We start from the raw sequence: 112,855 nt of genomic DNA, 5'->3' as shown, positions 1-112,855 counted from the left end.
GCCCGTTGGAGCCAGCCCACTTACGCCTGGAGTCAGGAAGCTGGGGTCAGAGGCCACTTACGTTGAACTCAGGGAGGGTGATGATGGATCTGAGCAGGGCCGTGCTGCTCCTGATGGCCTTGGCTCTCTCTCACGACACCCTGGACATGATCCAGTAGTTAATGTGCTGTGGGGAAAGGAGGCAGCTCAGGATCAATGGGCGGGTGCATGTGTTGTGCTACTGAGCCCCTCCCCATCCCCAGGGCACTGAGACATTGTATGCGGGGTGGAATAACTGATTCATTGATCACAGAGCTTTAGAAGGGGATTGTTGCCCCCAGGACGATGCTTGTATCCTGCAGGTCACAACTTGTCATTGGGACAATGCTCAGTGTCGGGGCTGGTCCCATCCTCCCTGAACTCCTGATTCCTGAACAGGAAGGAGACAGACCCCTCACCCCTCCCTGGCTCTCAAGTCTTTGGTTGGGTGAAGAGACTGAGTGTGAGCACAATCCCTCCAGGAATCTCGGGGCCCATCAGAGACAAGGGCTGATTCTCTGGTGCCCTCTTGTTTCTCTAGGAACGAGCCTGTGACTCTTCTCTGAGGACCATCTTCTGGATCTCACAGGAGGGATTCAGACTCTCACTCCCCAAGCCAGCCAGGGGCCCCATGGTTAGTGCTCAACAGAACCAGGCAGAGCTCTGGCTTGAAGTCCCAGCTCCTTCCTCTGTCCTTCAAGGAGGCAGGGGCTGACACTGCATTGCACTGACTGCCCTGACCAAGGACGGCCCACTGGGGGCCCATCTAGGAGGACAGACTGGAAAATGGATCTAAGAGTTATGGTAAAATTGCCCCACCCCTCGCACCGGGCTCACCTCCAAGATGTAGTGGAGCTTGTTGGTATCTGGGGCCTTTGCCAGCAGGTTCCCCAGCATGGCATCCAGGAGGCAAGACCCTATGCAGATCCTGGCCTCTCACATCCCACTGCAGGCAATTAGCAAGGATTCGGGCAGGATGACAGCCAGGGACGGCTCTAGCCATTTCGCCGCCCCAAGCACGGCGGCATGCCGCGGGGGGCACTCTGTCGGTCGCCGGTCCCGCGGACGTGCCTGCGGAGGGTCCGCTGGTCCAGCGGCTCCGGTGGACCTCCCGCAGGCGTGCCTGTGGATGCTCCACAGAAGCCGCACAACCAGCGGACCCTCTGCAGGCACGCCTGCGGGAGGTCCACCGGAGCCGCCTGCCGCCCTCCCGGCGACCAGCAGATCACCCCCCGCGGCATGCCGCCCCAAGCACGTGCTTGGCATGCTGGGGTCTGGAGCCGCCCCTGATGACAGCTGGCTCTTCAATCCATGATTTAGCATGATCTACCTGGACTTGGGTGGTGTCGGTCTGCATGCCAAGGGTGAAGATGGCGTGCAGGGCAGCTCGGAGGAGGTGGGTCTCCAGCTCCGGCTCCAGGGCAGGTGTCCTGGTGCTGGCAAGAGAGAGGAGCCGGTATTAGACTGTGCAGTGCTGGGGTGGGACTGGCATCGACACGGATGTGAAACTGCAGGGAAATAGGCAGAGTCTGGCGAGAATGGAAACTGAGGCACCAAGCCAGGGAATGATAAGGCCAAGGTTTCCCAGACAGACAGTGGCAGGGCAGGAATGGCACCTGTTCTCTGGATCCTGCTGCCCCTCCTGTATCTGATCCTGGGAGTCAGCCTCTCCCCAAAGCCATTGCAATGTTATTGGAGTGAAAAGAACAGAGCAGCCAGGAGAGGGAGTGAACCTTCCTGCCACCTCTGCCAGAGAAGCCACCCTTGGGAGGTGACCTGGGAATGGGAGGGGCAGTGACTCCTAGCCATGGGCCTGAGCAGCACCGGGGATCATGGGTGGCAGGTTTGTAGAAATTTTAGTGGTGCCCAGAACACACTCACCTCAAACTCCACCCACCCCACCTGCCTAAGGCTCTGGGAGGTCTGGGGTGCAGGTCCTGGGCTGGGAATTAGGGTGCAGGATGCAGGCTCTGGGATGGAGTTTGGGTGCTGGGTGCAGGCTCCAGGCTGGGGCAGGGGGTGGGTGTGCAGGAGGGGGTGAGGGGTGCAGGCTCTGGGATGGAGTTTGGGGGTGGGAGGCGGTGCAAAGGGAGGGGGTGCAGGCTTTGGGAGGGAGTTTGAGGGCACAAGGGGGGGTGTGGGAAGGGGGAGGGGTGCACACTCTGGGAGGGAGTTTGGGGATAGGAGGGGGTGCAGGGGTGAGGGCTGTGGGGCTGAGGATGAGGGGTTCATGATGCAGGAGGGGGCTCAGAGCGGTTCATGATGCAGGAGGGGGCTCAGAGCTGGGGCAGAGGATTAGGGTGCAGGGGGATGAGGGCTCTGGCTGGGGATGAGGGTTTGGGGCATTGGGGAGACTCAGGGCTAGGACGGAAGGGCAGGGTAAGGGCAGCCTGCCTTGCCATTAGTGGATGGGGGGCACTAGGACCCTGGGGCAGCAGACAGCAGTTGCTGCCGGGAGCAGGACTCCGCCTAGGAATGTGCTACTCCGGCAGCACAAGCAGGCATGGGAGAGGTGCGCGCTGCTTTCTTTCCGGCAGGGACGCGGAGGGGAGATCCTTGGGAGGGGGTGGCAGGCGGAGGCCAGGGCCCACTCAAGGCAGGGCCGGCGGAGAGACCCAGCTCCAAATATTGCTGGAGCAGGGCCCCCGGACCTGAATATTGCTGGAGCTCGGGCACCACAAAAGAATATAATCCACCGCCTATGCCGGGGATAGGGGAACTGGACAAGAGGGTCTCGGTACCTGAGGTTGGCCACAGCAATGAGGGAGTTGGCCAGGACGGCGCCAGGTGGAGAGTCATCAGGAAGCTCCTCAATGAGCTCCTGTGAGACCCAAAAGAGACAAAGGAGCGTGTGAGATTTGGGCCTCACTGACACTTCCCAAGGAGGAGATTACACAGCCAGCACCCCACAGAGCCAGCAGCATCCCCCCAGTTGCCTCCCGTTCCTCCGATTCCTGCCCACTATTTCTCCCGTCTCTTCTCCCCAATCTTCAGCCCCAGCAATCCCTGCCCTCAGCTGCCTCTCCAGCACCAGCCATCCCCCAACCGTCAGCCTGGGGAGACTCCTGCCCCTCCCATGTCTCTGTCCACCCTCCAGCTGCTGGGCGCCGTGTCTCGCTCACCACAATCCTCTCTGCCACAGCCGCCTTGCAGCAGTGCAGCTCCAGTGTGTCCTGCCCTCGCTGCTGTGAATCAAGACACGCGGGTTGGATGGCGTGCAGGAACACGAGCTGCTGGGCTCGTCCTGCACCCACCAGGAGTGGAGTTAGGGGAGAGAGAGCCAGTTAGCCAGGGACCTCCCTGCCCTAGCCTCACCAGCTGCAGGACTTAGGGCTGAATGGGGGATAGTGGGGACCAAATCACCCACGACTTCTACACAAGCAGGGTCAGGAACTGGGACAGTGCCTGTGGGGGGGAGGAGACCCTGGCTGGTGTGTGACAAACACCCCCATCTTGGGGGTCCCAGATCATGGAGGATAAAGGTCCCCATTAGGGGTGGTGGCTCCTGAGCATCCAGGGAGTTGCGATGCTGGGAAGGAGCGGGACAATCTCGGTTCCAGCACAGCTGGGGAATGTTTGTACCTTTTCTCGGCCCCGGAGCTGCTCTCGGATGATTTTGAGAGCTGCCTCCTCTGTTACCACATCTACCCATTCCTCCTCCTCCTCCTCATCCTCGGAGACCCTGGCGGACCCTGCACCAGGGAGAGAATGGGACAGGGTGACTCCTGCTGCCACTCGGGGGAGGACAGGGGCATGGTGGAACAATGTGCCCCCTTCCAACCTCAGGACAAAGGGCAGATCGGGCCCCAGACTCCCCCCTCTCCGTGATGTCATCAGCCCCCAACTCCTTCAGGAGCCCATAGCAAAGAGACATCGCCCCCCAAGTGTCCTGGACTCCCTGGGAGGTGCCCCTCCCCGCCCAATGGAGCACCAAGGACCAAAGTGGCAGCATCTAGTGTCAGTGGGGTTCACGTGGCTCAGGCCAGACACCTGGGCTGGGGACCCGCCCCCATAGCATTGGTCGAGGGCCTGGGACCAGGGTGTTCACAGCCCCCTCCTCACACCTCCCTGAGCCCAGCCTGGCTCCTCACCTTGAACAAAGCAGAAGCGTCCATCGGCCATGCTGCTGCTATCCGAGTTGCAGGCGCTGCTGCTGTCCCATGGGGAGCGGGCAGAGCTGCTGGGGCTGGGAGTGGGATCCTCCACCTCCTGCCCTGGGAAGGCTGGAAGGTCCTCACTGACTGGGCAGGACGATGCTTCCTGCTGGAAATCGGGGCTGGGCTCCTGGGGCTGCTGCTGTTCACACAAGCCCCAGAGCCACCCTGCCCGGGTCCACTCCTGGGCTGGGTCCTGCCTGCCCAGCCGCATCCTGGCCCAGCTCCATTTTGGCCTGGCCGGTGCCTCTCCCACCTTGGTGCCTATGCTGGGAGCGGGTTTTCTCCACCAGAAGGTGGACACTTCCACCTCCTGGCCCAGCCGGGAGCTCCTTCCCTGCCAGCGGGGACAGAGGAGCCGCTCTGCTCCTGGGGAAGATGGCAGCTGCTTCCCTCAGGCTCTGGGGCCACCTACAGAGCCTTCGTCCTGAACATCCTCAGAAACCTGGCCATCCTGGAACCCAACGGGGAGTAGGCATGAGTCTGGGGTCAAGGCAGCCTCTCACTAACCAGCCTGTTTGGTCCCTCCCCATCCCTGCCCCAGCAAGAGCAGCTCCTCCTCCCCAGCTGGGAGAGGGATCCTCCACCTCCTGCCCTGGGAAGGCTGGAAGGTCCTCACTGACTGGGCAGGGCGATGCTTCCTCCCCATCCCTGCCCCAGCAAGAGCAGCTCCTCCTCCCCACACAGGGGTACAGGGAGTGCAAGCTACACACACTGGCAGGAGTTGATTGCATGATCTGCTCCCCCTCAACGTTCCCCCTCGTCATCCCTGGGGCTGCAAAAACCAGGGAGTCTCCTCCTTTTCGAGCACTGGAGTCAGTCACAAAGACCATCAGTCACTTTGGACAAGCAGCTCCCTCCTGCCACCCCAAGCCACAAACCCCCTCCCCACCCTCTCCGCCCAGGCTAGAGAAGGAACAGAACCCAGAAGTCCGGACTTCTGGGAAACCATTCCCCACTTCAAAGTCCCTAGGCATAGCAAGGCCAGGGCCGCCTCGGTTCCTACTGATTTCCATGCTCAGCAGCTGACAGGGTCTGGCCCAGCTCAGAGACTCTCAGCCTGAGGAACAGTCTTCCACAAGGGAAGGGCTGGGAGCCCCATTACTGGGACCTTTCCAAACACACTGGAGACGGCTCTGGAGAAGCCTCTCCCCGGTCAGAGAGTGTGGGGCTCCTGGGGGCTGTTTGCAAATCCAATCTCCTTTGGGAGAGATTCTCTCCCCCTCTTTCTGCCTCTCCCCAGACAGACAGGGAACGCCACCGAGGAACCCTAATGCCACTCACTTGCTCTGGTGACGGAGAGATGTACGGAGGGTGTTCAGGGTCGTCCCTCACCCTTCTCCTCACTCTTCAAGCCCAAGGCAGGCTGGAGAGGGTGATGGTGACCTGAGGAGTTACCCTGCCCAGCAAGCAGGCAGGGTGATGACACTGGGTGATCGGCTGGCTGTGAAAACAAGAGTCTGTCTTATTGCCAAGGGATGGAGAAACTTGGCCAGCAGCAGGGGGTGCAGAACATCACCCTAGTGCGGGGGTGACAGCGCCTACAGGATCCTGACATCCCGGCACTTTACACACCTTCCTGGAGCCTTCCAACCCCCCTGGGCTGTCGGGACTGTGACCCCAACCCTACTGGTGAGAAACAGGCCTGGGGAGGGGAAGCTACTGGCTTAGCTTCGCACCAAGTGTCAGAAGTATGGTTGGGACCCAGCAGTCCTTATTTCCAGGCCCCTTCGCTAACCACTGCTGCACACTCCCTCCCCCAGCTGGCAATTACAACCAGGCCCTCATGTCCGCTCCCCCCTGCCTTTGAGAGGGCGTGTGCTCCGCTGTAGTGAGTGGACCAGGGGATTGGGAGTCAGGACTCCTGAGTTCCATTGCTGGATTTCCTATTGGTTCCACTGTTGGTTGTTTTCCTTTTCCTGTGGGACAAGGAAAGTTGCTCCGCCCTCTAGGGCTGTGACCTCAGCAGTCAAATGGGGATTTAATACTTTCCCACTATTGGAAAGTGCTGGGAGAATCCCCCAGCAAAAGCTGCTCTGACAGTGCTAAGCAGCATCTGACCATTCAAGGTCGGAGCGCAGTGCCCAGGAGGAGGAGTGTTTGGCTCCGGGGTTTCACTTCAGCCCAGTCTATAGAGAGGGGGCCCAGCCATGGAGTTTGGCTTAAGAAGACAAATTCTCCAATTTGTTAAGGGCATTTTGAATTCCAACCCTGTGCTCCAAAGTGCTTGGTGTCATTTGCAAATTTTAGAAGCATGCTCTCCACTCCATTTTCTAAATCATTAATGAAAATATTGAATAGTACCGGACCCCGGACTGATCCCTGCCGGACCCACTAGGTACACCCTCTCCGTTGGACAGCCAAACATGGAGAAGGGCTCTTGGAGTCTGGGCTTTCAACCAGCTCTGCACCCACATGACACTGATTGCATCTAGACCACATCTCCCTAGTTTGCTTGTGAGACTGTCCTATGGGATTGTGTCAAAAGCCTTAGTAACACCAAGATAGATCACATCTACTATTTACCCACCTCCACTAGGCCCGTAACCCTGCCAAAGAAGGAAAGAGGATTGGTTTGGAATGATTTGTTCTTGACAAATCCATGCTCGCTAATCTTAAGAACCAAATTATCTTGTAGGTGCTGACAAACTGATTGTTTAATAATGTATTCCAGTAACTTTCCAGCTATGGAAGTGAGGCTAGCTAGTCTGTAAGTCCCAGGGTTCTCTTTGTTCCCCTTTTAAAGAGAGGTCCTGTCTTGTTAATGGATCGGAAGATGTTCTTTTTCAGGGATCTCAGACGAGAACTGGGGCACAACACCTGGTTTGTTAAGACCACAAAAATGGAGGCAGGAACCTCTTCTCTCCTTCTGGCAAAGAACCCCAGGTACCTAAAAGACAGGGACTCACATCCCTGAATGGGCTTTTAAAAAGGCAGTGGTTAAAAAATTTGGCCCTGACCATTTCTTGTTTCCGCAGACTAGACATTTTAGCAAACTTTAGAATTCCTAGGTGCTAAACACCGTGAAACTCCCCTTTCTCCTTCACAGAGGGCTTTAACACCCCTTATCTCATTCAGGCTCATGACTGCCCAGAGTTTGAGAATTGTCCCTGTTCCCATTGGACAGATGGGGAGGAGCCTGAGGTACAGAGAAGGGAAGTGACCTACCCAAGGGCCTACACAGCAAGGCGGTAGCAGAGCCAGAATGAGATGCCACCAGTCCTGACTCCTGTTCTAACGGAACTCCCCCCCCCCACCCCAGAGTCAGGGATAGAGCCCAGGAATTGAGATGGTGGGGAAATTTCATTGAAACCGTTTCTGTCAGAAAATCCCATTCAGACTAAACCAGTTTGTTTCTTGAAATCATAACAAGTGGGATGAAAGTTCTTTGCTAAAAGATTTTGTTGCAAAACAAAAGCATCTTCTGTTTGTCATGGTATGTTAAATTGTCTCATTGCACACAAAGAGGAGACACTTAAATGTCAAAAATTAGATAAGATGCTACAGTCTGAGCTAAGTAGTTGCTGCTCTTAACAATTTCAAAATAAAAAAATACAAATAAAATAGACTATTTCGGCTATTCTATTATGTCATAATCTTATCTGAGTAAAGGTGATAGGACACCGCATATTATGCACTACTCCCAGTGACACTTTCCAATGGATCCCCATCCTCCACCCACCGTGAGGTAGGTAGGAGTGGATCATTATTATCCCTACTTGAAAGAGTGAGAAGCTAAGGCTGAGAAAGGAGAATTGACTTGTCTTAGGTCACACAGCCAGTCAGTGGCAGAGTTGGGAATAGGACCCAAGAGCCCTGATTTTCAAACTAACCATCGGATCTTGAATTTCATACATTGAATGACCTGAATAAAGTGCTCTCAAATGAGCTCCAGACCAACAACAGTGCACAGTAATTATTCAGCAAGTATTTTAGGAGAACTGGAATGTTAGAGAGAATCATGAACTGCTCAGAGACAATTAATGCAGAGAAGCAGCAAAATTCATCAAACATATAACTGGTTATGACTTATTTACTTGGTCTTAAAAGAGAACAACAAGGACCTGAGTCTCCTCCCTGTCAATAACCCCCTGCTCAGCCAATCAGGGTAGAGACTGAGGACAGGGGGCTGAGGGTTCTCACCAGAGAGCCCAAAGGATGGCCCAGGTCACTGGTGGGGATCACTGCCCGAGCACTATTTCAGCCCCACATTTTTGGATGGCCCTCCCACAATGGGAGCTGCAGAACACTCCCCCACGACACACACACCCCTCCTGGTGTTGGGAGGGGAACAGGAGAAAGGACAAAAGAAGCAAGAGACGAAGAGAAAGGAGGGACGGATGGAGGAAAAGGTGAAACAAAAAGGACAAACCCTAATTTCCCAGTGATTCTAAGGGACAAAATCCCAGGAGCGGAATAAAATTCTGCCTCCTTAAGCTCGTGTTTTCCATCCCTACAATTCAACTGTCCCCAGATGGATCAGACTGAACAGGTTTCAAACCCCGAGGAGGCTCTTACCTTCTAAGCAGGGACAGCTGTTTTCTAGTAAAATCACTAAAAGGAAAGGAGAAAACTCAAAAGAGGTTTCTCCTGGCGCTCACGTACGTGAACCCGAATACTCTCTCAGTCCTCAAAGAGAGACCTGGAGAAGGAGACTCGCTGAAGCAAAGCCACAGGGGTCTCTGAGGTTTCCCTGGCCTCTCGCCCCTGTCCTGCCTGGCTGATGTCAGCATCTCTCTGTGAGGTCACCACCTCCCCACCACCTTTGACCAATAGTCTGAGGTCCTGCAAAAGGCCTTTGTGATGTCACTGCCACACCCCTCCCTTGCTGTGATAATGTCCTGCCCCTGGCCAGGCACTTTGGAGGTTTGAGTTACTCCCTGTGGAGTGTTCATTCTAGGATGCAAGCTGGCTAGACAGTAACACATCAGGCGCTTCTCCCAATGCTACACTCAGTTTTTCAGAAATGAGTAGACTTTATGGCCAGAAGAGACCATTAGAGCATCTAATTTGACTCCCTGCATGTCACAGGCCTCCTGTATGACACAATAGCTTCTTTGGGGGCAAACACATTCCAGAAAGGAATCTAGTCTTCATTAAATGACATCAAGAGATGGAGAACCCACCACTTTCCTTGGTAGTTTGTTCCTGTGGTGAATCATCCTTGCTCTTGAATATTTGTGCCTTATATATAATATGAATTTATTTCTTTTCACCTTCCAGCCATTGGATCTTGTTATGCCTTTCTCTGCTAGATTAAAGAGCCCTTTAATACCCAATATTTTCTCTCCATTAAGGTACTTCAATGACGTCACCCTTCAATCTTCTTTTGGTAAGCTAAACAGGTTGAGCTCTTTCAATAGATCACTAGAAGGCATTTTTCTCCAGCCCTTAGAACATTGGTGGTTCTTTTGCTGCCCCAGCTCCAATTTCACAACATCTTTTTCAAAGGAGGACACCAAAACTGGAGGCAGTATTCCAATATCAGTCTCACTGATGCTGTGTCACTTCCTGTGATGTTATTGACATAATCTGTAACCGTATAGATCACTGTTGCAACCACTGTTATATATTTGCAGCCAATATTGTATAAAGGTTGCCGTGGAAGGGGTCTATGGAGAGGCTATGATTGGCTGATTATAATTATGCTATCTGTATATGTGTATCATTTTTGTAGTTGACATTATGAATATTGGCTCTATACTGTCTGTATTTCAAACTTGTGCTCTGCTTCTGAGGAACACCCCAGACAAGTTGGTGTCAGCTCTGCCTAGCCTGCTTGATGGCCCATTAAGGACCATCAGCTATACAATGGATCCGTTGAGAGAAGGCAGATATACCTTGTGACTCAGCAAAGTATGCAGGGACCTGCCTATGGACAGAACTCTGAGGTTTTTCTATGCCAAGTGCTGGATAGAGTGTCCTTGGGACAAAGAAAGCAAAGACCACATAGCAAGAGGCTAGAAAAGGCTGATGCCTGCTTCATACCTCTGGAGGGACTTTGCTACGAACTGAAGCTCTGAACAAAGGACTGAATGACCCATCCCAGCTGTGGATGTACTCCAGAGACTTGAGTTGAACCTGCAGTTTATTCTATCACTGCTACAAGCCTGAACCAAGAACTTTGCCATTACTGTATGTAATTGATTCCATTTAATCAACTCTAGCTCTCACCTACACAGGGGTGAAAATAACTTACAGGACTTACCGGTACTGCCGGAGTCCTGAGGGGGCGTGGCCTCATCTGGAAGAGGCGTGGCCTCTCAAGATTTAAAGGCCCTGGGGCACCAGCTGTGGCTGGGAGACCCAAGGCCTTTAAATCAACCAGGGGCTCCCAGCTGAAGAGGTGGCTGGGAGCCCCCCGGGGCTCAGGGGCAAATTAAAGGGCCCGGGGCTCCGGCCGCCAGAGGGAACCCCGAGCTTTGCGGGGCTGGGGCAGGGATTTAAAGGGCCCAGAGCTCCTGCAGCTGAGGGGAGCCCCAAGCCCTTTAAATCCTGGCCCCAGCCCGGCTGCCAGAGCCGTAGCCGGGATTCAAAGGGCTCTGAGCTGCCTGCAGCCCCGGGGAGCTCTGAGCCCTTTAAATCCTGGCCCCTGCCCGGCCGCCGGAGCCATGACTGGGATTCAAAGGGCTCTGGGCTGCCCACAGCCACGGGGAGCTCTGAGCCCTTTAAATCTCAGCTGTGGTCTGGATTTAAAGGGCTCTGGGCTGCCCGCAGCTGCGGGGAGCTCTGAGCCCTTTCAATCCCGGCCCCAGCCCGTCCGCTGGAGCTGTGGCCGGGATTTAAAGGGGTCTGGGCTGCCCACACCGCGGGCAGCCCAGAGCCCTTTCAATCCCTGCCGTGGTAGCCGGTGCGGTCCAGCACGGCGTACTGGCTCTTGCTGGTATGCCATACCGGACCGGACCGGCTTACTTTCACCTCTGCATCTATATCTTTTCCCCTTCAAAAATAAACCTTTAGATTTTAGATTCTAAAGGATTGGCAACAGCGTTATTTGTGGGTAAGATCTGATTTGTATATTTACCTGGGTCTGGGGCTCAGTCCTTTGGGATCCTTTGAGAGAACCTTTTGTCTTTTACTGGGGTATTGGTTTTCATAACCATTCATCCCCATAATGAGTGGCACTGGCGGTGATACTGGGAAACTGCAGTGTCCAAGGGAATTGTTTGTGTGACTGGTGGTTGGCCAGTGGGGTAAAACTGATGTATTCTCTGTTTGGCTGGTTTGGTTTGCCTTAGAGGTGGAAAACCTCCAGCTTTGGGTTCTAACTGCCCTGCTTGAAGCAATTTGTCCTGAATTGGCACTCTCAGTTGGGTCCCGCTAGAACCAGCAGCGTTACACCTCCCTATGCTACTCACGGCTCTGCCCGTACGTCTAATGATGGCTTTAGCCCTCTTCACCACAGCATCACACTGGGAGCTCATCTTGAGTGGCTTCTCCACTCTGGCCCCTAAATCCTTTTCAGAGTCACTGCTTTCCTGAATACACTTCCCCATTCTGTAGGTGTGGCCGGCATGCCTTGTTGCTAGGTATAGGACCCTGCATTTGGCTCTGGTCAAACTTGTTTTCTTTGAATGGGGCCAGCTTGCCAAATGAGCCAGATGGCTCTGTATCACTGCCCTCTCCTCATTAGTAATTACCACTCCGCCAGTATTTTGTCACCCACCAATCTTATCAGCAGAGATTATGTTTTCTCCCAATTCACTGATACAAAATATTTTAAAAAATTAGTCCTTGAGAGCTTCTTTATCCCTGTTTTTGTAACTTTAAAGTTTTGCCTAGAGGGGAAATCCTCTGTGTTTCTGAGTCTTTTGTTATTCTGTAAAGTACTTACCATCCTGATTTTACAGAGGTGATTCTTTTACTTTTTCTTTAATTAAAATTCTTCTTTTAAGAACTCAATTGATTTTTCATTGTTCTTAAGATCCAAGGGTTTGGGTCTGTGTTCACCTGTACCAATTGGTGAAGATATTATTCTCAAGCCTCCCCAGGAAAGGGGGTGTAGGGACTTGGGGGGATATTTGGGGAAGATAGGGCTCCAAGTGGCCCTCCCTGAATGTCTGTTTACATCATTTGGTGGTGGCAACACTACTAAGGCAAGGAAGGAATTAACTTAAGCTGGTAAAAATAAGCATAGGGGGTCTTTCATGCAGGTCCCCACATCTGTACCCCAAAGTTCAGAGTGGGGAAGGAACCCTGACATGCATGGACCTTAGAACCTAACCCCCACGTAAGATGTGACTCCACTGTATTCATTTTTTAAAGTTTATAATAAGCGACACTCCAGGGGGAGGGGAGGGGGGATGGGCTGGTCTCTCCTTTTGCCTCTCAGTTAGGGCTCGTTCTATAATTGGCTTGGCTAGGCCCCAGGCTGTGCAGCCCAGGGGAAAGCACCCTGTTACAGGCCTGCTCTGCTGTTACTGGGCTGTTACTGGGCTGGGGTCCTTCCTCCCCATTTCAGACCTGGTTTCCAGAGGGGCTGAGGACACACAGGCTCCACTGCCTGGAACTGGAGTTTGCTCGTTCTGGTGACTCTGACATTCAGAGGCTGACAGGTGTGGTGAGGGGGCTGGAGAAACCCCACTGCTGTGGGAAATGGAGCTGGAGATGCCAGGTGCTCATGACTACCCGATGCTCTCTTCATGCCTGAGGGGCTGGAGTCTCCTGTCAGAAATGCTCTCAGGGGTCCAGGTTCGAGGACATCTCTGGGGAGCCCCTTCCTAGGAACAAAACCAGGGTGGTACGCTGATGGAGACGTCTCTGTCCCAGAGCTGGGAGCCAGGGATGGGGGAAGCTCCCAGTCAGGCTATGCGTCGGGGATGCCATTTCTCCCCCAAGAGACCCACAGGCCCCAAGGAGTAAATAGCTCTTATCTCCATGAGGGACTGGGTTCTTCCATGTGAGCCTCTTTGAGAGCCGGCGTTGCTTGCTTTGCTGGGATGAGGTGACCTGGCCCCACAGCTCCCCGTGGCTCAGCTACAGGATGCGCCCGTCTGGGAGGCTGTGCCAGATCCCAGGACCTGGAAGACAGCTGGGAAGGAGGCTCCTATTCCTTTCACACCCAGAGACTCCATAGGGGAGAATAAAGGGCAGGAGGTGAAGCTAGCCCTAAGCCTCTGTGCCATCCCCACCTCCTCAAAAGTGGAGCTTTCCGAGCTCGAGTGGGGCTGGGGCCGTGGCCCTGACACAAGGGCCTTTCTGCATCATATGGGGCAGGGAGAGCTCTGCCTGGGCGCAGGGGGAATGGGAGGGGGGTAGACCAAGGAAAAGGGGGGAGGGGAGTGGGTGTGAGGGAAAGAGCTTCTGCCCCAGATGAAGGAATTTGGGGGGCAGAGGGAAGGACCCTGCTCCACAGAGAGGGAAGCGAGTTTCTGTGAGTGGCAAAGGGCTCCATTTCCCCTTCCACTAGCTCCCTGTAGGTCCCTCGCTCTCTTGCTCGGAGGGAGGCCACACCAGCTGGCCCAGTCTGGTCCGGACCAGAGTCTGCAGGGTAGCCGGGGGCCCACAATAGGGCTGGGTGGTTGTGGCGAGGTTGTGACTCGCAACCACGGCTCCTCCTGCTGGTTGCTCTGGGAATTAGCTCAGTCCATTGGGAACGTCCTCTGCTGGTGGTGTCCCGTCCGTCTCTTGTCCTCTGTTGGCATCTGGACCCACGTTGCTCCCTGCTTGACAGTGTCCTTCAGGCCACTGACCCTCCAGCAGTGCCCACTAGTCCATCCTCACTCCCTTCCGGGGGGGTGAGGGGTTAGCAATAGTCCTTGCACCTGCCTCAGTGGCCAACCACAACCCCCAAAGTCTAGCCCCTTGTCTCAATGGCCGGTTGCAATTTGTCTCGGCCACCGCATGGCCAGGTGCAGTACTGCTCAGCATTGCTCTGTCTGAGGTGCTGGTCTCCTGCTCTGGAGACCCCATGAAGGTCTGGGACAGACTGCCTGCTGTTCTTCTGGGAAGCCTTTATATAAGGCCTAATATGGCTGGCTCTAATCTCGGCCCTGATTGGCTCTCAGTAGGCCCTTCCCTGATTGGCTGCCGGCCTGCGCAGCCGTTCTGGCCTACTCTAGCCCCCTCTTACATGGGGGTGGGACAGTCGCCCCACCACACACTCTCCCCCTTAAGAATGCTCCCGGGGGGGAAGGAAGGGGATCCCTATCGCCCCAGCTTCTCTTGCAGCTGGGCCCGCAGGGCATCTCTTTCCTCTCGCAGGCCCTCCAGTCTGGAGCAAGCTGCTTCCCACCTCTAGGGTCTGGGTTCCCACTGTAGACTGCCCTGGTCCTATGTGGGTTCCTACTTCTGTTTGGGTTCCCACACTGGTCCTCCTGGCCTCTATGTGGGTTCCTTCATTTCAGTGGGGCCTCTCTGCCCCAGCCCCTTTCTTTCTAGGGGCCTCGGTCTTCACCACTCCTTCCCTGGGGCTCGGACACTCCCCCTTTCTGGCTCAGGGGGCAGTGCCTCTTTAAATGTCCCCCTTTGTGGCAACGGAAGCACTTTCTGGGTCTTCACCCTGCAGCATCCCTAATCCTGATTGTTTGGGCCCTAGCCCTTCCTTCTGGGCTGGCCCGGGCCTTGGCAGTCCTGTAGGGGGCATTCTCTCTTCAGGTGCCCCGGCTCCCCACAGACCCAACAAGCTGGGGGCCCACCGTTACACTCACAGGGGGCACCATTTCTGGGTGGGGCCTCTCCCAGTGAGGACACTCCCTCCTGTAGTGTCCCCGTCGCCTACAGGCGAAGCAGTTCAGAGTTCCCAGCCCCGGCCTCTCATCCTTAGTGCTGGATCTCGTGTGTGGTCTGTGTGCCGATCCCCGCAGCAGCCAGAACAACTCCCTCTGCTGCTCGGCAAGCTGAGCCAGCCAGGCCTTCCAATACAAGTCTCTTTTCTCCACCATTTTGTCTCTGTCTCTCAGTGTGGCACAATCTGCCTAGTCCTCGCTCTTGCCCCTAGTATCAGGGGCGGACTGCCTGTGCCTGCATTCTCCACCTCGTGTGATGGTGTTGGGATTCACCACTGCGGTGCCTCCCGCTGGTCACTCCGGGAATTAGCTCAGTCCATGGGGTGTGCCCTCTGCTGGCGGTGTCCCATCCATCTCTTGTCCTCCATTGGCATCTGGACCCGCGTTGCTCCCTGCTTGACGGTTTTCTTCTTCAGGCCGCTGCCCCTCCAGCAGTGTCCACTAGTCCATCCTCACCCCCTTCCAGGGGCATGGGGAATTAGCAACAGTCCTTGCACCTGCCTCAGTGACTAACCACAACCCCCAAAGTCTAGCCCTTTGTCTCAAGGGCCGGTTGCAATTTGTCTCTGCCACCGCATGGCCAGGTGCAGTACAAGAGGGAAGAGGGGGACCCAGGCCCACCCACTACTCTGGGTCCCAACCCAGGGATCCTCTAGTGGCAGCCTCCCTGCCCTCCTTCTCTCCCTTTGTCCAACTGTCCCTGGGACACTTCCCCTTTGGCCCCTCACACCCTCTAGGCCCTTTCTATCAGGGCCCACAGTCTGGCAGTTGTTGGGCTGGAGCCCTACTATGCTCCCCCTGAGCCTGCCCAGCACTGCTCTGTCCAATGTGCTGGTCTCCTGCTCTGGAGACAGACCTTCCCCCATGAAGGTCTGGGACAGACTGCCTGCTGCTCGCCTGGGCAGCCTTTATATAGGGCCTAGCCTAGCCCTGATTGGCTGGCTCTAATCTCGGCCCTGACCGGCTCTCAATAGGCCCTTCGCTGATTGGCTGCCGGCCTGCGCAGCCGCTCTGGCCTACTCAAGCCCCCTCTTGCATCAGGGTGGGGCAGCCACCCCACCACAGGCATCAACTGTTGCTACCAGGCTGTGGCCTGGGCTGCAGAGCCAGCTCCAGGCACCAGCAGAGCAAGCACCTACATGGGGCGGAACATGCTAAGGGGCGGCATTCCGTCCATTCGTGGGGCGGCGGCAGTCCAACTGTTTTCTTTTTTCTGCTTCGGCAGTTCTGGTGGAGGCAGTCTGAGCGTATTTTTTTATTTTGTTTTTTTTTTTGCTTGTGGCGGTAAAATGGTAGAGCCGGCCCTGATTGGGCTGTTCATAAAAAAGCTCTATCCATCCCAATCTAGTATTCAGTACTCGAATAGCAACACCACTGCCTACTTTGGCAGTGTACAACTTTACAATAATAGTATTATCCTGCAATCTGATAAGCATAAGATGGATGTGTTCTCCTGAAAAGCAAAGGCTCAGCATGCTTTTAAACAAATGATTGATATCTATTGTTATACCAATATAATAAAAAACAGCAAGATCTTATTAAGAGGGATAAGGCAAAGATGCCACATTTATTGTAAATTTAAAAATAAAGCAAAAGATACAAGCAAACAACGTTGTTTAACTACTTATTCCGATTACTACTTATTCCTTATACACACACACATATATATATATGTATATATATATTCATTCACACAATCATTCATTCAAGTTCTGTATAGGTGTTATAGTTACCAGCCTAGAAGTTGCTCATGCCAAGTTACTGGCCAGGTATCTTGGTCATGAGGATGGAGCCGAGTCTGTGTCAGATGTACCTGATGCTCCTGGAGGTTGGCAGCAGAACCAGAGACTCAAAGTCCTCAGATTTTGGAGTTCATTCTTATAGGAATTAATTCCTATGTTAATCTATGGGAGCTGTTTCATCCTGCTGTTGCTGACTCAATCAGCAGATGGCACATTCCTGGTGGCTCCACACTGTCTAAAGTGGCACATTCTTGGTGGCTCCACACTGTCCAAAGTTTGTGTTTCTCATCCTTCCAGGTGTTGGGGTGGATCCCAGTTTACCCTCTGGGGGTTGTCTGGTGGTCCACTTGACACATTCTTTGGCCGATGGATACTCCCTTTCTAGGCTGGCACCTCCCTAACCATTCATGTACATCAAGCATTCATCAACATACATTCCATATCTTAACCATATTTTAATTTTTCTGTCTCCACCACTTTTGGGGTGTGTGCCTAGGAGCCGTGGCTGTTACAATGAAGTGAAAGTCACTTAATGGCTTATAGCGTTTGTTTACATTGTACCAATTACAGGTAACATAGTGTTTACTTCAAGAACAAAGTCAATTAACTTATTTGTAAGTTTTACATAGTAATAGAGTATCTTTCACAAGACAGATACAATCAGTGGTTTCTCCAGACAGGAGCTTACAAGTTTTAACAGAAGAACTAAAAGATTTTTGTACTTGGTGAAACTGGGGGGTCACTGTCACTTGGGGGAATCGCTGTTAGTACCTTCTTTAATATCCCTACACTATTTCATTTGCTACTGTCACCCTGCTAGGCACAGCTAGGCTACAATCTTCCAAGAATCAGAGGTGTGTCAGAAGCTCAAGCAATGATGCTGAATCACCAAAAGAAGCTTCCCAAAGCTCAGATATTTAGAAGATCTGGAATGGCTGATGATGCAGGATTTTCCCTATTTTGATTCCTTTAATGCCATAGAAAGAGACTCATTACAGTGCTAATTATTATTTCCACTGGAATAACAGATTTAAGATTCATCCCATCGCATGAACAGCTGATACTTTCCGAATAAGTCGCTCAGTCAATGGTGAATTTGGTATCAACCCATCACGTTCTGACAGGAGGCATCTGAAGGAGGTAAGAGATGGGGGAAGTGAAAAAAAAGAGGCCATAAATACAGTGCTCAAAACTATAGCAAGCAGGCTTTTCTGTTTCCTGATTTAGTAGTCATGTGTCATCTGAAAATAAAAAGCTTGCTGCTTTCAGTCCCTGGCATTTAAAAGAGTTGAAAATGAAAATCGGTATAGAAAACAGCACAGCTAAGTTTTAAATGCCCATATTGTGTGCCTTGACCACAAATATCCCAATGCAGGACATGGACTAATAAGAGAGTGATGTTCCCTTTCCCATTTCTAACCCTCAACTAATTTTCCCTATTTTCACAGCCACATGGCTCTGAAAATCACACAGCGAAAGAACTTTGAGAAAATAATCTTGCTCTCCTCCCATCAAGATCCTAAAAGCTCCCTTGTTCCAGCTAACCCTCTAACACTAACCATTCTCTTCTGTTCTGATATCTCACCTCATAATTCTTAACCATAATAAACATTTTAAATAAGATGTCTCATACCTAGACTACCCGCTCACGTTACTTTTAATGTTCCTTCCCCGGTTATCTGTATTTTGTCTAATTGTGATTGTATAGTTTTCTGACAGGGAGATATAATAGGAAAATGAATAAAATGAGCAAGGATCTCTTAATATCTGGGAGGCTGGAATGATTTTCATTATTTAGAAGCTAGGGGTCTGATTCTCCACTCATTTACACTTGTGTTAATCAGGACTAACTCCAGTGAAGTCAGTGGAGCTACTCTAGTGTAAGAGAATTTGGTCTTAAGCCTCAATTCTTTCAACTGTCCTACACAGGCAGACTCCTCCAATAACTTGAATGGGTCTCAGTATGGGCACGTGAGTCTGCTCGCCTGCTCATGTGAGCAACTCTTGTGATTTCTACTAACACAAGACTGGCACAATGGATAGCTGAAATATGGCACTAGAGTAAGTTAGATCCCAAATAAACTGCATGTGGCATCATTATAGTATTCAGCTACTCATATACGTTTTATTTTATAATCTATTAAGTATATTGTTCCATATGTAAATACAATGGTGCCATACTGGAAGAGAAAGTCTTTTATAGCTAAACTTGTAGACTGCTAATAAATTGGTCAAATCAACCAGCCAAGTTTGTGTAGCTGAACATACTAAATATTTGATAATTGCTGAAAATTGTGACCTAAGATTAAATCTAAAACTATGCAGTTTTGCATGTACTTACTTGCATATTGTTTTACTTGTAATTTACAATGTTTAAAAACAATTGCAATTTGTGCTTTCATAAATTGTATTTCTATTTAATACATATCATGGAATCCAGAAATTCTGATTTTTAGCAAGTGGTACTTACCTAGCCAGTTTTTGATAGGCTTTTGATTTACAATTTAAAGCAGCATGAATCAATAGCTGGCTGAAAACATCTCTCTGAAAATATGAGTCACAAATGAAATAAGTTAATATTTGGTAATAAATGCTGCAAGTGACAATTGCTTAGATTCTGATTGGTTAAAACTATCCAGGAGAGAATTTCTTCTACAAACAGTATTAAGCAGCTGAGACATAGTACTTCTTATTTGTACATTTGAATGTTAGTGGTAACATGAAAGCCTAACAGATGCTACGCAAAGACAAACAAGCCTTACCCAAATGCAATTTAATAAAATAACGTTCAAGCCCCTTACCTGAGCATTGCTGCCTCCTATCTGCAGGAGTTCATAGCGAATTGGATAAAGTAATTCTACTGTCTTGTCATAATTTCCATTGTCAAACTCTACCAAAGCCTGGCAAAGTGGCAACCCCAATTTTGGAGCCAGACCCAGCTCATGGTCTTCACCAGGTGCTCTGCAGAACAGGAAAGCAGTTAACTGCCAATGAGCAGAAGATCAGACTGTAGCACTTGTACTCCTTTTAGTGCTGTTCTGTCACTTCCTGTTGGAGCAACTTAGTTCCATTGAGTTCAAGGAATAGTGATACACGGAACAAAACACCTCACATGTTAGGTACATTTTGCTAAACAAATCTTTATTTGCTGTACCTTTCAAAAATCCTGAAATCTTGCATATTTTAATTAGACAAGTGAAGACATCCATTCCATAGTAATGTTACCCCAATTGACCTGAGAAGTTAGCCAATCCCTGGAGCCTTGCAGGTTGTTTCCATTAGGAGGAGAAACTGATGATAAAGTCAGATATTTCTTTGAGGGAAACCTGTTTATTAACAAGAATGTACAGAAAGCCCTGTTTCCCCAAACACAGTAGGAAACAAACATATAACAGGAGGCATTGCTCAATATTACAAGCCTCTTTTTTCAGCCAACGCTCTACTCAATAGCTCTCTCAAATGTCAGGGTCACACTACAAGCGATGCTTTGGATGTCTTTGGATTTGTGTTGCCTTCTCTGTCTGCCTGTCTCTTTCTCTCTCACACACACACAGGCACGCAGACAGAGAGCCCTCTCCATCAAAACATAAGTGTGATACACACCAGAGTACACTATTATATGGATTTGTTTGTTTGTTGTTGTTTTTCTTTAACTTTCAGCCTCAAAATGTATAGGGTAGAAAAATAAAAATAATGAAAAGAACGGGCTGGAGGATTAGAATTGTATGGCTATTCTTTAAACAAACATAATTTCTAATATAAGTAATGTAATTTTTATATTCTTGATGTGAGTAAACAGTCCTATTACCCACATATTGGCTTAGTAAACATGAAGTTTAATTTTATATTTAGTTTTTCAAATATTCATATTCATATCAATTCCTGTTTTCTAAAGTAATTTTACTATATTTACATTTTATAATGCTTCAAACAACTATTATAATGCAGAGCAGTTACAACAACGTTACAATAAAAATGTAAAGGTAGGTGTGGACAAGCAGGTGGAAGAACTGTGCAGAGGTTGGCAATACTAAGTATAAATTCATTAAATATTCCACAAAGTTTCCATCTATCAATGTTGAAATTCTACAGCACATATAGTATGTATCTAGAAGAAAAAGAAGGCTGTCACCATCTGACAGAGATTACTGTTTGGTAGCTTTACATTTCTCAGTGGATCAGTGCTGTTCTGCTCTTTTGTGCAAAACAATACCCAACACACTTGATGTTAAGATTCCATTTATAAACAGTTTCTAAAAATTGTTAATTGGTTAATAGGTGTCAGTCTTTTAGAAGATTGTTAGAGAGAGTCCAACAGATCAACATATTGCTTGTAACCATGGCTTGCCATCATCTAGCACAGTGGTTCTCAACCAGGGGTCCAAGGGCCCCCAGGGGGCCGCAAGCAGGTTTCAGGGGGTCCGCCAAGCAGGGCCAGAATTAGACTTATTGGGGCCCAGAGCAGAAAGCCAAAGCCCCACTGCATGAGGCTGAAGCCCAGGGCCTAGAGCCCTGCCACCCAGGGCTGAAGCTGAAGCCTAAGCAATGTAGCTTTGTGGGGGCCCCGTTGCATGGGGTCCCAGGCAACTGCCCTGCTTGCTATCCCCTAACGCTGGCCTGGCTTTTGTATGCAGAAAAGCAGTTGTTGTGGCACTGGTGAGCTGTGGAGTTTTTACTGCATGTTGGTGGGGGGCCTCAGAAAGAAAATGGTTGAGAACCCCGATCTAGCACACCTTCTGTTGTACTTATAACAATCTTTAACACATACTGCTCGTGTCAAACATCTTTCAATCATGTATTACACCTTTACACACCATTTATAAATGGAAGCTTAAGATAAAGCATTACCACAGTAACCTTGCTGCCCTATTTTGGTTGGTTTTAAATGCCCCTGCTGTCATCTTTCTAATGCTATGTATACACTATTTTAATGAAGATTTGTTTTAGCAGAATATGATGATCATTACTCTTCTGAAAACTGAAAGACAAATCACAGGCCCTTTCTTTTGCAAGCGAAAAAAAATTATCATTGTAGGTAGCTGCCTCTTTCCCAACCTGTCTATTTCAGGATGTTCTGTGGCACCTTTATGCCACAAATGTCTTACATATAGCTCTTATGGGTCAGAAAGAGAAAGCAATGACTGGCTCAGACTGTACTCTGAAGAAAGAAGGAAAATCAGTTTCACCCACAGAAAAGTTGTGTATATAAAACAAAAGCAGGAAAAATGTAAGAGTGGAATGCCATTCTTATACCGCCTTTCATGATGGTCAATATAAAAATAAGAGCAAGAAATTTATATTTTAGACATAAACAAGGATGTGACAAACATTCTATTTTGCTAAAATACCAAAATATTCAAATTTGTACAGATGAACAAGTTGTGCCAAAACTATTTTCACAGTGCTTTCAGCTCAATTTCATGTTAAAATGATAATTCATTGTATGCTTATAGACATTTTATAGATATCTTATAAATGACATTGATAAAATTGGTGCATCAGGGCAAAAGGGGCCTTTACAGGTAATTGGCTTATTTTGAGAAGTTTTCTTAATGCTGTAGAAGAAAAATTCCACTGTTCTGATATGAAGAGTCATATCTCTAAAGTACACCCACTGTAAGGGAAAAAAGTGTCTACAGGGTAAGGTGCCACTAGCACTCAAACTCACGGTACGTACAACACTCAGACAATGATGCTGCTATCTGACAAGATTAAATATCCAATCTAGACATTAAATGCACAGTTTAGATACACTTAAAATCAAAAGTAATAAGGTTTGCTAATCTTAACTTGAGAAACACTACCCTGCTGAAACCAGAATTCCGGTTAGACCATCCTATACCAGAGAAAAATAAATTATGGTACTTAGCAAACTGCAAGAAATTAATTATTATACTAATATGCCTTGTGATGAAAAAAATATTTATTCAGAACAACGTTTTAATTCACTTGCTTACTTGGCAAGTTCCTGAAGAGTTGTTAAGAGCTCATTGGTGGTTTTGTGGTCTTTGACCCCGAGCAAAGACATGAGAATGTGGACATCATTGAAAAGCCAAACATGATCTTTGGTGTGCTTCTTTGCAAGAGGGATAACATTGTTCCATCTGTCTCCCACCTTTACACCTAGGAGTAATATACATGATTTCAAATAAAAACTCCACATGCAAAACCATGTCTCTTGGCATATACTCCCAGTTTAATTCAGCATCATAAGATTTGATTACTAGTTTAAGGAACCACCTTTGGACCTATGTCAAACCTCTTTATTGATCATCTCCAAATATACCATCTGTAACTGATATCCTGGATCCCATTAGATAGGGATCAGGCCTAATAATAGGATAAATCAGAGGCGGATTATGGGTTTGTAGGGCCCTGGGCTGGAGCAAGTGGGGGCCCCTCCCCACTCCTTCTGCCTGCAGTCCCCCTGCTCCCACCCCCAGCGCTCCTGTGGGGAGCTGGGTCAGGACGTGGGGGCTTCCCCCGCCCGCCTGGTGCTGCTGCTGGGGAGCAGGGTCAGGGCGCAGAGGCTTGTCCTGCTCCACCTGCCCGGCACTCCGGCCGGGAGCAGGGTCGGGATGCGGGGGCTTCCCCCTGCTCCCCGGCAGGAGTGCCAGGCAGGTGGGGGGAGCAGGGCAAGCCCCACGCCCCAACGTCGCTCCCCAGCAGTAGTGCCGGGCAGGTGGAGTGGGTCAGGGCAGTGCCCATTTTTCCAGGGGCCTCACAATTTGCCAGGGCCCCTGTGCACAGGCCCCGTTGGCCCAGTGGCTAATCCACCACTGGGATAAATGACGTCCTCCTGAACACAGATGAGGGAAGATAATGCCCAAAGTCATTATTCTGGATCTGTGTGGGGCATACATTACTAAAGCAGACTGCAGATGAGTGCACCATGACTAGCTGCAGCAGAGCTCTGTGAAAATTATTATTTACAACTGTGATGATGTGGGGACAGTCTGTCTTATGAATTCTGGTTGATATTATGAAGTTGTATCATGACATTGCTGTATCAAGGAAAACCTCTGTATGTGTATCCACCATGAGCAGGCAGAGTAGTGTTATGTCTTCCCCAGACCCAGGACAATGGGAAATACTTAATGTTAACTGAGGTGCTTTGAGCAGGCAATAGATATGCCTAGGTAGTTTGCACAAGCTGGGAAAAGAAATTTCCTTCTTGGGAGTGGGGGAGATTGGAGCACTGGAAATTTGTCAAAAAGCAGACCAAAGAAAGCCAAGTGTTGGAAAGGTGGCATATAAAGAGGGGATGCTTGCTGTGAGACACACAGTATCAGGCATTGTTGGGTAGTAAGAGAGGAAGGGCATGGAGCAACCAAGAACACAGAAGGCAAGCTGGGCTGAAAGACTCCATGAGGAGCAGCAACCCAGAAGCCTGATGGGGCAGGGAAGTGCAAGTAGGGTTTACTGTGAGCAGATCTGTGTATTTCTCATGCTATTAAACAAAGACTCTTAATGTGTTAATAACCTATACAAAGGTCTGTATGTGTGTGTAGATTGCTGGGATACCGTGGGGAGGAGGGGGTCAGCACTGGACATGGGGACTAAGCCACAGGGTTACCGTATGTCCAGGTTATTCTGGACATTGCCTCTATTTTGAGACTCCATCCTCTGTCCGGGCAGATTTGTCAAATAACAGGAAATGTCTGGGATTTTTGCAGAGCAGATATTGCAGCTCAGAAAGTGCCCTGACTAGTCCGCTTCCAGATTGGTCCCTCCCCTGTATCCGCAGCTGACTAGACCATTCCCCTGCAGCCACAGCTTCTGGATCTTGCCCACCCAGGCCCCTGTTCCCAGTCCTGGGGAGGGGGTCCTGCAGGAAAGTGCTAACTGATCAGAGAATCATAGAATATCAAGGTTGGAAGGGACCTCAGGAGGTATCTAGTCCAACCCCCTGCTCAAAGCAGGATCAATTCCCAACTAAATCATCCCAGCCAGGGCTTTGTCAAGTCTGACCTTAAAAACCTCTAAGGAAGGAGATTCTATCACCTCCCTATGTAACCCATTCCAGTGCTTCACCATCCTCCTAGTGAAAAAGTTTTTCTTAATATCCAATCTAAACCTTCCCCACTGCAACTTGAGACCATTACTCCTTGTTCTGTCATCTGCTACCACTGAGAACAGTCTAGATCCATCCTCTTTGGAACCCCCTTTCAGGTAGTTGAAAGCAGCTATCAAATGCCCCCTTAGTCTTCTCTTCTGCAGACTAAACAATCCCAGTTTCCTCAGCTTCTCCTCATAAGTCATGTGCTCCAGCCCCCTAATCATTTTTGTTACCCGCCACTGGACTCTTTCTAATTTTTCCACATCCTTCTTTTAGTGTGGGGCACAAAACTGGACACAGTACTCCAGATGAGGCCTCACCAATGTCAAATAGAGGGAAATGATCATGTCCCTCAATCTGCTGGCAATGCCCCTACTTATACAGCCCAAAATGCCGTTAGCCTTCTTGGCAACAAGGCACACTGTCAACTCATATCCAGCTTCTCGTCCACTGTAACCCCTACGTCCTTTTCTGCAGAACTGCTGTCTAGCTATTCGGTCCCTCGTCTGTAGCAGTGCATAGGATTCTTCCATCCTAAGTGCAGGACTCTGCACTTGTGCTTGTTGAAACTCATCAGATTTCTTTTGGACCAATCCTCTATTTTGTCTAGGTCCCTCTGTATCCTATCCCTACCCTCCAGCATATCTACCACTCCTCCCAGTTTAGTGTCATCTGCAAACTTGGATGGTTGTCAGTCACTGAGTCCTGGGCTTGTGCCAGTCACCATGACAGGGAGTGACACTGTCCCCCATGCACCACAGGTACCCACTCCAGCACCCTTAACTGTATCCCCCCCCCGCCCACCTCCCCGGGCAGTATCCAATTGTCTACATAGCAATTTTCAGCCTGCGGCCCGAGCCCAAGTCAGCTGTCCTGAGCCAGCCTTGGATTTTTTATCCCTGTGTAGATGTACCCTGAATGACCAAAAAGAGGTGCTTGATTGGATCTGTGACAACAACTTAGGAGGTGAGCAGTTTTTTTCAGGACCTCTCACTTTATCTTTGCATTAGAAAGTTAAAGAAAAGCTGGATGCCTGTTTACATAGTCCCATAGAACTGTTGGAATGATTGGTACTATATTTACATTGACTCCCTATTTCATCAATATCAAGATTAAGAACTAAAAATTAATGTTGGCTTGATATTTAGTAAAAGAGAAGTTAACGGCTTTTTAATAGCTTATGCATTTGATCTTTAAACATTAGGTTGAAAAAATTAGATCTCTGGGGACAAGGGAAGTGAAACTTACCAAAAAAAAAGAAAAATGTGACCTTTATTAATTTGGTTGAATGGAATATTGTATTTGCAGGAAAATAATTACCTTTATTTCTCCGTACAGTTTATGTTCATTAGTATATACTTAAAATTCACCTCTGAAGAACAGCATCTCTTTGAAGATCTCTTCTCTAGTATAACCCACTGCTCGGACTCGCTCTGTATATTTACCTAAATCTTCACCTGTTGCATTTTGGAGGATGAGCCTTTTACCTTACTCTTTTAAGAAGAATGAGTAGACTAAAGCAGAAACTAACAGTTCTTTTACCTTCCAACTGAAGCCGGTACAGCATGGAGCAGTTATCTAGCACAGCTAACATACTTCTGCTTGACAGGCATGCAGGAGCAATCTACAATCAGAAAGCATTCTTATGTGGCATTACCCATATTTAAGTGGAAGTTAACCTGAAGATAAACTTACTTTGACAGTACAAAATTAATTCTCTCCTCTTACTCGTCCAGATATACAGCAATCTACAAATAATATTCATATTATTTTATCTGTGGTGTTTTTCCATTTATAAAATCAAATATAGTATGTGTGAAAACTATCTTTTCTACAATCTCTGATCTCCCCCAAATGGACCATAAGTACCTCTATTACTTTGCAACAATCACTAGGGTAGAACAAGATATTTTTGTAAAGTTTCACACCAAAACAGGCATGAAGAGACCTGTTATACAGATTCCTGGTTAATTTGCTGTGGATTATTTTAGAACGATTCTTCCAAAAGTTCAGATAGCAAAAAATTTTAACAAATCACCTAGAAAGGAAAAGACATGACTAAGGAAGAACTCTAACTAGTAATTAGATTAAAATCAGATCTCGTAGATTAATTACTAATCATGACATCTTAGATTTACAGAAAAACCTATTTTACATAATGTTAAACTTTTAAAGATTATCTTTTTTCCCCCCTGTCCCACCAAGGCATCTACATAGCAACAATGGCAGCCTGACTAAAGATAACAGGATATGAAAGTGGTATCAATAAAATAATTGGAAAACACTAAAAAACCAGAAAATGATATCACACCTTTATATATTTTACATCAAATACAAAATGAGGCATATGCACACCATTTCATTTGAACAATGTCTTTTCACTACACCAGAAATGGTTTATACTCACATGATTGTCATAAATTGTCAAAGCAGCCTCATAGTCACCCTGTAAAACCAAAGGAGGATTGTGTCATGACCTTTAGGATAGAGTGTCCGTAAGTGACTGCTAGAGTTCAGTACTAGCAAATTTTTAAAGAATATCAGTGATCCCATCAATGAATGTCCATGTGCAACATACCCAGATTAGATATGGGAGAGGTGAACAAGCGTGCTACCTGATTATTATTTATTATGTGTATTATAGAGTCTAGGAAGAGAGTACCTAAAGTCAGATTACATAAAAAGCAATTATACATAAAAATAAAATAAACTGTAGAGTTATCTTGTGGCTTTCATCCAAAACTTAATCAAAGAGCTCTGAATAAATTTAAAGGAAAATTTAACATGGATTAATACTAAATTTACCAGGCAAAATTATCATGGAAATCTCATTTCAGCGGATGTGCAAAACAAATGCAACATACAGTACATGTTGACACATGGGTATTGGGAGGGGAGCCGTAGGAAGAAAAGTAACTTGGAGAAGGTTTCAATAAAGTAAGGAAGGGGTTTGCTTTATCTTACCCTCTCCAGTTAGGGTGTAACATGAAGTTTTGTATTAATTAACTGAATGCTAAATTGGGACAAATTACACTCTTTGTCACTAACATGTATCTCCTCACCAACTCATACTGCTTTGCCACTTACATACCACCATTTATTTCCCTGCTAATTTTTGCCCCCAACACGTTAAGTGCTAAGTACTATTAAATCCAAAGAAAATATATATTGCAGCCCAATAGGTTCAGGATAATATACACATATTTGTAAAGAGTTTAAATAGATCTTAAATATTTTTAAGACTGGGGGGAAATTAACAGCATAAAATCTCTCATTTCTTTAACATAGTGGCCCTATTGGTCTCTCTCATGCAATTTTTGCAAACTCCAGACTCTTACATTCTACGTGTAGGAAAAAATTGTACACCTCTACCCTGATATAACGCGACCCGATATAACACAAATTCGGATATAATGCGGTAAAGCAGTGCTCGGGGAGGGGTGGAGGGCACTGCGCACTCCAGTGGATCAAAGCAAGTTTGATATAACGCGGTTTCACCTATAGATTTTTTCCTCTCTAACATATAACTTTTAAAAACACTTTAGTAAGGTACCAAACACCATGTTTCATAAAAACATCCAAATAGAAAGAAGGGAGGAAAGCAGACCATACCCTTTTTATCAAGTCTGCCTGTTAATAATCATCCAACTGGAGCAGATAGTATATAGATGTAGAAGTGTGCTCATACCTTTCCAATGAAATACAAAGCCCAGTGCCAGTAATTATGGCAAGCAAGCATGTCACAGTCCTGAGAAGAGAGAGAAAATATTTTACTTCCAATTTAAACTCTGATTTAAACATATCCAGGGCATCCCAATCTGAGGGCCTAATAAATCAGTAGATATTAGAGCCAAGAACCTTAATCTGTTGTTCAAGTCTGAAAACTGACAACAGCACATTCTTACTCAATAGACTTGCTCTTTGTGGATATGTAGAGAGATACAAATATGGAACCTCACAATTCAAGTTCTATAGAGCAACTTTTCAGAGCAGAACTGCATTTTGAATCAGACTTTACCTCATTCAATGGCACCTTTATTGGAAAACCTCTACACAGACCAGACTAACTTCACGCCTGCCTTTCCAGCCACAGGCTGACAGCATATGGTCAAATACTCCTCTCCGTTACACCAATGGCAGATTAGCCACTGGGCCCATGGGGCCTGTGGCCCAGGGGCCCCTACCAACTGGGGGGGCCCCTGGAAATAATCCACTGCCTGGCAGCAGAAGCCCGGAGCCCCAGCCGCTGGGGCGAGGGTAGTCCCTGCACTCCAACACCACTCCATGGCAGCAGCGCCAGGCGGGGAGAAGTCCCACCCACAGCGCCCCCTGACCTCATCCCCGGCCAAAGCTGCAGGATAGGGGAAGCCCCACCCATCCCCCACAGATGCTGTGGGGCAGCAGGGGAAGCCCCAGCACCCAGATCCCAGCTGTGGCCCTGGGACTGGAGGAGCTCTCACTCCCCACTGTGGCCCGGGGCTGAGGCAAGGGGACAGAGCTTCTCCAGTCTTGGGGCCTCAGTGAGGGGCAGAGGGGAGAAAGGAGCAAAAGGGGTTGGGGGCTGCAGTAGGGAGGTGAAATGAGGGGGACCCTGGGTGGAACAAGGGCAGGCCCCACCCCCAGGGAAGGAGCAAAAAGGGGTGGGGCTGTGGGCACGGCCACAGGCAGAAGGGATGGGGAGGGACCCTCCACTTGCTCTGGCCCAGGGCTCCGAGAAACCTTAATCTGCCTCTGATTACGCTGGCACAAATCCAATGAAGACAACAGGGTTGCACCAGTGTAACAAACAGGAATCTGTATCCACAATATATTGGTGGCAACTCAGATAAGTACAATAATCACAGACTCTAAAACTACCTATTCCTGCCCAATGGAGAAGTTAAAATTAATCTTATCTCTAAAGGAACAGAGTGCTCGTTTTAGTGGTGACTACTTCAGTACAAACCTCCGAGATGTGAGCGAGTTTTCTGTATGTCAGCATTTTATGTTGTTTACATACGCCAGTGGTTTATCGTAACTTGTTTAATATTAAACTACAACAAGGACTCTACTGACTCAAGTAGTTAAATGTTAGACATAAAAGTGACATTAGCAAGTTTGGCCTATACAGTAATCTGTTCCAAATGTCACACAAATAAGATTACTGGTCCCTTCCCTATGAATAAAATGTAGCTTCTTAGTGCTGCATAGGCTAACCTTTAAGAAATGCCATGGGGAGGGGTGTGGCTTAAGTGCACCCCTCAAAGGGATTTAGGCACCTGAATCCAGACCAGTGGAAGGTGCCTCCTTCAGCTTGGGAATCACAAGCATGAACCCTTTCCTGGAGTTAGTGCCTAAGTCCTTTCTTGCAAAAAGTTGTTCTACTTTGTACAGATAATTAAAGTCACTGGGCCAGAGAAACAGTCATTCTCACTCTATAGCCCAGTGGTTAGGGTACTCACCTGGGATGTGGAAGACCTACGTTCTAATGAGTAATTATTTATATAAAGTGGAACAGCTTCAACAGGAGAGACTGAGAGAGACCCACCCCAGAATATCCCATACCTCAGCAGTTAGGACCCATTCCTGGGAGGTGGCAGACCTGGGTCCAAATTCCAGGTAAAGTGGGGATTCCAACCAAGGTCTCCTAGATCCTGGGTGAATGCTCTCACCACTGGGGTAAAGGCTCTAAGAAGGTGGCAGCACCTTCCCACACAGGTTGCATTTTATGCAAGGCCCAATCCAGTAGGCATGCTCTGAGCAAGCCTGCTGAATTGGGCCCTGCAGGTGAGATAGGTAGGGTAACCCTAGTCTGAGGATCCTGCTGGCGCTTAGGTGTGAGCTAGGTGCCCAGTCATCAGAACACAGTGAGCCGTGAATATGCCCAACAATAGAAATGTAGGTTCCTAGGGGACATTACTGCAGAAACTTAGGCACCATGGGACTTTAGGTATCTACAAGGTTAGGCGGCAGCTGAGAGAGCACTCAGGTGCTTTTGAAAATTTCACCCAGATTTTCTATTTATAGTTCATTACAATTTTGTTTGTTAGTTTTGGTGCCCTGTTTTTGTTTGTTTTGTTGTTGTTGTCCTCAAAGTTGATCAGCAAAGGGAAAAAAAAATCTCTCTCTCTGAAATGTGATATGCCTGAACCTTGAGGGAGTGGTCAGAAAGCTCTCCGTCAATAATTCTAATCTTGATATTGAAGATTTCTAATTTTTAAAAACAAGCAGAAAACAACCCCAAACCTCTTTAGGCCTTCTTGATACAGCTCTGCTCCCTGAGTATAGTGGAACTGTCAATTGCAGGGATAAGTATCAGAGGGGTAGCTGTGTTAGTCTGGTTCTGTAGAAGCAGCAAAGAATCCTGTGGCACCTTATAGACTAGCAGACGTTTTGCAGCATGAGCTTTCGTGGGTGAATACCCACTTCTTCGGATGCAAGCCGATTGCAGGGATAAAGCTCATTCCTACAGCAGACAGACCCTTCTTGGAGCAAACTCCTGTGGGTTTTAAGAACCACCACAAATTTCAGCACCTTCTGTTCCATGTGCAAGGTGCATTTCTTTGATACCTTTCCTTCACTATTAAATACATTGCATACAGCAGACAAAAGTTAAAAATCTACACACAATTTTCTGCCTGAGGAGAAAGAAAGAAAGAAGGAAGGAAAAGACCCACATGACAGATGCTGGTTATGTTATTTAGTGCAGTAGTTCTCAATCTTTCAGACTACTGTGCCCCTTTCAGGAGTCTGATTGGTCTTGCATACCCCCAAGTTTCACCTCATTTAAAATCCACTTGCTTACAAAATCAGGCATAAAAATATAAAAGTGTCACAGCACGCTATTACTGAAAAATTGCTTACTTTCTCATTTTTACCATATCATTATAAAAATCAATTGGAATATAAATATTGTACTTATATTTCAGTGTATAGGATATAGAGCACTTTAAACAAGTCATTGTCTGTATGAAATTTTAGTTTGTACTGACTTCGCTAGCGCTTTTTATGTAGCCTGTTGTAAAACCAGGCAAACATCTAGATGAGCTGATGTATCCCCGGGAAGCCCTCTGTGTACCCCTAAGTGTACACATACCCCAGATTGAGAACCACTGATTTAGTGCATTACTGGACCATGGTCAGATGGATATGATATAAGAACATGAACAGAAAAGGGGACAAGCACCATCTTCCTTTCCTTTGCAGTCAATCTTTTAACATCCTCCCCTCCCTAAAAGCAAACAGAAGTTGAGATCTTTTACAATCTTGTTTTGATTGTGTCTCCCTGTAATTCATTCTATGTTCACTAATCTTTTCATGAAGTAGTTTTGTCAAGTTCCTCAATTTATTCTTAAACTGCTGATCTTAGGCTTAGTAGAAAGCTTATAAATTTCACTTTGTTGCCTGCATATCAGAGCAAAGGGCCCATAGCCACAGCAGATAAAAGCATTCTATGCACATATATATTGCTCGTGATCCAAATCACAAGTGACATGTAAAATGTTTTATCTACTGGCCACATCCCTTTGGGTATGTCAAGCCCCTGCTTGAGCCAGGGCTCAAGCCTAACAACCCTTGCACCTACACTGCAATTGCACTAACCCAGGGTCCCAGGACCCTGCAAGACTGGAGGATCCAAGCTTGAGTTAAGCCAGTAACCAGGGTCTGAGCACTATTGCCTCACAGTGTAGACGCAGCCCTGCTTGACTCAGGTCCCAAGAATCAGCCAGAAGTATCCCATAATTTCATGGGACAATTTCCTTAGTCCTCTCTATCCCAACAATCTGCAATTCACTCTATTGAAAATGGAAGCCACCACTCCCTCTTTGCAAATGGCAACAGATCACGTCAGCATTAACCCATTCTCTTCGGATCACTGATCTGTAAGCACACTATCAGAGAGCCTCCTGGGTTTGCAATGGAGAGCAAACTGATGAAGACTTTTGCAAAATGAGCTGCTTCCTGGTAATGTGGGGGGGGGGGTGGGGGGGGTAGCAATGCTTTCCCCACCGTGCACCATGGTCCGAAGGCTAGAGTGGCCACATTTTGGGGTGGGGAGGGGCAGCATTAGGGACTCTGGATATGGTTACTTTGACTCGGGTCTGCACACTACTGTGTGGAAGCCAGAGCCCTAGGGTTAAAATATAATGTAGATGCTCAAGCCCAGGGTTCCCTAGCATGGGTCACCTGACTAAAGCCCCACTAACCATGGGCTTACATTGCAGTGTAGACATACCCAAAATGTCTAACAACTGTTGTGCTCATGAATTGTGAAATATTTTTATATGTAAGATCACATACTAGTTAAAGATGCCTACAGAACTTACCTCAATATTTCAAGGTAAAATATGAGAAACTAATAGAATTTTGGGTGAAATCTTAGATACACTGTAGTCAATGGAAAAACTTTTATTGACTTCAGTGGGGGCCATTTGCTTTAAAGGTCTTTATTTAGGTCATTAAAACAGAAACTTTGGGGAATGAGTTTGGGGTTGTTGGGGTTTTTTTTTTGTTTTAATTGTGTATCACTAATCTCAGCTATAAATACTGAGGGGAATTTTTGGATGACTAACAGCCAGGGTGGATTTCTGAAATATGGAACTGTTGTTACATTTTCTGCCTGTTGCTTCCAAAGTGGGATGAATGGAGATTCTATCTTGAAGCAGTAGCTTCCTATTATTTGTGAAAGTCTACAAATTTCATTAAGAAACAGATCTGACAAAAGTATGCTACATAAAGAGGAATCACTAGTATTTAGTGGAAGGAGGAAAAAACCCCACAGTCAGCCACATCAAAGGAACTGTTAAGGAAATTTACCTTCCAGTTGTTTTCAGTTTGCTTCATAAATGTCAACCCATTCTTCAGGTCTGCTTTCATTTCATTTATGTGTGCTATGGTATGGACAGACCATGCATCTGACTGGTTTATAGCTAAGGCCTGGTAGTGGGAAAAGAGAAAATAGCATGATGAATACCGGGAAGATTACAAATAACTGTACATACTATTGCACGTATGGAAACTGAAGATTTTTTTCTCATACATGATGGGTATTAAGTATCTCTCTGCTTATAACTTCAATCATATCCTGGGAGACTGGTTTCAACAGAAAGAAGAAAAAAATCTTTGCTGGATGAGTTCACTTGCTAGCATCTATTGAACAGATAACAGTTGCAAAGTAGTTTCAGAATGAAGGCCTGAACCAAGACCACCAAATTACACTTCATTTTACAAACTTTTCTTATCCTTCAGGCTCAGAAGAGTCATATGGCATGGGCAAAGCCATGATTTATGCCCATCCCATAGCCTCCATATGGGAAGCATATGAGTTGATCATTTGTTGTAAAAGAAAATAATAATACGGTTCCTTGCAGTTAACCACTTTTCCTGTAACAAGAACATGCTCTGCTAAGTTCTGAATATCAGACAGCTGCATCTTTACTATTCCAACAATTCTCCATTCATCTGGAAATCCCCCCCACATTGCCCGCAAATTTCATTTGCTGTCAATGTAATGTAAAATAAGAGATTTAAGTTCTATTACTTTCAGCAATCTGGCTCATATAAGCAATTTGGCAAAAACATATGAAGATGCCAATAGATTCCATTTGTGCTATAATTCATGTAACTTTCCTATTTTACTGGAACCCTTGGTCATGTGGATACGTTGCCAGCTTTTCATTACCACTGCAAATGAGATCAGACTTATAAAGAATGAATTACATATACCTAATTTACCAAGGCATTATGCAGAGTGCTCATTAGATTAACCTATCGCACGTCTGATATTTTACTAGGGAGCTGTTACCATTCCCAAGATTTGTTGGCAAATCGACACAAGTTTCAAATACATTTCTCAATGACAAGTTTCCATTTTATTCTCTCAGGCTTGCATAGCAAGATTCTGTTTGTCCTTCACTCTCATCCTTCCCTCTCCCCTCCGATCATGAATTTAAAAAGCCAGCAAAACACTAAGGAAAGGGGGAAAATCTCCTATTTGAGGTCTCAAAGGCCCATAACCTACATGAGGATGTGGCACATGAACGGTTATGAATTTCAGAACAGTTGCTTATTTTTGTTTAATTTATTTAAAATTGTCATTTATCTTCTCTCTCAAATGAACATCTGAATACTAAATAAGATAAAAAACTTAAAAACCTTTTGGCACCAATAGTGTCCTGTTTACCTCATTGGCAAGCTTTTCAGCACGATCAAAATAATTAGTTTCCATCAGTCCAAAGGAGTATATGCCTTTCACATAGCTAAACAAAAGGAAAACCCCATTTAGAATTAGGAGGATAAAGCTAGTATTGCAAAGCACATTAAAAAATTTCAATACAAAATAATTCTTCCACTGCACGTATTAATACCGAGTAGTGGAAAAAGGAGAAAGTACATAGAATCTGATTTTTTTCCCTACAAAAAGTTAGCGCTATCGAGGAAATGCTCAACTTTCTTTTTCCCAACATACCTAGAGTGGGAAGATATATGTATTCATGTTTTGTGCTAACTACAAAAAAAATAATCACACAGAACTTTGTGAGATGCAGAGTATTTTAAAGAAATCAAGTACAGTATGTTTACAATATTCAGTGCATATATTTCCAAAGTATAATGCTGTGGATATTGTATCATTTTCCCAATTTAATATATTTTGAAGTGAAAAGACTTTACAGAGAGGAAAAAAGGGTACTTTATGTCTGGGTAATCTAGCAGTTTTCTTTCCCATTGTTCTACTGAAGCTCTGCAAAGTATAATAAAATAGATACCAGTGCTTATTTCCAGACAAAAATGAATCATTATGATGCATTTTATTAATTACTTACACTCATGATATCAGAATACTGTAGTTAGTCAGAGCAAAAGCTTGAAATTGTTTGTGAAAAACAAACATTGGACATCTCAAAAAGTCAGAATTCACTGTTCTTCAGAGAACCCTTACTCTGCCTACCATGCTGTGTGTTATCACATGACATTGTTGGGTTCCCATGCTAGATACATCAAGTACTGTCAAAGTTTTGTCAGCTCTTTGTCCACTTTCTGGAGTGTACTCACTGCAACTAAATGCAGTGGGTCTTTGTGCAGGAAGAAGGGGACAGGGCTCCTTTAAGGTCCTTACTGTATTTGGGTTATGAGGAAGGGGAAACAGGAACAGACTTACCCGACTGGAGCAAACAGAGGAACAGAAACTGGCCAGATTTGGAGGAGTGGGGTGCACAAACCCACCAGAAAAGGGGAAGGTATTTATACCCTGTGCATTCCAGAAGGATCTCTCTCTCTCCTCAGTAACTGACCAGCAGCACTCACCCTCCCATCTACGGGATCATAGTAGGACCAGATTTTTTATGATTTGCTGTGGACATTGCACTTGTCGCTTTTTCTCTTTTGGGGCTGGGAAGGAATTATACCCTTACTGCCAGATTGGCTGAGGCCTGGTGGGTTTTTTTCTCCTTCCTCGCAGCAGGTCAAAGACCCGGTGGGACAGGTAAGGAGTCAAATGTCAAATTTAGTAGGTAGCAGATGTGGCAGGAGTCCAGTGCAGCTACTCGTTACAGAAGGGATGTCTGATGAACCGGAGTTGGAAGTGGACCTAAGGGAAGGCATAGCTCAGGAAGCTGGGTAAGGGGTACTTGGGGCTCCTAAGGTCTGCAATAGAAGGGAGACAACACCCCCTTTTTTCCAACTCCTCTTAACCCTCATATGAGGGGAAGGTAGTAGAGGCTCAGCAACAGACTGGGAAGGGAGAAGGTTGACAGCTACCCTCCCAAATAGGCAGAAACAATTAACAATGGCCTGAACAATTTATTGCCATGTATTCCCAGATATGTAAAGCGAATAAAGTTGTGGCCTAATTAAACCACATCTATAGCACCTTGTCTTTCTTGCTGCATTGCCGAGGTAACAAAGTAAGTTTGTTTTGGAGGAAGAGATACAATATGCTGGTCACAAGGTTGTATTCATACAGCTTATAGTGTCAGGGCAAGAGCTGGTTGCATATGGATGCTTTGTACATCTACCTCCACATGTTAACCTGTGTATCCACTTATAAATTTATCTCTAAACTTAGCTCTAAATTTCTTTTATAATTCAAAGCTAAAATCCTTTCATGAGTTTTTTGCCTTTCAAGAGTTTGAATTTTTTGTTTAAAAAAACCCAAAACCTGTTCTAATGCATGTCTGATAAGTAACTGATATGTCAACATATTTAGATTATCTTGCATTAATTCCAGAAGACCAAACTGGATCATCCTTCAGCTTTTCATGAAGCACTAGAAGTTTTAGATGGGTGCAGCACAGCAGCCCTCTTCCTGAGAGAGCTCGGTCAGCATGCACACTTAGTTATTAAGTTAGGCAGCAAGCAGGCTGAACTAGACTTCCTCATTGCACAAATCTTTTTAGGAAAATCCCAATTCTTATTTCAAAACAACAGTTTGGCAGTCCAAATTTAAACTGGGTCCCACGGCTGCATTTTCCTCTCCCAGTTCTGCTTCCTTCTTGTAAAGTGTTGCAACTTAGCTGTAAATTCTTTTGAGTAAAGACCATGGCCCAACAGAAGTCAATGGGAGTTTTGCCATTGACTTTATTAGGGCCAGGATTTCACTCCATGTCTTCATATATAATTTCTGAGTACTATAAATTAATCATCATCAGTGACCCATTCAGCCAAAATCTCAGTTAAAAACAACTGACCAGTGGGTCAATAGGAATGCAAAAAAAATAAAAGTTCATTCTTATACGCATATTTTTAAAGCCAAGGGTAGCTGTCCTCAGGCACCGATTGCAGGAATAATCAGGAAAAGTTTGTAACAGCCTCACACATTGCTGACCAGAAGATCCTGAACTTATGCAAACCAGAGGTGGCGATCCACAGACACCTGAAGATCAACTCTTGCATACCTACTAAGAGGAATATCAGGTGTCCAGTAAGGATAAACACGGGCAACAGAGTCTCGCATCTGTGTTTGACATCCCATGTAAAAGTAAGTGGCCTGGGCAAATTTGAGTGCTAGTATGTCAGTTGGATGGTCCCGTAGAATTTGATCCCACACATCACAAGCTTTGGGAAAACGCCTAGAGAGAAGAAAAAATATTAATCATTGACAGAGCCAGCAAGACCTAACTGTCTCAGTCTAATATTTCTAAACTTTTACTACTCCAGCAAGTGTAAGTAAAAAACCTAACAAGAAGTGACAATATCCTAGCTTGCAGGAATTTTTCTCAATTTATAATATACACAATTGTTACACTGTCTTCACAGAGTACTTTCTACACAATCATGTATATGGCATTCTTTGTTACTAGTAATGCACTGTAACAGAAGAGAAAATGAATTTCCTTTTGGCCCTGATCTTGCATGTTGAGCCACATGGGAAGATCCTCACACCTGCAGAGAGACTCACGGAAGTTCTGCACAGGTGCAGGGGTCCCACCATGCAAACTGAACTTGCAGGGTCAGAGCTTTAGTGATTTCATTCCTAACCTTTGTTATCAAATATTAACATAAAAGTATTTTCATATTGACAGAAAGCAAATAACCAAAACTAATAGCGTGCAATATTTTTGACAGGATATGCAAACTCAATATATTTCTGTAAATGCTCAAATCCCCAAAGTCCTAATTTTCTGGGAGTGCTTCCAACTATGTATCATCTCTCCTTTTTAGAGGAAACAGAGCTTGCGGTGCAGGGTGGGCTATAAAAAGAAAAGGAAAGGAAAAGTCTGCTGCAGCCCCAGCTCCATGGGATGCTATCCTCAAGTTTCAGCATAACCAATGATTTACCCTCTTGAGTGGTTTTAGTTTTAAAAATAGTTTAGTCCATTATTGGAATAATGGTAGGTTTTAAAATACAGAATGCTTAAAACTAATTACGTTTAGTATGCTGGCACCATAACAATAATTTGTATTATGATATTGCTTGTTATTTAGCACAGTGATGCTTACAGTCACTGAAGAGGACTGAAAGATGCCAAGACAACAATAAAAATGAAAACAAAATGGCAACATGCAACCACACTATACACATTTTGAATGATAAAACCCTTTCCACTTCTTTTTCCCTAAAAACCAACCGCTTACCCACTGGCAAACATGTCGAGTGCAGAAACATGTAGCTTCTCCCTCTCAGTCAGGGGCTGCGATTCTGAAAGTGCCACCATCTTTTTCATCGCACTGTCCAGCTTTTTGTCTAACCTCACTGAAGTTCCAGTGCCAATCAGAACCAAGCCATTAGCAATCACGTGTCCCATTGCTGAAGAAAGCAGCATGGATAAACATTAGACACTAAGAATTACAAGTAATTTAACAGGTGCAGAAGCTCTAGGCTAAACTATAGAGAGAAGTTTAAATGAGAGCCAGAGGCAGTAGATGGCAGTAGTGCTAGAGGGCCTCATCCTCCCTGATTGAACTAACCTTGTTATCTCTAGCCTGCTTCTTGCTTGCTTATATATACCTGCCCCTGGAAATTTCCACTACATGCATCTGACGAAGTGGGTATTCACCCACGAAAGCTCATGCTCGAAAACGTCTGTTAGTCTATAAGGTGCCACAAGACTCTTTGCTGCTTTTAGAGACTGGTTAGGATCCCAATGGAAAACCCAGGCAACTTAAGGTACATCTACATGGCAATGTAAGCCCAGACTCAGGCTTGAGCCCAACCCCCCTTCCATCTGCACACAAATCTCTCAGACTCAGGTTTGCACTTAGGATCCTAGGAGCCTGCAGGGGTGAAGGCCCTGCCCCAAGTCAAGCCAAGACTCAAGGTTTAAACTCTTGCTTTGTGATGTAAATGCAGCCTCTCAACTCGGGTCCTGAGAGTCCATCAAAAGGATCCCACAATCCTCTTGGCCAACTTCCTTTGTCTCTTCTATCCCAAGAATCTCCAATCAACTGGAGGGAAATGGAAGTAACCCCTTTAAGTTTAGTGCAGCAGCTTGGTGTCAACCTTTAATACTTCCACTGTCTTCTGAACACCACACTGCAAAGCATCAGAGAACCTTCTGTATTTGCTGACCAGGAGAAGCCTTTTGCAAAGCATGATGCTTCATGGTCACAGGAGTGCAGCCAGATTCTAGTAAATCCCTGGTGCGAGGCCAGCAAAACAGTGGATTTTAGTAAGAGTACAAGGAATGACCATACATACCAGCAAATAGAGAATAAGCTGGCAATGTTGCAAATTTACCAAACCAGTGACCAGTGCAGGGAGCAGATTAAGCGGCTCAAGATTGAGTACAGGAAAACCAGGGATCACACCTCAGGCAACATGCCTGTTTTATGAGGAGTTTGACCAGGTGCTGGGCACTGTGCTGAGCACAGAGCCAGCAGTGGTGCATGATGAAGTGGTCAACTGGGATGGCACCCGGCTGGCCCCAGAATCCAGCATGGTGACTCATGGGAGCCAGCAGCAAGCACTGAATGAGGCCAGCAAAGTGACACTGTTGCTGAAACTGTTCCCAGAGGAGGCTTTTGGGCAGAGCACCAGCAGTACGTCCTGGGGCCATATTCGGATGACCTGTTTGATGCACCTCTGAGGAACAGTCCACTGTGGAGCCTGCAGGAGCCACAGAAGGGACAGAAGCCTGCACTGAGCTATGTGAGACAATAACCCTCTGTGTCTTGTCCTGTTCCAGGCCCCTTGACCTCCACTGACTGCAGTACCTCCACAGCTTGCCCACAGTGCGGCAGAAGCCTGGGCCAACGTACCTTCACGGACCATTCCAAGTCGAAGCATTTCTGTGACAAACTTATGGTTGAAGTTCTAAACAGGGACAACAAGCAGGTCCAGTATCAAAGACAGGGGGACTTATGGCTAGAGGAAAACTATAGTGAGCGGCAAGAGGAAAGGCTCAGGCTTGTTGCATATCTTGAGGACAGGATTTCAGCATGAGACCAAGCACTTGCTTCACAGTTCCTGGAATAGGAACAGCAGCTAAGGGAGGAGGACAGAGCTCAGCAGAAAGAGCTGTCTGAACAGCTTATATCGCTAACGGCTGCAAGAGTATTGGGTCCTGCTGCATTACCTGCACCATGGCATGAGTCCCATGCATGGTACCCTGTGATGCAGTCCAAAAAGAGCTTGAAAAACTCCATGGCTGGGTGGCCCATGCAAACTTGCTCCCTGCAGCTCTCCATATTTTCCCACGCAGCACTCTCCACCCCCAGCACAAAGGGCACAGCAAATAGGGAAAAGGTGGGCGGTGGGGGTGGGGCTAACAGATACACAGTGGTAGGGAGTTTCAGTCTCATACATGGTTTCCCTTTTTGTACTTGTTCATGCCCTTTTTTATTTTTATTTTTTCTGTAAGGTTCTGTTACTGGAGTTTGGGTGTGGTAATGGCAACTGGCCTGCCTGGTAATGGGCGAATACTGTATTTTTCTAATACATGCTTATAAATAAAGCTTTTTATTTAATCAATATAGTTTATTGCTATCATTGCATCACATACTATGTGTATTTAATATAATAAAAGTAAGCACATGATCAGGGACAATTAGGAACTAGCAGGCAAACACTATTACATCAATTTGAGGTTCACCACTTTCCCCACCATTCATTTTTTCCCTGTCAAGTGGTCACTTTCTTTCATTAATCCTATCATTCTCATCAGCCAGCAGAAGGAGATTGCATAGCAAGCATTGTCTCCTCCAGTCCCTAAGCATATCACCATCCTCAATAAGACTGAGATCCAAATCCAAGCATGTACCACCAAGTTACTATTCATTTTAGGAATTACATTTCATAGTTCATTTGAAGTATATTTTTTTTCAGCCCATTTCTCATGTTTGCCTTTTAAAAGAGATAGCCCTTTTTCTTCCCTTTAGGACAATCTCGTAGAACATAAATAAAAACAAACAGTATATTTTCAGGACCCAACCCTTATGCTTCTGCATGTGATACTCCTGGGGGAATTCTGCACCATATTCATACCTTCCACAGATTTCTTGGTTCCCACGCAGAAAAATGGGGGAGCCAAGAAATCTGTCGGGAAACACACTCCCCTTCCATGGCAGCCCAGGTGCATCTGCTGTGGAGAGACATTAAGCAGGTGGGGCTGGGCACATGCCTGCATGGGAAGGAGTGAGAGAGACTCACTCTGTCCCTCTCTTCTTTGTTGCTGCATCCTGAGCTTGGAGCCCTAGGGCTGTGGTGAAGCAGGCTCTGTCCCTGAGGGCTTGGCTACACTTACAAGTTGCAGCGCTGGTGGAGGCTTTCCAGCGCTGCAACAACACCCCGTCCACACTTGCAGGGCACAACCAGCGCTGCAACTCCCTGGTTGCAGCGCTGGCTGAAAACCCATCCCGGCAGGGGTATAAGGAGTGCAGCGCTGGTGATCCAGCGCTGCCCAGCAGGTGTGGACACTCACCAGCGCTTTACCTGTCCTCCAGGGAATAAGGAGGTATCCCAGAATTCCTGTTCAGCCACTCTGCACATCAGTTTGCACTCTACTGCTCTTGGCTCAGGTGACCCGCCCTGTAAATGCCCCGGGAAATTTAAAAATCTCCTTCCTGTTTGCTGCAGCCAGGTGTGGAGTGCAATCAGTTTTAATCAGTTACAGGTGACCATGCCTCCACGCGGCAAACGAGCCCCAGCATGGAGCACTGGTGAATTGCAGGACCTCATCAGTGTTTGGGGTGAGGCATCTGTTCAGGCACAGCTGCGCTCCGGCCGTAGGAATTACGATATCTTTGAGCAGATATCAAGGGCCATGCTGGATCGGGGCCATGATCGGGACGCAGTACAATGCAGGGTGAAAATTAAAGAGCTGCGGAGTGCCTATTACAAAGCCCGAGAGGGGAATCGACGATCCGGAGCTGCTCCCACGACCTGCCGTTTTTACAGGGAGATGGATGAGATACTTGGGGGTGACCCCACTGCCAATCCCAGGATAACGATGGACACTTCTGAGCAGGCTGGGGGACAGGAGGAGGAGGCGGAGGAGGCGGCGGAGGCGGAGGCGTGGGGGGGGGAGGAAACCGCGAGTGAAGCTCCTGGCATGGGGGAAGAAACCGCAGATTCCCTGGAGGCATGCAGCCAGGAGCTCTTCTCAAGCCAGGAGGAAAGCACCCAATCGCAGCAGCCAGCAGTTGCAGAAGGACAAGCAGAGGAGCGTGTTACCGGTAAGCGGCTTTTATTTTCTGGGTGAAATGTTTCTGGAGAGGAAGGGGGGTTAAGGCTGCATGCATGCCAGCCTCTAGATGTGGAATAGCCCGTTGATGTGGTCTATCACGTCGCGGTAATCTGCCTCAGTTATCTCAGCAAAAGCTTCATCCAGAGCGTGGGCAATATGCCTGCGCAGGTTTATAGGCAGAGCCACTGTGTCCCTTGTCCCAGTGACGGTGACGCGTCCGCGCCACTCTTCTGCCAGTGGTGGGGGGACCATTTCTGAACACAGGCAAGCCGCATAGGGTCCCGGGCGGAATCCACATTGCTCTAAAAGAGCCCCCCGCTGTTCCCTAGTGACTCGCAGTAGGGAAACATCTTCCAGGATTAAGTCCTGTGAAAAATGTTGGGAGACTCTTTAGTGAAGAGATAGGGAGATAAGATCACCCCTGCATCTGCATTTCACTCAACCCCTCTAGCACTCCAGATTACCCGAAGCAACCAGCTCCCCTCTTACACCCAAGCCCCACTTCTCCCCATATAAGCACTGCTCACTCACCATGTCGTGGCTTCTGTAGTGTTATGCGTGTGGGTAAAAGAATGCTTAAATAAGAACTCACTCCCTCAGTGTAACAATTCATGTCTGGAGATAGTGGATACAATGCTGCCCGTGTTAAATGTTGTCATTTCTGTTTCTACAGTGACCTTGACTGGACTGCCCAGATGTTCAACATCACAGAGGCTTCAAAATTTGAGAAAAAATCCCGAAAGAGCAAAGAAGACATGCTGAAAACTGTTCTTAATCAGTCTGCTCGAGAGAGTAAGGACTTGAAGGATTGGCGAGAGAAAGAAAGCAGGACACGCAAGAGAAATGCAGTGGCCAAGAGGAAAACCACGGAGCGGCTGCTAAGCATCCTGGAGCGCCAAGCGGAGTCTATAGAGTCACTCGTTGCCATGCAAGCAGAGCACTACCGTGCTACTCCCCCACCCGCCCCGTCCTTTGTGCCTTGTGCCCCAATGTCAGCTCAAACCACCTTTCCCCAGCATCCAGGTTCTTACCACCACCAGCTGCCTCCAACACCTGTATGTTCCCCAACCAGCCCTGATACCTACCACCACCCTTACCCTCTGCATTCAACCCCCATCACCATGCAGTATATGAACCCTGAAGTGCAGGATTCATTAAACAGCAATCCAGACAGGGCATATGCAAACTTGTGACTGTACAGTTCACCAACCCACACCCCTGCCCTCTTGTGTTCATGAAATGTTGTGTGTCTGTCTGTCTGTCAAGGAAGTTTTTTCTTTTCAATAAAACAATTCTTGGCTTTGAAAACAGTCTTTATTATAGCAGATAGTGAAAGATACCTTAGCCCAGTAAAGAAAGAGGCACTACAAATCATATTATTATTATGGATAATAGAATAACAGTGTAAGCAGTGCAATTCACTCCCATGCAAGGCAGCAAACATTATTGTTGGCTTTCAGCCTCAAATTCTTCCCTCAAGGCATCCCTAATCCTTGTAGCCCTGTGCTGGGCCTCTCTATTAGCCCTGCTCTCTGGCTGTGCATATTCAGCCTCCAGGACTTGAACCTCGGTGGTCCATGCCTCACTGAATGTTTCACCCTTCCCTTCACAAATATTATGGAGGGTACAGCAAGCGCATATAACCGCGGGGATGCTGCTTTCCCCCAAGTCTAGCTTCCCATACAAGCAACGCCAGCGGGCTTTTAAACGCCCAAAAGCACACTCCACAGTCATTCTGCACCGGCTCAGCCTGTAGTTGAACCGGTCCTTGCTCCTGTCAAGCTTCCCTGTATAGGGTTTCATGAGCCAAGGCAGTAACGGGTACGCGGGGTCTCCAAGGATCACAGTGGGCATTTCGACATCCCCTACTGTGATCTTCCTGTCTGGGAAAAAAGTCCCTGCCTGCATCTTCCTGAACAGGCCACTGTTCCGAAAGATGCGTGCATCATGCACCTTTCCAGGCCAGCCTGTGTAAATGTCAATGAAACGCCCGCGGTGATCCACAAGCGCCTGGAGAACCATAGAGAAATACCCCTTCCGATTAACGTACTCTGATGCCAGGTGGGGGGGGGCCAGAATAGGAATATGCGTCCCATCTATCGCCCCTCCACAGTTAGGGAAACCCATGTGTGCAAAGCCATCCACAATGTCCTGCACGCTCCCCAGAGTCACGGTCTTTCTTAGCAGGATGCGATTAATTGCCTTGCAAACTTGCATCAAAACGATTCCCACGGTCGACTTTCCCACACCAAACTGGTTCCCGACCGACCGGTAGCTGTCTGGAGTTGCCAGCTTCCAGATTGCAATAGCCACTCGCTTTTCCACCGTCAGGGCAGCTCTCAATCTTGTGTCCTTGCGCCGCAGAGTGGGGGCGAGCTCAGCACACAGTCCCATGAAAGTGGCTTTTCTCATACGAAAGTTCTGCAGCCACTGCTCGTCATCCCAGACTTCCATGACGATGTGATCCCACCACTCAGTGCTTGTTTCCCGAGCCCAAAAGCGGCGTTCAACGGTGCTGAGCATTTCCGTAAATGCCGCAAGCACTTTAGTGTCACACGCGGCAGGCAAATCCATATTGATATCATCGTCGGAATCCTCACTGTCACTTTGGAGCTGAAGGAATAGCTGGACTGCCAAACGTGTTGTGCTGGTGACACTCATCAGCAGAGTCCTCAGCAGATCGGGCTCCATTTGCCACAGAAATCGCGATTCACACAGAGAGTAACAGAAAGACACTCACAATGGCGCCAAACGCTGCTGGAAAGAGTGAATGCTGGGATGTGAAGCGATGCACCACGGGGCGCTGGCAAACAGGAAGCGGAATGACCCGCACACTTCCTTCCCCTTCCCACAATACTCAGCGCCAAAACGGCGCCAAAACGGGACGAGGTGCTCTGTGGGATAGCTGCCCACAATGCACCTCTCAATACAGCGCTGGAAAGTGCTGCAAGTGTGGCCACACTGCAGCGCTGGTAGCTGTCAGTGTGGCCACACTCCAGCGCTGGCCCTTCCACAGCTGCATGACCAGCGCTGTAACTCCCAGCGCTGCAACTTGTAAGTGTAGCCAAGCCCTGAGGCAGAGCAGAAAGGTAACAACTAAGCAGGCAGGGTGCTAATATTCCCATTGTTAGTTAATTGTTCCCATTCTTAGTCATTAAGGCTCCTTCACCTTGCCAGAGTAGTGTAAAGGAGCCTTATTGTAAATGACAGTAACGGAATTGTCAACTAGGAAGAGCTGTGTGCTTTCTTGTTTTTCTCCTGTGCCAGAGAGGCACAATGGGGTTAGATTCCAAATCAGGATCTATTTTATTTATCCATTAACAAAAATGCAAGATAATGACTGGCAAAACTATGACTTTCATGTGTGAAAGTCTGAGCAGTTTAAAGTGACATGCTACTTTACAGAACACCAAACATCAAATTAAAAGTAATGTAATTGAAATGAAAATCCAGGATTATAACTGGAATGCAGGGTACTGGTTACCAAGTATTTGTAACTTAACTTTCATGTGTTTAGGAAATGCTGAACAGTTATTGTGATTTTTTTTCTGTATGGTAGTTTAAATAAATTACCAAAATAAGTGAAACTGGCATGATTATATTGCATTATTTTAATAAATAAAATATGTAGAATTTTGCATTTTTTGGCACAGAATTCCACCAGGAGTAGTATAAAATAAGTTAACCATATAAAATTACTGTACTGTATGTTCAGCCTCAGTGATAACCATTAAAAAGGTATACTTACTAAAAGTTGGATCTGCTGCTAGTAACTTGGAGAGAGATCCTTCAATGCCTCCTAGACTCTTATCATTGGTCCATGTGACATACTATAATAAAGAGTGAAACTGACTAGAAATTAGGACAAATTAAGTTTGTTTTCATTGTCTCAATTGAGTGAACTCAAAAGTAGAAAGATAAATGGGAACAGTGAGACTAAATTTTTTCAGGTTTCAGAGTAGCAGCCGTGTTAGTCTGTATCCGCAAAAAGAACAGGAGTACTTGTGGCACCTTAAAGACTAACAAATTTATTTTAGCATGAGCTTTCGTGAGCTGCAGCTCATGCTAAAATAAATTTGTTAGTCTTTAAGGTGCCACAAGTACTCCTGTAAATTTTTTCAGATATAATTATCTAATGTCATCAATAAATGAGGGAATCTGTTTCTTAAAAATACATTGTTTAACCGGACTCTCTCCATTTAATTAATAAAAAGGATAAACAATTCAAAAATTAACTGCCACAAACACTATTTTTATGCTTGTCAGTCCCTTCAACGCAAGTTTTATCAAAACTCTTCCATACCTGAGTCAGTGTAGCATCAAACATTTTGCAGGCCTCATTACTAGTGGTGGATAGGACAAGTCCAGTATCCTGCCAAGCCTATATAAAAACAAGATGTGAGTATGCAGTGTTGTCATAGCTGTGTTGGTCCCAGGATATTAGCACCTTTTCCAGACTGAAGAAGAGCTCTGTGTAGTTCAAAAGCTTGTCTCTCTCACCAACAGAAGATGGTACAATAAAACATATCACCTCACCCACCTTATCTCTCTAAACAAGATGTGAGACTGTTTACTGAATACACTGATTTTCCAGATGTCATGTAAGCTGAGGTATAAGAATTGAAAGAAGGTTATCGGCAATTTCATTTCATCTACTTAAAAAAGTTTACAAGACAACTTGAGAAGCTATGTGAGGCTTTCATTCAACTAAAATTATATTTGAGGAATCCTCTTAATGGGGATAGAAAGGATGGAATGGTAGTGGTGGAAGAAAGACAAGGCAAATTGCACAATAATATGGAGGATCCAGATATGCTATGGGTCTTGTAATTTTAGGATCAGTCTCTCTTTAACCTTCAAATTGTATACTAGTCCCATCTCTTCAGATAGACCCCTTTCAAAATGGTTATGTGGCAAAATAAAATCCTTGCTTTGCTTCCTATAAAGGTAATAAAGGTAATATCAAACCAATACCACCAGTGACACTGGGGGCCCAAATTATCTGCTGGCGTAAATCCTCGGAAATCATCTGTGTTATGCCAGCAAAATATTTGACCTAAGGATTAATTTATAGGACTAGTATGGACATTTGATAAGGCTAAAATATAACACATAAACACTGAATTATGCGGTGCACAATTTTACACACAGATTATATAACAGCCTCAGTCTATAAACTCCATGGCAAACATCTCATTGTGATAACAGAGGTTTCAGATCCATCAGGGTGATTTATAAGCAGGAAGATTAAAATAAGATCTTTTATTAGCTGGATGAGGTGATGTATGTTTTACACAATAGGGTGGTTGGCTGTGGTGAACTGGTCATGAATGTCCTCAGGGGTATTCCTAAAACAATTCCAATAGTCAAATGAGAAATCTAACGATAACTCCTAATTTGCCATCAGATTGCCCATGATACCTTAATTCTGCTCCCTTGTGCATATACATGCAGTCTTTAATTACATAATATTTCTTTTCCACAGGATGGATACACAAAGAGGTGGAATGAAGGTTGGATGGGAAACCTTAAATCTCATTTCCTAACTTTCAAGTGCTTGATTTTGCCACCTAAATGACATTTTTAAACTTTATATCCAAAAAGCTCTCTAAATACACAGGCCACTTCCCACTCTCCCTTTCTATACTGGTATCACTATTAAGACTACAAGGTTCTATGGGCAGAGACTCATGTTAACACATATTATCCATTGCATAATGCTAGGCACACTTAAGAGCTACACAAATAACTACAGTCAAACTCGGTTTTTCTTCCATTACATAGAATTTACAGAAAATACAGATGGAGCCATTTAATATATTCTCCTGCTAATGGAAGAATATTCCTTATATATTTTGCAGTTTTTTACCTAGCTTCATTTTACAGTCTAAAATATTTGCTGATTCTAACCATGAACTCAAGTGTGGAAATTTGAAGCAATTGGCAGAGACATCTATTTTAATTAACAATGTCAAGGTTTCCTCAGTGTGATTGGATTAAAGATCACATGCAAGTAATTTAAGTAAATTGAGTGTTCAAAGTACAGGTCTAAAAAGACTATTCTGGAATCCAAATTTACAACTTTTGTTTAGTATTTGTACTGTGTACAGAAATATGGCAAAAAACACCAGCAACAAAGAAAGGAAAAGAGGTAGGTATGCTGTATAAATCTGCATACATATTGATAGTAAGACTTTGCCTGCACTAGCCTTGTTTCTGAAAAATATTCCAGTGCTTCTGATGCTAACTCCGCATAGGGTGACGAGACAGCAAATCTGAAAAATGGGGACTGGGGGTGGGGGGTAATAGGAGCTTATATAAGAAAAAGACCCAAAAATCAAGACTGTCCCTATAAAATCGGGACATCTGGTCACCCTAACTTCACAGGTGGAATACTGGAGTAGAAAAGGTACCCTTGGCAGACAGCATTATATCTATCCTGTTATGCAGATCTCTTTGGGCTTTGTCTGCACTAGTGCTCCCACCATTGTTAACACTGGGGGCTGGTCTACACTATGGGGGGGGATCGATCTAAGATACACAACTTCAGCTACATGAATAGTGTAGCTGAAGTCGAAGTATCTTAGATCGATTTACATCTCATCCTCACGGCACAGGATCGACGTCTGCGGCTTCCTGTCGACTCCACTACCGCCGTTCACGCTGGTGGAGTTCCGGAGTCGACGGGAGCACTTTCGGGGATCGATATATCATGTCTAGATGAGACGCGCTATATCGATCCCCGAGAAATTGATCACTACCCGCCAATACAGCGGGTAGTCTAGATGTACACCCTAGGAGAGCTGTTTCTGTGTTAGCAATGGCAGGAAGCTTTTTAGAAAGCAGGATGGTGTGGACAGTGCTTATGGGGAGAAGCAGAGATTAGTAGAACTGCAATAAGTTGTACTGCCAGCTATAAACTTTGTATGGAGCAATAGCACAAATAGGGAAAGGGGGTCTGAGCCTCCTCTCCCTTTCCAGCTTTCCACTATATGCTGAAAAGTTCAGTCAATTTCACTCTCCCCCATTTCCCATTATAGATATTGTGCTTGATCATTCACATTTCCCCCACCCCCACCCTAGCTGGACAGGACACGAATAAAATTTTTCGCCCAAATGTCTCAAAACATTTCACACACACAGGTAGCAATAGAGCATCCCTGTGATTCCTTGCACTGTTGTAGCCATGTTGGCCCCGGAATATTGGCCAGACAAGGTGGCTGAGGTAATATCTTTTATTGGACCAACTTCTACTGGTGAAACATACAAGCTTTTGAGTTACAGAGAGCTGAAGAAGAGCTCTATGTAGCTCAGGGGTGGGCAAATTTTTTGGCCCGAGGACCACATCTGGGAATAGAAATTGTACGGCGGGCCATGAATGCTCACAAAATTGGGGTTGGGGTGTGGGAGGGGGTGAGGGCTCTGGTTGGGGGTGCGGGCTCTGGGGTAGGGCTGGGGATGAGGAGTTTGGGGTGCAAGAGGGTGCTCTGGGCTAGGGCCGAGGGGTTCAGAGGGTGGGAGGGGGATTAGGGCTGGGGTAGGGGGTTGAGGCATTGGAAGAGGCTCAGGGGTGCAGGCTCTGAGCGGCGCTTACTTTAAGCGGCTCCCAGAAGCAGCGGCATGTCCCTTCTCTGGCTCCTACACGGAAGCACGGCCAGGCGACTCTGCACGCTGCCCCATCTACAGGCACCATCCCCGCAGTTCCCATTGGAGCACCTGATGGGGCCATTGGAGTACACAGGAGCCAGAGTGGGGCCATGCCATGGTTTGTGGGGCCTGCGTGGAGCAGCCCCCGGCCCTGCACCCCAGCTGGAGCACCAGAGCGGGGCAAGCCCCAGGCCCTGCTCCCCAGCGGGAGCTCGCTGGCGGCCTGTAGTTTGTCCACCCCTGATGTAGCTGGACGCCACCAGAAGTCAGCCCACTGAAAGATATGACTTCACCCCCTGGTGTGTCTAGCAGCCCTGTGAGACACGTGTACTGTACGTTACCCCCCCCCCCCCGCCCCCTTTAAGCCGGGGAGCCTGAGGCAGGGAGAGGTGAGGTGCTTGCAGAAGGCAGGCTGGGACCCAGGAGCCTGGACTCTTAATAAGGGGAAAGTCGCCGCCACAAAACCCCTGTGTCTGCGCAGAGCAAACGGCCGCTCGGATTCATGGTCTGTAAGATCAGGCGGGACAATCGCCGCTCGGGAGGCTCGAGGTTTACTGGGCACTGCCCGCGCCGGGAACCGGACTGAGCCGCCGCCGCCGCTCCCGGTCCGGTCCCGTCCAGCCCCATGTCACTGCGGGTGCGGCCGGGGGCAGGTTGTTGTGGGGAGGGGGGCCACGAACCTGCCCCTGGGAGGAGAGACCCCCCCCCAGCCCATCGCAGCGCCCCCCCCCCTCACCTTGCAGTCTCTCAGCGGCACCATGTTCCCGGCCCCTTCTCTGCCCTCGGGCTGCGGGACTGGGCCGGGCCCGCCCCCCGCAGGGAGACACCTCCCCGGGCCAGGCGGGGCCGGGCATGGGCGGCTCGGGCTCTGCTGAGCGGGCAGCGGCCCCTGGGGCCGGGGCGCATCGCCGCCAGCCGGCTGCGGGAGAGCCCGGCCCAGCCCGGCCCTGAGCCCCAGATCGGGGAAGGGAGGAATTTGGGCGCCGCATGAAACGCGGGGGGCGGGGACAGGCCCGCACCGGGGGGCGCAGCGGGGGATTCCGGGCGGCGCAGCGGCTGCTCGGTGGCAGTTGGAGCCGTTGGGAGATGTCCGTTCCCGGGCCAGGGCTCTCCCCTTGGCCCCGCCGCCACCACCATGCCGCCGCCGCTGCTGCTCCCCAGCCTCCTCCTGCCGCTCCTGGGCTGCTGCGGCCCCCCGGCGGGCCGGGCTGCTGCAGCCCCCCCGCGCTTCCAGCTCCCGCCACTGCTGGTCACCTGCTCGGACCCGCACGGGCGAGTCTATCGGCGCCAGGACAACGCGGTCTGGGCCTCGTGCCTGTGGGATGGGCCCATCGAGCTGCGTTATACGCGGGCCCCGGGAGCAGTGTCACGAGCCCAGGACGGGGAGACACACCTGCCACCCCCACCGCGCTGCCGCTGGTACCGGGACTCGACCTGGGTGCAGGACACGTCTCGCTGGTCAGGCAGGGCAGTGCTGGGGCCAGGCCTGGCTGGGGGGGGCCCTGCTCCACCCTGGGCCTCAAGCCACATCACGGTGCAGTGTGCGTCGGCCTCGTGTGCCGTGCCCACGTGCCTGCACCGCAACCTGAGCATCGAGGTGTCCGGGCAGGATGTGCGGCTCTTCCTGCTTTGGCCACCGGAACCCCCCATCCTCGAGTGGCAGCCCGTGCAGCTGGGCTGGTGTGCACGCCTGAAGAGCTCACGCTGGCGCTACCGCTTCAGCAGCCGCGGGGGCAGCCCTGCTGCACTCCTCATTCCTAGCAACCAGCACCACAAGCTGCTCCCACCCGCTGCCTACCCAAGAGCTGAATTGCACCAGGTCTGTGCCTCCTACTACAGCTACCGCCTGACCGTGCACTATACCCGCCGTGGTCTCTACATTGCCTCAATCAGCATGGAGCAGGGGCCTCAGATCAGCCTCAGCCTCACCCTCAGGGTGGAGCCAGCTCTGCTGCATGTCCTCAGTGCCCACTCTAAGCTGTTTAGCCTTCCTTACCAGCCCCTCAGCCTCTCCTGGAGCCTACAGCCCCTTGGCCCCAGGACATTGGCATATAGGCTGCTGGACATGCAGGGGACGGAGCGCTGGTCAGCCTCCTATAATCCTTATGCTTTGCGGAGCAACTTCTGTGCTGACTCCATGCCCCGGCAGGCTAATGAAATGGCGCTGGCCAGCATCTACTTCCATGTTGATGGAGAGTGGTTTGGGGATCTAGCAGGGGAGCTGAGTTTCTCCAATGCTACACTGGGCCTGACAGTGAACAGTGAAACTCCCACGTACCTCACCCTTAATGCCCAGAAGACCAAGACTGGCACTTATATTTTTAGCCGCAACCATGGACTTTATTACACCACCCAAGCAAACAATGCCAGTGCCCCTGATGATGGCTTCAACACCCATTATATATTCTTCCAGCAGCAGAGCCTTTCCTTCTTACTCACTATTGAGTTTGTGAAGTTGCAGTGGTACAAGTTCAACATGCACTTGTATCTGAACCGGAAAGGAGCCCTGTTCAGGTCTCTAGTGGACAGAGATATAGAAGTCCACATTTTCAACAGTGGTCCTTCTTTTTTGCGGAGTTTGATCTACATTGTGTGGTTTATTCCTGTGCAACATCCGATGCTGCAGTGTGAGTGGACCTTCAACCTGCAGTTGTTTGGGTCAAGAAAAGAGTACCTCATCCAGAACAATACTTATACTTATGATGATCATGTCAGAAATGCAGCCCACTTTGTCCGTCGCTCTGTTTTACCTTTTAATCCTGCCCTATACACAGGGTTTGTGGCAAAAGTGAATTGTACCAGAAGTGGACTTACACCTGCTGTTTTAAAAGTCACAGTCAACACTTATGCTTCAAAGGTCATGGAGTCACTGGTGTCTTGTCAGAAAAAACCTTGTTTCATAGAGCGTTTGAGAATCCAGAAGCCTGATCTTGTTTACCCCATCATACGTACTAAAAAAGGGTTACAACTTATCCTGTATGCCAAGTTGCAAGTAAACTGCACAGATCTTGTACGTACTGATGCAATCTGGAAAATCTATGGTGTTCAGAATGTCACGACTATTCCAGACTGGACAAAACCTTTAAATCCACCCCTCATCTGGAGAAGACAGATGCTCATTTTACAAATTCCCAGCTTTAGTTTAGATTATGGCTTGTATCTGTTTAATTTCTCTGTTAAAATAACTGCATCTGAGGGTGTTGTGGAAGGCTCAGATACAGTTTTTGTTCAGATTGAGAAGAGTGACCTGGTGGCAGTCATTGCTGGAGGCACCTTCCGGACAGTGGGTTTTTCTGATCATTGGACTCTGGATGGATCTACTTCCTCTGATCCTGATTCAGTGGACCGATTAGAGGGGCTCACATTTATGTGGTACTGTACAAAACGTGTATCAGATTATGCAAACATGACAGTGAGTACAAATGGGACCTGTCATCCAAACCAGGTAGATTTGAAATGGATAAAGTTTTCTGGTCCTACTCAAACTGTTTTGCCAGAAACCCTTCAAGGAAATACTGTGTACCATTTTCGTTTGGTCATTCAAAAAGATAACAGAAAGAGTTATGCTGACCAAACCATAAGTGTGCGGCCTGGATCTCCACCTGTTCTGAATGTTACATGCATTGAAAATTGTGGTAAAATTGTAATTCCAACAGATAGATTTACATTGTCTGGAAAATGCCTAAACTGTAGAATGACTAGTCGACCAGTCTATCACTGGTCACTTTTTTCAGGAAGTTTCACTGAAGTAAAATTTGATTGGGCTTCCAAAACTTCAACAGGGAAGTCTAGTGCATACCTGTCTATACATGCTTTGACTTTTATGAATATTGCAGACCAGTCATACACTCTTCTCCTAAAAATAACCACTTGGGGTGGTAGGTCATCAACCTACAGGTACTCATTTTATGTAAATTCTGCACCTAGGATTGGAAAGTGTACTGTCAATCCAACCAGGGGTGTTGCATTCCTGACAAAATTCATTGTTCAGTGTAGTGGATTTTCGGATAAAAATTTACCTCTTACGTATAAAGTAATAGCAGCCTCAGATTTATTGAAAAGCAGTAGAATAACTTCTTTAGAGGAGAATACATTGGGGACAATAGTATATTTTGGCTATCAGCCTAAAACTCCTCCATCTTTTCTCCCCATTGGTGTACCATCTAAGAAGTATACTTTGACAATCTATGTTCAAGTGTATGATTCCCTTGGGGCATTTTCCCAAGTAACTTTACACACAACAGTGCAGGATCCAGCCAAAAGTAGACCGCCAGATATTATGCTCAATGAACTGCTTGCTTTAACCAGTGGATCAAGTGCACCAATGACATCTTTGCTTCAAATTGGAGATTATTTAAATGTAGGCTATTTGGTTTATATGGTTGCCTCAATTTTAAATGATATTAAAACTGCACCAACTATCCAGGTGTCTAAGGCTGAATTTAGGGAAAGCCTTCTTAATCAGTCTTTGAGTATTCCTACTACCAACATAATAGAAGTAAATCAAGTAGTTGCTTGTATTTCTGAATTAACACAGGAAGTCACTGAAGTAAATAGAGCATCACAACAGCTTGCCATTCAAAAATTGAAAGAAGTGAGTGAAGCACTAAAAAGATTCAGGGATAAAAGCCTTGGGTCTGAACAAACAGAGCTTCTGAGCACTGGTATACTAACAGGCCTGTCCAATGTCCTGAAAGCTTCTCTTTTAGACCTCAGCAATGTGAATGTGCATGCAGTTAAACAAACCTTCTCTGTCATGGAGACTTTAGCAGAAATAGTCTTACAAGGCAAAGTCCCTGGAGAAAATGAAACTGTAATGGAGGCCAAAAGCTGGAACATTAATTTAAATAAAGATGAAAAGTGGGATGTCACAAATACTTTCTCCGCCAAAAAAGACTGCAAGAATTGCTTTTATCCAACACTGAAGCAGGGGGATCATTCGGAATTGCCAATAGATGCTGTAATTTCCACTGTATTTTATGAGTTTGAAGAGAACCCCTTCCCTTGGTTGGCATATAGGTCAGATATTGTGACAACAGTCACGGGGTTCAAAATGACAGGAACCAAGGTGAATGGTGACATAATAGGGATCATGCCTGCAGTAGCAGAAGTGATTATTGCTAGAAAAGACAAGAAGTCTGCAGCTTTTAAATTGACAATAGGGCCTGATAAAACCCTCCCAAAAACAACTGGAGGATTTAGTTTTGAAGTGAACAGAAACTCCAAGGATATATTTATCCAGATTTTGACTAAATTAAAAGTTTCTTTCAGGTTATTTATATACTTAGGTGTTAATGTCACCCACACCTCTCCTATAGCTTCTTTTTTTGCTTCTCACAATGAGCCTGCAGTTGCAAGTGGGAATAAGTCAAATAACATAGATTGTGCGATTAAGGCTCCTTATGTTATCTGTCTCCCACAGTCACTGCTGAGGGCCACAGCCCCAGGCAGTGGGACAGATAAATGGAACATTTCCATTATCTTGCAATCACAATCTATTGTAAGGTCCAGAAACAACAGATTGGTGAGCATCTCCCTTTTTAATGCTGTCTGCTTAGACCTAGATGGAGTGCAGAGTCAGTGGAAAGAAGGTACATGCGTTCTTGGCCCTCTTACCAGCTGGCAAAGGGTACATTGCATCTGCAAGGTGAAGCAGCACACCAAGGGAACAGCAAGCCGCACCATACCCAGTTCCTCCAAATTCGATATCAAGTTCTTGGCCTCTAAAGTATTTGTGGTCCCCAACCCAGTGGATCTGGAAAAATCCCTTTTAGCAAAAATACACAAAAACATGGTGACCCTCTTAACAGTGCTTTTCATTTTTTTAGTCTATTTTCTCCTAGCTCTCTGGGCCCTGAGAAAAGACCGGACTGATAAAGTTAGCAGGGACAAAGTTATAGTCCTGCAAGACAATGACCCCTTTGATAAAGTGTGCTACTTGGTCACTTTATACACAGGCAGTCGCTTGGGAGCTGGAACCACAGCAGATGTTTTTCTCCAACTCATAGGCCAAAATGGCACCAGTGACGTGCATCACTTACGGCACCTGAATTATCCATCATTCATTCGAGGAGGCATTGATACTTTTCTGCTAACTACCAAGAATGATTTAGGAGACATTTATTCCCTTAGGGTCTGGCACAATAACGGAGGTTCTTCTCCTGACTGGTTCTTAAGTAGAGTAAAAGTTGAAAATATGTATACTAAAGAGTTCTGGCTGTTTATTTGCAGGAAATGGCTTGCTCTTGATAAGGACGATCGCATACTAGAAAGGACATTTGTTGTTACACATCCAAGAGTACCTTTGGCCAAAATGGACTATTTTTTAATAAATATTGCCAATGACCTCGTAGATAGTCACATATGGTTATCTGTTTTTGCTCAGGTTGTCACTGGCTCTTTCAACAGACTCCAAAGATTATCTTGCTGTTTAGCAGTACTATTGTGTACCCTGCTTATTAACATTATGTTCTTTAATGCCGACAAAAATAAAGAAGTTGTTTCAATACACTTACGATATTTGATATCAATAATAATAGGAATTGAAAGTGCTTTGGTTACCATCCCTGTGCAAATGATTATAACTGCCTTGTTTAAGTATTCACAGAAGGAGCCTTCTCCACATGGTGCAGCTCAGAATCACCCAAAGGAAAGTTCACCCTTCATGTCTGGAAACCTTAGGAACTGGAAGGAACGCCTGCAAAAATGGTACCTTACAGAAGCTTCTACACAATCTGTGAGTAGCAATTCTCTAGAGAACTGTTCCAATGCTAATGATTCGTATAGTTTGCAGTATTTTGATAAGAAAAGAAAGCAAAGAACACCAAAAATGTGGAGTAATTGCACAATCTCTGAGGGTGCTGCAAATGCAATTGCAGCAGAGGAGGAAAATGCAGCTGATACTTCAACTGCAGAGGCTAAAGCACAACAGACCCAACCGCCAAACTCCAATTTCAGTAATAATTATGCAGAAGAAAAGGATGCCAGCATTCAGAAAGAAAGAAAACCACTAAACATCCCCTTCATGCTCTTTCGCAAAAGGCCACAGATAACTTTTTGTTGGTGGTGTGTCTATGTCTCTTGGATATTGGTCATAGCTGTAGCGGGGGTGTCATCATTTTTCATCGTATTATATGGTCTGTCCTATGGCTACAAAACATCATTAGAGTGGCTTTTAGCATCAACAACCTCATTTTTTGAGAGTGTGCTTCTTCTTCAAACCCTAAAAATCATTCTTTTCTCAGCCCTGGGTACAATTTATCCAAAGTACTGTGAAAACATCCCATGGTCAACCAGGGATAATTTCCTTGAGATTAGGTTGGATGAAGTAACTATGGATGCAGATGAGATGAGAGAGATGCACTATGGAATTATCAGACTCAGAGGCACTAAGCAGTATCAGCCCTTAGAAGAGGATGAAATCACAATCATGAGGAAAAGAGAGAAAATTAAAAGCAAAGTTTTCATCTTCCTAAAAGACATTGTCAGTCACTTTGTCTTTTTAACCCTAGTATTAAATATTGCCTACTCCACAGAAAACACCAATAGCTTTTACTACAATCAAGTTATTCATAAACAATTCTCTCTCAAGCTCTCCAACGTGGATAAACTAGAACACATTTACTTGTGGGTGAATAATGTCTTTTTGCCTTTGATCCACAATAACCACCAACCAACTTTTCTTTCTGATAGCTGGTCCAAAATCCTAGGTTTGCCAAGGATGAGACAAGTAAGGGCGAAAAGTACTGAGAAAAAATGTTTCCATCCTCACAGCTTTGTAAATAAATTTGTGATCAGTAAAAGCCATTGTCTTCATAAATATGGCAGTGACCCTGAAGAGAGAGGAGACTATGTTGGGTCCTGGACAAAGGGTGCCAACAGATCTGTTACTAGTGACACTGACAACTATGTAGGGTTTACGTACCAGTCAAACAGAAATCAGTGGGTGTATTACTCATATGGAGAATTATACACATATGGACCAGGGGGATACACTTTTTACTTCTTCCCTGCAGAACAGCGGCCTAATTCAACAAAAAGGCTGAATGTTTTACAAAATAGCAATTGGCTTGATGAAGAGACATGGGCTGTGATTATTGAACTAACTACATTTAACCCAGATGTACATTTATTTTGCAGCATCTCAGTAATATTTGAAGTTTCTCATTTTGGGCTCATAAACACAAGCTTGTCAGTACATTCTTTCACGCTCCCAATTTTCCAGCAGCAAAGCAGAACACAAATTTTTGTGTTTATAACTGTTCTTGCTTTTCTCCTCATTTATATCATGGATGAAATTCACATCATACGCCAAGAAAGGACAAAGTATATTAAAAATGTTTCCAATTTAATCAATTTTGGTCTAAAGTCGGTGTTTTTCTTTTTTGTTTTCCTGCAAGTCATCAAATTTAAGATGGGGGCTGATATAGTAAAGTTTTACTTACTTAATCCAAATGATTTTATTCCTTTCCATACAGTTTCTCATGTAGATCAGACCTTGAGGATAATTATGGGCTTTTTGGCATTTCTCATAGTTTTGAAAACTCTCAGGTATTCCAGATTCTTTTATGATGTGCGTCTGGCACAAAGATCCATCTTGGCAGCTCTTCCTGGAATCTGTTCTATGGCACTTGTGGTGGCAGTGTACTTTTTTGTATACATGGCTTTTGGCTACCTAGTGTTTGGCCAACATGAATGGAATTATAATAATATGATTCATTCAGCTCAGACTGTCTTCTCCTATTGTGTTTCAGCTTTTAAGGACACTGCTTTTACATCCAACCGGTTGCTGGGTGGTCTTTTCCTAGCCTCCTTTATGCTGGTGATGATCTGTGTCTTGATCAATTTATTTCAAGCTGTGATTATGTCTGCCTATGAGGATATGAAACAACCTGTATATGAAGAACCATCTGATGAAGCAGAGGTGATTACTTTTCTAGTTCATAAGATCAGAAGGATATGGTATTTTATCACCTGTAGGACACCATCAGCAAGTGATCCAGATCTTTTAAATAGCGTACTATATGGGCAAGCTCAGAGGTATAGCCACCGACACTTAGGGCTAAAGACCAAAAAAATAAACGGCAAGAAAATGGTTTATCTTGTCATATGAGTAATGCAGGTTTTTATGTGCAATAAGAATGGTTTTTAAAAAACAGTATAATAACAATAATAATTTATCCTCTAATATTTCCCAAATCAGTGCTCATAAATATTCTGAGTTAACTTGTGACATTAGGGAATTCTCAACATACAGCCACTCACTATTGGTCCTCCTCAGATTTACCTCAGAATCCTTTGAGACAGTTTCCATAGTATTTTAAATTAGGCATCAGTTCCTATAACATTTCATAGGCAGCAGGTCAGGACTCAGTTCAATAGCTGCCTGGGACAACAAGCCAGCTGCAAATGGCTGAGCAAATCCACTATAATGGAAGACTAGAAATGGACAGGGAGCAGGTTCATGGCATGTATACCCCTGCTTAGATACTGCTGGTAAGGCTTCTTCATGAATCATAACCTAAAGGATGAGAAATGTTACATTGAAAGAAAAGATAGGACAATTTATAATAATTTGATTTGGCAAGCAAAAAAACGGTTTCAAAACTACATTTCCCTAATAAAGACAATTTAAATACAATACTGTAAGGTTCTTAAAAGAATCAGCAAATACCTTTGACCTATACAATTTGTTGTGTATTCAGACTGTGCATTTAGTGGAATTCTGGTATATTTTGCTACTTTGTTTGCATGTTGGTCAATATGTTAAGTTTTACTAAGTAATGAATGTCAGATAAATGGGTACAGGCAAGAAGAAAGGACTTGTTTTATCACATCAAGCATTATTAAATGCATAGACCTTTGTTAGGAAAAATGTATTTTCTATCCCTGTAACTCGTTTGCTGTACAAAACTGATGTACAACAGATCCCCTCTCCCTCAATTCTAATTTTATGTGTTTTCATTGTATGTTCATCTTTTGCATGGAAACATTCTCCTTAGTTGAGTCCCTGTTTATCTAATAAATTCCAGGTTCCCCCTTCTGTTCAGAAAAGTGGGGTTTTACTATACTAAGCTTCTGACATTATTGTATATTTGCGGAGTATTTTTGATGTGAGTCAATCACACAGTATTGTGGGAACACATTTTCTACAAGTTTGTGTTTTAAATGTGTATCTTATCATAAACATTCAGGAATAAACCAATCTTTAAACACGTCCTTAGAACACGTGGCTATTTCTTACCAATATAATGGCCACACATACCAAATTCTGTCAGTAATTGGCATTGAATACTGTTTCAAATGTCATCCTTTGAACGGATAGTGTGATAGATCTTCTGGATGCATCTACAGCAAATGCACATATATGTAACTCAATCTAGTGGCATGACTACAGCATTCTCTCTTTTCTCCTCAGGGGTATGGGTTCTGGGTTCACCTATCAGGGCGCCTGGTACCTCCACAGAAGGAAACGCCTTCTAGTGCAGAGAACATAGAAGGCCTGCCCCTTGTAAAATATTCATCACCCAATCTCATACACAGGAGTGTTAGAGCACCAAAAACCCTATCAATTCCCAGAGTGATAAAACAGTAACGGGCTTTATTAGGTATTGAAAATTCAGGGTAGGGGACAATGGAAAAAACAGAATTGGGATAATACAAGACAAAATTAATAATACATAAATTCTATCTCCCGTCCAACATTTACAGCCAATATGTACCATACTGCTCCCTCCCAGCACGTGCCTAGGCAAATAGTGACTTTAGGCGCAGTCTGTAATGGGTGGTCCAGCACTGAAATCAGTAGCCATCTTAAAAGACAATATCAAACTAAATAAACAAGGGTATTCTTATAAGTATCCACACCAAGGATGGTTGGATCATCCTTGTGACTCTCTGGATTCAAAAGTGCAGCTAGGCTGGCTCTTGGTAGCCTCACTGTGACTCTCTCCTCAGTCTTTTGGGTTTCTGGTCTCTGCTGCAATGACACTGTTCAATGTCCCAGAAATTCCATAAGAGCTCAAAGTCTCTCCTTGGGTAGGAATGTGGAGGGTAGAAGGGTCCTCCCCAGCTGAATAGCTCCTTTTCTCGCTACACTCCAAACACAGTGCACTGACAGTGAAGTCAGACCCTTTATTCTGAGTCCTGGCTCATGATTGTTCCCAGTAGTGTTGCCAACTATGTTCTGTTTCTGCCCTGGACCCTAGGCAATCTGGGAAACAGAGTCCTTAGGCTCTGCCAACATTACTGCTATAGTTCAGAGGTGAGTCTCTTAGAGGCTGAGTGAGGTATTTCAGGAGCAACCCCTCAAAAGACAGTACACCGTCCCCTACATCAGAAAACTTGAGGTCCCCATCAAGAACTTAATTAAAAACATTTAAAATAATACATAATAAAACATCAATACAAACAAACACAATGTCTTACTAAAACCCAAGGACAGTACACTCCTGATACCCACTTACGGAGCATCTGAAGAAGCCCTTTGGAGGAGACACTAGCAGAATCCTAGGTTAACTTTACCATAGGTTTCACCTTTCATCCAGAGTATCTGGATACAGCTGGATTTTCAGCAGCAGTAGGTCATGCATTCCTCACCTCAGGTTCCATGTATGGGTCCGCAACTTCTCCCTCAGTGGGGCTCTTCCTCTGTAATCATAGCCATATCTTCTGGATTTTGTGGTGGAAAGAACGGTTCTGCCAAAGGGTTTAACTAATCTATAGTGGTATCAGGATTAGACTGATCAGATATGGAGTTTTTGTTCAAACTGGGCCTTTAGTTTCATCATAAAACTTGGCCCTTATAAACATCATCAGGCTGATGTGCTCATAAACCATTTCCCCACATGGGAAACTATACTCACTATCAGTATATGAAACAACTAATTCTTCAGCTGTAGCTGAATACACTATATCAGGAGATGATGCAGTAACACTCTTGTCATTATTTCTTCTCCTAGTGACAGGAATTCTTTTGACAGATGTTTTTGGTACAGGGTTACTGCTTGGGGTAAGTTGTCCAACAGATAGCAGATGGTTCCTGTGCAGAGTCTTGATAGATTCTCTCCCATCCTCAGACCAAACTTTATAAACAGGTAGGCCTGGAAACTTTTGTACAATGAAAGAGGTGTCAGCCTTCCATCAATCTGCAATTTTATGTTTTCCTGGGAGTCCAAAATTCCTTATTAAGATCCGATTCCCTGGTTGCAGGGCATGATCTCTTATTTGGGAATCATAGCAGGCCTTGTTAGATTCTCTGCATTTTCTTATGGCATCTGTCACTGTTTTATAGGCCTCCTTCAACAGCTCTTATTCAATTGACATACTAAAGACATGTCTAAGAGTAAATTCCATCAGCTGACACCCTGATGCACTAATCAACCAGAAGTCTGGCTTCTCTTCCAAATATTAAGTATCAGACAATATCCTGTAGACTCATTTTTTTGTACAGTTATAGGCATGCACCAGAAAGCTGATGTGCTGACTCTATTTGGGTTTTTGATTAGGACTTAATGTGCCCAAACATATTTAATGATGTTCTGTTAAATCTCTCCACTTGAGGGTCTCCTTGGTGATGATATGGTGTGGTTCTGGATTTCCTCACAACCGCCATTTGCAATGGTTCTTTAATAAACCTACTCTTGAATTCTGTTCCTTGATCTGAATGGATTCTACAAGGCAATCTATAGTGTACAAAGAACTTTTCCCACCACACCTTAGCAATAGTAGTGGATTTCTGGTACCTGGTGGGGAAAGCCTGGATGTATCAAGTGAAATGATCCATTACCACAAGTATGTTTCCTTGTTCTTAGTATCACTTTCCACACTTAAACAGTCCATGTATAAAAGATCACTGCTGGTGACGTTAGCCAAAGGGGCAGATTTCTTTGGCAATGTCATCCTCTGTGGACATCTAAAACAAGCCTTGCAATGCTGTCTCACATAATTAGCCATACATGGCCAACAGAACTGGGATTTCACTAAATCAAGTGTCTTGTCCACTCCCAACTCTCCCATTTCTTCATGGAGGGAATGTAGGACAATCCTCCTAAACTTAACCAGAAGCACTAGTTATTTCTTCAGGGCTGTTGAACATTGACTTGTGCAACATAACAGACCATTTATGGGGGTAAGCCTACTCCATTATCTTAAAGGGTGCATCTTGGTGAGAAGACTACTGACATCTCTGGTTTTCCCTTCTCTAGAGCATAAATAAAGTCTCAAACTGTGGTCCATTTTTTGACTTTTCTCAGAGTGGACATGCTTAGCTGCAGTAAAGAAGTCATGTCCAGATGGGTGAAATGCGCATCAGTGATAGGGATAACTTCTGGACAGGCTCTTAGCTAGTCACACAGCCTTTACCCCAGAGGCAGGAATCTAGTGTGTCCTGTTCTGAGCCAGAGCAGCCACATCAGTGTTGTTCAAATTGGATCAGTACTGAAGACTGTAGTCCTAAGCAAACAAGGCTTAAAACCATCAGTGCCCTGTAGCATCAAACTTAGCTGATGTTAACACGTCTGTGGTGTTACACCACATATTCTTCATAGAAATATAGTTATGATATGAATATGGCATAACTAAGATATACTTTAAGGCATTGGCTTCCTAAACCAGAGATTGTGGGTTCAAGTCCCACCTGGGGTGAAAAACTACTTCTTTGGGGGGGAGGGATAGCTCAGTGGTTTGCACACTGGCCTGCTAAACCCAGGGTTGTGAGTTAAATCCTTGAGGGGGCCACTTAGGGATCTGGGGAGAAAATCAGTACTTGGTCCTGCTGGTGAAGGCAGGGGGCTGGACTCAATAACCCTTCAGGGTCCCTTCCAGTTCTATGAGATAGGTATAGGTATATTTTTTTATGCAAGATGGCTCGTATAAGATATCATTGGAAAAGTTATGATTTACTGAATGTGATTATCCAATTTGTATACATGTATCATTTCTGTATTTGAAGTTAGGAATATTGAGTATGTAACAATTACAACGGTGTGTGTACTTGGGAAAACGCCCACCAGACAGTAAGCAATCATCCTGAATGAGCCATTTAAGAAGAAACAATAAGAGTGTGAAGATACTAATCTCTCTCCTTCCTGAGAGGTGTCCTGGGACGTAGCTGTGACACCACTAAGGGCACATCTTCACTGGCAACATTAAAGTGCTGCTGCGGCAGTTTTAACGTGGCTTGTGTAGTCGCAAGAAACAACCTCCATGAGGGGAATAGGTCCCAGTGCTGGTGTACTGTCAACACTGGCACTTTACAGCACTGAAACTTGCTGCACTCGGGGGGGGGGGAGGGGTTTCCACACCCCTGAGCGAGAAAGTTGCAGCGCTGTAAATTCCCAGTGTAGACAAGCCCTAGGTCAGGTAATAAGATCACCTGATACAAAATACCACCTTATCTACGCCAACAGGAGAAGCTCTCCCATCAGCATCAGTAGTATCTTCACTAAGTGCTACAACGCTGAATGTGTAGACAAGCCCTACTCTTCTTATCAATCAAAATCCTGTTGTAATTAGAATCCCAGCAGTGCCTCCATTTTGTAACCCCATCCTGAGGCATGGCTGCAGCCTCTCCCTTTTCTCCTCGGATATGGGTCCTGGGTTTGGCTATAAGGGCATCTGGTGCCTCCACCCAAGGAAACGCCCCCTAGTGCAGAGAACACAGAGGGCCTGTCCCTTAGGAAAATATTAATCATCCAATCTTATACATAGGAGTGTCAGCCAGAGCACAAAAAATAAAATTAAACACCTACCACAATTTCTAGAGTGATAAAACAGTAACAGAGGCTTTATTATGTATGGGAAACTCAGGATAGGGAACAATGGAAAAAGAGATTAGGATAATAAAAGACAAAATTAACAATACATAAACTCTATCCCACCCCCAACATTTACAGCCACACTGCTCCCTCCCAGGACTTACCTACGCATACAATGAGTTTAGACACAGTCTGTGATGGGTGGAGAAACAGTGAAATCAGGGGCCAGCTTAAAACACAATATCACTTAATAAACAAGGGTGTTCTTACAACGTATCCATACCAAGGACGGCCAGATCATCCTTGTGACTCTTTGTCTGGACTCAAATGTGGATTTAGACTAGCTCTTGGTAGCCTCACTGTGATGCTCTCCTCAGTCTTCTGGGTTTCTGGTCTCTGCTGCAATCACACTGTTCAATGTCCCAGAAATCCTATAAGAGCACAAAGTGTCTCCTTGGGTAGGAATGTGGAGGGTAGAAGTGTCCTCCCCAGCTGAATAGCTCCTTTCCCCGCTACACTCCAAACACAACACACTGAAAGTAAAGTCAGACCCTTTATTCCGAGTCCTGGCTCATGATTGCTCCCAGTAGTGTGGCTGCCAGTTCTATCTCTGCCCTGGATCGAGGCAATCTGGGAAACAGAGTCCTTGGCCTCTGCCACCATTACTGCTGTAGTTCTGGGGTGAGTCCCTCGGAGGCTTAGTGTAGTATTTCAGATCACCCCTATGGCGCTGCTTATGACTGTAAATATGACATAACTGGAATATGTTTTATGCTAGATATGCCATGTAACATATCTTTGCAAAGGTTATGATCTACTGAATATATTCATCCTATTTGTATGCATGTACCATTTTTGTATTTAAAGTTATGATTATTGGCTATGTACTTGTTGAGTCTGAACTCTTTATGAACTGAAACTTAACTCAGACTACATGTCTCTGTCTGAAACTTTTAATCAAAAGTTTTGACCTGCGAACTACTCATGACCCTTCCCCTCCCAATAAGTAGCCATCTCTCCTTTTGTCTTCTCCAATTTGCATTTTAACCTGTTTTATCCTGTAGAATCTTGATTGATTATGGATGACCATTATGATCTGTTAATCACTTTGTTTACTTCTGTGTATAAACATTGATGCTCACCCCTAATAAACTGGCCACACTTACTCCAAAGCTTGGCTCTTAAGCTAAGGATGGTGTGAGCCCGTTGATCAACGAATTGTTGTCTGGTCTCTGACAGATCTCTGAGCCCTATACCAACTCCGCACTAACTCGGGTGCTGGAGAGGTGAGTAGGACTTGCTTTTTACCTAACAATTTGGGGGCTCGTCCGGGATTCCTTCTGGTGCGGTGCCTCTGTCCAGTGGTCAGACCACTCATATACGAATTGGCAGGCGCCACGGGAGATTTCTCCCAGCCAATTCAATATTGAGGGGTCGTGTACTGGACAGCAGGATAAACGCCAGTTGGAGGGCTCCTGTCAGACACCATGGGTCAAGGGACTAGCGTGCCTCTTGAGAGTCCGCTGGGGATTGTAAATAAGTTATGGAATGAAGGGAAACTCCCAGTACAGACAGGAATGTCTAGGAGGAAGTTGTACACACTGTGTGTAAGGAATTGGACTGGGTATACCGCGGTATTGGCCGACCCGAGGATGAGGTGGCCTTCGTATGGCTCTTTCGAACAGGCTGCCTTAAGAGGAGTAAGGAGCCAGATCGAAAAAGACCATCCGGGACAGTTATGTTACTGGTTTTGTTGGGACACAGCAGCAGAGCTGTGGAAATCTTTAAAGATTATGGCAGTCAGGTATTCTTCCGAGAGTGAACCCCCTCCATGTTATTTCGATGAAGGGTGTAAACCACGGCGTGTTTTAACTCGTCAGTTGGTCCCCACTGCACCTGCCCCTATTCCTCCGCAAGGGGACTCTCTCCAGAGTGCAGAGGGGAATCTGCAGGACTCCAGATTGGAATCTCTGCAGAGGGATAAGGAGGAAATGGAGGGGCACACCTCGGGAGGAGTTTTGCATGGGAGAAAGGGAAAGTAGTAAAAAGAAAGAGAAAAGGAAGAATATAAGTTGATGGCTTTAGCTTTTTGCGGTGGTATTCGAGGCAGAAGCCATGGCCGTGGCAGGGGATTTCAGGGTGCTCGGGGAAGAGGGTCCTGGCAACCCCAGCCACCAGGAAATTGTTTTCAGTGCGGACAACCCGGTCACTTTAAACGTGAATGCCCCTGGGGACGCCCAGAGGGTCCGGTCGCATCCGCAGATACTTACACCAGGGACGAATACACTCCTGCACCACCAGCCCAGCCCGTTCCTCAGGCCTGGATCAACTACGGGCAACAGCAACAGCTGCAGCGAACTCAGCCTTCTCAATGACGGTACCCCGGGGGCGAAGGCAAACAATGTGATGGTCTTATTTCCTTAATGTCTTTAGCCGGCTCTTTCCTCACTTTCTCCCCTCCCAGCAAAGAGCCTCATCTAACCCTTTCAGTCCAGGGACTGCCTGTCTGTTTCCTCATTGATACTGGAGCTACTTTCTCTCTTTTAAATCATGCCCCCTCTCCCTGGCTATCCTCTGAGGTTAAAACTGCAACTGGGGTGGAAGGCAATCCACAGTCTCTGGGACTCACTTTGCCTCTAAATGTTATTTATGCTGATAAATGTTTTTCTCACCGTTTTCTTTTTTCCCCAGCTTGTCCGATCCCTTTGATGGGCCGGGATTTACTCTGTAAGCTTGAGGCTACTTTAACCTGCACTCCTGAAGGGGTAGGACTATTAATGACAGTGTTAGGAGATTCGGCCCCAGCTCAGGGTAATTGGGAAACCCCCCCCTCTCTCTCCCCTGACCTCACTGACTTGCCTTCAACCCTCTGGGGAATTTCTGACACTGACGTTGGCCTGCTCCTTTCAGCAGAGCCAGTAAGGATTCAAGTGAAGCCCTCCTTAGCCCCCCCGTCAGTCCCCCAATACCTCCTGTCGCTGGAAGCCCGGGAAGGCATCCGCCCCATTGTCGAGGGATTCATTGCACAAAAGCTAGTCCGCCCTCAGCGCACTCCCTGTAACACCCCTATACTGCCTGTCAAAAAGCCTCCTAAAAAGGACGGAGACCCTATTCGTTGGCGCTTTGTACAGGATCTACGGGTTATTAATCAGTATGTGGTCCCTCTTCATGCAGTAGTTCCTGATCCAGCTACTATCATCAGCCAAATCCCCTGGGATGCTGAGTGGTTCACTGTTATTGACTTAAAATCAGCCTTTTTCAGCATTCCTGTGCACCCAGACTCTCAATATCTCTTTGGTTTCACCTGGGAGGGACAAAGTTATGTCTGGCAACGACTTCCTCAAGGCTACAGAGACAGCCCCACGATTTTCAGCCAATGCCTCTGCCACGACTTGGAAGGCTTCACCAGTCCGCAGGGATCCACGTTAGTCCTATACGTAGATGACATCCTACTAGGTAACCGCAAAGAAGCCGCCCTCCGCATCGATGGTAAGGCACTTTTATTATACCTACACACCAGAGGCCACAAGGTAGACCCTAACAAGATTCAGTGGGTCTCACAGAAGGTCCGATATCTGGGCTTCCTGTTAACCCCAGAGGGGAGACAAATGGACCCAGCCCGCATAAAGACTATCCAAAACTGCCCTCTGCCAAACACCAAGAAACAACTTCGAGGTTTCTTAGGATTAATTGGCTTCTGTCGACCTTGGTTGCCGTCCTGCGGGGAGTTGAGCAAACCGCTTCACCGACTCACTGCTAACCTTGCTCCTGACCCTTTGCAGTGGTCCCCAGACACGATCCAAGCCTTTCAGTTACTCAAGGACAGTGTGGCCTCCTCCATGTCTCTCCGCCCCCCCAATTACAGCAAACCCTTTCACCTTTTTGTCCACGAGAAGGGCGGAATTGCTAGTGGCGTCCTTACCCAGCTGAGCGGGCCCCACCATTTCCCGCTTGCTTTTTACTCCCAGCAGATCGACCCTGTCGCTCAGGGAACCCCATCCTGCACCCGGACTCTGGCAGCAGCTGCCCTGCTGATCACAAAGGCAAAGAGCCTGACCCTGGGTCATTTTACCACGGTCTGGACCTCTCATGCCTTGTCAGCCCTCTGCGTAAGGGCACGACCCAAGTCTTTTCGGCCCATCGTCAGCAGCAGCTAGAGGCCGAACTCCTAGAAGACACTAACCTAATTTTTGAAAGGTGTGGGCCCCTTAATCCAGCTACCTTGCTTCCTGATCTGCCAGTCCTCCAGGATCAGCACGACTGTGTGGAAGTAGTTCATAGCATCTTACAGATAAGGAACAACCTGTTTGACGTGCCACTGGACAACCCTGATTGCATCCTCTTCTCGGACGGAAGCTCCTGGCAAGCGTTTCACCGGTTATGCAGTCACCTCTGAATGGGACATTCAAGAGGCCGCCTCACTGCCAGGCAACTGGGGAGCCCAAGCCGCCGAACTCTACGCCCTGGCCCGAGCTTGCCAGTTGGCCGCTGGTAAGACCGTTACCATTTTTACTGATAGCAAGTATGCTTTTGGAGTTGTGCATTGTCACATCCACCTCTGGAAGTTTCGAGGTTTCCAGACAGCTGCCGGTAAACCCATTCAGCACCTCCCCCTCATCCACAAGCTTTTGGATGCCCTCCAAGAACCCTCGGTCCTGGCTGTAGTTCATTGCCGGGCCCATACTAAAGATGATAGCCCCGTCACCCGTGGGAATGCCCTGGCTGACGCCTCCGCCAAGGCGGCTGCCGTCTTACCCTTAGCCATGCCCACGTTGGCTATTGTGACCTCCTCCTTTACTCCACCGCACCCCGTACCGGTACCCACTGCTGAACTACAGTCGTGGGAGAGCCTCGGAGCCACTCTGGTCAAAGGGACCTGGCTTATGCCGGATGGCCGAGCCTGCCTCCCTCGCTCCACATACCCCGTGGCAGTTCGCTGGCACCATGATAAGGGGGGTCACTACGGCACGCACGCCCTTGTGGACACCATCGCTCGCTTTTGGTATGCTCCAGGCATTCAACCCTACTGCCTGTCAATAGTGAAAGCATGCAGCACATGTCAGCGAAATGGACCTGCTCCGCCCCTTAACAAAATTAAGGGTGGAAGACCGCCACCTGCTGTTCCATTTCAACATCTTCAAATTGACTTTGCAGATATGCCAAAGGCTTTTGGGAAAAAGCACCTCCTTGTTTTGGTTTGCCCTCTGACTTCATGGGTCGAAGCTTTTCCTACTGCTAATTGTACTGCTGCCACAGTGGCGAAGATCCTCCTTAGAGACATTGTACCCCGTTTTGGCATCCCTCTCATACTTGATTCAGATCGCGGACCCCACTTTACTGGTAATGTCCTTGGCCATTTAGAACAAGGACTGGGCATTTCACACTCCTTTCATACACCCTACCACCCCCAGTCTAGCGGGAAAGTTGAGCGTATGAATAGGGAGCTTAAGCTTACATTGGCTAAATACTGTCAGGAAACAGGGTTAAAGTGGCCTCAGGTACTTCCCTTGGTCCTGTTTCACCTTCGCACTCGCCCAACCCGTGTATTGGGATTATCCCCCTTTGAACTGCTCTATGGACACCCCCCTTTCAAAGGCGGGGCGCTACCACGTGCTGATGTTTCACTATTGGGAGGGGATCATATGACCGCGTGCCAGTTTCTCTCCCTACAGGCTCGCCTCCGTACCCTTTGGAAAGCCTCACAGTTTTCCCAGACCGTGCCGCTGGAAGAACAGATCCACCCGTTCCAACCAGGGGACTTCGTCTGGGCCAAAAAGTTCGTTCGTGGCGACGCCCTCCAGCCGAGGTTTACTGGACCCCACCAGGTTCTTTTAACAACCCAGACTGCAGTGTTCCTGGAAGGACGCAAATCCTGGATCCACCACTCCCACGTCAAGCCAGCCGTAGTGGACCACAGTGACGGACCAGCAGCTCTTGCCACCACTGAGGACACTGCCTCTGACCAGTGGACCAGCTTACCTCTTTCAGACATCAGACTTAAATTGACTCGGAAAAAATGAGAGGACCTTTTATTCTGACAACTTTGTTTTTTATTATGCCTTTTTAGTTTATTTTCTGCTTAGCATTAAAAGATAATGCTTTTATTAGATATTCCCACGAGGTTAAAACTCGTATTTTAGGAAATAGAAGTAATTGCTGGGTATGTACTCAATTTCCAGTAAATGCAGAACAGGGACTCCCCTTCACACCCATTCCCCTGACCACTGCTAATATGACTTGGATGCCACCGGCTAGAGTAAAAGATCCAGTCCAACACAATCTTACATGGGACAAAACAGGAGTGCCAATTAACAGATATCTCAGGGTAACAAATCAGACAGGATCACTGTGTTTTGTTAAAGAAAAGGGGTCAACTTTTGTGGGAACCAGTAAATGCAACATGTATTTTAATGGCACCGCCTTTAGTAAAAATCTTGGCTTCAAGCCTTGCGCATCCCACTTATCCCATATGTGGATCCCTCACCCCGATCCAACTTTTTCATGGGTGGGCAAGCCTTCAGAGTCAGCTTTTAAGAAGCCCTGCTCAGATCACAAGGGTGTCCAACTAATTGTTAAGGGATATACGATTGCCTTCTACAACTGCTCAAGCAGTACTACACTGCACTTTGAAAACACCACTACCAAATTGGGCCCAGGCTGAAATTGCCAAGCAGCCCTTGGCTCCTTAAAATGGGGTGTAGCTGTTGGTAAATAGTTATCCCAATAGCTACAAATGGAGGAATGTTGAGTCTGAACTCTTTATGAACTGAAACTTAACTCAGACTACATGTCTCTGTCTGAAACTTTTAATCAAAAGTTTTGACCTGCGAACTACTCATGACCCTTCCCCTCCCAATAAGTAGCCATCTCTCCTTTTGTCTTCTCCAATTTGCATTTTAACCTGTTTTATCCTGTAGAATCTTGATTGATTATGGATGACCATTATGATCTGTTAATCACTTTGTTTACTTCTGTGTATAAACATTGATGCTCACCCCTAATAAACTGGCCACACTTACTCCAAAGCTTGGCTCTTAAGCTAAGGATGGTGTGAGCCCGTTGATCAATGAATTGTTGTCTGGTCTCTGACAGATCTCTGAGCCCTATACCAACTCCGCACTAACTCGGGTGCTGGAGAGGTGAGTAGGACTTGCTTTTTACCTAACATACTTGTATCTCAATGTGTTTGATTCTAAGTAGTACCAGTGAAGCATTTGGCCAGTTTATTGTGAAGGGACTCTTCAGATTAAGTGCCCAATCAAAAAACATTTAACTGACAATGGACCTGGGATGACTCCAATCCACATATGAGGAGCCTTCCTGGGAACGTTCAAGGTAGCATGTGAGCAATGGCTGCTCTACCTGTAAAAAGCTGAATCATTCATGGACATGTGACTTGCCCAGGTGGCTACAAACTCCATCTTGTTGCAGTGATTTTGCACAGAGGAACAAAGGGGGTTCTGCTGAGAAGATAAAAGGCCCTGGAAGCCTCTCCATTTTGTCTTTATCTAGCTCAAGAGATGGCCTTTCCACCCCAAAGAGATGCCTGAAGGAACTGGGACAAAGGACTGTAACACGGGGGTGTGAGTGATTGCTGGACCCAGGCCATAAACCACAACACTGGTCTGAAAAAGGATTGGGCCCAGATTAGAAAGAAGTCTAGTCTGTGAAAGAAGCTTATTGGGACATCTCTGAGGGTGAGAGTTACCTGTATTCAGTTTCCTACTATATTAGGCTTAGACTTGCATGTTTTGTTTTATTTTGCTTGATATCTTACTTTGTTCTGTCTGTTATTACTTGGAACCACTTAAATCCTACTTTTTATACTTAATAAAATCACTTTTGTTTATTAATTAACCCAGATAAACTCTGTATACGGTTTATTTATTTGGAGTTTAGGCTCCCAGAAAGACTGAATACTGGGTGCTGGGAAAGTCTCTGTTAACTAGGAAGCCCCTGAGCTGAGTGGATCTCAGTTTCAGTGCATTGCAGGGGGGCGTGGCCAAACCTCTTGGTCTGTGCTGTAGTGTAGCTGACTGAAGTATCTAACTCAGCAAGACGGGAGTGGATGGATGCCATCTCTGACAGGGGGGTTCTCAGTGGTATCCCAGCACATCTAGTGACAGTCTTGAGGGAGTTTCTGTGACCCAACCCCCTCCAAAGGGGTTACATGTTTTTACTACTATGTGTCCCTTCCACTCTTCAACTATGGGCCAATCGTGACAAAATTAATACATATGAAATCCCTAAAAATATCTTCCTGATTTCTGAATTTTGAGTCAAACACCTCTTTGGACTTTATTAGGCTTTAATATTGATGCAGCAACTCATGGTGTCAGATGCCATTAGATGGTCGCGGGACATCTACACAGAACACATCACTGGACATCAGCGATACCAGGAGGGATGAGCTGGAGTGCCGATGAGAAGCACAGGAAGGAAAGTAACTGAAATACTTCCCTGATAGATTGTATTTTCTAAATGGACAACCTACCCTAATTCTCAATTACTGAGGGACAATCTCCACTCATTGATATATTTTGCTTTCCACAACCAACTCTCTGTACAACTTCTCATGAGTGAGGTACCCAAATACTTGGATGCTAATATCTAAACTGTATTTTTAACTGTATTCACCTAAATTTAGGTTAGTGCTGATTATGTACTATATGTATCATATGAGTTTTAAAAACAAACTTTGTATTTGTGGATAATGTACAGAAACTCTTTTTTCAACCTGTGTATTACATAATTTTAACATTAGCTTTAATAATATTTTACTTTCTATATGGAAAATGTTTCTCTATGCAATTGTTTTTTTATATCTACCACACCATGACTGTATTTTTTGGGGGGTGTTTCAATGTAATGATATATTTATAATTTCCCCTCTCCCTCTGGTTTCAGTGGTAAGTTTCTCTAATGTGATGGGTATGTGGTTTTGTGTAAGACTATTTTTGTAGTTTTTATTCTTTAAAATGTTACCTTTTTTTAAAGCTGTACAAAGGAATCTATTCAGTCACCCCAGGAATGCAGCCACAACCGAGGTAAAAAACTTCAACTTTTCAACAGTACACAATAGTGAACAACAGTTTAGGACTGCACTGAGTAACTTATACACCAGACATTAAAGGGTAAAGAAGTCTAGCTATTTGAACGTAAATGACTCGAATGAGATTTTGGCCAGGACCTCAAAAGTTGCATCTTCAGTAACTATAAGTTGTGAGGACCTTGCATTTACGATTCTTCTGAAAAACAATACTCCAGCAACACAGTTTTCCATAACATTGGCTTGGGAATTGGCTCAGTGCTAACACAAAGACAAGAGTGACACCTCCTAAATCATGAACAGCATACCTTCAGCATCCTTGGTTTTCCTTTAAGGACTTTTATTTGGGAAGCAACTAGGCTCAAGGTTAGAGGTATGGCTCCAGAAATAACCCTCTATTTCCCTTGATGTCTTTGTTGATCTAGGAATTCAAAACATTTAAGGTCCAATTTGCATTTACACCAAGGAAACTTACACCTCTCTGACAATGTAAAGGGGCCTTAAAGTGTATATAATTTATGCCTACTTTTTGACCCCTTTCTGCTGTCTGAGCAGTGTAAGTGGCCTTAGAGCAGTGGTTCCCAAACTTTAACAACCTGTGAACCCCTTTCACTAAAATGTCAAGTCTCGTGAATCCCTTCCTAAAAATGAATATTTTCAAGGACTTTCTCCTTTACCTGAGTATAAATTATAAAAGCAGCGATCTTGAAAATATAAAAATTGTTTTTATGACATGCTTATTACACACTATTTATTATTAATTATTATTTATCATTACAATAGTTTTATTACATGATGAAAACGGCAATGCTCTTCCAAGATCTCACTTTCGTAGCTTATATTATTTTGAAAAAGCCTGTTATAAGACAAGGCTCCTATATTTCATCAAGGAGTATCAGATGTGAAACAGCATGAAGGTATTTAAGAAACCAACTCAAAGAGTTTCTCCTACACAAGCATTCAGGTCTTCAGCAGTCCAGGCAAACAGTGCACATTACAACAAAGCTTAATCTTGTTCTTCATAATAATTTTAAAAACAATTCTAGCTGCCTATTTAATTTTAAAAACAGCAAAAAGTATCCATGTCCTTTTCCATTTCTTATAAGGAATTTTGAAGTTTAAATCTCCTCAGTGTGATAGATATGCTTACTTTGATCTGCTTAGCTCTTGGAAGTTCAGGGGCTCCGGGCTGCTGGCCCCGTGCTGCCCGGGATCCCTAGGGACAGCTCTCTCTGCCATTCGGGAATTTTTTTCCCATGAACCCCCTGTAACATTTCGCAAACCCCCAGGGGTTCACGAACCCCAGTTTGGGAACCACTGCCTTAGAGTAAATGAAAATCAGACCCTTTACCTGAAGTTAAAAATGAGAGATTTCAACATCCATGGACTAGTCTACACTAGAAGCGATACAGCAGTGCAGCTGCGCTGATGCAGCTGTGCTGCTATAGCATGTCAGGTGAAGACGCTCTATGATGACAGAAGAGAGCTCTCCCATCAACATAATAAAACCATGTCCATGAGAGACGGGTAGCTATATTGGCAGGAGAAGCTCTAATGCCAACATAGTGCTGGCCACACAGACACCTAGGTTGGTGTAACTTATGTCAATCAGGGCGTGCCTTATTCACACCTCTGAGCAACATAAGTTATACTGACATAAGTGGTAGTGTGTACAAGCCCTCAGAGAGCTGGACATAACATATATGAATGAAAATTGCATATTTAGATTGTCAGATTTGGAAAAAAATTAGTCTTGATTGTAGCTGTATTTCAAAACCAGGAAATTTGGTATCAGTAAATTTTTCAAACATTGGAAACTAAATTTTCTGATCAGAATATTTTTAAGTGTTGCTGACTTTAGGGACATGTCAAATCATGGCATATCAGCATGTAAGTCACATAAAATCATGGCCATATCAGAACATAAGAACAGCCATACTCGGTCAGACCAATGGTCCATTGAGCACAGTATTGTGCCTCTGACAGTGGCCAGTGGTTGATATTTCAGGGTTAATGAACAGAACAGGGCAATTTTGAGTGGTCTATTCCCCATCATCCAATCCCAGCTTCTGGCAGTTGGAGGGTTAGGGACACCCAGAGCATGAGGTTACATCCCTGACCATCTTGGCTAATAGCCATTGATGGATCTATCCTCCATGTATTTATCTAATTCTTTTTTGAACCCAGTTATATTTTTTGGCCTTAACAAAATCCCTCGTTGACAGTACGTTTGTTTCAAACCTGCTACCTATTAATTTTATTGGGTGACACCCTAGGTCTGGTGTTATGTAAAGCGGTAAATAACACTTCCTTATTCATGTGCTCCATACCATTCATGATTTTATAAACTCTCTATCATACCCCCCCGCCACTCATCTCTCTTCTAAAATGAACAGTCCCAGTTTTTTAATCTCTCCTCATATGGAAACTGTTCCATATCCCTAATCATTTTTGTTGTCCTTCTCTGCACCTTTTCAAATTCTAATATAGCTTTTTTGAGATGGGGCAACCAGAACTGCAGGCAGTATTCAAGGTGTGGACATACCATGGATTTATATAGTGGCTTTTTTGACTGCCACTGCACACTGAATGAATGTTTTCAGAGAACTATCCACAATGACTCTCAGATCTCTTTCTTGCATGACAACAGCTAATTTAGACTCCATCATTCTGTATGTATAGTTGGGATTATTTTTTCCAGTATGCATTATTTTGCACTCAGCATTAAATTTCATCTGCCATTTTGTCGCCCAATCACCCAAATTAGCGCGATTCCTTTGTAACACTTTGCAGTCAGCTTTGGACTCACCTATCTTGAATAATTTTGTTTTGTCTGAAAATTTTGACACTGTTCACCCCCTTTATAAATATGTTGGACAGCACAAATCCAAATACACATCCTTGGGTGACCCCACTGTTTACATCTCTCTACTGTGAAAACTGACCCTCTGTTTCCTGTCTTTCAACAGTTACTGATTAATGAGAGATCCTTCCCTCTTCTCCCATGACTGCTTAGTTTGCTTAAAAGCCTTTGGTGAAGAAACTTGTCAAAGGTTTTCTGAAAGTCCAACTATACTATTGTGACACTCTATACCTAGGGGCAGTATCCTGTAACCCCCATATTCATCATTTATATATCATTGTGATATTTCACATAAAGCATGCCATGTGAGGTATCAGGAGAAAGGATATGCTCTGCTGGAAAGCCATTGTTCTATCTAAATATGTATATCATTAGTGCATATGAAGTTATGAGACTAACCAACGCCTGGGCAGGTGTTGAACAGCCATCAACAGCCATTGTCCAGCAAGGAAGTTACAATTCAGTGACTCACTTGTACAAGGCCACACCAGGGGAATTGCTCAACCTTGCCTGGAGACTCAGCAATGCCCACCAGACATGCCTGGACTTATTTTCTCCAAGCACATGGACTAAGGGTATAAAACTGAACACAGTGGCCTCATGCTTGGTCTTTTCTCCTCCCCCAACCTACACTGCAAGCAACAAGAATGCTCAGAAAACTGAAGACTCCAAGAGAAGAGACTGGCCCAGGTTTAAGAGACAAACCTATATATTAAGGACTTTAAGAGCCAGTGGGGTGAGAACATTACTTGAGCTAAATACTGTCTAGTGTGATAAGGGTCAAGGTTTAGACTGCATGCTTATATTTTCTTTTCTTTTGGTAACCACCCTGACTTTTTGCCTATCACTTATAATCACTTAAAATCTCTCTTTTGTAATCAATAATCTTGTTTTACTGTTTATCTTTACCAGTGAGTTTGCCTGAAGTGCTTGGTAAATCTGCTCAGGTTTACAAAGGCTGGTGTATATCCATTTTCCATTGATGAAGTGGTGAACCAATTAATAATCTTTCATTGCTCAAGAAAGTGTCTTGAACAGTGCAAGATGGTATTTTCCTGAAGTACAAGGCTGGGAGCTGAGGGGATTTGGCTGGTGCCTCTCTCTGTGTGGTTTCATGAGTTGCTCTGGGAGCATTCATGCAATTTAGCTGGGTGTGGGGCTCCACATGCAGTTGTGCTGAGTGATAACAGAGCCTGGAGGGGTTTGCTGCTTGTCACTAGCCAAGCATTGAGAGAAACAGCCCAGGCTGGAGAGTTAAGGGGGCACAGTGGTCCCACAGTCCCAGGCTGCACCCAGGGGATCCCATCACAACTATCTCGACTGGATCACCTTTGTCCACATGCTTGTAAACACCCTCAAAGAATTCGAATGGATTGGTGAGGCATGAATTTACTTTACAAAAGCTGTGTTGACTCTTCCCCAACATATCAAATTTATCTATGTGTCTCATAATTTTGTTCTTTAGTATAGTTTCAACCAACTTGCCTGATTCTGAAGTTAGGCTTACTAGCCTGTAATTGCCAGGCTGGAGCCGTTTTAAAAAATAGGCATCACATTAGCTACCTTCCAGTCATGTGGTACAGTGACTGATTTAAACGCTAGTTTACATACCACAGTTTGTAGGTCCACAATTTCACATTTGAGCTCCTTCAGAACTCTTGGGTGAATACTTATTACTGTTTAGTTTATCAACTTCTTCCACAACCTCCTCTATTGACACTTCAATCTGGGACCGTGCCTCAGATCTGTAACCTAAAAAGAATGGCTTGGGTGTGAGAATTTCCCCCATATCTAGGGACCCACCAAATTCACGGCTATGAAAAACGTGTCACGGACTGGGAAATCTGGTCTTGTGTGTGCTTTTACCCTATACTATACAGATCGTACAGAGGAGACCAGCGTTTCTCAAATTGGGGGTCCTGACCCAAAAGGAATGTGCAGGGGGGGTCGCAAGATTATTCTTAGGGGGATCGCAGTATTGCTACCCTTACTTCTGCGCTGCTGCAGGTGGCGACACTGCCTTCAGAGCTGGGTGGATGCAGAGCGGAGGCTGTTGGCCAGTTGCCCAGCTCTGAAGGCAGCGCCCCACCAGCAGCATCGCAGAAATAAGTGTGGCAATACCATACCACACCATCCTTACTTCTGCACTGCTGCTGACGGGGGCTCTGCCTTCAGAGCTGGGCTCCCAGCTAGCAGCCACCGCTCTCCAGCTGCCCAGCTCTACCCAGCAGCAGTACCGCAACCCTCCGTACAATAACCTGGCAATCCCCCACAATTCTTTTTTGGGTCAGGACCCCTACAATTACAACAGCATGAAATTTCAGAATTAAATAGCTGAAATAATGAATTTTATGATTTTAAAAATCCTATAACTCTGAAATTGACCAAAATGGACTGTGAATTTGGTAGGGCCCTACCCATATCCTTGGCAGTGAAGACAGATTCAGAGAATTCATTTAGCTTCTTCACAATAGCCTTGTCTTCCTTAAGTAGTCCTTTAGTACCTCAATTGTCCAGTGGCCCCACTGACTGTTTGTTAGGCTTCCTGCTTCTGATGTATTTAATGCTTTTTTTGGGTGGTTTTTGTGTCCTTAGCTAGTTTCTCTTCAAATTCTTTCTTGGCCTGCCTTATTATACTTTTACATTTGTCTTAACAGAGTTTTTGCTCCTTTTTATTTTTGTCACTAGGATTCGGGTTCCAGTTTTTAAAGGATGTCTTTTTGCCTTTAACCACCTCTTTTACTCAGCTGTTGAGCCGTGGTGTCATTTGTGGTCCTCTTACTGGTTTTTTTTTAAATTGGAATATACATTTAGTTTGAGCCTCTTTGATGCATGCTTTAAAATAGTCTCCGCACAGTTTGCAGGCATTTCACCCTTGTGACTGTCCCTTTTAATTTCTATTTAACTAGATTCCTCATTTTTGTGAAATCCCCTTTTTGAAGTTAAATGCTACTGTTGTGGGTTTCTTTGGCATTTCCCCCCTACGAGTATGTTAAATTTAATTACATTATGGTTACTATTACCAAGAAGTGCAGCTATATTCACCTCTTGGACCAGACCCTGTGTGCCTCTTAGTACTAAATCAAGAATTGCCTGTCTCCTTGTGGGTTCCAGGACAAGCTGCTTTAAGAAGCAGTCATTTATAATGTCTAGAAGTTTTATCTCTGCAGAATTTTCCGAGGTAACATATACCTGTTTAATATGAGAATAGTTGAAATCCCCCATTATTATTGTGTTCTCTGCCTTTGTAGGCTGTCTAATCTTCCTGAGCATTTCACAATCACCACCTGGTCAGATGGTCAGCAGTATATTCCTACTGCTGTACTCTTACTATTCAAGCATTTCTATCTATAGAGATTCTATGGTACAGTTAATTAATTTAACATGTTTCACTTTGACCCTATGCTTTCTTTCACATATAGTACCACTCCCCCATGGGAATGACCTACTCTGTCATTCTTATATATTTTGTTCCCGGGTAGTACCATGTTCCCTTGATTATCCTCATTTCACCAAATTTCTGTGATGCCTATTATATCAATATCCTCATTTAATGCCAAGCACTCTAGTTCACCCATCTTAGTATTTATATTTCTAGCATGTGTATATAGCACTTGTACATTTTGTAAATATTCAGTTGCTTGCCTTCAGGAGTTATATTGAAATGGGACTCAAGTATTAGGGGGTAGCCGTGTTAGTCTGTATCCACAAAAACAACAAGGAGTCCGGTGACACCTTAACGACTAACAGATTTATTTGGGCATACGCTTTCGTGGGTAAAAAAACCACTTCTTCAGATGCATGGAGTGAAAATTACAGGTGCAGGCATTATATACTGACACATGAAGAGAAGGGAGTTACCTCACAAGTGGAGAACCAGTGTTGACAGTGCCAATTCGATCAGGGTGGATGTAGTCCACTCCCAATAATTGATGAGGAGGTGTCAATTCCAGGAGAGGCAAAGCTGCTTTTGTAGTGAGTCAGCCACTTCCAGTCCCTATTCAAGCCCAAATTAATGGTGTTAAATTTGCAAATGAATTTTAGTTCTGCAGTTTCTCATTGAAGTCTGTTTCTGACATTTTTTGTTCAAGTATGGCTACTTTTAAATCTGTTATAGAATGTCCAGGAAGACTGAAGTGTTCTCCTACTGGCTTTTGTATGTTACCATTCCTGATGTCCGATTTGTGTCCATTTATTCTTTTACGTAGGGACTGTCCACTTTGGCCAATGTACATGGCAGAGGGGCATTGCTGGCACATGATGACATATATAACATTAGTAGACGTGCACGTGAATGAGCCCCTGATGGTGTGACTCATGCGGTTGGGTCCTCTGATGGTGTCGCTAGAGTAGATATGGGGACAGAGTAGGCAACGAGGTTTGTTACAGGGATTGGTTCCTGGGTTAGAGTTTCTGTGGTGTTGTGTGTAGTTGCTGGTGACTATTTGCTTCAGGTTGGGGGCTTTGTGTAAGTGAGGACTGGCCTGCCTCCCAAGGTCTGTGAGAGTGAGGGATTGTCTTCCAGGATAGGTTGTAGATCCTTGATGATGTGCTGCTGAGGTTTTAACTGGGGGCTGTACATGATGGCCTGTGGTGTTCTGTTATTTTCACTCCATGCATCTGAAGAAGTGTTTTTTTACCCATGAAAGCTTATGCTCAAATAAATCTGTTAGTCTTTAAGGTGCCACTGGACTCCTTGTTGCTATTGAAATGGCACTCTTTTACATTTGACTGTTCTTCACTAGCTCCTAATTTCTTCCCTATCCTCTTTACTAAGATATACAATTTCTCCTTCAATAAATTCATCTATAAGGGATGTTCCTGACCCAACTTTGTGCTCCTCCTTACCTGTCAGCTTTCCCCCAGCCTTTAGTTTAAAAAATCATCTACAACAGGGATCGGCAACCTTTCAGAAGTGGTGTGCCGAGTCTTATTATTTATTTAATTTAAGGTTTCACGTGCTGGTAATACATTTTAATGTTTTTTAGAAGGTCTCTCTCTATAAGTCTATATATTATATAACTAAACTATTGTTGTATTGTAAAATAAACAAGGTTTTCAAAATGTTTAAGAAGCTTCATTTAAGTTTAAATTAAAATGTTGATCTTACGCCACTGGCCCGCTCCTGGTCTGGGGTTCTGTTCACCTAGGCCGGCAGCGGGCTGAGCAGGGCCTGTGGCCGGGACCCAGCCCACTGCCACTCAGGGGTTCCATCTGCTGGCTCCTGCCAGCCGGGATCCCAGCTGCCGGATCCACTCAGCCCATTGCCGGTCTGGGGTCGTGATAAATCGACTCCTGAGCACTCTTCTGTTGACTCCTGTACTCCAGCTCGGCGAGAGGTGCAAGCAGAGTTGACGGGGGAGCAGCAGTAGTCGACTCACCATGGTAAGTCGATCTAAGTATGCCAACTTCAGCTACGTTATTCATGTAGCTGAAGTTGCGTAACTTACATTGATCTCTCCCCCTAGTGTAGACCAGGGCTAAGTGGTTTACCTGTAAGGTACTGAGAGGGAGAGGTGAATCAGTAAGACCAACAACTTGGTTATTATTGTTACTTGTGGAAATCTTTTATACCATGTGGTCACTCCCCCTTCCCATTGTCGACGTCCTCAGCTTTGCTCCTGTTCTGTTTGTTCAGTGTTCATGTACCATTTTTCTTTCCTTTTATTACTTGTGTTTTGTTTTTATTTCAGCCTCTGGTTTTAATTATGAGAATGCCATAATGCCATGAAAGAGGTTGTCGTCACAGGATAATGGTCTCCTGCCTCTTGTGCAAAGCACTGACACACATTATTCCCTCCATGGTGGTGCTTACCTTGCTCAGTTTCTCTTAGGAAAAGTGCCATGGGATCATTAATGTCCATGTAGCGCAAAAGGCTCCTGGTTTTTCAAGGTCTCGTCTGAAAGATCCCACACTATACACTGCTTTGTAGTCAATTTAATCTCCCTCAGACAGACAAAGAGCTGAGTAAATCTTACTGGGATTTGAATCTAAGAACCTTGAATCTGTTCCAGGGAGGTTATGTATTTCATACTTGCATTTTAAGTCTCTAAATCATTTCCTCTGGGTTTCCCTGCCACTCCCTTCTGTAATAGAAGTATGGGCACTTTGAAAAGGAGCAGTGTTCTAGAGGTTAAGACAGAGGCTAATTTAAACTGCTCCCATTTGTGGAGACTGAGGTAGATGTCATGGAAGAGGGAAACACAGCTCCATAATTATACAGGAAAGCAGAGACTCCTAACCTTGCTGTCCTAAACTGTTGTGTGGTATTGCCTGTGAAATGTTAAACAGCTGCTTCATTCTGTCTCGAGGTGGCTGTGTGTCAGTGGTGGGTAAAATAGCTATAGAATCCCTTAATAAATGAGCATCTGTAAATGTACAGGTGCAAGCCAAGCTGATATAGCCTGTTTTAAATGGGTATGTGTGTCCACACAGAGATTTGCACTTGTTTAACTAATTTTTTAAAATAGATTTACATTAAACCAGTACAACTTCTGTGTGTGGGCAAGCCCTACAGTGTACAGTTTAATACATGGCTATTTCTCTCCATCCATGTACAGTTTTTCTAGTTAGTAGGACTGAATGACAACACAGGCTTAAAAACTAGGGGAGATTATTTGTTTTGTTGAATTTTTTTTACTTGGTTTACTTGGTTAACAGTTGCAAACAGAATATTCTTAACATGGATAGCTCTTATGACATTGGAGACCAAAATCTGCTGCATTATTCTGGAGTATAGCATGAGTTACACCATTGTAACTGAAACAGAATGAAGCTCTGGTATTCAAATTAGGAACTCTGCTTTCAATACTTCAAGTTCAAAATAACTACACAAAGTTGGAAATTACTGACAATGTAAGAGAGTCTATCAGTACTGAGGGAATATAATGAATGGAGTAATAACTAGCACAGAGAAGTCTTTGGTCAATTATAAGAACATAAGAACGGCCATACTGGGTCAGACCCCAAAGGTCCATCCAGCCCAGTATCCTGTCTATCAACAGTGGCCAATGCCAGGTGCCCCAGAGGGAGTGAACCTAACAAGTAATGATCAAGTGATCTCTCTCCTGCCATCCATCTCCACCCTCTGACAAACAGAGGCTAGGGACACCATTCCTTACCCATCCTGGCTAATAGCCATTAATGGACTTAACCTCCATGAATTTATCTAGTTCTCTTTTAAACCCTGTTATAGTCCTAGCCTTCACAACCTCCTCAGGCAAGGAGTTGCCTCTTGCATCTGTGATTCCTCCCCGCCTCCCCTTGGAGACACATACACGTCATTCAGCACATCAGTCACATCTGTAATCATATTATGATGTTTCCTACAACCAGACTGGTTCAGTAATAAAATTTAATTAGCTATTTAGGTAATCTGTTAGCTGATTTGTTTCTACTAGGCCTTTGGAGCTCTGGAAATAAAGTACTTTATCATAAATATGTATGGCATATCCAACTTTGTCTTCAAGTTGAATATTACATCAGCCTGTTTCTTTGCCTCGGGGATGTGGCTGGGGCTGCATATCCCAACTTCAAACATTATAGCCAAGGGATAAGAGACGCTGACTGCTGAGATTTCATCCATAATTATTTCATCATTTGTTGATGATTTGACAAAATTCAGTGACCAGGATCTTTTTAATAACTTCAACAATTGTAACACACACATTTCAGGCTGAAATTATGACCTTTTACTTCTTGGGATCTTGTTTGGTTAAAATATACAACCTTGTTTAACTTCTCTAGCCTAATCCCTTGATATTTATTCATAAAAAAAATCTCTTGACCTCAGTATTTGCAATTTGAAATGCAATTGGCAGTTATATTAGTACAATTATGATCTACAAAGCAGTGCATAGTGTGGGATCTTTCAGTTATGATCTGCAATCGTTTCAGAAATCACAGCTATTCCTTTTAGACAACTAATGTTGTTTATGATAAGAATGATCTCTCTCAATACTCAACAATAATTTCCTGGAGATAATTTTTTTCCACATTAACACTATTACAGTTAACCCATAAATAGTGCCCACAAATCTTGATTAATAAGTCACTTTAGGAATGAAATAATTTGCATTATGATCTCATATTTTCCATATTACAGTGTAGAAAGATTATTGTAAAATCACTATCATGAGAGCACTTTACAAATATAATGGGTCATACCCTGATCCCAGCAATACCCAGGCCCCGAGTAAATGGGCTGCATGCTAAGGAGGTCATGCGCTTTGGAGAGTTCAAATTCCTCCCTCCAGGCTACAGAGCAGCTTCAGTGTAGCTCTGCAGCTGCTACTGGAACATCAAGTCTGTAGCAGACTTCGCAGCTGCTGTATCTACATGGAGAGCAAAGGGGTTGCTACGTCCAATGAATCTACAGTCATAGATACATTGGCTCCAAACCACTCTATCCCAAATCCACTACCCAGCATATTAAGAGCAGGGAGCCTTCACTGGGCTCTACAGCCTGTTGGGGACGGCACAGACCTTAATGGGGTTCTGCATATGCTGGTTCCCCTGTCTGTGCAGGGATGGTCGCTGTGACAGTGTTGGTAGTATGAGTGTGTGTGTGTGTGGGGGAGGTGGTTCCAACGTTGTATTTAAAAAATGAGGAACTGCACTCCTATCATTATCATCATCATCATCATCACGATTATTATTATTATTATTAATAAGCAGTACTCACCTACATTTGCCAGAGATTTCTTGCTGCCTTTTGCAACTCCCAACTCTTGTTGTACAGAGGTGAAGCATGGGGCAGGTAATTTTCTATTTAAATAAGGGACATCCCTTGTAATATGAGGCTGTTGGCAACCTTGATGATGGGGGGGCGGGGGCGGGGGGAGGCCATAGTGGTTCTGGTGCATTCTGGTCCTGTGTAAGGGAAAGGCTGGTTATTTCGCCAATACATCTCTAAATGTAACACCAAATATTACAGAATAAATAAAGGTTTGGCTCCTCAGTGTATTCCAAACCAGCTGAGAGAAGCATGGAGATATAAACTTTAATTCACAAAGTGACTAAGAAGTTCCCAAATGTTTGGGATCTGGGAAGTTTACCAGACTGGCAGATATTTCAGTCATTTTTCTGTGCAAAAGTCCTATGCTACTGGAAAACTGGAGGAAACCAATGACTATTATATCTTGTACTTTTGTCTCCCATGTTTAATTCAGATTGGTATCCTCTAAACACACACACATCTGATCCAAAGTTCTCTAAATCTTTGAATTGAAAATACACCACCATGCAGATTATTTGGATTCTAACCTGAAGCCCTGGACAGGTTTCTCCATGTATAATTTAGGACTCTTGCTCTGCTACAAAGCCCTAGCTATGCATGGCACAGCAGCAGTTTGATCCGCCTTGCTGATGTTGACTGAACACGGCTCCTTTAAAAAGCCTATGATGTCATCGTGGGTAGTGCACGTGAACCAGGAAGTGTGCAGCTCTGATACTGGCTGCAGCCAGCAACACAACAGCAGCAAGTTGCATCCGTGCAAGAGGATCTGTTGAATTTGCAGGCATAGTTCAGTGTTAAGTTTCCACTGGGTTATTAGTAACAAAGGTAAGTTTTATTTTTAAAACATTATCAATATATGGACAATATCCCTTTTAACGTGTAATGCTACAGCCTGAATACACAGCAGCACCTTGGGTTCCTAATGCTAAGGAGATTCTGACACACTGTAGATATTGTTTGTGTCGTTCACAGTTTATGCACAGGCAGCTGGCACTGCCTAATGAGTTAGAATCCGTGTCCCCCAAGTGAATGGGCAATTAGACAACAGTGAGGCATTGATGCTCATTCCAGGGCCTTTAGTAAGAGATACTGATGTGGGTAACATTATGAAGGATGTAGACCTCTGTCAGTATGGGAGGCTGTTGCAAGTGATGAAAAGGCACCTTTGAATAAGAGAAGGGCCACAGAGATGTCAGGATTTTCTAAACAAGGGCCCCAAGATATCTCCCTCTTTTCCCAACTCTTGGTCCCGGGAACAGTTCTGGTTGTTTTTACTGATTGATTTAGTTCTCTCTTCTGCCCATGGAGACCCATTGTTTACCAAGTATATTTCTGTGAAATTGTCTCCATGGAAAGAATTGGAACGGCTCATATTAAGCTGGTAGGGGTGTCTTTACACATGTATTACAAAATCCCAGCAAACTATGTGTGGTCTGCTGCTAGGTTTTGCGTTGGCAGTGGTATAACTATTTCAGTTTGGAGTGTGATTTTGTTTTTAAAATGGATAGAATTATACTGGTACACTCCCTAGCTCGTACGCAGTTACACCCAGGGCCGGCTTTAGGAAGTGCGGGGCCCAATTCGAACAGTTTCGACAGGGCCCCGACAGGGATGACAAAAAGAAATGTAAAAAAACATGTGAGGCTTGTACTCACTGGGCGGTGCTCCGAGTCTTTGGTGGCACTTCGGGGGCGGGTCCTTCACTCGCTCCAGGTCTTCGGCGGCACTGAAGGACCCGCCGCTGAAGTGCTGCCGAAGACCCAGAGCAAGCAAAGGACCCATCCCCGAAGTGCTGCCGAAGACCCGGAGCGCCACCAGGTGAGTACAAATTAAAAAGGCGCCTCTAGCCAGGGAAGAGATTCTCACTGGGCGCGGGGCCCTCTTAGGCGCGGGGCCCGATTTGGGGGAATTGGTGGAATTGGCCTAAAGCCGGCCCTGGTTACACCAGTATAAAGGTCCTTTATATCAGTATAGTTTATTCCTCCTCCAGAATGGGAATGAATGATACTGCTCTAAGCTTCTTTTTACCAATATAACTTCATCCATGTTAGGGGATTATACTAGCATAACTATACTGGTATAATTAAAGCAGTAAAATTTTTAAGTAAAGACAAGCTTTTATCTGCACTCAGGGTCCCTAATCCTACAGTGCAGTGAAAACTGGTACTCCCCCTTTGCTCTGGCTGAGGATGTGATGTGGTTTCCCAGGATAGGGAACAGCCCCAGCAGTTGGCACATTGAGCATTGTCAATTCACAGCCTAGGAACTGAAGTGCGAAAGTGAGAAGAATTGTAATGCTCCTTCCCTCAAACCAATGCAATGAAGCAGGACCCTGGATGCCCCACTCTATAGGGGCACATCACATCAGTCTTGCTTTTTTTAGGGAGCACAAGAGGATTTTGCTGGAAAAAAAAGCACTAATTAACGGAGACAGCGTGAGAATTGGGAGATTTGGATTCTATATGCTAACCTTTGCCATTGATTCACTGTGTAACCTTAGCCTTACCTACTTTACAGATGGGAGAATTGAGGCTAAAGGAAAATGATTTGTCTTGTAACTCAGATTCTTTGGGACTATTGCAGAATTATCAGTCTTAGGTCTCAGGCCTGCTGGAGGCTAACCAGAGCTAGCTCAGCACCTCTCCAATACATCAGCAGATGGGAACATTCCAGCCATGCAGCATTAGTGTACTTGGCCCATTAGGGGCCTCAACAATCAGTTTTAAGCCAATAGGCGACATTTTCATCTATGTAGAGACATAAAAAGGCCCCATCCGCTCTCCTCCTCCTCCTTGCCCTTGACCAATGGAGATGAAGCAGAGCTGAGGACTGGGCCAAAATAACTTTTGGACAGGATAGAGGGAAGAATTTGGACACCTCTACTTCAGAAAATAGGTTGTGCAGATCTAACGGTGAGTGAAACATCCCTAAGGTTTACAGTAAAAGGTGTTTTGCCTCAGACAGTGGGGATAACCTATACTAAGGTCACATCTTATCTATGTCACACAGGAAAATATGGAAACAAACAACTCAGACTTTTGACAGCAATACCCAAGAAACTGGTGTTGAAACAAGCAGTTGGACCTTAATGTACTGTCCCAGACCAAATAGCTCAAAGGATCCCTAAAATGAGGGCTGAGAGAAGAACCTCCCCTAGATGAGCAGACTGGATAAGCACACTGACAGAGGGCTGAATAAGGGCATTCAAGTGCTTTATCCAGAGCACCGTAAAAATTCACAACATGGGGGGCTTATTTATGGGGTGAGACTGGTGAGACTAATTTATATATGGGTTGCGTCTCTGGGTGCTATTGGCGCTCAAGCTGACATACTGGATCTAGCTTTAATCTTGTGAACTCAGGTACTGGCACAGTGAAGCCATGGCAGCATGAGCTTCAGCATGGGTTGTACAAACCAACCCAGAACCCTGGGTAATGCCTCGTGTGGCTAACCCATGCTGAACCTCACGCTGCCCTGGCTTTACTGTCCCAGGGCCTGAGCTAGCTGGATAAAGGCTAGCATGGGTAGGTCAGCACGAGCTGCAATCACACCTAGTGACTGCGGTCTAGACATATCCTAGCTTAGCAGCTGTTGAAGTAACTAGTCCATGACTGAAGGATGTACTCCATTTGTAAGCCACACTGAAAGAATGACTGAGGTTTTGCTGCAAATGTTTTCCACCCTATTTACAAATCCTTCTGGCAGACTTCTTCCATGAAGGCTTTGAGATGTGTGTTCAAGAACCCCAAACTTCCAGACGTCTCTCCAGGAAAGAGAAACTCAACAGTTAGAGTGGAGAGAACATCCGTGTTCTCCTCAAACATACTTGGCCAGATTCCTGTCTTGATGGGACTGATCACTGCTATTTGAGACGCAGACTAGAATGAGTATGTTCCCTAGCTCACATGCTAGAGTGCTTGGCTATACTAGAATAGGGTTCATGTACTAGGGAAATTGATGGAGTATATTAGATGGGGTGGGTGTATGTGGAAAATTATATATGTAGGGATATAATTTCACTATGTATTTCCTGGCTTTCAGTGTTTTGAGTTTGGCACTATTTCTCCTTAAATACTTCTGCTCGTTTTTTTTTTTTTTTTTTAAATATATACTTACGTGTATTTAACCAACTGGGCAGCTTTTCAGCTGTAACTCAGTCCTTGCTACTTTGGTTTGCTTAACACCATCCACTGAGACACATCTGATTCAGATTTTAGTGGAAAGGGCCAATCTCTTCTATATGCTAACTCTGAACTTCTCTCTAGCTACGGAGGAGTTCTGGCATCTTTTAGCAACCGCCTAATAACATCTACACACATGTACTCTTCTACATCACAGGAGCTATAATTTATGCTTGCCAAGATTATTTTAACAGTGCCAGAATCTTATTTCTCAACACATTAGGTTCTCTTTTGTTGCATATTTCTGCTTTTAAAAAAATCACCCCATGATTTTTGCAGTTTGGAAAGTGTTAAGTTTAGATTGTGTTTAAGACCAGTGGTACTTTCATCTGCATTTGTGTGGCCCACTGTAACTATTTTTAAATGGTAACATGGAGGAAGGCGAGAACAAGCACTGTGATAGAGCATTTCTACCTTATTTTCTACCAGGGAAATTGCTTTAACAAAGCTGTCATAAATTAACTTAAGTAGGGACAAAATCAGTTCAAGCAAGGAGGTGGCCTGATGCTGTACCACCCTAACATGCTGAGAATCTTCTGAGCAGGTTTAGTTATGGGGCTTATTCTCTCTCTTATTCCTATCACGTGCCTCCCCTAAAATTTTCACCCTTGGAGGGGATGAGGAGGGGACAAACACTTGAGCTAGCAGAGAATCCTTATCAACAGTATAGAGCCAATAACACACAGTTGAGCAATTCTGATTCTAACCACTAGAGGACATAGGTACATATACCGTATACACACTCACCATTTAGGCTCATCATGGAGTCATCCTCCTCACGATGCACTCAAATTCCAATTTTTTTTTAAAATGTTGACGTTCTCTTATCCTTGTTAAATCTTAAAGAAATATATACATGGACTCCACAGCATCTAAGGCAGGGGTAGGCAACCTATGGCACGGGTGCCGAAGGTGGCACACAAGCTGATTTTCAGTGGCACTCACACTGCCCGAGTCCTGGCCACCGGTCCGGGGGGGCTCTGCATTTTAATTTAATTTTAAACGAAGCTTCAACATTTTGAAAACTTTATTTACTTTACATACCACAATAGTTTAGTATATATTATAGACTTATAGAGAGAGACCTTCTAAAAAACATTAAAATGTATTGACCGGCACACGGAACCTTAAATTAGAGTGAATAAATGAAGACTCGGCACAGCACTTCTGAAAGGTTGCCGACCCCTGATCTAAGGAGACATATTTTTGAGCTGTAGCTTGTGTTTAAAAAAAGTTCTTTACTCAAGGAAAGGATTTGATAGCATATTTTACCAACCCCCTTGACATGCTTTGCATATTCAAAGATTCTTAGGACTTTTCAGTTACCTCACTTGCTTTCATGTTTAAAACTGTCTTCAGGGCTAGTCTGATGGTGCTCTGGATTGCACGTCATGTTGCCACTTGGGAGACATAGTAAGGGTAGCCCCAGGCTCTCTTTAAGTAGTGGGGCTAGGGCATGCTGTGGTAATACACTCAACAGCTAGAGGGAGGCTGTGCATTGCAAGTGAATAATGGATAGCAGCACTGAAACATCCTCCTGTCCTCAGGGAGTCTGACGCTGCAGATCGAGGGAGACAGGAGGATTTAATTCCGTGAAATGATCTCCTGGAATGAAAGTGTTAGGTAAAAAGCAAGTCCTACTCACCTCTCCAGCACCCGAGTTTGTGCGGAGTTGGTATAGGGCTCAGAAAACTGTCAGAGACCAGACAATAATTCGTTGATCAACGGGCTCACACCATCCTTAGCTTAAGAGCAAAGCTTCGGAGTAAGTGTGGCAAGTTTATTAGGGGTGAGCATCAATGTTTATACACAGAAGTAAACAAAGTGATTAACAGATCATAATGGTCATGCATAATCAATCAAGATTCTACAGCATAAAACATGTAAAAATGTAAAATAGAAAAGACAATGGAGTATATCTATACTTATAGGTAGGGGGGAGGTGACAGGAGTATTTCGCAGTTCAGAGCCATGAATAAAAGTTTCAGACAGAGACATGAATTCTGTATTAAGTTTAATCTCTTGAAAAGTTAAGACTCATCATTCATTCTTTTGTAGCTTTTGGATATTTATTTACCAAACTCTACACCCAATTTTTAGGAGCCATGGGCCGCTTGGCAATTTCAGCCTGGGCCAACTCAAAGAGAGTAAGGCCTTTGGCTGAAGTAGAAAAAGAATAAACTGACCCACATGAGTTTATGAGGGAGGGGACACACTGGATGCAGCAACACAGTATTATAAGGATTACTATGGCCCCAACAATACCCACCAAGAGTTTTTTTAACCCACCCAAATCCAGGCAGCCAATTCCATAAGGCTCCCCACCAATCATAAGGTGGCTGGTGTGTTCCATACATTGCGTTTCGGGTATTCCATTTCTCAAAGTAGGAGGTAACCCACCACCCGTTGGACCACTGTTCCCCCTGGTAACGCAGAGGGGTCGTTGTGCGAACCGCAGAGGCACAATTTGGTAGTGGTGTTTTTAAAGTGCAGTGTAGTACTGCTTGAGCATTGTAGAAGGCAATTGTATATCCCTTAACAATTAGATGGACACCCTCGTGATCTGAGCAGGGTTTCTTAAAAGCTGACTCTGAAGGCTTGTGGGGGATTTACATATGGGATAAGTGGGATGCACAAGGCTTGAAGCCAAGGTTTTTACTAAAGGCGGTGCCATTAAAATACATGTTGCATTTACTGGTTCCCACAAAAGTTGACACCTTTTTCTTTAACAAAACACAGTGATCCTGTCTGATTGGTTACCCTGAGATATCTGTTAATTGGCACTCCTGTTTTGTCCCATGTAAGATTGTGTTGGACTGGATCTTTTATTCTAGCCGGTGGCATCCAAGTCATATTAGCAGTGGTCAGGGGAATGGGTGTGAAGGGGAGTCCCTGTTCTGCATTTACTGGAAATTGAGTACATACCCAACAATTACTTCTATTTCCTAAAATACGAGTTTTAACCTCGTGAGAATATCTAATAAAAGCATTATCTTTATAAGCAGAAAATAAACTAAAAAGGCATAATAAAAAACATACAGTTGTCAGAATAAAAGGTCCTCTCATTTTTTTTTTTCGAGTCAATTTAAGTCTGATGTCTGAAAGAGGTAAGCTGGTCCACTGGTTAGAGGCAGTATCCTCAGTGGTGGCAAGAGCTGCTGGTTCGTCACTGTGGTCCACTACGGCTGGCTTGACGTGGGAGTGGTGGATCCAGGATTTGCGTCCTTCCAGGAACACTGCAGTCTGGGTTGTTAAAAGAACCTGGTGGGGTCCAGTAAACCTCGGCTGGAGGGCGTCGCCACGAACGAACTTTTTGGCCCAGACGAAGTCCCCCCTGGTTTGGAACGGGTGATCTGTTCTTCCAGCGGCACGGTCTGGGAAAACTGTGAGGCTTTCCAAAGGGTACGGAGGCGAGCCTGTAGGGAGAGAAACTGGCACGCGGTCATATGATCCCCTCCCAATAGTGAAACATCAGCACGTGGTAGCGCCCCGCCTTTGAAAGGGGGGTGTCCATAGAGCAGTTTCAAAGGGGGATAATCCCAATACACGGGTTGGGCGAGTGCGAAGGTGAAACACAGGACCAAGGGAATACCTGAGGCCAGTTTAACCCTGTTTCCTGGACAGTATTTAGCCAATGTAAGCTTAAGCTCCCTATTCATACGCTCAACTTTCCCGCTAGACTGGGGTTGGTAGGGTGTATGAAAGGAGTGTGAAATGCCCAGTCCTTGTTCTAAATGGCCAAGGACATTACCATAAAGTGGGTCCGCGATCTGAATCAAGTATGAGAGGGATGCCAAAACGGGGTACAATGTCTCTAAGGAGATCTTCGCCACTGTTGGCAGCAGTACAATTAGCAGTAGGAAAAGCTTCGACCCATGAAGTCAGAGGGCAAACCAAAACAAGGAGGTGCTTTTTCCTAAAAGCCTTTGGCATATCTGCAAAGTCAATTTGAAGATGTTGAAATGGAGCAGCAGGTGGCGGTCTTCCACCCTTAATTTTGTTAAGAGGCGGAGCAGGTCCATTTCGCTGACATGTGCTGCATGCTTTCACTATTGACAGGCAGTATAGGGTTGAATGCCTGGAGCATACCAAAAGCGAGCGATGTGTCCACAAGGGCGTGTGTGCCGTAGTGACCCCCCTTATCATGTGCCAGCGAACTGCCACGGGGTATTGTGGAGCGAGGGAGGCAGGCTCGGCCATCCGGCATAAGCCCAGGTCCCTTTGACCAGAGTGGCTCCGAGGCTCTCCCACGACTGTAGTTCAGCGGGTACTGGTACGGGTAAAAGCATAACTTGCATCAGTAAAAAATGGTAACGGTCTTACCAGCGGCCAACTGGCAAGCTCGGGCCAGGGCGTAGAGTTCGGCGGCTTGGGCTCCCCAGTTCCTGGCAGTGAGGCGGCCTCTTGAATGTCCCATTCAGAGGTGACTGCATAACCGGTGAAACGCTTGCCATCAACATAGAAGGAGCTTCCGTCCGAGAAGAGGATGCAATCAGGGTTTGCCAGTGGCACGTCAAACAGGTTGTTCCTTATCTGTAAGATGCTATGAACTACTTCCACACAATTGTGCTGATCCTGGAGGACTGGCAGGTCAGGAAGCAAGGTAGCTGGATTAAGGGGCCCACACCTTCAAAAATTAGGTTAGTGTCTTCTAGGAGTTTGGCCTCTAGCTGCTGCTGACGATGGGCCGAAAAGACTTGGGTCTCGTGCCCCTACGCAGAAGAAGGCTGACAAGGCATGAGAGGTCCAGACCATGGTAAAAATGACCCAGGGTCAGGCTCTTTGCCTTTGTGATCAGCAGGGCAGCTGCTGCCAGAGTCCGGGTGCAGGATGGGGGTTCCCTGAGCGACAGGGTCGATTTGCTGGGAGTAAAAAGCAAGCGGGAAATGGTGGGCCCGCTCAGCTGGGTAAGGACGCCACTAGCAATTCCGCCCCTCTCGTGGACAAAAAGGTGAAAGGGTTTGCTGTAATTGGGGGGGGCGGAGAGACATGGAGGAGGCCACACTGTCCTTGAGTAACTGAAAGGCTTGAATCGTGTCTGGGGACCACTGCAAAGGGTCAGGAGCAAGGTTAGCAGTCAGTCGGTGGAGCGGTTTGCTCAACTCCCCGCAGGACGGCAACCAAGGTCGACAGAAGCCAATTAATCCTAAGAAACCTCGAAGTTGTTTCTTGGTGTTTGGCAGAGGGCAGTTTTGGATAGTCTTTATGCGGCTGGGTCCATTTGTCCTCCCCTCTGGGGTTAACAGGAAGCCCAGATATCGGACCTTCTGTGAGACCCACTGAATCTTGTTAGGGTCTACCTTGTGGCCTCTGGTGTGTAGGTATAATAAAAGTGCCTTACCATCGATGCGGAGGGCGGCTTCTTCGCGGTTACCTAGTAGGATGTCATCTACGTATAGGACTAACGTGGATCCCTGCGGACTGGTGAAGCCTTCCAAGTCGTGGCGGAGGCATTGGCTGAAAATCGTGGGGCTGTCTTTGTAGCCTTGAGGAAGTCGTTGCCAGACATAACTTTGTCCCTCCCAGGTGAAGGTTGCACAGGAATGCTGAAAAAGGCTGATTTTAAGTCAATAACAGTGAACCACTCAGCATCCCAGGGGATTTGGCTGATGATAGTAGCTGGGATCAGAACTACTGCATGAAGAGGGACCACATACTGATTAAAAAGCCGAAGATCCAGTACAAAGCCACAAAGAATAGGGTCTCAGTACATTTTATGAGTATTTTTGACAGGCAGTATAGGGGTATAACAGGGAGTGCGCTGAGGGCGGACTAGCTTTTTGTGCAATGAATCCCTCGACAATGGGGCGGATGCCTTCCCGGGCTTCCAGCGACAGGGGTATTGGGGGACTGACGGGGGGCTAAGGAGGGCTTCACTTGAATCCTTACTGGCTCTGCCGAAAGGAGCAGGCCAACATCAGTGTCAGAAATTCCCCAGAGGGTTGAAGGCAAGTCAGTGAGGTCAGGGAGAGAGAGGGGGGGGTTTTCCCAATTACCCTGAGTTAGGGCCGAATCTCCTAACACTGTCATTAATAATCCTACCCCTTCAGGAAGTGCAGGTTAAAGTAGCCTCAAGCTTACAGAGTAAATCCCGGCCCATCAAAGGGATCGGACAAGCTGGGGAAAAAAGAAAACGGTGAGAAAAACATTTATCAGCATAAATAACATTTAGAGGCAAAGTGAGTCCCCAGAGACTGTGGATTGCCTTCCACCCCAGTTGCAGTTTTAACCTCAGAGGATAGCCAGGGAGAGGGGGCATGATTTAAAAGAGAGAAAGTAGCTCCAGTATCAATGAGGAAACAGACAGGCAGTCCCTGGACTGAAAGGGTTAGATGAGGCTCTTTGCTGGGAGGGAGAAAGTGAGGAAAGAGCCGGCTAAAGACATTAAGGAAATAAGACCATCACATTGTTTGCCTTCGCCCCCGGGGTACCGTCATTGAGAAGGCTGAGTTCGCTGCAGCTGTTGCTGTTGCCCGTAGTTGATCCAGGCCTGAGAACGGCTGGGCTGGTGGTGCAGGAGTGTATTCGTCCCTGGTGTAAGTATCTGCGGATGCGACCGGACCCTCTGGGCGTCCCCAGGGCATTCACGTTTAAAGTGACCGGGTTGTCCGCACTGAAAAACAATTTCCAGGGTGGCTGGGGTTGCCTCACGTTTAAAGTGACCGGGCTGTCCGCACTGAAAACAATTTCCTGGTGGCTGGGGTTGCCAGGACCCTCTTCCCCGAGCACCCTGAAATCCCCTGCCACGGCCACGGCTTCTGCCTCGAATACCACCGCGAAAAGCTAAAGCCATTAACTTATATTCTTCCTTTTTCTCTTTCTTTTTACTACTTTCCCTTTTTTTTTTTTTTTTTTTTTCATGCAAAACTGCTCCCGAGGTGTGCCCCTCCATTTCCTCCTTATCCCTCTGCAGAGATTCCAATCTGGAGTCCTGCAGATTCCCCTCTGCGCCCTGGAGAGAGTCCCCTTGCTGAGGAATAGGGGCAGGTGCAGTGGGGACCAACTGACGAGTTAAAACACGCCGTGGTTTACACCCTTCATTGAAATAACATGGAGGGGGTTCACTCTCGGAAGAATACCTGACTGCCATAATTTTTAAAGATTTCCACAGCTCTGCTGCTGTGTCCCAACAAAACCAGTAACATAACTGTCCCGGATGGTCTTTTTCGATCTGGCTCCTTACTCCTCTTAAGGCAGCCTGTTCGAAAGAGCCATACGAAGGCCACCTCATCTCCGGGTCGGCCAATACCGCGGTATACCCAGTCCAATTCCTTACACACAGTGTGTACAACTTCCTCCTAGACATTCCTGTCTGTACTGGGAGTTTTCCCTTCATTCCATAACTTATTTACAATCCCCAGCGGACTCTCAAGAGGCACGCTAGTCCCTTGACCCATGGTGTCTGACAGGAGCCCTCCAACTGGCGTTTATCCTGCTGTCCAGTACACGACCCCTCAATATTGAATTGGCTGGGAGAAATCTCCCGTGGCGCCTGCCAATTCGTATATGAGTGGTGTGACCACTGGACAGAGGCACCGCACCAGAAGGAATCCCGGACGAGCCCCCCAAATTGTTAGGTAAAAAGCAAGTCCTACTCACCTCTCCAGCACCCGAGTTTGTGCGGAGTTGGTATAAGGGCTCAGAAAACTGTCAGAGACCAGACAATAATTCGTTGATCAACGGGCTCACACACCATCCTTAGCTTAAGAGCAAAGCTTCGGAGTAAGTGTGGCAAGTTTATTAGGGGTGAGCATCAATGTTTATACACAGAAGTAAACAAAGTGATTAACAGATCATAATGGTCATGCATAATCAATCAAGATTCTACAGGATAAAACAGGTTAAAATGTAAATTAGAAAAGACAAAGGAGGATATGACTACTTATTGGGAGGGGGGAGGTGTCAGGAGTAGTTCGCAGGTCAGAGCCTTGATTAAAAGTTTCAGACAGAGACATCAAGTCTGGATTAAGTTTAAACTCATGAAAAGTTCAGACTCAACAAAAGGATAACTGAAAGCCATATGATAGCTATGCTCCAGTTGGCCATTATTCTCAATTCCTGACTAGTTATCCTAAATCAAAGTAGGGCAGGTGAAAGGAAGATCTGTATTCATATAGGAGAGGTAGGGAGACAGCAAAGAAGTGACCTACAAGTACCTGAATGGCATCAACGGGAAGGAGCTGGGCAGGGAGAGAGGGAGGGAACTGTTCCGAGTGAATTAACTAGAAATAATGGATGAAAGAGAAAAATGCTTTTAATAATATTTAGTGAACGCAGATTAGCTTTCTAAGGGAGGTGATTGCATCCCCAGTGCTGATTTTTGGGTTAGACAAAGGACTCCAGAGTAATTCTGCATTAGCTGGCCGAGGGACTGGGGACCAGCTCCCACAAGGTACTGAGCGGCTCCTGCACTCTTGAATTGAGGACACTCAGCACCTTGCAGGATTAGGTCCTGAATGTTCTTCTGGTAGGTCATCACTATCTCTAAATAATATGAGAACACCTTGCATGGAAAACCAAGTCCCCCAAGCAGACTTAATTTGAAAGGATTAAAGGTGTGTCAGTGCAAGGTTTTTCTTGACACCCTATCAAATTGTTTATCTGTGTGGGAACAATATATGTATTGGATAGTTTCTCTAGCTCTTCAGTCACTCAGGGCTCCTCTGAAGGATCAAGAGTCAGTGCTTAAAATACACACTGTAGAGACCTGTGCTAATGAGAACAGAAGTCTAGAAAGTCAGATTCCTTACTGTCACTGACCCTGACCATTTAATGGTGATTTATTATTTCTGGCATGCTTTACAACCTTACTAGCACAACGCTCCAAGCAGAGCAGCTCAGAAGTTTTTAGGAGCCCTGCGAGACCCATCCATCCAAATCCACACCCTACATCAGTCAAGGAAACATTCCCTTATCCCATCACTAGACTAAACTGTGTCTTAATTATAAGTGTTTTCTTGGAATTGGATTAAAATATATATTGCACCACCATAGCATCGGAGCACCTCCCCCCACCAGGTTTCTAACTGCACTTGTAGCTTGATGCTACAAGGTGCTGGGCACTCTGACCCCAATTGAGTAAAGCATTTAAATAAACATCTGTTTAACATTAAGCACATGAGTAGTTGCATTCATTTCAATGTATGTACTCACATGCCTAAATTTAGTAGGTGCTTAAGTCCTTTGCCTTAGGACCAAAATGCTCTGTGCCTTGCAGGATCAAGCTGTAAATGAGCAATATTAACAAGTCCATTAACTACAAACTTGCCAGATAATATACACGTCACTAGAACATGGTGCTTCTTCAGAAATTCCCTATTGTCTGCATTTTAAAGGAGGAAACAGATACCAACACCTGGAAAGATTTTGAGTCACTTTAGGCCACTGCTTCAGCTGTAATGATTACTAAGGGTTTATTTTTAAAATGTTGTTCCTCCTTGGGAACTCTCTGCAGCGTCAAGACACTGTGTCCTGCCCAGCAAAGGAGCGGTTTCTGGTTGATTCGTCATGTGTTGCATGGAGAGAAGATACTATTCCCTGATAGTGAATTTGTTAGCATGGCCATTTTACAGTCCGCCTCACTGAGAAAATACTAGAGGACATTTGGTCAGGGTATGAGGCTCAGGGAAAATGCTGTTCCAGTTGCATTAGCTACATCAAGTTTCATGTAAGTGGCTCATTGCTTTGACTCCAATGGAAGCAGTGTAGGTTCACCTAATCCAGTCACTGCCTCACAGGCAGGATCACATGATTTTTCAGCTGCCGTAGCCAGAAATGTTTCTACATATACATCATTCCTTCCCTTTAGTAGTCCCTGAGCCATGTCTATTCTAGATGCCAGCAACTCCTTTCTGTAGCTAATCTATTTCAGTTCAGAACCCTGAGTTATCTTGTCTTTTAATCTGAACTCACACACTCCACAATCTGAGGGCAGGTCTACACTGGGGGGGGATCGATCTAAGATACGCAACTTCAGCTACGTGAATAGCGTAGCTGAAGTCGAAGTACCTTAGATCGAATTACTTACCGTCCTCACGGTGCGGGATCGACGTCCGTGGCTCCCCATGTCGACTCCGCTACCGCCGTTCGCATTGGTGGAGTTCCGGAGTCGACAGGAGCGCGTTCGGGGATCGATATATCGCTTCTAGATGAGACGCGATATATCGATCCCCGAGAAATCGATTGCTACCCGCTGATCTGGCCGGTAGTGAAGACGTACCCTGAGACACCCCTCATAGATACTGTAATTTGATTTTATTTAATGCCTTACTTCAAACAATCCTCATTGGCCCACTGTGCATTCTTTACCACAATTTGAATGATTGTTTAATTTGGTGACCCAAATTGCATACAATACTCCAAATGAGGTCATAGAATCTCATTTGGAATCAGGGAAGTATTTGTTTTGTTACTAATTACACAGGGAGGAGTTTTTGGTCATCTAAAATGCAGGCCTCACAAGAGATCCTTGAAGTGCATTTTGTACATATCTGACTTTAAGAACCTCTGCTTGAAACAATACATTGCACAAACACAGCCCAGATCTAATCCAAAAATCTCAAAGCACTTTAGGAAGCTAAAAGATATAGAGGGCTCCCACAGAGATGAAGTCACCTCAGGCATTGAAGGTAGTAGCATCATTAGAGTAAGAAGTGAGGAATAGTCTGTAGAATTGAAACTGCTGGGGAATTTTAATTACAGAGGAATGAGAGTCTGTTCCTGAAGTGAACTCTGCTTGGGACACTGAGATTAACACAATAAATCCCCAAGACCACATTGTAACCTGTGTGGGAAGAGTGCTGAACCTGTGTAGAGTCTCTTTGACCTCAGTCCATTGCAATCCTCGCAAGTGCAGGATTCAGCCCCCTTCCTCCTTTGGAAAGGGTCACGCACTATTTAATGACAAGCGGGAAGGATCTCCTTCTTAATTCATCTGAAAAGCAGAACCTCCAGCAGCCCATGGCACCCTCACACTTTGGTGGGACACCCCTACAGTACTGACCCCAAAGGAAGGGTCTGAACCACCAGCACCAAGGTGAGTGTCTGGGGGGTGGGGGTGGGGAGTCTGTCACCAGGGCCACCACTTCTCCCTGGCTCTAAAGCATATGCTGCAACACACAGTCTCAGTCAAGGAGGTTTTGTGCTCTAAACGGAGGGGTGTGTGGGTGGGGGGACCAGAACACAGTCCTAACTCCATTCTTGGCCCAGGTTTCAGGGCCACCCCTCCCAGGGCTCTCTGGCACTCCAGTTCCTAGCAGCCTCCTAGCCTCAGGAGGTTTATTAACTTTCCAGTTTCTTAAAACCAGATGCTAGAGGCCCCTCCCCTACTTACTCACTCCCCCTCCCCTGTGACTCACCTGCTGCCAGCAGAGCAGGCTGGGAGCAGACATGGAGCCTACCTGCCCAGGAGATACAGGTTGGAGGCAGCCCTGACTGAGAAGGGACTGACACAGGTTGATTAACTGGTGCCCCCCTCAGTGTTCTGCACATCACACTGGCCCCTCCCAGTCCCCACACATGGCTAGCAGGGAACAGGTTGGCCATAGCATTGTAGGTAGTAACCCTAGGGTGACCAGATGTCCCAATTTTATAGGGACAGTCCCAATTTTGGGATCTTTTTCTTATATAGGCTTCTATTACCCCCCACCTCCTGTCCCAATTTTCCACATTTGCTGTCTGGTCACCCTAAGTAACCCCCTATGCGAGCACCCCTGCAGGCAGTAACTAGACATTTGGTGTCCAGTCAGTACCTCTGATTGGACACGGTACATGTTCCCTTGTGATCAGAATTTCTGGCAAAAAACCAGACATGGTAACTCTAAGTCAGCTCTGCTTCCTCACTGGGGCAGCATTTACAGGGCTACTTCCCTGAGCCCCTAGCTCTGGGGGACCCCCAGGTGCTAACACCACCCCCACTGTGATTTATTCCCCCATACAGCTGCCCACTAGCAGCCCGTTATAGGCCCAGATGGAGCCCAGCCCTCTTTAATTAGCTGGACTAGGCTCACCTGCTCCAGTCCAGGGGCACTGGGCTAAGTCTATCCACAGAGACCAGCTACCCTTTGACAGGGTCTCATTCAGCCCGGATCTGTCAGGGTCACAGTACAAGATGGTACTGCTGCTAGACCTGAAAGGGTTGGGGGTTAGCAGTAGGAAACTGGAAAAACAGAACTCATTTTTGATAACTTTCAAATATGGCACAGCAGTTGTGCCCATGGAATTGTGCCTTTGTACATGCAAATCAGGCAACCTTGTGTGCAACCAAGTAGCCAGGTGTGGATGTGTGTTAATTTTGTGCATGCACACATACTTGCCTGTGTTAGAATTGGTTGCATGTGTCTGACTATATCAGAATGCAGTCTATAATATGCACCAAACCAAGCTTTTTGAAAACTCAGAAAGATGTGGCCTGGGTTGAAAGTGAATGGCAACTGGAGAGAACACAGTTCTTATTGTTGATTAGTCAAGATTTTGAAAAACGTGCATAAAGTTAGGCCCCTAAAGCCCTTTTTAGGCATGCTGGCTGAAACTTTCCAAGCTGTCTGGGGGATTTAGACTCCTAGGCTGTTCAAATCCTCAGGCAGCTTTGAGAAATCTAAGCCCTAAATGAGCAGTTTGCTTACTTTAATGGGAGCTGCTGGGGGACACGGCCCTTAAAAATCAGGCCACTTGTGTAGGAGCCTAAATACAGATTGAGGACCCTAGCTGTAAGCACCTATTGTTTTGGGGTTTTTAAAAAAAATTATTTTAGGGTGTAGAGGGTATTTAGTTTTCAATGTGTGAAGAATAAAGGTAAAAACAGGATCTCCCTTTGATGTTTACTCTTCAGACCTTTGCGCTGCCATCCAAAATTCTTCCTCTGATATTGGTGAGGCTAGACAGGACTACTGGAGCAGTTCAGTTTAATTACCTTTCATAGGTGCTCCCAATACTGCATTTTGAATCTAAAAGGATTTGTTTTCATGTATGTAGCTTTATAGATGGATTCCCACAAAGAAGCCCAGCCGAAAGGAGACTTTGAATGCCAACTATGTGGGCTAACAGCCCCATACAACTATTATGGGCAGAAACCACCAAACACTCATTCTGTTGTGTAAGTACAATCTCTTCTGTGGTGGCTCTCATTGAACGTATTTGGATTTTAGAAATCTCACATTGGGGAATGATGCAATATTGCACAAAATGTCCTGTATATCAACTAATTGGTGCCTTAATTAATGCCTGGGTTAAATGCCTGTGGTAAACCACATTTTGTAGGGTTGTTTAAATAGTTTTCCATATAATATATAACTTAAAGATCTTTAGAAGTGTATTTGCCTGAATTAGACAAATCTCTGCTAGAACAGGGAGGTACAGCATGGCCCAACAACTGTGCAGTCAGAGTTCAATCTTGCCAAATGCCAAGCTCGCCAGCAAGCCACCTTCCCATGTACTTAACTTCAAGCACATGAGTAAATCCATTGAGTCCATCCAAGTCAATGAGACTACCTGGCAGAGGCCCTGAAGTCAATGGGACTTAAGGTTAAGTACATGCCTGGTGCTTGGCAGGGTTGAGGCCAGATGGCTGAGCACATTGTAAAATGGTAACAACGGTTGATCAGTACCAGCTTGGCCTGGCATTGGACCATGACTTAATGGGAGATGGTCTTGCCTCATCAGGATGGTCCCCATATATGAATCCAATTGCCAGTAGGCTTCTAGTCGTCCTCTAGTCAGAAGAACTAAGAACCATGTTTTCACAATGGGGACATGAGTGTGAAGATAAAACTGGGTTATTCAGTGAAATGGCAACATAGTACCAAAAAAAATGAGTCCCCATACTCTCCGTGTTCATGTTTTTCTGTTCTGCTATTTCTAATGCAAGCTGGGCAAAATTCAGGCTAGAGCAGAAGACATGCCCAGAGTCCAGGATTTGCATCAAATAAACCCTATGTTAAGGTATAAATGAGTCTTAATGAATACACAGTGCCTTGCCTGGGTGTAATTAATTCTTTGTGGCCTAGTGTCCTACAAGGCTTATAGACCAGCTTTTCTACCCAGAACTAATGGCTATAATGCTTTAAATTCCAGGATAGTTCAGTGTTTGAGTAAACACTTCCCTTCCCCCACATTCCCAGTTACATAAAAAGGACAGCAGGGGGTATAAGACTACTTTGGGGTTTTTCTGTTCTGTGGTCCATTTCACTTTGAATTTATTTCTGATTTAAATCAAACTCATCCAATAATGAGCCAGGCTTGCAAGGCTGTGAGCAGATACATAATTTACTTGATTGAGGAGCCATCTGGAGTGTCTGGGAAGACCAAGGCCTTTGTTTTTCCCCCTCCTGAAGCTGCCAATTTCTTGAAATGCATCACCTTAATACTCTTGAGCAACAGGGTAGCCTGAGCTGGTAAGAGTTAAAACAAGAGTATTTTACATCACTATTTTGCTGCCTGCCAACAGATCTTGCCAACGAGAGTTTGAATTTTAAGTTTAGAGGAGTGACATAGCTAGGAGTAGTAAAGGCATTTATATGTAAATGCAGAACTTTTGAAACAGAACGGCCTGAACTGAAACGGTGTTTAATTAGGCTATGTAATAGTAAAAATGCAGGTTAAAACAATGTGGTTAAAAATTGTGTAGAATACCTATTACAGCAATAATAATAAATCGGTTGCTAAGAGATCTTCATGTGGAAAGAACAGACACAGGTTGAAATTGGTTTTTTAAAGCATGGAATTATTTTCTTCTAGCCTCCTGGAAGAAAGCTATGTCATGAAAGATCCTTTCGTCGCCGACAAGGACAAATTCCTTATCCTTGGATCTCAGTGCAGTTTGTGTAACAGACGTGTGTGTGTGGGCACAGTAAGTAACATGTGATACATGGTGCATTTTTTTGTTCCAGCCTATTGGTGAAAGATCAAACAGCAACAGGGGAGAACCAAAGAGTGTTTGTTTGGTTTTTGTTTTCAATCAGCTACCTTTTTGTCCTGCCAATTCTCATAAACATTGTTCCATGTATTAAATGTGTACAAACTTGCTGCAGGTTATGCTTACAGAAGAATGAAATCCGCACTCCCAACTGAAGCGCTCGCTCAGTGAGTAGAAGTGCTAGGGAATCGTAGATCTCTTTCCAAACCTTCAGATCCCTTTGCGATTACAACAGACCGTGGGACAGATGCTGCCCTCTCTTTACTGCCCCAGCAGTGGATAGGGGTGATGAATGTACCACAGCTTGCTGGACTTGTCCCATCCCCAGTGCAGCCACAGCACACGGCCTCTTGCAAACCCTCGTGTAGGTGTCATGCTGGGGCAGGGGACAGAGCGGTGCTTGGAGCATGGTGTGATAGCACAAATGGGCAAATGAGACATTTCAAATTCTGATGCAAGGCAGCATTTGTTGAGGAAGCAGATGAAAATACAGAATATTATATAGGAGAAAGATAGAGAGACCAAATTCCTCTACGTTCCATTGATCAAGGTAATATTGCAGGAATGCAGCATAGATAAATTTGGGCCAGCAACAGTGGGTCAAGTTCAAGTATAACTCCTTTGACTTCAGAGAAGTTACACCAGGGATGGATTTGGTTCCCTATGTAAATTAGGACAAAATTAAGTCATAACAACTACAAGTTCTCTAAGACAGTCTCCTGATAGCTTTATTTCCCCTTCTGAAATTCTCTTCCATTGCTTAGATTTATGGAAATCAGAAAATTATCACATGACAAACTGAGATTTGTTTCAGAGTGGCAGCCGTGTTAGTCTGTATCAGCAAAAAGAACAAGAGTACTTGTGGCACCTTAGAGACTAACAAATTTATTTGAGCATAAGCTTTCGTGGGCTACAGCCCACTTCATCGGATGCATAGAATGGAACACATAGTAAGAAGATATTTATACATACAGAGAACATGAAAAGGTGGAAGTACCCATACCAACTGTAAGAGGCTAATTAATTAAGAGAAGCTATTATCAGCAGGGGAGAAAAACTTTTGAAGTGATAATCAAGATGGCCCATTTTGGACAGTTGACACAAAGGTGTGGGGATACTTTAACATGGGGAAATAGATTCAATTAGTGTAATGACCGAGCCATTCCCAGTCTCTGTTCAAACCTAAGTTAATGGTATCTAGTTTGCATATTAATTCAAGTTCAGTAGCTTCTTGTTGGAGTCTGTTTTTGAAGCTTTTCTGTTGCAAAATTGCCACCTTAACGTCTGTCACTGAGTGGTTAGAGAGGTTGAAGTGTTCTCCCACTGGTTTTTGAATGTTATGATTCCTGATGTCAGATTTGTGTCCGTTTATTCTTTTGCGTAGAGACTGTCCAGTTTGGCCAATGCCCCTCTGCCACTTCAACCTCTCAACCGTGCAAGGAATTGGGAATACCTACCAAACTGGCCTGACTCGATATAGAGCCAAATGTGTGAAGATGGTTACCAAATGTATTTAGCAATAACACTTAGCATTTTTGTAGAACGTTTCCAATGTTACCTAACTAATCCTTTCGGTGCCCATGTGAGATAGGTAAATATTCCTCTTTCATGTAGGGGAAACTAGGACATGGAGAGGTTAAGTGACTTGCCCAAGGCCATATGTGGAATCAGAGCTAGGATTAGAGCCCAGGAGTTTGTGGCTCCTAGACTTGTGCTCATCCCAATGGATTAATAAATCTCTGAAGCTAAAGAAAGCCACACTTCATTGGGGCGTGGTAAAGAGGCAGATCAGTATGAAGGACAACTTTTTAGTAGCAGGTTGCTTCAGTTCTTCTGTTAGTTTGCAATGGGACAAGAGAAACACCTGGCAAAACCAGACCTGGCTCCCCTTAGGTGAGACCAAAAATGCTGGATTTAATTTGCTAGCTTTCATTGTCTGGATAGGTCTGTCAGCTTTTAGCTTCAGATAATCTGGAGATACTGTTTAAATTTATCATGTAATAATGGGTTCACGTTCAACTGGAAAGTGAAAAGGAAAAAGCCAGAACTTCAGAATACAGGCTGAATATTCCCACTAGCCAAGGTATTAACTCTACTACCTTCATCTATTTTCCTAGTCTTAAATCTCACTGAGGTCATTTGCGCTGATGTGATTCACAGCACACATTATACTAGTGATAATATTGAGAGCACTGTGTGAGATACTTTGTTTGAGTCAAGCATTTGCTTGAGCATGGATGATTCCCTGGACTGTTTCAATCAAAAATAAACCAGCAGAGGAGCTATTTGTACTCTGTTGTGGGTTGTGTAACTTAACAGTAATATCTTAAAACATCCCTGGCCAATGTACCTCCGTACAGTGTACAACGCCATGCAAAGAAAGCAGTTTTAAAACCCCCAGGGTCCAATACATCCCAAAAGGAGAAGTGATAAATAGATGGCCAAGTGCCTTTTTTGCCTCTGTCTTCACAAACAAGGTCAGCTCCCAGACTACCGCACTGGGCAGCACAGTATAGGGAGGAGGTGAGCAGCCCTCTGTGGAGAAAGAAGTGGTTCAGGACTATTTAGAAAAGCGGGACGAGCACAAGGAGTTGGCGGATGTGATTTCAGAGCCATTGACCATTATCTTTGAAAACTCATGGCGATCGGGGGAGGTCCCGGATGACTGGAAAAAGGCTAATGTAGTGCCCATCTTTAAAAAAGGGAAGAAGGATCCAGGGAACTACAGGCCAGTCAGCCTCACCTCAGTCCCTGGAAAATCATGGAGCAGGTCCTCAAGGAATCAATTCTGAAGCACTTAGAGGAGAGAGGAAAGTGATTGGGAACAGTCAGCATGGATTCACCAAGGGCAAGTCATGCCTGACTAACCTAACTGCCTTCTGTGATGAAATAACTGGCTCTGTGGATAAAGGGAAAGCAGTGGATGTGTTATTCCTTGACTTTAGCAAAGCTTTTGATACGGTCTCCCACAGTATTCTTGTCAGCAAGTTAAAGAAAGTATGGGCTGGATGAATGGACTATAAGGTGAATAGAAAGCTGGCTAGATAATCAGGCTCAATGGGTAGTGATTAATGGCTCCATGTCTAGTTGGCAGCCGGTATCAAGCGGAGTGCCCCAAGGGTTGGTCTTGGGGCTGGTTTTGTTCCATATCGTCATTAATGATCTGGAGGATGGTGTGGATTGCACCCTCAGCAAGTTTGCAGATGACACTAAACTGGGAGGAGTGGTAGATACACTAGAGGGTAGGGATAGGATACAGAGGGACCTAGACAAATTAGAGGATTGGGCCAAAAGAAATCTGATGAGGTTCAACAAGGACAAGCGCAGAGTCCTGCACCTAGGATGGAAGAATCCCATGTGCTGCTAAGACTAGGGACTGAGCGGCTAGGCAGCAGTTCTGCAGAAAAGGACCTAGGGCAGGGATAGGCAACCTATGGCACGGGTGCCGAAGTCGGCACACGAGCTGATTTTCAGTGGCACTCACACTGCCCGGGTCCTGGCCACCGGTCCGGGGGGCTCTGCATTTTAATTTCATTTTAAATGAAGCTTCTTAAACATTTTGAAACCTTATTTACTTTACTTACAACAATAGTTTAGTTATATATTATAGACTTATAGAAAGAGACCTTCTAAAAACGTTAAAATGTATTACCGGCACACAGAACCTTAAATTAGAGTGAATAAATGAAGACTCAGCACACCACTTCTGAAAGGTTGCCGACCCCTGACCTAGGGGTTACAATGGGCGAGAAGCTGGATATGAGTCAACAGTGTGCCTTGTTGCCAAGAAGGTTAACAGCATTTTGGGCTGTATAAATAGGCACATTGCCAGCAGATCAAGGGAGGTGATCATTCCCCTCTATTTGACATTGGTGAGGCCTCATCTGGAGTACTGTGTCCAGTTTTGGGCCCCACAGTACAAGAAGGATGTGGAAAAATTGGAAAGAGCCCAGCAGAGGGCAACAAAAATGATTAGGGGCTGGAGCACATGACTTAAGAGGAGAGGCTGAGGGAACTGGGATTATTTAGTCTGCAGAAGAGAAGAATGAGGGGGATTTGATAGCTGCTTTCAACTACCTGAAAGGGGGTTCCAAAGAGGATGGATCTAGACTGTTCTCAGTGGTAGCAGATGACAGAACAAGGAATAATGGTCTCAAATTGCAGTGGGGAAGGTTTACGCTGGATATTAGGAAAAAATTTTCACTACGAGGGTGGTGAAGCACTGGAATGGGTTGCCTAGGAAGGTGGTGGAATCTCCTTCCTTAGAGGTTTTTAAGGTCAGGCTTGACAAAGTCCTGGCTGGGATGATTTAGTTGGGGGTTGGCCCTGCTTTGAGCAGGGGGTTGGACTAGATGACCTCCTGAGGTCCCTTCCAGCCCTGATATTCTGTGATTCTAAGTGGTCATATGCTATTTTAGGGGTATTTTGCAAAAGAGGGAAAGCTGAACACATATATATTTGGAAAGACTGGGAAGTGAATTTTGCTCCTTAATGCTTACCACAGCAAAGGCTTGAGTGGAGGCATGATAGTGGGATCCTTAAACAGTAGATGATAATGGACTGCTGAGTCCCAGCAGGACAAGCATCAAAGAAGGCGATCTTGAATACACCCAGGGTCTACATCTTAGAGGACTTAAGAACCAGTATGATGCAGAGTCTTGTGATTAAAGCAATGGACTTGGGAAACCTGGGTTCAATTCCCAGCTCTGCCCCACTGTGGGTGTAATCTTAGGCAAGTCTCAATCTCTGTGGGCTTTAGTTCATCATCTCCAAAAGGGGATACAGTGCTTCCTTCGTGACTTCTTACATTGTAGGCTCTTCAGATCAGGAATTGTCTCTTGCTATATGTAGGGACAATGTCTAGCGTAGTGAGGCCCTGATCCCAGGTGTGACTTGTCAGTGCTACTAGAATGGAAATAATAATAGCAGAGCAAATTTAAAAACTGAAAATCACCACTCTGTCAGTGGCATTATAAAGAATGAAGGGCAGCCAGGGACAAACGGTCAGTAGGCTGTCTAGATGGTATAACAAATACTTTTTCAGACCACGTCTCAGAGATGGGGCTTTCAGTGTATGGGTATGTCCTAAAGTGATACCAACCTCACTACTGAATGTGTGAAAGAACCAATGTACTTAGTACCTGTAAGGAAACCATATAAAGGCATATTATTTATTAGTCTTGAGGAATAATCATTAGCCCCAAGAATAATCCACCAGCAATACCAATGCCAGCTCCATGCATGAAATCCTAGGTGGAACCTAGTGGTCTACACCAGCAGAACCATAAATTTTGGTCCCACAACAGGGCAAAGAAACAGATGCATTAATAACCTTGTCTTCAAGGTTGGCCAACTTGTGCATTGCAAATTGGATTAAAATATCCCCCAGCTATGCTTTCACCTCTTCCTTTATAACAAGTACCTGGCTAGAGCCAACTAGGTCAACATTTTTGGGCCTATAGCATTGGCTAATCATCTGTGAAATATGCCAGACCCAAGAGTCCTTATTCACCACAGATGTGGCAGTACCCCAGCAAAAACTCAAGCAGGAGCAATCTACATGGCCAACTCCAATTTAACTACAAGAGTTTTCTCCCCTCAATACCACCCTCCCCAAGAACTAATTTAAGAAAGCAGTTGTAAATGGATAATTTTACAATTGAATTAAACTATGTTTTAGAGTCCATTGTTCATTGATAAAGCATTTCTGTGGAGTTCACCACCACAATATCTGTGTACCTGGATCTGTGTCCATGGCAACACGAAGCATATAGATCAGTACAAAGAATAGCACATTTTGTAGTGGGCTGTGGAGCACGGCGCAGTTAAAGTTACAGTAAAGCTAGGTTTCAGAGTAGCAGCCGTGTTAGTCTGTATCCTTTTCATGCTCTCTATATGTGTATATATATCTCCTCAATATATGTTCCATTCTATGCATCCGAAGAAGTGGGCTGTAGCCCACGAAAGCTTATGCTCAAATAAATTTGTTAGTCTCTAAGGTGCCACAAGTACTTATGTTCTTTTTGAGTAAAGCTAGGCACTGCCATAAGAAATGGTGTCTCTCATAACCTCTTTGTGGCAATGTGTAAGGACTGCAATTGCCTTTAACCCTTAATTGGGGTTGGAGGGCGAAAGCTTCCTACCCCGCTGAATCAACCAGGAATGATCTCCCCATTAGTGAGGAAGCTACATGAGCTGAATGGAGGAGGGAGAACACTGAATACAAAGTATGGTTTATAGCAATGTTTCTCAATGACCGGACCATGGACCAATGCCGGTCCCTGAGATCATCCTGACACAGCTTAGGAAGGCAGCAAGCCGGTCCCTGGGATCAAAAAGGTTGAAAAACACTGTTTAGAAACGCTGTAATGTAACCAATTCCATTTTTCTATAGTGCTAATTATATATAATTTTTCTACAGGAATGTAGTCTGTTCTACTCAAAAAGGTTCTGCCTCCCCTGCGTTAATGAAAACCTACAGGGGTTTCCTTTGGAAATACGACAAGACTTGGATAAAAGGAAGTCTCATTCAAAATCCCACCCCTCCAAAAAAGCAGATGCAAGAACTTAAATTAAAAGCAACTGGAAGAGACACTGCTCAGAGGTGGGGTTTTTTGTTTGCCCTAAAATATATAAATTTTTTTTTGTAAAGATGTTTAGGCAATTTACTACCATTACAAATATTTTCATGACAGTTCTTTAAGTTAGTCTGGATTTAGGTATTCCCATGCAGTGTTTGCAATGCAGCCACTGCAGCACTGGGCTACTGCAGGAGAACCAGAAAGGGAAGCTGCCAAGCATGTGGTCACTGACCAGGTTACATGTAGTGCAAATTATTAAACAGCATAAAGGATGGAAAATAAGTCAGAATGTTAGTTTTTAAGTTTTCATGAGCTAGCGTGTTAGACACTTACATGCAAGTGTTATTAAAAATACAGACAACGCTGTCAGTGGATTGTCAGTATAGTGCAAATGAAAACCATTTACACCAGCTGAGAATCTGGCCCATAGATAACTTGACTATCACTTTACTAAGGTTATAGTAGACAAAGACCTGATGCCTCCTCACTCTCTCCCCTTCCCCACCCCCAAGTTTCTGTTCTACAGCACGCGATCACAGAGCATATCAGAATGGATATTCATAGAAAAGTATGTGGTCTGGAGGCCATTGCGTCAAGACTAATGCCACATGATGACTTCTGCAAGCAGATAAACTTGCAATGGAACATATCTGCCGATACTTACAAGACTGCAGCCTCTTTTCACTCCAACTTCCAATGAGGTGGAAACAGCCTTTGGAGGGGGAGTGGGAAAGGATTCCTTCCTAGGTGCAGCGTTTCCTTTACAAATTAGTAAAAGATAATGCTTTCCGGATCATTTTTTGATCTTGACTGGCCAATATGATTTACTTGGAAATAATAAAGTTCAGCCGGTATACTCTGTCCAATTAACCCTTGCCTGTCTTGGGCAATTAAAGAGACATTCAAGAGAGATTTAAATTAGGCTGTGCGGGTTTAAACAATTATTATTGAAATGATGGCCTTTATTGATTTTGCTTTACTTGCACGGGATATTTTATAGAAAAATTAAAGTCAATGTGAACTTTAACCTGATGTAAGGGTTTTTTTTATAACAAGTAAATGGTTAATTTGCCAAAATAATCCATTACTCACTGGAGATGGCTGTACCAAGTGATTTGTTTGAGATCAGTGTTTGAATGAATATTTAGAGAGATGGACACTGAGTGCAATATTTTAAATCTACTAGGGCTGCAGATTAATACTACATTGACTAACATGGTCAGAAACTAGTATAATGATGACAGCAGTCTGAGTGCTGGACTATCCACTCATTCACGCAGTGTAAATTAAACAATCAGATAACTTTCATTCAGGGCTGACCAAGGCCA

At 45.3% G+C, this 112,855-nt stretch overlaps 3 protein-coding genes across 7 annotated transcripts; 2 read left to right on the top strand and 1 right to left on the bottom strand.

The window, feature by feature from the left end:
- Positions 1-16,876: 16,876 nt before the first annotated feature.
- Positions 16,877-51,814, bottom strand: LOC123354105 (tetratricopeptide repeat protein 38-like). 2 transcript variants are annotated; one of them, XM_044995794.1, is made up of 14 exons: positions 51,703-51,814; positions 47,105-47,182; positions 46,550-46,631; positions 38,753-38,924; positions 37,573-37,746; positions 34,863-34,938; positions 33,497-33,616; positions 28,389-28,448; positions 27,108-27,146; positions 26,243-26,324; positions 22,599-22,764; positions 19,443-19,602; positions 19,112-19,185; positions 16,877-17,772 (listed from the first exon to the last, which is right to left on the bottom strand). In XM_044995794.1, exons 2-14 carry the CDS (start codon positions 47,126-47,128, stop codon positions 17,679-17,681), a joined length of 1,323 nt encoding a protein of 440 aa, XP_044851729.1. In that variant the 5' UTR covers positions 47,129-47,182; positions 51,703-51,814; the 3' UTR covers positions 16,877-17,678. The 2 variants fall into 2 exon arrangements, with proteins under 2 accessions (XP_044851729.1, XP_044851720.1); XM_044995785.1 differs by lacking the exon at positions 51,703-51,814 and adding an exon at positions 51,185-51,608.
- On the top strand, positions 51,505-60,662 carry PKDREJ (polycystin family receptor for egg jelly). The gene has a single exon (XM_044995771.1). It carries the CDS (start codon positions 51,584-51,586, stop codon positions 59,558-59,560), a length of 7,977 nt encoding a protein of 2,658 aa, XP_044851706.1. The 5' UTR covers positions 51,505-51,583; the 3' UTR covers positions 59,561-60,662.
- A 25,880-nt stretch (positions 60,663-86,542) lies between these two features.
- CDPF1 (cysteine rich DPF motif domain containing 1) lies at positions 86,543-112,554 on the top strand. 4 transcript variants are annotated; one of them, XM_044995710.1, is made up of 5 exons: positions 86,543-86,679; positions 103,008-103,128; positions 104,769-104,880; positions 111,368-111,550; positions 112,040-112,554. In XM_044995710.1, exons 2-4 carry the CDS (start codon positions 103,016-103,018, stop codon positions 111,515-111,517), a joined length of 375 nt encoding a protein of 124 aa, XP_044851645.1. In that variant the 5' UTR covers positions 86,543-86,679; positions 103,008-103,015; the 3' UTR covers positions 111,518-111,550; positions 112,040-112,554. The 4 variants fall into 4 exon arrangements, with proteins under 4 accessions (XP_044851645.1, XP_044851655.1, XP_044851634.1 ...); XM_044995720.1 differs by lacking the exon at positions 86,543-86,679 and adding an exon at positions 100,248-101,070; XM_044995727.1 differs by lacking the exon at positions 86,543-86,679 and adding an exon at positions 101,103-102,903.
- Positions 112,555-112,855: the final 301 nt, after the last annotated feature.

The sequence above is a fragment of the Mauremys mutica genome, chromosome 1 (genome assembly GCF_020497125.1).
Source record: "Mauremys mutica isolate MM-2020 ecotype Southern chromosome 1, ASM2049712v1, whole genome shotgun sequence".
In the NCBI taxonomy this organism is placed as follows: Eukaryota; Metazoa; Chordata; order Testudines; family Geoemydidae; genus Mauremys; species Mauremys mutica.
The sequence above is the reverse complement of the archived record's forward strand: the minus strand, read 5'-3'. Positions and strand labels throughout refer to the sequence as shown.

Coding starts and splice junctions, on each gene's coding strand:
- PKDREJ (XM_044995771.1), top strand. CDS start 51,584: ATGCCGCCGCCGCTGCTGCTCCCCAGCCTCCTCCTGCCGCTCCTGGGC.
- LOC123354105 (XM_044995785.1), bottom strand. CDS start 51,208: ATGGTGCCGCTGAGAGACTGCAAG. Junction 37,747..38,752: donor CTCGACATGTTTGCCAGTGG/GTAAGCGGTTGG, acceptor TCTTCTCTCTAG/GCGTTTTCCCAAAGCTTGTG. Junction 28,449..33,496: donor AAACTGAAAACAACTGGAAG/GTAAATTTCCTT, acceptor CTCTCTTCTCAG/GACTGTGACATGCTTGCTTG.
- CDPF1 (XM_044995710.1), top strand. CDS start 103,016: ATGGATTCCCACAAAGAAGCCCAGCCGAAAGGAGACTTTGAATGCCAA. Junction 103,129..104,768: donor CCAAACACTCATTCTGTTGT/GTAAGTACAATC, acceptor ATTTTCTTCTAG/CCTCCTGGAAGAAAGCTATG. Junction 104,881..111,367: donor GACGTGTGTGTGTGGGCACA/GTAAGTAACATG, acceptor ATTTTTCTACAG/GAATGTAGTCTGTTCTACTC.